Source organism: Miniopterus natalensis, chromosome 19 (assembly GCF_054644295.1).
Source record: "Miniopterus natalensis isolate mMinNat1 chromosome 19, mMinNat1.hap1, whole genome shotgun sequence".
Lineage (NCBI taxonomy): Eukaryota > Metazoa > Chordata > Mammalia > Chiroptera > Miniopteridae > Miniopterus > Miniopterus natalensis.
Window position 1 is genome coordinate 34,135,272 of NC_142099.1, and position 143,753 is coordinate 34,279,024.

General features: G+C 45.0%; 2 protein-coding genes, 1 long non-coding RNA gene, 1 other non-coding gene and 1 pseudogene across 9 annotated transcripts; 3 read left to right on the top strand and 2 right to left on the bottom strand.

Moving 5' to 3' along the window:
- Nucleotides 1–15,597: 15,597 nt before the first annotated feature.
- ACKR1 (atypical chemokine receptor 1 (Duffy blood group)) lies at nt 15,598–19,758 on the bottom strand. Its single transcript, XM_016218694.2, has 3 exons — nt 19,188–19,758; nt 17,095–17,168; nt 15,598–16,635 (listed from the first exon to the last, which is right to left on the bottom strand). Exons 1-3 carry the CDS (start codon nt 19,333–19,335, stop codon nt 15,682–15,684), a joined length of 1,176 nt encoding a protein of 391 aa, XP_016074180.2. The 5' UTR covers nt 19,336–19,758; the 3' UTR covers nt 15,598–15,681.
- An 84-nt stretch (nt 19,759–19,842) lies between these two features.
- CADM3 (cell adhesion molecule 3) lies at nt 19,843–49,454 on the bottom strand. Of its 4 annotated transcripts, XM_087827972.1 has the most exons (11): nt 33,154–33,413; nt 32,693–32,741; nt 32,341–32,442; nt 30,200–30,340; nt 29,553–29,705; nt 28,729–28,866; nt 28,275–28,445; nt 25,912–26,002; nt 25,381–25,550; nt 22,315–22,440; nt 19,843–21,034 (listed from the first exon to the last, which is right to left on the bottom strand). In XM_087827972.1, the coding sequence occupies exons 3-11, from the start codon at nt 32,354–32,356 to the stop codon at nt 20,916–20,918; spliced, it is 1,125 nt and encodes a 374-aa protein (XP_087684098.1). In that variant the 5' UTR covers nt 32,357–32,442; nt 32,693–32,741; nt 33,154–33,413; the 3' UTR covers nt 19,843–20,915. The 4 variants fall into 4 exon arrangements, with proteins under 4 accessions (XP_087684098.1, XP_087684099.1, XP_016074184.1 ...); XM_087827973.1 differs by lacking the exons at nt 32,693–32,741; nt 33,154–33,413 and adding an exon at nt 49,373–49,454; XM_016218698.2 differs by lacking the exon at nt 32,693–32,741.
- On the top strand, nt 33,612–106,933 carry LOC148090950 (uncharacterized). Of its 3 annotated transcripts, none has more exons than XR_015716122.1 (4): nt 74,885–74,964; nt 93,745–93,850; nt 96,770–97,569; nt 106,047–106,933. It is a non-coding gene; the product is annotated as an uncharacterized LOC148090950 (long non-coding RNA). The 3 variants fall into 3 exon arrangements; XR_015716123.1 differs by having other exon boundaries at nt 106,089–106,933; XR_015716121.1 differs by lacking the exons at nt 74,885–74,964; nt 106,047–106,933 and adding an exon at nt 33,612–34,026 and having other exon boundaries at nt 96,770–97,115.
- Nucleotides 75,011–75,084, top strand: TRNAR-UCU (transfer RNA arginine (anticodon UCU)). Its single transcript has one exon. It is a non-coding gene; the product is annotated as a tRNA-Arg (tRNA).
- Nucleotides 106,934–108,201: 1,268 nt separating the features above from the next.
- LOC148090951 (uncharacterized) lies at nt 108,202–114,050 on the top strand (annotated as a pseudogene).
- Nucleotides 114,051–143,753: the final 29,703 nt, after the last annotated feature.

Below are 143,753 nucleotides of genomic sequence, written 5' to 3' on the forward strand. Positions count from 1 at the left end.
GCCAGGCGCTGTTCTCAGCACTTTGCACACACTAACTCACTGATTCTCAGAAGGACATTATGAAGCAAGTATAAAATGTATCTTGTTTTTACAGATGAAGAACCTAAGAGACAGGCTGGTTCAGTACTGACCCAGGGTTAAAAAAAACAAGAAGTAGCAGATTCGGTATTTGAATTCAAGCAAGCCGGCTCCAGAGTGGACACCCTTAACCTGGATGCTCTGCTTCTATCTACTTTAACTCGGGTTAAAGAGCAGAGTGCATAGATCTTTGCACAGTAATAACTTCACATGGCTTTTAAAGTGAATATTCCGTGTAGCAAGAAGGAGGTAATAACGGGCTTCACAGAGGTAATAAGCTGGGAACAGATGTCAAAGGAAAGGCAGTCCTTTTAAACTCTTACTCTGTTGCCATTTTCTCCAAGGAGAAGATTGTTTAGTTAAAAAGAGGAGATTAAACTTTGCTGCAATATTGAAGCCAAAATGAAAGGAAAAAGCTCCTGGTTGTTCCAAAATAATATCCGTGCTAGGACCCTGGAGGTACTAGCTGGCCAGGGAGGAAACAAGGCACGTCTGTGCCTGAGGAGGGTAAAGGGGCGGGAGTCACGGGGCCCCAAGCCCTAAAGAGCGTCCAGCCCAGCTTTGGCCCATTTCACCCCACAGAGCCGACCAGATTACCCTCAGCTCTGGGTGTGGCACCATGGGCAGCGTTCCCCGGCCACTCCAGGCAAAGGCCCACGATGAAGCGCGGGCATCCCGACCGAAGGGGGCTCTCCTGTGGCCGAGCGTGTGGCATTTGCCCGGCACTTCACGGTTACAAGCACTGTCACATGTATTACAGTCCTTGATCCCCACAGTATTCGTCAGCCGTAGATGCTCCTGAGCCTACTTAACAGAAGTTCAGAGGAGGAGCCCGGCTGGCGTGGCTCAGCGGTTGAGCACAGACCTAGGATCCAGGAGACCACGGTCGGATTCCCGGTCGGGGCACATGCCCAGGCTTTGGGCTCCATCCCCAGCAGGCAGTGTGCAGGGGGCAGCCGATCAAGGACTCTCTCATCATTGATGTTTCTCTCTCTCTCTCTCCCTCTCCCTTCCTCTCTCTGAAACCAATTAAAAAAAAAAAAAAAGTTTAGAGGAGGAAACCCACGTGGAATTGGAACTAAGTATAAAATAAAGGCTCTGCTGACCACACCAGTCTCCCCCGGGGCTGCTGTCTCCCACCGTCTAAAGGGCAGACATGTAGAACGGGGGTTAGGTTTGTTCCGTTAGCTCTATCGGGGCTCTAAAAAGGAAGGAATTTCCCAGCAGGACGGCACCCCCACCCTGAAAGTGTTCCAGTGGAACGGAGAGGTTGGCATGTGAGGCTGCTCTACTGACTGGAGGTTGGTCTGATAAAACAGTGGTCCTCAGACTTAATTGCATGAACTAAGCAACAATAATAAATGGAGGGCTGGCATAGGATTAACACTCTTACAGTTTGTCTTTTATCAGCCCATTAAACAAGGGAAACTGCAAACCAAAGAAAGAATAATCTCCTACTACCTTATATTTTTCTTTCAACATTTTGCTACAAAGTGGTAAAAAAAAAAATTTTGTCACAAACTGGCAATAATCCACAGAGCATTATTTGGGAAACATTGGATTAGAGGGTTTTTTAAGTTCTAATTCTAAAAACTGAACAAGTTTAAATCACATATTTTGGTACCTAATTATGCCTTTCATATATTTTAGCTAACATCTTGAAGTCTTACTCAGCAATGTGTTAAGTTTTTTACATGTGAGCCAATTCAATCTTCCAAATAACCCTATGTAATAGCTACTTTCAGTGGAAACTGAGACTCAGGGGAGTTCTGTGACTTGTCCCTGGTCTCACAGCTGTGAATTCAACTTTGGTCTTTGACTTCAGTGCCTTTGCTCTCAACAATTGTATTATATTCCTTCTATTATTAAATACTAATAAAATATTCCAAATATGTTTACAGACTCTGAGTTCCTAGGTAGCAGTGTTACCAGACAGGGGACCTGGCCTTGAGCGGGTCTCCCCAGGGCCAGCCTATAGTGTGTGGGTTCTTGACTTTGTGCAGGAAAGATCTCACAGGATGGTTCCAGGTGATTGAGAGTACGTTTATTAAAAGCTGGGGACAGTGAAACAAGGATGGGCCTAGGATAGAAGCAACCAGAGAGACCTAGGCGGGGCTGCTTTAGCTCATTGGGAAGTCAGAGAAAAGGGGGCCTTTGAGACAGGTTCAGGAGGTTAGCCCAGGGCCAGTAGCTGCTCCCCATTGATCCCCTGGTTGAAAGTCCCCAGGGCTCTCGGAGTTTAGGAGATGCGCACCTGTGTAGGAAGAAGAGGGGGAAGGAAAGGTGCTGGCATGCTCCAGGTGGGAAAGAGCACACCAAGGCCTTCGTTTTGAAGGTTTTTATTTTTCTTACAGGCAGGAATCTTAGGGGAGGCCTCAGGAGAGGGCTTTAGCAGAATATTCATCAGTTTTCCAGGTGTGCCCTTTTAGGTCGTGGTCTCCACTGACTGGTCAGTGCCATGGCAGGGATTCATTGGGCTCATTAGTCATTGCAGCTGGTCCTGGCATTACCCACTTGGTTTTGCTGCTTTTCTGGGCCTGAAGCTGAAATATAAATGAGGTCTAGATGTTATCTCTAGAGAGGTGACCTTCTGTATCTGCTGTAAATTGCTCTGCCTGTTTGTTCAGCTCTCTGTCTCAGTTTCCCTATTCCACTTGCGTCCTGCATGTGCCCCGACCCAGCAACCCAGGCTGGGGATTGAGCCTGCAACCAAGATACATGCCCTTGGCCGGAGTAGAACCTGGGACTCTTCAGATAGTGGGGCGATGCTCTAACCACTGAACAAATTGGCTAGGGCCATTTTTAATTTCTGAATCCCATGATTGCAGTTAGTACAGAACCTCCACTGCATTCAGCACAATCAGCAAGCATTTATTGAATGCCCACTGTGGCTCGGCTAGTAAGCTCAGGGCTTACTGAGGCACACAGGAGATATTTGCTGGTTCACTAGTTGATCAGCAAATTTGTACAAGAAAATGTGAATTGATAAAATTGGTAAAATAGTACTCTCGCTTAACTTATTTACTGTGAGTATTCAAACTTACATGAATCACCAGCAAGGAGGGTCTTTTCTCTGACTTAACAACCCAAAGAAGAAAAATGCTGATGTTCTGTTACTTCAGACTCCTGTTTCCACGCCAGGGAGAACATCAAGGACCCCGTCCTTCGTTTCCCGTGTTCTCCACCTCCGGCCTGTGCCTGCAGACCGTCTTACAGCCTGAAAGGCCAAAAGACTCCCCTCTGGATCTTTCTGAGCCTCTGTGCCATTAAAAAGGTGTTGAAAAGAACCTACTGTGAGCCACATAGTAGGGAAAAGTGGATCTATGAGAAAAGATGAGAGAATTCGGGGTACTGTGGTCCAGAGGAAAAAGCTGTGGAAGGGCTGAGAGCTGGCGCTTGACCTCACAGTTCCCACTCGTACACTGCCCCTCTGTGCCCCGCGCCCCGCGCAGGGAGGGTCTGCACAGCACCCCCTGACCCGGGAAAAGGCTGGCTTTGCGTGTTCTGCCCAATCAGTGCAGTTGTTATCTTGGTACAAGCGCAGTGTTTGGAGCCCAGGGGCTGAGGCCTGGCTGCTGGAGCTGCCCCCCCTCTGCCAGGCCGCCTCCCCTGGAGCCGCGTGCCCTGTGCCCCTTCCGCTCTGCTAGTCCTGCCCACGGGTGCACAGCCATCTGGGGCCTGGGCCCCAGGACTGCGGGTGGGCGACAAGGAAAGCGAGAAGAGCAAAGCCTGTCCATGACAACCTGAAGGTGACAACGCTCACCTTTACTTGAAAATTGCCTGCGAGCCCGGCCGGGCGTGGCTCAGCCGTTGAGCGTTGACCTAGGATCCAGGCGAGATCGGGGTTCGATTCCCGGTCAGGGCACATGCCTGGGTTGCGGGCTCGATCAATGACTCTCTCATCATTGATGTTTCTCTCTCTCCCTCTCCTTTCCTCTCTCTGAAATCAATAAAGATATATTTAAAAAAAGAAAAGAAAAAAAAAAAGAAAATTGCCTGCGAATGAACTACAGGTTCTTGTGTGGATATGCAAACATATGCAAATGTATGCAAATATGCGGCCCTCTTAACTATTTTCACCATCTGGATGTGGCCCCGTGTGGCGAGGCCAGAAGAAAGTTGGCTCTAAGGAGTGGACTCTGTCTAGCTCTCCCCTTGGGCTGACAGGGTGGTGGCTAGAGAAGCACCCTTCATGCGCCAGGCCCCCCTTTCCTACAGGGGCCCTGAGGAAGGGGCTAGGGTGCCTCGGCATGCTCAGGCTCAGGCCATGTGTGTTGCTTTAATCCGGCTTGTTCTGTTCTGGATAAGGCGGGCTTTCTGTTTCCTGTCCCCTTCCCCATCCTCAGCCCCTTCTACCTCCCCCCTGCGCAGACAGCATTATATCATGTTGTTCTGGGAATCCCAGCAAACAAGGGAACTTTCACGCCCCTGGGCCTCAGCCATCGGCTCTGAAACAAAGATAAACCCACGCATTTTAAGGCACCTCCCAGAAGGTCACATGGGAATGTCTGGAATCTGCGATGGAAGACGCAGCAGCAGGGCTGTGCTGTGTGACTCACCGCGGCTGGAAGAGGGAGCGAACAGAGCCAGGGCTCAGAGTCGCTCTGGACACAGGACTGGGTTCAGATGTTAGGTTCTCCTGGTTTTTAACCATTTATACTTGGACATGTTACATCATTTCTATTGGAAGGCTTCATTTTTTTCCCTTTCTGTACTTAACCTCTGCCCTCACGTGTGCATTGGTACATATAACAGACATTCAAAATTCAAACTTTGTATCCAGCCCGGGGCTAAGCTCTAGGAATTGAAAGATAAGCCATAGACTCTGTTCGTAAGACACCTAGCCTAGGGGGAGGGGCACAAGAGGACAGAGGGCCAACAGCACAGGGCGATGGCTAGTATACCAGAGGTGATTTGGGAGCACAGAGCAGGTGCGCCTGACTCACGGTGCAGCCTGCGGGGACATGGAGGGTGGCTGTAGGTCAGGGGGCTCCCGAGCAGGCCTGAAAAGCAAGTTTAGGCATTGGCTAGATGAAGAGGAACCAAGGAGAGCTTTCCAGTTCACGGAGCAGCCCTGTGCAAAGGCAAAGAGGCCCAGGAGAAGAAGCTTGACTTAGCGTAACTGGCAAGGCTGGAGAGGCAGTAGAGCCACGCCAAGGCCTGGCTTTACGCTAGGACAGAGGGGCCAGTGACACTTGGAGGAGCGATGCGGGCGGATAGGGCAAGTTTTCAGAACATCTCTGGCTGCAGGTGGACTTATTTTGGGACGACCAGGCTGGAGCCGGAAAGGCCCATCCAAAGGCTAGAGAAGCGCGTCCCCCCACTCGGCCCAGGGAAGCTGGATCTGAGCCACTCCAGCCAGCGTCCTGCTCCGTGAGCCCGAGCTGCTCACTGGCGGGTCAAGTTTACCCCGAGGCTCCTCCATCTCTGCTTCGCCTTCGTTTCGCTCGCTGCTCCTCAGCTGCCTGATTTTCTCCTGTTGCCCTTGACCCTCCTTTGGGCAACATTTCTGATAAATTAACCTGTACTTAGTGTCCTTTATTTAACTCATGGCCACTCTTAGAGGGATTCTGGTACCCGAGAAACACAGGCAAGCGCAGTGTGTGCCAACGAGAACGACACTGTAACGGCCTTGCCTAGAGGACTGGCCACGGAGGAGCAGGCTCAGTGGAGAGGGCCGACCTATGAGGCCTGCCCACCTTCACCCTGCCCCACTCAGGTCACATGGGGGAGGCTGACTCCAGCTAACCAGAGAAAGTTTCTGGGGTTAAGTCTGTCCCGGGAACGGGGCAGCCTGGCCTCTGCCTTAGAAACACGGTGCTCGGACATAGGGCCCAGAGTGGAGGCCGTGTGTGGCGGTGCACAAGCCTGCCCCAGCGCCTGTGGGCGCACCGGTGAGTCTGGGTGTGGTCCCTCCACTGCCTCGAAGGCGTGATATTTGCCATCCTGTGACATGTGGCCAGCCCTCCCCCAACGACACTCAGTCACTTCTGATCCTGCTCTCACCTCGCATCTGATTTACTGAGAGTTCCCGCCGTCACCCTTCCTAGAGGCCGCCCAAAGCAAGAGAGAAGGGAAAGGTAGAAAGGTTGTGCTCCCATTGCCCACGGCCCTCAGACCTCTGCCATTGGGGGGAATATTTGAGGAAAGTCTACACTTTTGGGTCAGAGGGAGCCTGGGAACAAACAGATGTGTTTTTGTTTTCTCACTTTGTCTAAAGCATGGGAACCAAGTGTGTGCAGGGCCTGCTCCCAGGACATGGTAATTCCTGAATTTGGAAGTAGAATCTGGAAGGCAGAGAGACTGGAGAATGGAAAGTTCAGGGAGCCAGGGCCTTTCATCTGCTGGGGGCTGGGTAAGGGGAGGGAGGCCCTGGGTAAAGACAGAGCTGGGTTTGAATATGCAGAAAAGTGTTCATTCACTGCTCTTCAGACTTCAGTGTGCTGACATGTGCCCTGTGGTCCTGTTAAAGTGCAGATTCTGATTCCATAGCAGATCCCGTAGCAGGTCTTCCATGGGGGCCTGAGAGTCTGTATTTTCTATAAGCTCCCAGGTCTTACCAATATTGTGACCCACAGCCCACACTTTGAGTGGCAAGGGTGTAGAATATATGGCATCGATCTACAGGGTGTCCCAAAAACACGTATACACGCTTTAACAGCTGATAGCTCAGTTGATGTTTCTTTCTTTTCAGCCAGACTAAGCTTTGAACAAAGGAAATTCATCATAAAATGCTACTGGAAGTTTGAAAGCACAATTGAAATACAAACACTGCCTTTATAATTATTATATATAAAAATGCACACACACTTTAAGAGCTGATAACTCATTTAAGTTGCACTCCTTTTCAGGTCTAACTGATTTGAAATAATAAGTGAAGCCAGACTAAGCTTTGAACAAGGAAAATTTATCCACTAGACTTTTTTATGGGGGTACATAAAAGATAAAGTTTATGGTGCAAAACCGGCAACAGTTGACGAATTGAGAGCACACAAATACCGAAGGAAATGATTCTTGATATTTGCGATTCTCTTGCTTCCCATGATCGGCAGTGCCTGGACCAGAACAGTCATCAGTTTGAAAACAGACATTGAAAAAAAAATTGTTCATTTCTGTAGATTCTTTTAAATTTTGAAAATGAACTGTATGTTAATAAACACTAACTTTATAATCATTCAAAGTGTGTATACATTATTTGGGTCACCCTATATTTCCAAAGAGTTGGGGGAAGCTCAGGGGTTGCTGAGCAGACAGGTTCTCCCCACTATTCCACCTTCCTACAAAGAGCATCCAGAAGATGGTATGTCCCTAGGGACAGAAATCACAGGAGACAATGTGTGAGAAGAGTTGGAGTGTGGTCTTTGTCGGGTCCTCGGAACAAGGTTCGGTATAATAAATGGCAGTGCTGAGGCATCACTGCTTTTTGGCGGTCGAAGAACATTTTATGCCTTGCCCTAAATAACACTGTAATGTAGCAAAGCCAGCCCAAATGCCAGCAAAATGCCTGCCAACAGCCCCCATTATCACCATTACCATCACCCCCGCTGATCGGCCTCTCGTTTAAAGGGAGGCCTATCTTTCTGGGAGCTTCCTATCAAGCTCTCTGAGGAAGATTCTGTTAGCCCTTTGGTCACTAAGCTAAGTGGAGACACCAGGACAGAGGTGGAAGGGTAGCTCCCAGCAGTCCAGTGCCTTCTGGTATATCATTGCCTTTGTAGGAACTTACATTTAGGTGGAATGGCCCAGAAGGCAATGGATATTTTCCAACTGCCTGCAGGGTAAACTCTTCTTTAAGATTAATTGCAGTGCATTTCCTCCCAGCTGTAACTCATTTTACAGCTTCCACATCTGTTGGTTCATTTAATCTTTATGTCAGATCTGTGAGCCAGGCAAAACAGGTATTATTACCTGCTTTTCTCAAGAAGGAAAACTAAAATTCAGAAAGTTAGTAGGTGATGCAGCTCAAAAGGCCAGGACTCACGTCCCCAACTCAACCTGGTGCTCTCTTCAGACACACAGGGAACAGAAATGACCTTCAGAATCTCTGACCAGTGGCTGGGTATCCTGGGAGTTGTCTACTCTGGTTTGTTAAAAAGTTATTTAAATTAAGATCATCCAAGACCTGGCAACAAGGAGCAGGGGGGAATTGGTAAGCAATTTCTTAGTTCTACAACCTCTATTTATTAACATTAACTCTGGTTAATAACTTTCTAAAATATGTATTTAGGCTTCTCTGCTTTCTTTTCATAGGACACCTTCGTCTTTGTGGAGCCAGTATCATCAAATAATTCTCTAGCCAAACCCAGGTCTGGAGAGAAGTGGAGCTGAAGTGACAGCTTCTGGCCACTAGAGGGACCCCAGGCACCAGCTACAATTTTTCTGCAGCAATTGGTGCTGGGAATGGTACCCGTCTCTAGGAAAAATTTAGGTCAGATGCAAATCTGGCAAAGAATCCTTTCATTGTTTAACAAACCAGGTCCATAAAAGACCAAAGTATCTCAGTTCTAAACCAGAGGACTTTAATTTGAGGATCCAAGCAAAGATACTAAAATTAGCACAAGTGGGACCCGGACACCAGAATCAGAGAATATGCGTTTTAGTTTAGCTCTTTCATTTAACATGTTTTCATAGAGTTTTCAGAGTCTTCTAATCCCAAACAATCTGATTCAGAATATCTTTTTTTGTTTTTAGTCTTCACCTGAGGATACATTTTTACATGTTGATTTTGGAGAGAGAGAGAAAGAGAGAATCATCGATCAGCTGCCTCCCGACCAGGGATCGAGCCCACAACCTGGGTATGTGCCCTGACTGGGAATCACACCCACGACCTTTTAGTGTATGAGAGGACACTCCAATCAACTGAGCCACGCCAGCCAGGGCCCGATTCAGAAGATCTTAAATTGAGTTCAAAAACTACTGAAAATTTCTCCTTAGGCGATTCTGACGCACTGCCAATTTGGGGGAAGCAGTTGGACTGGTCCTGGCTGTATCCCAATGCTAGGGTGGCCCTCTACTCTGCTTCCATTACCTGTTACTGTCCAGCCTCAGCTCCAGACCTTCTGTAACCGTGAACTCACAACTCAGATCAGTTCTATCCCCTGGTTGTCTTCTCCGTCCAGCTCTTCTCTCTTATAGCAGCATTTGTGAGTTATCTGTTTGCTTAGTGCCTAATGTCTGACTCTCCGATTTGTCTCTAAACTTCACAAGAGAAAGGCCCTCACCTGATACATTCACCACCACAGGACAAGGACACTGGACAGTGCAGAGCGTGTGGGGGCTGTTTGGGTGTATGTGTCCACGTTAACAAGAATGCCACAGCCCATCCCTGTAATCTGTGATCCAGTGGTGAAAAGCCTTTCTTAACATTTAGTCAAAATCAGTCTGTGACTTCTTCCCAGCAATGTGCCTGGTTCTAAAGCTACAACTACACACTCGTCTAATGCTCATTCCACGGGACAACTATTCAGCTATGAAGACAGCTATATGTTTTCTACATTTTTCCAGCATCAGTGTCCCATCCCCACTCACCCCTGCTCTCAGCCCCTCCTTAGGGAAGTAGCACGGCCTCTAGATTGTCTTCATTTTCCCCGTTCTCCTTTTAAAAGTGCTAATTTGTTAGTGTCACTTTCAACTTGTGGTAACCAGAGCTAAGCTCTCTGTTCCAAAACTGGCCTGTCCAGGGCCGGAGTGATTGATGCAGTGCCCCCGCCCCCACCCCACTTCCCCGCCCTGTACACTGTGTCTCTTAGTGCAGTTTGAGTCTGATTTGTTTTTTGGCCGCTACACATACTATTGAATCATCTTTAGCCCGTGGCCAAGTGAAAGCTTTAAGTCTTCTTTTTTTTATAAGAACTTCTGTTGAGTCAGGTGTCTTCCATCCTGTTTTTGCCATTAATATTTTTAAAACCTAGGTTTTGCATTAAACTCTATTAAATTGTATTTAATTTCTGCAATGTTTGCTATCTCGGTGAACTTCCTTCCAATTTGCTCCTCTCACACCCCAGAGCTTTCCAGCAATGTGAGGTGAACGCCCTGCCCTGGGTCATGAAGGAGCGGGTGTGAAGGAAGGACATGCTCATATTTCTGGAAGCCTCCAGGCCAATAACAGAGATGGTCCACTGCTTCCTCACCTCTTTCTCGGGTCACAGACAGAAAAGGGCCCCCTAACTTGTAAAGAGTTTTCTTTCCCAGTGCTCCGCACCTCTTATTTTCCTCGGGGTGGTCAGCCTCATTGCACTGGCTTCCAGAACCCACCGGGCGCCTCCTAACACTGGGTAAGAACATCCCGGAGGTGGCCAGGCTGCAGGACCACCCACTGACCAGGGCCTTTGTGACTTGCTGAGGGTCTTCAGCTGTGCAGTAGAGGCCTGGCCTGGGACGACTGGGTGACTGAGGACTGGCGGGTTGTCTGTGTGTCCTGGGATCCAAATGTGTTCGGGGTTATGGAGGAGAGGGTGGGAAATCCTGAGGACCAGGGAAGGAAGCTGACAGGCGTGCCTCGCAGTGTCTTGAACTTAGTAGGCATCCAAAACAACCCTTAGATGAAATAAGCTGTCCACCCCTAAGTGCTTAAAGGGCCACCCAGACCACAGAAAGGTGACTTGCCAGGAAGGGGAGGCGGCGAAGGGAGCAGGGGTGCCACCCGAAACTGAGGAGGGGAAGGGGGAAGTGATGAGGAGACAGAAACATCAGTCCTGGAGACGAAAGCGACCTTGGGGTCCTAGGAGGATGTGTGATAAAATCGGAGAAGGTGGCCAGGCACCACAGTGGATTCTGAGCCAATGGGTGCGTGTCCCCTTGAACTCCAGGCTCCTGGGGCCCACTGTCCCCGAGCGGAGATGGCAGGCGCAGCCCTCCGCAGCCCCCCTGCTGCCCGGAGCGCTCAGCGCCCCGAGGCGCCCCCCAGGTGCTCAGAGACGCGCGGAGTCCCCCGGCTCCCACCCGCCAAAGGGGGCGCAGAAAACAACCCCTGGTCTCTTCTGTCCCCACGCGGTTGACGGGCAAGGGAGGCAGCCCGGGGCTCCGGGAGGGGACCCTCGCTCCACACGATGCTTTGCCCGTTGGTTCCTCCTGCCCTCGAGACTCAAGCCCCAGGGTGGGCACCGTGCCCCGCGCCCGCAGCCAGGCCGCGCACCCGCCCTGCCCACGAGCTCTCAGGGCTGCGCTCCGGGCGCAAAGCTTCTCGCCCGCTGGCAGGGCGGGGCGGCGGGGCGGCGGGGCGGCGGGGCGGCGGGGCGGCGGGGCGGCGGGGCGGCGGGGCGGCGGGGCGGCGGGGCGGCGGGGCGGCGGGGCGGCGGGGCGGCGGGGCGGCGCGGAGACCGGGCTTCCGCGGGGGGCGCGCCGGGGAGGGGGCGAGCGCGGGGCGCGCGCGGGGGTCGGGGCGACGCCCCTCGGACGTCGGGCGGCCCCTGCTGGGGGCGGTGCGCGCTGAGGCCGCAGGAGCGGCAGCCGCGGGACTGACGGGGGGGGGAGGGTCCGTCCGGGTGGAGGAGGCGGGGGCGCGGGGCCCGGGAGGGAGGCGGGGTCGGGCACCGGGGGCAGCCTGGGGGGGAAGCGGGGTGGCCCACCCGGGGGGGTAGCCTGGGGGGGAAGCGGGGTCGCCCACCCGGAGGGGCAGCCTGGGGGGGAAGCGGGGTCGTCCCCCCTGGGGCAGCCTGGGGGGGAAGCGGGGTCGTCCACCCGGGGGGCAGCCTGGGGGGGAAGCGGGGTGGCCCACCCGGGGGGCAGCCTGGGGGGAAAGCGGGGTGGCCCACCCAGAGGGGCAGCCTGGGAGGGAGACGGGGTCCCCCCCCCCCCCCCCGGGGCAGCCGAGCTCTCGGAGCGGGGCCCACGCAGCGGGGCGGGGCCGAGCCTGCTCCGCCTGGAGGCCCCTGAGTTCAACTCCAAGCACAGCGAGGGGGCCAAGCGCCCGACTTGGGGTGCCATCCTACGTCTTCCTAAAGGGAGGCTTCGTAACTGTCATCGTATTTTCCAAGACTTATAACCCCTCCTCGCCCAAAGGTAACAGCACCTGATTCAGGGGGAGAACAGAAGGCCCCGGGCCTTCAGGAGGCTGCGGTTTTGGGGCCACACACAGCGGATCCCCCCAGAATTCGGAGACCCACTTAGGAAAAACGCACAAACCATCCTTGAGAAGGGCAAGTGGAACTTGGGACATTCTCTGCGAAATCTTAGTGAGTAGACAGGTTAAAGTGCCCCCCAAATGTGGCAGAAACTTACACAGAAAGGCAGGAGAAGTGGGCAGTGGGGGCGAAGGTGGGCTTCTCATGCCAGACACCAGGCCCGCAAACAACTGGGCCACGCATTCAGGGTATTTGAAAATTACAAGGACTTGCTCCTCTCACTTATACAAATATGTCGAAAAGGTTCCTAAACCTAAGTGTGACATAAAGATGTCTAAAATCCCCCTAAAAAGCTATGCTTCCAAACTCCCCAAACCCACCCTCAAGTGCTTTTCTCTCTTGGAGATTCCCTCTTCCTCTCCCCCAAGTAGTTCCAGGAAAGATAAAAGCTAAAGCATTTTTGCTGAACTGATTTTTAAATTCCCTCACACCCTTCCTGCCCAAACCACCTAGAAGATGTGTAGAGATGATTTAGGACTTGAACTTGTTAATTAACCTAAACAGTCACATTCATCTGCAAGATGCATTGTCGTTAATTAAAACTGCGATTCTCCTTGTGCCCAGACAGAGGGCGGCTGATGTCAGAATAATTAAAATAGTATATGATGGTTTTCTTGAAAATCCCTGGCAATTAGAGTTGGTGATGAACTGGGTTTAAAATCCCAGTGAAGTTTTCAATTAGGCTTCCTCTCAGGGTGGCGTCTGAAGGAAGGTGATGGTGAGGCTCCGGGATAAAAGGGGTAGATAAAAGGGTGTGCGGACCAGCTACCAGCTTCCTAAATCCTCTGGGAGGGACCTGAGCTTGGAATAAATGAACCATGGGCATCAATGTGATCTTCAACCTACCCTTAAAAAATAAGGCTCTCTCCTTAAAGAAGCAAATGCGGACACACACATGCACACACGCACACACACACGTACACCCAGAGCATCCTGTGCTCCCAGGAGCTGCTCCCGGGGTTTCATCTCTCCAAGAGGAATTTTTCTTTAGTCAGGAGGCCCAGCAACTTGTACACAGCCGAAATCCCTGCCAACCCTGAGATTAAATTCTTAAGGATTCTAAGGAAACGGGGCCTGTACTCCTGAAGGGTGCATAAAAGGCGCCAGATTCAGAGGAAGGTTGAAGTGCTTGCCGGCGCGCAGTGGGTTAAACGACCTGGGGTAAAGGACTCCTAGGGAAGCCTTAGAGGAAAGACAGAGGTCAGGGCTAGACATCCCAAAGAACTATCTAAATGCAGCCTAGATGATGACAGGGAGGAGCAGGCCCCTGCAGGGACTGGGGCAGAGCTGGGGGCAGGGTATCACGGGCAGGAGGTAACTTTAGGGAGGTGTTTCCAACCAACCTGCCCTCTTACAGGCCGCAGGCTTCTGCTCCTGCTTTCCCTTTGGGAGAGATGTGATAGCTGCTGAACTATCCAGGGTTCTCTCTAACAGGACTGAACAGGAGGGGTTTTTACTTGGAAACGTGAACTGGGGGGAGATAAGACAACCCGGTGGTCTTCAATTAAGTTTCCCTTGCATGGGGTCGACACGGAAAGATTCAGCAAGTCAGACACCCGTAACTAGGTCATTCGCCTCTGAGAATCCAGTACCTTGTAAGGGAGCTGGGCCATGCCTGGTAGGGCTGAGAGAGTGGGCCCGGGCTGGAGGGGGACCATGAGAGAAGGCTGAAAAGGAAATAAGAGAAAAATAAACCACTGGACACATTCAGGAGCTGTGTTGACATAATTTAGGTTTGTGAATGATTTTCCTCCTTCATTTTCTTTCCTTCCCTTTCAGAATGTCTCCCGCATCTCAGTCAGCCCCTAAATCCCACCTTTCAACTTAGGATGTGCCAATCAGCAGCTAAGCTAGTAGTTACTGAGAGACAGGAGGTGGGGGCTTTGCAGGGTTTGTCACTGCCCCCAACCAGGACAATTCCCAGGACCCTTGGCACCGCCTGCCCAGGATGCTCTCGCTCATCCCTGCACCTCTCCTGCACTCTGCTAGGCATCGCCAAGCACAGAGCCAAGCAGAGCTGGTGCAGGGCAGGAGCCAGGCATAGCTCGCCTCTGAAAATGGAAAGACCACATTTGGATTTCAAAGTACGGAAACTTCTTAAGTTTCCCCACCTTTTCATTGGGTTAGAGAGAGGAACTCTGTGTGTGTGTGTGTGTGAGAGAGAGAGAGAGAGAGAGAGAGATATCTTGGGTAGGGGGTGAATTTATGGGTCGCAGTAGCAGCTGTTCCCCTTATGGACAGAGGCTTATTCATTGCTCTTCCAATCACCACCTAAATGTGGCTGTGTAGAGGCCGAGAAAAGCCTCCAGGATCAAGATTAGCAGCAAAAAATCAGGGGGGTACTTAAGGGAGAGGTGCCCAGGGCATAGGGATACAGTGTGAAAGATAGAAGAAAAGATTGTGTGTGTGTTGGGGGGAGGCTTATTCTAAGAGCTGGGGTTGGAAAGAGAAATCTGGGGGACTTTAAGCAAAAATGAATCACGTCAGGCCTCTTCCTCTTTAAGTTTCTCACACTGCACAACTTCTTGATTTTTAGTTCCCTGCACACAACCTATAACAGAAAAGATTGGGCACAGAAACAGGGGTAAAGAAAACTTACGTGTAGGGAGTGTGTCATAATTCCTGATTCCATGTCCTAAGAACAAGGAAGGAAAGAAGAATGGAGTGGGGGGGGGGGTGAGAGAGGTGAGAGCACACACAGGTGTGTGCAATTCACACACTGATGGCGAGGCAAGCAGATATGTCACCATGTGTTATTATACGCATGCATCTAACATGGGCGTGAGTTTTAACAGATCGAGGCAGATGGACATGCTCACACACAGGGATTAAGGTCATGCTGAGGAATCAGCCTCAGAGAAATGACTCCTAGCTAGTGGCTCCTAGAATTCCCTTGATCCGTCCCCTGTACTGTGTGAGGTCCCAGGATGCTTCTCTCCACCTTTCCCGCCACCACTCTGATCCCTAAACAAAGCCAGCAGGTGGCAGGGGGACAAAAGGCGTAGAGGAAGGTAGAGCAGGCCAGACAGGGAGGGGGAGTCACACTCCAGGCTCATCTTTTCTCTCCTCTGCTTTGCTTTCTCCTGTTTCTATTTTTCATTCATTTGCTCTCTGTAGCAGCTTCTCTTCTTTCCTTACCTTCTAAGCCATCTCTCCTAGTTTTTTAGGGTTAGCTGCTCCCCTCATATCCTGGTCCCCTTTCTCTGCCCCCTTGGAAGAGATGGCAGTGACCTCACACGTGGAGAAAACACCTGTGTGCCCTGAGGATGTTTTCTATGTCATTCACTTTCTCCTCAAACCAGCTAGAGAAACAGAAGCTAGCAGGGCAATCTGGAGTGAAATGTCAATGTCTGTCTGTCTGTCTCTGTCTCTCTCTCTCTCCATTTTCCTTCCTCTCTTCTACATTTCCAGACAAAATAAGAAACCACCAGCTTCATAAAATCAGCATAGACTTTAATTCAGGTTGGCAGTGGGGAGAGAGCTACAACTTCCCTGCAGGGGTGTCCGGTGGAGAGGCCCATCCTGCGGGGAAAGGGCGAATAGCCCGGCGGCAGGACAGGGCCAGGAGCAGGGGTGCGGCCACGCAGTGCAGTATCGCCAGGGCTTCTGCCAGCTGCAGCAGCAGGTCCAGGGCCTTCTGGGTCGGGCATGACGACAACACCAAGAGCCTGGACCTCACTAGGGAGTCCAGTCCCCAGAGCACTCCATGAAGCCACCAGAAGGCAAACCAGAGCCACAAGACATCGACCCAGGGATACGGCCCCCGGCCCAATGCTTTCGTCAGCCCTTTGGCTCCTAACAAACACAGTGGCAGCAGGACAAAGACGGCGAAGCAGGCGGCGGTGTGCAGAAAGCGCACAGTGCCCTGGCTGAGTCTCAGGGTGCAGAGTCCATTGGAAGTGTCAGTGGCCAGAGCGAGTGGCAGCCCCAGTAGGAAAGCCACTCCCCAAAGTCCCACGGTCAGCTTCAGGGTGAAGCCCGGGACCTGGCCTGCGCCCAGTCTGGGACCCAGGCAGGCACGGCAGCCTATCAGCAAAGCCTGGGCAAAGGCCGAGCCATACCAGACTAGGTGGGCCAGGTGGCACAGGTAGGTGTTGTGGGCACCGCTTAGCCCTGGTGCGAGGATGGGCACCACGACGCTGAAGAGGGCACTGCCCGCAGCTAACTGAATGAGGACCTGACGGCCGGGACAGAGCTGCCGGTCAAAGATAGGTCTGAGAAGAGCGAAGAGCACAGCAGCACTCAGCAGGATGCCCAGGACCCCGGCCAGGACGTAGAACGGCAGCGAGGACTCATCCAGCAGGTTACAGGAGTGGCAGGGGGCAGCTGCGTCCAGCCCGCTGTAGTCATTGTCACCGTAGGAGTAGTTCCACTCAATCAAAAAGTTACCTTCAAAGGGAGAGGCGCTGGAATTCTCAACAGTGGAGAAGTCCACCTGGAGGACATCCCCAGAGGGGACAATCATAGCGTCTAGTTACCCCGCTGAAGAGTCGCTGGGGGACTAAGAGGCAAGGGAAGGGGAGGAGACAGGGGAGCCCGGGCTGGAGAAAGGGGGCTGGAGGAGTTGGGTGCAGTGGGGATGGTGCAAAAGGACATTACCGCTGAGAGCCCGGAGCCGGTAGAGAAACAGAGTCACGGAACTGCAAGGGGAGGTCTGAGGGCAGGACTGGAGAGCAGGGGAGGGTCAGAGGGATGGCAACCAGGGGCCTGGGTGGTACTTAACCGAAAGACAGGTGAGGGGGGAAGTGACAGGACCTAGGGGTCTGTGGTAAGAAGGGAGGGAAAGAGGGAAGGATAAGAGATGAGACGGGAAGGAGTTAGAAAGACAGACAGAGGCCAGACAGAGGGGTATTAGGGGCACAGTTGTGGGTTGTGGGCTCCTCCCCACACTCACCGGGTACAGACAGTTTCCCATGACACCGCTGGGCTCAAGGCAGGCAGAGAAAGGCTGGGCAGTTCTGTCACCTGCTGTGGTTCTGAGATAAGTGCCAGGGACTAATGAAAGCCATCAGTTCTGGGCAGGGCCATTGGGTGGCAGGGGGTGGAGGCACATTCGGGAAGCCTTTGCCCCATGCCCGCCGCCTAAGCTCCAGGCCACGTAGGGCATTGGCCGGGGCTTCCTGTTTTGAGGTTGGAATCTGCTGGTGGGGACGTGCACTCGGGAAAGGAAGAAGGTGGGGACCAGAAGGTGGGTATTTTCCCGAAGGTGGAGAGGGAGGCTGAAAAGCCAAGGGGCTTTCCAGCAAGGATTCCTTCAGCTCGAGGAAGGAAGAGGGGCCAGGGGTGAAGTGTGAGACAGAGATAAGAGACCTGCTGGGAAGCTGGAGGGAAGGCAGCTGACGACTCTCACTGCTCCTCCACCCCTTGAACTTGAGCCAGTGAGAGACTTCAAAAGCCCTGCGTTTGTGAGAGGGTGTTCGTGGTGCTGGGGCTGGACCCATGGGATGCTGACAAGCTGAAGGGGGTGTGGGCGGGGCCCTGTGCATAGCCTGGGTGTGCCAAGGTGCCTATTTACCTGTGCGTGGCCCTGTGCCGTGCATGTTGCGCACGTATCTGAGGCAGCTGTCCGGGCCTGGGCCTGGGTGTTTCGGTGTGAGGCGGGGAGGCCTGCCTAATGAAGCTACTTCAGGGAGGGACTGGGCATTTGCCTTGTCACCATGGGTGCAGCCAAGCATCTTTCATAGCAAGCAGGACACGGGCTGACGACTTGGAGCAGGCTCTGGGGGACAATGGGACAGCATGTTTTCAAGTGGGCCTATTGCCTCTGGGGTAATCTCTGTTCACATTTCTGTTGGGGACACAGGCTGGGCAAGCGCTGCACTGGCCTGGTGTCTCCACACTGTGTGAAGGCTCTCGTGCGGGGAGAGCTTGTTCCTCCCCAGATGGCTGACAGAAAGGGATCCGCCTGGGGGAGGATCCCCCCAAGCTGAGCTCTTTGGTAGCCCGTTTTCCCCAGTTGCTTTCTCATGGTCTCTGCTGATTCATCCCCCCTTCACCCCCACATTTTATTTCTTCAGTTAGGGAGACTTTCTGGACATCGGGAGAGGCGAGTCATGGGGTGTCCGAGTCGGATTGGTGAGAGAGAGAGGGCTGCTTAGGCGGCATGTTTCATTTGTCCAAGAAAGCACGTGAAGTTTTAACTCCTACTCTGCCAAGTAGCTCCCTCCCATTCACATAGGGCGCCTGGAGGTGGAGTAGGGGAGCCAAGTTGCAAAAGAATGGAGCCCTCACAAAGACCGTTCCCTAGCTCCAGTTTCAGGTTCAGCATGAGGGGAGGTTGGAAAATGAGTTTAGGGGACCTGTTGAAACTGTCCTAGAATGACGTTGGTGGCCTCTTCACCTTCATCTCCACCTTCTCCAATCCTGCCTGATGGAAGACAGTGGGAGCAGCCAGGTGCTCGGCCCCAAGCACCCTGGAAAGCAAGGACCCAGCCAATGGGAGTGAACACACTTCTCTCCCTCGGAGAGTTATATTGTTTCCATACAGAGATGCCCTTGGGAGAGTGGCCTGGCGAGGCACACGCCGCCCCTGAAAGTACCAGGTGAGGGGATACCAGCAGAGCAGCCCTTATACACGTATCCCCACAGGAACAAGAGCAGCAAGAAGGAGGCAGCCGAGCGACAGTGATCCAGATATATTGAGGGTGCCCCTCTGAGATTAGCATAGGAGAGTTAGAAAGATTATAAAGATACACGGTCCCCTCCCTGCTCCCTTCCCCACCCCCACCCACAGACAGACACACAAAACACAATGGTCCCTCTTCCCCCTCCCCCGGTACAAATATGGCTTCTGTGTAATATGGACAGAGTGATTCAGCTCAAAGAGGAAAAGTCATTTTCCCGAAAGCGGGTGCTAGGAGACAGGGAGCCCAACAGGCCTGGGGCACTGGGCTGCCTTGTTGTGTGAGGAGAGAGCCTTGGCTTAGAGGGGCTGCCTGTGGTGCCCAGGGCCCTGCCCAGCTGCTGGAAGATCCACAGCGGTACTACCTGAATCGAAGGGGCGGGCAGGCCTGCTGGATGCAGCTGCCCCCGTTTTACACACCCCTGGGTTGTCATAGCAGGGAGGACATGCCGGACGAGGGTGACAGCGGGCATCCTGGGTCTGAGGCAGAGTGGCTGGCTGGACTGGGAGCATGAGCTACTTATCTCCATGGCAACCAGCTCAGGCCACAAAGGAAGACAGAAAATCAAAAGGGGGGGGGGTAGAGCTGGGAAGAAGACGGCAAGTTTCTCTCCAGCCCTCAACTCACTGGATACAGAAGTGACAGCGGTGGTTCTAGGGTCAGGGCCAGGGAGTGGCCTGAGGGGTGCATAGCAAAGGCTGTGGCACTGACTCCATAGCTCCAAGAGGGGAGACTGAGGCAGAGGCTCGATGCTCTATGTTTTAGGGTGAGACTAGATGGGCAACTGAGCACAAACACATCCTGGGGCTGTTTTCCCCATGACAGATGGGCACTGGGGGTGGCATGGAAAATGCCAGGATGAAACAACCTCCCAGGGGAGGTACCAAGCTGGATAGGAATCCTCCACTCCCAAGGCCCCCCTTTACTTGTTCCACAGCCCGCCCACCTGCCCAGGACCCGCCTTGCTGCCTCTCTCACACACAGATGTGCACACAAACACACACACATCCACACACTCACAAAGTTCACATTATTTTCTTTGTTTGGGCAGGAAACAGTGTAGTGAAGCTCCTTTTAGTATTTTTGTGGCTATATCTGCCTGGCTGCTGGGGAAGGGAGGAAGGACTAAGGGAGAGCTTAGGACCTGGAAGGGGCAAGGGGCACAGGGTGGGAGGAGCTGGTAAACAACGCCAACAGAGTGGGTGCCGAGCAACAGCCCGGGTCGGGTGAGAGTGAGGGGCCCCTGGGCAGCGAAGCAGACAGTTGGCCTGGAGCAGGGCCTTTCCCATAGCTGCTGGAGCAAGCAGGGCAGCCTTGCCCTGCGATTCCCCCAAGGGCAACTCCTGTGTAAAGGGCCCGGTTTCATACATCACGGGGGACAAGGGATAGGTGGGGCCATCTCTGGCATCCTTTCTCTCCAAATCTACCCCTCTTGGCAGGGAGCCACGTCCTTCCTACATGGAAGCCCTGGGGCTCTGGGGCTGCATGCCACCGGCAGGTCACACCTCCTCAGGGACCCCCATTTATTCCTTCTCCATCGGAGTGGAGCAGGGGCGTCAGAGCGGGACCTGTGTCTCTGTCCACAGCTCCAGGTATGTGACTATCAGCAGAGGACAGGCCCCTCCAGCTCCTGCTCACAACTCCCCATTCCCAGAGGCGGCCAGGAGCGGCTCTGCTGTAGAGGAGCAGGGCTGCAAGCCCCAACTAAACCAGCCCTGCTCCTCTCCTGTCCTTACCTCTTCACCCTCATCTCCTCCCAAAGCTCCAGGTTTTTGCTCTTCTCACCCCAGGGCCCTTGCCCCTCCAGCCTGGAGACAGATTTGATTTGGGATTGTTACAAAAATAATAATAACCCAAATGCAGAGAAGCCATGGAAAGGGCTGAGGGCAGCCCTCCCTCCCCCCACCCTCCTCCCTCCCCATTCCAAACCGAGTACAAAACCGCACCCAAAGCAGACATTCTGTACAGGGGTGGGGGCTGGGGAGCAAGCAGGAGGGGTGGCCCTGGGGTTGCTCTGTACAAGTCCGAGTTGGTTATGGCCCCAGAAGTCCCCACGGGGCCCCTGGAGGGGCACAGGAAGTGGGTGGGCACCCTAGATGAAATATTCCTTCTTGTCGTCCCCGCCTGACTGCCCGCCTTCCGCGTTGATGATGGCCGTGTCCGCATCGGGCGCGTCGTCGGAGCCTTTAGCTTCATGTGTCAGGTAGGTTCCTAGGGAGGACAGAGGCTCCTCTTTCCAGGAGCAGCTTCCAAACCTCTGAAGCCCCCCTCGCCCGCTTCCCCCCACCACCATTCCTGCCATTTCCCCCCCACCCTTTAGAGCTTTATTCCTCCTCACTGACCTAACCTGCATGTTGCTGCCAACATTCCTCCCATGACCACACCCCTATGAATTAATGAATCCTGCCTTTAGTCAGAGAATCTCATCAATAATACTGGCAGAAAAATAAGTGCGTGTGTATATGTGTGTCTGTATTTGTGTATGTGTCTGTGTGTACATATGCATATGTATGTGTGTTCATGTCTGTCTCTGTGTGCATGTGTCTGTGCACGTACATATGCATGTGTGTCTCTGTGTGCACGTCTCCGCATATACACATACATGTGCATGTGTTCGTGCATGTGTACACGTGCACGTATGTATGTACATGTGTTCATGAGTATGTGTCTATGTGTCTGTATGTACATGTGTGTCTGTGTGTGATGTGTGCATGCATGTCTATGTGTGTATATGCATGTGTGCATGTCTAGGTGTGCATGTGCATGTGAGTGGCTGTGTGTGTGCATGTGTGTGTATGTCTATGTGTATATATGCATGTATGTGTGTGCATGTGTGCATGCATGCATGTGTGAGCTTGTGTATGTGTGCATGTGTATGTGGGTGCATGTGTGTATGTCTACGTGTATATATGCGTGTGTGTGCATGTGTATATGTGTATGTGTGCATGGCTGTGTGTATGTGTGTGTGTAAGGTGGTGGTAGGGAAACTGTCATGTAGGCTCCCTGTGCAATGCAGCTGAGAGCTAGCACTTGATCAGTCATAGTCGTCTGGCTGCAGCTAGAAGTATAACGGGAGCATCCGAGAGGAAGGCATGTGAGGAGAGGGTAGCGAGGTGGCATTCATACAGGAAAGGAGAAAAGAGATGTTGTGGGGCAAGGAGATCAAAGGTCAAGGAAAATGAGGCCAAACAGAAAGGAGGAAATGTATGGAGAAATGGGAAGAAGATGCAGTTTCATCGTTCTCTGCCTACAGCAGAGAACTCTGGTGTCAGCAGCCGCTGGCTGAGTGAGGAGGTTTGACTTTATTGGATGATCAAAAAGTGGGGGGGCTTTCCTGAGGCTCCCTTCCTAGTTGGCTGCTTCCTCTTTCTCAACCGCTCACAGGGGCTACCTGGGTCTCCAGGGGCCCCTCCCGCAGCGCACTCCGCCCTGCCGGGGCCCCCGCCCGTCTCCCTCCCGCCCCAGCTCTCCTGAGCTTCCCCGGCTCTGACCTTTGTGCCGAATCAGGTAGTGGCCCAGGAAGATGAACAGGATGAGCAGCAGAAAGACGATGAAAGCCACGATCCCGCCAATGATGGCGTGGTAGGTGCTGGAGGACGAGGGCACTGGACTGGGGTCTAGAGGGAAGGGGCAACGCACACAGTCAGGCCTGGGGCAAAACAATATCCCAGCGTTTCTGAGCTGGCTCGGGGCCATCTTACACAGCAGAGAACCGAGACTGACGTCAGGAGAACGGAGCGGCATCATTCAGCAAAGGGGATGTGCCTTATGTTGTACCCAAGTTTCTTACACAGTGTGCCGAGCATAGTAACGTTTACAAAAATTAATGTGTTCATGAATAAATAGAGACGTCTCCTCCACTTAACCCTTTGAGTTGAATTCATGGCACTGAAGCTTGACCTTAGCCAAATCAAAGATCATCGCTTTAAGGTTTAAATCATCTCTTGAGCTCTCTCTCTCCCTGTCTGCCTGTTTCTGTGTTTCTTTTTTCTAATTTCTGGGTTATCAGAGTCTTCCTCCCCTGTCCTCCACACCCTCATACTCTTCTGTCTGCTTGACAGTCTGAGATGGATTCTCTGCAGGGGCTTTTCCACCTAAACCCATTGCCCTGAGATCAGCTGGAGGAGCAGGAAAACACTGGTGGATCCAAGAATTAGGCACTTTGACAGCACCTTACAGAAGATGATAGACTGTGGCCCCTGTATAAAGAACATGCTCCTTCTCTGCAGAGCACTTTAAAGTTCCAGCAAAACCCCAACCCTCTAGCAAGTCTCATCAGGAGGGGCTGCAACTGCATCTTCACTTCCCATCATCTGGAAGTTTGTGGGAAGTTGAAGATTTCCTTCACAGAAGTCCCACTGTGATGCCTCCAATGATGGCCAGTGTCTCTGCCATCGGACAGAGAACCTGTCCTCCACAGCAGCATCTACCGAGGATCGATTCCCACAGCAGAGGTGGGCTTGGCGTGCCAAGGACACCACCAGCCATAGCAGAGTCCCAAATGCCTGAGAAGACAGAGCACAGGCCCAGGATACAGTGCTGACGTGGCCAAAATTACACTCACGCAGATATGACTCGCCCACCCATGGGAGAACCACTGTTTTTCCACAGACTCAGCTTGAGTCTTGATGCCTCATTGACTCCTTGTTATATATTTTGTCTCTCCTACTTTGTCTCCTCAGGCTTGATTAGGCCAGCTTTTAAGCTTCTTGCCTGTTTATGCCTTATTTAAAAAGAAAACATTTATGCTCTGGTTTTTAATGTTTTAATTGGGAGGGAAGGAGAGGATGGGCCCAGGGGCTCCACGATATGATGGTGTGTGTGTGTGTGTGTGTGTGTGTGTGTGTGTGTGTGTGTGTGTGTGTGTGTGTGTGTGTGTGATGGTGTAAATTAGAGGAAGCAGAATGAAGGTACCCACTATCTTTCTCCTAGGGAGTATGAGACTCAGTCCACATGAAAAACAAATCCTGGATAATTATTCTAGAGACTAGGGAAATGGAAATTCCCTAGAAAAAACATAGGTTTCCATAGCCAACGTCACCTCTGGGGTCATCCACAACAGGCCCCTGTCTCTAGGTGGAACACCATTTAATTTCATTCCAGGCAGGTGGGAGTCAGTACTGCTGAGGATATTCCTGCAAGATGCAGTAACTCGTTCTACCATCAGGCGTCAGCACTGGAAGCAGTTCCAATAAGACTAGCTTTCCAGCCCAGGGCAGGAAGGATCAGCAAAAGGCCAGCCACAGGGCAGGAGAACTTGCTCCCACTGCCAATCATCTTCACAGCTTGTCCGGAGAGATATGGGGGCAGGGGCTAAGCCTCAGTGCATTGCCCTTGCTCCCGACATCTAGCTTTGTTTGTTGTGCTGAGACAGTGCCCACATGCTGAGGTCTGCCCTGGAGTCCGAATCACCCCATCCAGACACTCTCAGGTCTCTTGTCCCTGGGAGGCCCGTCCATGGGAGAACTACTGTTTTTCCACCGACTCAGCTTGGCTCGACGCCTCATTGACTCCTTATTATATATTTTGTCTCTCCTACTCTGTCTCCTCAGGCTTGATTAGGCCAGCTTTAATGGGCATTTCACTCAAGGAGCCTCCGATGTTCCCCTGACAACGCATTTCCCTTTTCTGAGGAAAGGCTTATGTGACTTTCTGACATGACCCCACTCCCCACTGCCATTGGACTCTCCAAAGAATCTCCTGCTCACTCTCCCTAAAGGGAATTCTGTGCTAGCCCATCTCTCCTGGAGCTGGGTTTTATGGTTGCACCTTTGTAAGAACTTCAGAGAAGCATCACCTAGTTCCTATAGAAGATATGGCATCTGAGAGAAGATTCTATTTCTCGGCATAGTACAAACTTATCTCCATTTCCTGCCTTGAGCCAGGTCTGCAGGGAGAGAGAACAGTAGCAGATGCACCCTGTTCTAGCCAGAGGAGCAGCAGCTCGGAGAGCCTGCTGCAAAGGGAAATGCATCTGCACACATGCTTGAGGCTCTGGGGCCTCTGATCACAGGCTTCTTCCTCTTCTTCTGTTTTTTTAATACTCACCTGAGGATATTTTTCCATTGCTTTTCAGAGACAGTGGAAGGAAGGGGGAGAGGGAGAGGGAGAGGGAGAGGGAGAGGGAGAGGGAGAGAGAGAGAGAGAGAGAGGGAAACATCGATTGGCTGTCCCCCACATGCACCCTGACAGAGGCTGGGGATAGAACCTGCAACCGATTCTGTGCCCTTGGCTGGAATCAAACCCAGGACCCTTCAGTCTGTGGGCCGACTCTTTAACCACTGAGCAAAACCAGCCAGGGCCATAGAATTGTTATTCTTGCTGCCAGGTGAGTGCAGGGGTTGGAGGATGGTGTCACTTGAGTCATCACTGCTGAACATCCCACTGATCTTTCCTTACTGCACATTTCAGGGTGGATCTGCAGCTGAGTCTTCAGGAGGCTGTTGTCCCTTTAGTCCACTCCATCGGAGTGCTCTCAGGTGACAGAAAGGTGAAAGTGTAAGATGGACAGAGAAGGGGAGGAGAGGGATGCTGGAGGGAAACCGAGGCAGGCTCACCGTTCACATTGAGAGTATAGTAAGCCTTGTGGCTGCCCATGTTGCTGGTGGCTGTGCAGCCGTAGGTGCCGCTGTCACTCTTGTTGAGGAAGGGGAAGATCAGGGCGCTCTCCTGGGTTATCTTCAGGGGTGGCACACTGCCCTCCTTCTCCCACAGGTACTGCTGGGGACTGTGGAGTGTTCAGAAGAGAATAGGTCAGGGAGCTAAGGGAAACAAAAATAACTGGGAGCAGGGAAGTCAGGGACTGTTTGATGAAAGCTCAAGAAATTATAGGGGCCTGAGACACTGAGCTAGCTGCTCAGAGGCAGGGAGAGGGTGACCTCTTGGGGTTCCTTATGGGAACCACAGGGAACCAGGGAGTAGCCTCTCCCCACTTCTGCTGCTTTGCAGTAGAGGCAGAGGATGGGTGCTGTTAGTGTCAGGAAAAATGAGAGGCTCAGACAGTGCAGAGGAGATAGGAAGGCATTATGTGAAGATCACAATCTGAGAGCATGGAGTTGTATTCGAGGCCAGGAAATGAATCTTCTTACACAGGATTGCCACGACCCTCACAGTGTAGCAACAGCTTCTGGCCCTCGCGGGGATGTGGAGGGTCTGGCCTAATCTTCACTGTTGGTGTGTCTGTGGAGAAGGAAATTATGTCAGTGCACAACTCCCACACTGTTCAGGAGATCGCCTTGATTTCCAAATTGTTCTGTTACACATGACAACATCTACCCCCAATGCCTCAGGGTGCAAGTGGCTGGGAACAAAGACCTTGCTCCCCCTACTTCCTGCGAGCAAGGACCGCTATTGCCATTGAATGCATGCGGGAGTGGTACTGCCGCCTTGTGGAAGTAGGGTTCTAGATGGTCTGTCCTTGGTGAGAACCCAAGAGCTGTCTAACAGAGAGCTGAGAAGGGGTCTCACGGGTTCATCTGTGCCTAGCACACTGCCCAGTCCATAAATGGGACTTAATACATAATTGTGACAGAACAAATGCACTTGAACTTGACTGTTGAGCTCACAACCTCTCAATCCTCTCTATTCTGTACAGGGGCTTAAACCGGCAGCAATGCTTGAAGAAAAAACATCATTTTTAGTGGTCAGTACAAAAATGAAGTCAGAGCTTTGAAAGAGCAAGAGACAGGGGTCATATTTTGGCTACAAAAAGGCACTGACACAACAGAGATGGGCTCTGCAAAGGAATGATGGCATCTGCCACCAACACCAAAGGGCTTTTGAGGAGGCTAGGTCCAGATGGCCACATAGAACAATAGAACCAGATGCTGGTTTAGAAGGACAGGTAAAGAGACAGAGCTTCCCCTATGATAGAACCACCCTTAACAACCGTTAATGAGTGTATTGCAGTCCAATCAAACAGGACAAAGAGAATCTGGCCAGGTGTGTTCAGGGACTCACAGCCACAGAAACCTCTAGTACAGCTCCTAGAGCATAGCATTTGTTGACTGACTACTGATCATGATTGGGCCAAAAAGCTCCCTGGAGAGTAACTTCCAGACGGTCTGGTGCCTAACAGACATCTTTGGGACAGGGGAGGGCCTTCCTTACCCTTGGTCAGGGCCCAGACTCAGGGGAAGAAGCCCAATGCCAGGGGCCTCACCCTCAGAACTAACAATCAGAGAAAAAATTATAGCAACATAGAGCTCTGAAATTTACAACATACTTTCATAGATATTGTTTCATTGATCCTCAAGAAAATTCAGTGAAGTAAGCAAGAGCTACTAAGAGACTACATGCTTTGGTGAGAGCAACGCAGCAAGTAGAGGCGCTCCAGCCAGAATCCAGGGGGTCTGCTTCCAAATTGAGAGTCTGCTAAATGGAAAGTGATGCTACTCCAAACCTACTCATGTTCAAGTTTCAGCAATGAGTTTAGCAATTGATTTAAATAGCCCTCAAGTCAGGCTTGTATCTTCCATAAGGAAGAGATTAAGGGTTTCATCATTTTAGAAAAACACCCAGCCTCCAGATGAATTAGAATAAAAAGTACATCATTTTACAACTCTTTATCTTCCACTTTTGTACTTTATTTTCTTTCCCGCTAGGTTCCTCCACTCAGAAAAGTTCTGTTTGAAAATTTCCAAATTTCCTCAGGTGAGGAGGGAAGTTCACTGTCCATAGCCAAGGCAGATTCCATAGAGAGATGAGGATCCTTGGAAGGGTTGGGGGTAGTGATCATGATTGTGGCCATTTGGGGTCAGAATCCCAGGAAAAATCAAACAGCTGTGGTAGACAGGAGAGTACCGTAGGAAAAGATCTGGGAAGGATGATGCCAGAGCGATTATGTTTCCTACCACCTGCATTTTCTTGAAACCATCATAAGCTAGATCAAGAAGAAGCTTTAGCGGTTCCCATGTTCATCTTCTCATTTAGCAAGTAAAGAATCAAGCTCAGAGGGGTAATTTTCTTACCATCACATGGCTAGTAAGTGGTGGAGGGCAGACTAGAACCTGCATTCTGACTCCTGATTTACTATAGTTACCATGACAACTTACAAGCTGGTTGCATCGCACCAGCCTACTCCAGGGGTTGGTAAACTTACCCATTGGGTCAAATCCTTCCAGCTACATGGTTTTGTAAATAAAATTTTATTGGAACACAGCTGTGTTTGTTTGTTTACATATTGTCTATAGCCACTTTCCCGCAAAAACAGTGGAGGTAAATAGCTGAGAAAGAGGCCATATGACCCCCAAAGCCTAAAATGTTTGCTATTGGGGCCTTTACAGGAAAAGTTTGCTAACCCTTGGCCTAGTCCTGCCACACCTTGTCTCATTTTGTTTTCACCTGTCCAGTTATCTGTGCCTCTTCCTTCATGTGCAGTCGCCACGGCTTTCCTTTTCCCCACCCCCCATCTCATACCTGGCTTGTCTTCACCCACAAGCCCATGACATACATAAAACTTCAATGCGCTGAGAGGTGGATCTGTCAGCTCCGTTTAGTGATTCGTGGTTCACAGAGCACACGATGTCGGCCCCATCATCCTCCCGGGTAACCTGGAACGTCACCGAGCTGCTCACGGTGAAGGTTTTACCATTGGGATCTTCCTGTATTCGGGTTGGTTCTCCTGGAGAGCAGAAACCACACACACACACAGGAACAGAGTGAGCCCCAGCATACAGATACTGTGTGGGCCACTGCAGACACACAGATGGTGAGTTTCAAGTTTGACAAACTTAGCAAGTTGTGAAATGGATATGAGTGTGCACAGAGTATCTGTCATTCCCACTTTCCCTTCTACGTCAGGCCTTGTGTGCACGTACACATGTAGACACGTACCCCTCCCTCTCTCATTCTCTGGTCCTCTCAGTGCCACCTCCTCCTGTAACCCCAAGGCCGGAGGAACTTACCATGAAGCTCTTGCTCGCCCTTCCGCCAGGTGAGATGAGCTGCAGGTTTGCTCCCAGAAGACTGACAGTTTAGGGTGGTTGTCTCCTTTTCCCGTAATGATGACTTGTAGCCAGTGATTATGGGCTTCTGTGGGATTCCTACCATGCATAGGGGGTGTCGGGATACGAAGGAGAGGGCATGAGGTTACATTCAGCTCTCCCTGCTGAGATGGCATCTCTGGGGGACAGGATACCTCCGTCCTACTCTGGTTTATGACTCGTAGAAAACTAGTTATCTTTCTCTTTGATCTCCTCCCTGAGGACCAGGAAGAAATGTCTGGGGAGAAGAGGCGTGGCAGTGTGGAGAGAAGCCACACCTGAGACGTGATATGTGACCTGACAACCCAGAGCACCACTGGGTGGCTACAGAAACAGTGCGGAGCTCAGGGAAGCAGAGAAGGAAATTGAAATATAGGATAAAACAGAGGATGAGAGCACTGTGGTACTCAAGCTGGGTACTGTAATCATACATTGCATGCACCCCTCACGTTTCCCTCACATAATCTTGGGAGGGAGGGAGGACAGACATTATCATCGTTCTGTTACAGGTTAGGAAATTCAGGCTCAGTGACACTAAGGGCGTTGTTCCAGAGCAAACAGTAAGCAGAGGAGAAATTATTAGAAGTCAGAGCTCTTTCCGTTTTGTTCCATTGCAAGGGAAACATGGACTGAACTTTTTCAAAAGGCTTGGAGCCTTGCCTGACTCTAGGCTCCTTAAGGGACCCACCTAGAGAGATCTGTTTGCACAGAAGCATGCTGCAGTGACATGGGTTTGGGAGCCTCACCCAGCACAGTGATGAGGGACTTGGCAGTTCTCACAGGCATGGTGAAGATGGAGCAGGTGTATTCTCCCTCGTCCGCCAGGGCCACGTTGCTGATGCTGATGCTGAGCTCATGGGGTGTGGATTTAACCAGCTGAATCCGATTATCTCGAAGGGCTAGGGGGGGATTGGGAGAAAGGGAAGCAAGGCTTTCACTAGCACCTTTCACGTTTATCTTCAATCCCAGGTCAGATTTTTGAGCGGAAGGGGTATAGTGTGACTTTGAGCAGGGGGGAAAACCTGTTCCTGAGTTTGAACAGTCTTTAGGCCATTAATCACCTTCCTGGTCCATTGGGCACAGAGCCTCAGATACACTCAGAAAAGTAGGTTGGATCTCAAGGGCTTCCTTGTAAGACACACAGCTCAACACATCAGCTATCTCTTACTGCTCCTCTGGGGTAAAGTCAACCCAGGCCCTATAAGACCATGAATGGCCTAGGTAAGAGTTGTAGTAATGAAGTGTCTCTGAATCCAGTTGGGGAGCCCACGGCTTGTTCCCTCAAATCGCCATACCTTCGCGTGTCTCAGCCCCTGGCCTACAGGAAAATTTCCTCTCAGGGCTGCAATCCCCTTTCCCAGCCCATGGTTCCCACAGACAGAGATAACTCTACCTCTCTTCTCCCCAAAGTAAAGAGTCTGCTGAGCAGGGTTAGACCACTGCAGGGATGAGTCCTCATGGTCTTTCACTTGGCATTTGAGCACCACGGTGCCGCCAGCCACCACGGTCTCATCAGATGTCCAGGGCTGACTGTCTGCAGGAGTAGAATAGGGTTAGTTTCCTAGAATAGGACTAGGGACTAGCAAGCCCTAGTCCCTCCACCCGTTTCTGGGCCAAAGTCCACCTCATCTAATTCAGACTATCCAAGGTCCAGGTCTCTGTGTCTCTTAAGGCATCACAGAGGAAGGAATAGGGGAAAGGAACAGACGTAGTGGTGGTGGGACCTCATTTCTTCTTGTTCTGAATGCACGGGAAAAGTTACCTGTTGAATGTTTGCTTAAGAAACGAACATGGCCACAAACACGTAGAGGAATAAAGGCCCTCCAGATCTACACAGACCACTCCACATGCATCTTTTCTGATAGAATTCTACCATTCACCTTTGAAAACGCACATAGGTGTCTGTTAGTCTATGTTTTGCCTTTCTGCCACCACCTGCCTACATGAGCAAGCACAGGAGAAGCAGTTGTGACCAATAATTCCAAAACTAAAAGTGAACGAAAGGCCAGGCCAGCCCTTGGACTGCACATTATTTATATAAGAGGTAGCTGATAAAACTTCAAACCAAACAAACAAAACAGATTTAAAAAACAAAACAAAACCGAAACATTTTGACACGGACTTTTCAACTCCTCCAACAATAGTTTAGCTTCATTCATCAGCTCCCTTAACATATTTCTTCAGTTTTAATACCACCCAGTCCCCAACACAGACCCCATCACCACCCTGGTGTTAAAGAGCCAAGGATTACAGTTGTCTCTTGGATGTGATGGAGATACGTTTACTAATTCCTCTATCCTTAGTCATGTTAAACAAAAAAAAAAGGTGTCACATGGATGAGCCACTTGAATACCAATTGTGTCTCCTGGTTGGGCGTAACTGTGAGTCCCTTGGACTGTGTGCCACTTGCTTCCTCCTCTCAGGATTATTGCCCCCTTTTCCCCACAGCATTGGGACTGATTCCCATCATCGATCCCCTGTCTTCAGGGCTGACTTTCTGAGACCCAACAGCACCAACCTTCACAGAACTAAAATAAACAGCTTCAGCTCTGATTCTGAAAACGCCTGCAGTATTTCTTCTATGGCACTAATTCACTTAACCAGCATTCTTCCTCTCTGAATGGGAAGCCGAGGGACATAGTGTCCACGTTTCCTAATTGAGTAACTTAGACAGTCCCAAGGCTCCCTGTGGCACTGACCTGGCCCCTGCCCTGTCTGCTCATCCCTTCCTTTCTTGGTCACCACAGCTCCATCTCCAACACACGAGTGCTCCTGGCAGAGAAGGTGCATGTGCTGAGGCTGAGGTCAGTGCTTCAGGATAGCTGTCTCCAAACTGTAGCACAACAGGCTGGCCACTAGTTTTAGTGTTTAGAATCATAAAAATTAGGGCCGAAAGGGATCTTAGGGATCACGGAATCCAATTGTCTAATTTTATAGATGTAGACAACGAGACAATGGAGGTGATGTGATTGCCTAAGGTCATTCTACTTATCGGTGATTCTTGTTAGGACTAGAACTTGGTTCTTCTGACTCTCAATGCAGAGCTTATGTCATTGGAACGCCTCTCAAGTAATCATCTAATAAGAATTAAAACTATGATTTTGAGATTAATGATCTGTGGATTGAGCTGGCTGAGTTGATTTTGGAGTGGCACGTTCCTTAAATACTCCATGGAAGGTTTGGGAAGCCTTTCATTTACTGCTAGCCACATACCAAGTTTTCACTAGTGATTCCACTGTCCCTGGTTCCTTAGGAAGATTTCTACCTTGACTATGTCTTCCAGAACCTCTTCATTCTGAGCAATACACTCCTCTTGAAATCATTCTATCTTTAGAAAAAACGCGTAGGGGACCCAGAGGTCTCTGTACTAAGGAAGGAGCGGGTGCTAGAGATGTTGGTGTAGAGCTAGGAACTACAATGTCAGATGGAAAGTAGAGGAGCAGAACACGGGGTGAAGGCCACATGAGTGGGAGATGGTATGAGGATGGCGGAGGGCACTGAGAGACACTGGGATGAGGGGGCCTGGATTCTCACCTTGACTGACCAGCATGTCAGGAGTGCTCCAGACTGTGGAGCTGATGGCCTCGTCGAGTGGAGCCAGAGTTCCCAGCTCCAAATCCTGCTCCTGCCAGTAGCCTGGGGAGAGAATCTCCATCAAGGATGAGCCCTACATATATGCTGCTGTAGGATGGGATCTGTACTCTCATTTTTGGAGGTGGGGGAGAGGTAGGCCCCTGTGAAAAGCAGGTTCACCAGAATACCCAAGAGAAGGTGGGTTTCTCACAAAAAGGAGCCGTTAACTAAAGTACTGACCAAGGAAGCCAACTCTTCCTCCCAAGGGCTGGATTGAAGGAGGGTGCTAACTTTCATCAGCCACTCACATCACCTTAGAGCCAAAAGATCCTAGAGGTCATCTGGTCCAGGCCTCCTACTGCCTGTGTGAAAGGTTAAAGGTGACACGGAGGAGGTCACTACGGAGAACGTGACAGCTAACCAAAGACTTGTCTTTCCTTAACCAGGATTCTCTCTGCTACACTCTATTATCTACTAAAATAAGGGCAGGTTTAATAAACAGGAAATGCTTTCACATTTACAAAGACCTGTAAAATCAGTACCCTGGTGTCACCATTACTTTGCAGGGTGGACACAGAATGAAGTGACTTGTCCGAGGTCACAGAAATAGAAGAAAAAGACTAGAAACTAAATGCCCGACCCAAACCCAAAGCCCTGTTCGTTTCAGGTAGGCCCCTACCACTGAAGACAGCGCCCAGGGCAGAAGCGAGCCCAGCCCCCTCCCGGGTCACCTCCTCCGCGGCGCTCAGGTCCTCCGGCCCAGCCGCCACTTACATCACTGACTCTGCTCGATCCTCGGGCTCAGCAAGCCTCCCTCTTCCTAGCAGGGAGCCCCGAAACCCTTTGGGGACTACACAGTGTCGAGGGCCTGTTTCCTGCGATTCACCCGAAGGGCCAGAGGGACAAAGAAACCAGGCGATCTTTTCAGGGTCTCCCGCCACAAGCCCAGCGGTAGCCAATCACGTGCGCAAAACTCAGTGAGGTCATCGGCTGCCGGGCAGAGTTCTCAGCCGCTTCTAGTCCCGGCCGAGTCCCGGCAGAACTTCAGGAGCGGCGGCGGCTGGGGGCGCGGAGGAGGGGGCGCGGGCGGAGGGGAGGGGCGGGGAGGGGCAGGGAGGCAGGGGTGCGAGACTAAAGGGAAGTGCACGGGGCTTAGGGTCCGAGGAGAGGGAAGGGGGAGGGAGAGAATAGCTGGAGCAGAAGGAGAAGAGGGGAGGGGGAAGGGGGAAGGGAGATAGGAGAGAGGGGGAACGGAAGGGGGAGCTAGAGAGAGATTCTGCGTCTGGATGGAGCTCTAAGAGAGAGTTTCAGGGGCTCACAGGCCTTCCTGGAGACGCCCCCCTCTCCGGAGTTTCTCATGGACATGCTCTTGGAGATTTAGAAATTACTCTGTTCTCAAACAGAAGTGCTGATGCCCAAATGAGAGGGGGAGTCAAGCAGAGGAAACAGAACGTCTGTGGCAGATACAGAGAAGTCGGCAGAAAGGGGCCAGGGAGAGGGCTGGTTAAGAAAGGCAGCAAAATGAGGACAAGAAAGCAAGGTGGCCGGAGAGGGCGAGGACTCCCACCCAGCGGAGACCCTCCCTGGGTGCCAGGGTCTCATCCGCCGCCTTCTGTGGACCTCAAGGATGGAGGCAACCTGACGCGGGTGAGTGTTTCATACTATTTTTTGGGTTGCGTGTCTGTGGGTGAAGCGAAATGGTTGTGCTGGAGTTTGGGGTGGTGGAGGAAAAGGATAGCCAGAGAGGGTCGGTGCTCAGCCCACAATATTGGAACCCAGTGCCCAAAGGAAGCGCTAAACAGGCCTTTGCTCAAACAGAGGAAATAGCCATCTCATACCTTGGCTTAGGACTTTCGGTTTGCAGAGTGGATTTTCAACCATGAATTCACTGAATGTCAAAACAACCTTGAAAAATAAGCAACCAGCTATAATGGCTTTTTAGAGATGTGGTTTAGAGAGGTTCAGGGACTTACCTAAAGGCACACAAATAGCACAGCTCTCAAGGATCCTCTCTCTCCGGTGGTGCTCTCAGAGCTGTTCAACAGCTCCTTTTTCTTACAGCATTTCAGGCCATTGTACTGCAATTTACTTGTTTAGTTCTCAGTCTTCTCATGTAAACGTTGGGTTGCATGAGAGCAGGGGTCTTACTTTACTCATCTCTGTATCTCTGGCATTTAGCTCATGGTGGGCTCTCAGGATATTTAATTGGCCTGGTAACTCGTTGCGTCTCAACTGGCACTGCGCTATGTCTGTTGCTAGTCAGGCAGTCTGTCCATCAGCCTGGATTTAGTCTTCACTCTCCTGCTCCTTTCATCTGTGCTTTGTTTTTGGCCCTCAGTTCTGTTCTCCTTGCTTACATTCCTTTCATCTCTTCCCTCCTCCTGCATTTTCTTGGGCCTTTTTTTTTTGCATAGGATGAATAAATAAAATGGTGATTAGGTCATTCAAGCTTAACTAAATTGTTCAGATGAGGGAACTGATATCTCCAATAAGTGGCATATTTATAATGTGCTTGATATATTGTCTCTGTAGGCTTAAGAGAACTCTGGTTTGTAGTGTTTTAAGTAACTGCTTAAGAGGTAGATGTTTCATTTCTCCCTCTGGGGTGACTCTTCTTTCTCTAATTTTGCGAAATACTTAAGTTTTCTTTCTGTTTTTATAAAATTGTACACCTGTAATGATAAATTCTGAATGCCAACTCCATGGGAGCAGATGAGTAATTATAATTCTACCAACAGGAACATGAGTAAGTAGAAAAAATTATTACCTGGTCTGTGAAAGGCTAGTGCCTTTTTTGAATTTAGGTCTCGTGCCAATTATTTATGACATCAACACAATTCCATCAATAGACTCAGACTGGAAAGGAAAACTTAAGAGTACTCTGAAAGGGCCACTTGGACTTTGAAGTGGAAATAGGGAAAATCCTTCTCAGGCAAGGTCTTTGGAAGGAAATGAGGACATTGAAACCACAGGACCATTAGAGAGGGGAGGACCCTCACATAGAAAAAGAGATGAAGAGAGCTCTGGTCATATTGGTCATATTGTTTCCCTGCTCAGGAACCTTCCCTGACTTCCCAGTGTCTACAGATCATGTCCAGGTTTGTTAGCCTGGCCTCTACGATCCTGTACTGATGCCAGCGTGCCTCTCAGCGTTGTCTTTTCTTTACTTCACTCACCCGCATCCCAGGCATAGGACTCTATTTGGAATTCTTTCTGTAAGCTCTTTGCTTTCTGGCAAACATTCCCTTTCCTACAGTAACTCTGTTGGTAATTCCATTCACCCATCCTCGCACATCTAAGCCCTGTTCATTCTTGAAGCCTATTTTCTGTGGCATCTCCTTCAAAAAGTCTCCCCTGATTGTCCCGGGTGAAAATAATTTCTCATTTCTCTGAGTTACAGCACTTTATCTGCCTTCCTTAAATGATGTGTCACTCTACTTTGTACTGCATGTTTGGGTTCCCTCCAAAATTGCACAGATCATGCAGGTAGGGTTGGGATCTGATGCATTTTTTTTTTAATCTAGTACTGGACCTAATACAGCATGTTACACATAGAAGGTGCTTAAAAATATTTATTTAATAAATGAAACAAAGGGGCCGAGTGAGCACCTTCCAGTGTGAGGACTAGGCTCGATGTCTGCCAGTGAAGATGCAACAGTAAACAAAAGAGGGCAAGAACAAACAGGCCTCGGAGGAGGCTCGCCCGTCCAAAGGCTGAAGTTCCAGAAGTCTGCAAGATGATGGGAATCGATATTTGTCGGTCACCCTCTGTGTTTCAAGATCCAAGTTAGTTGTTCTATACTTGTTACTCCAGAACAACACATTTAAGGTATTATACTCATGTTAAGGATGAGTTAACTAGGACCCAGACACTAGCTAAGGCTAAGAGAAGCTAAATAACTCATCCTTATGATGGATTCAGTACGTGCTGAGATGGGACAGGCTTTAAACTTAGATCTCTCTGACCGCAAAGCCCAGCCCTTCTGCACATCTCCGCCACACTGCCGCCTTTTGCAGAGCATGCATTTTGTATCTGTGGTTGTGGGGCAGGGGTTACAGGGGGAAATTCCTTTCTGCATTGTTGGCCAAGGGTGACTCACCTAAACAGTATTTACACCCCCACCTGCAACGTGATTAAAAAAACAACAGTGTAACAAGTTGGAAATGAGTGTTTGTGGTGGTGGTGGTGGTGCAATTTGTACCCACTGGGTTGCATTTTTTATTGGATTTCTTACTAGATCTTCCTCTCTACCTTTGGAGGCTATTTCATGTACCCTTAAGAGCCTTACAGGGTGGGGCTCTTCAGTTAACAAAGCTACAGATGTGTGCGGTTAAAACTAATGGAATGGCCTCATTTTTCACAGCACTCTAACACCTAGGCTGAAAACTAACATGATCTTCCTGTTTGCCCTCAGTTGCCTTGGAGGTTCTTAATTCTTTATTTTCCCACTGGTTCAAGTATCTTTAGGATTCCCAGCATTTTAAAGGACAACATAGCCCTTCCATTCCCTAATTTCCTTCCGATTGACGTTCATACTAAGGGGAGCAGAGGAGGGAATTGGTAACTTACTAATGAGCCCCCATAAAGCATATACTGGCACTGCGATTGAGGTTTTCACTCAGACCCCAGGACCTTGCACTCAGCAAGTGCTCAATAAATATTTCTCAAAAAAATAAATGAGCGACTCGAATGAATAAAAATGTCTTCTCTCTCCAACTTCAGGGGTGCTGGTAGGGAAGTCTAGGTGACAGTCCAGTCCCCGATTGCTTAGTTTTTATATCGTCCTCGCCCTGTCTGTTTTGGGAATCTAAGGTGCATTGGCCTGAGGGTCGGGGTGCACAGGTGCACATTTAGGATGGTGGGACAAGGGGACAGAACTCTCCCACATAACGGCGGCTGCCCTTGCCAGAGCTTGGGCCCAGAGCCCCACTTCACAGACTAGAGAAAATAAGCTCCCTGAGTAAGAGTTGATGGTGATGGTGACGGTGACGGTGACGGTGATGATGACTCAGCATTTCTCTAACTGCGGCATTAAAAATACTCTTCATCTCAGCCTACTTATTTCTCATGACTACTGTGACAGGTGGGTGGAGGAGTGTTATCTCCAAGGGAAAAATACACTGAGATCTGTGGCCCAGAAAACCGAAGGGACACACCCTTAGAATGGTTTACCCACTCCCATGCTGGGCCCGGGGCCAGGTGATGTCACTCCAGTCTTCCCTGCCCTCAGACACGTGGGAAAACCTTGTGCCACACACTGAAGACACTGCCATGGCAAAGTCAGAATTAGGTCTTAGCCCCTCAAGCTTTTCTTTATGCCCAGAGCCAGTCCCGTCTGAGTCCTGATTTAGGCAAAACCTCCAACATTTTGGAATTCACTTTGACCTGACAGACTTCAGAGCACAATACCCTGATCAAAAAAGGGCTCTATTTAACTTTCTTCAGAGGCTCTTGGGCTGCCAGAAATTACGCTACTCCTATGAAGCACATTTCTTAGTGTGATTTCTCAGTGTAAGACTTTGAGGGGCTGAGCGCCAAAATATTCCTTATTTTCTGCCCTCCATTCCTTTCTAACTTTGCTTGCCTTCCCTTAAGTTCATAATTCTCTGATATCCCCGGTATTACAGCGCAAATAAAAGCTGGGGCCATGGGGGTGGGAGTTACTGTCATCTGAGATTGTCTGTCATTTCAGGCGCCCTCTGGGCACTTCCTTCTCTTTCTGTTGTTCCTCGGGGACAGGGCTGTGTCCCCTCACAGGCAGCAGGATCTCCTAAAGCCTCTCCCTGCTTAGCTCAGATACGCTCCAGGTCACATTTACTTCGGAGCTTCAGAGCTCAGTCACGCTTCGGCTGCCGGCTGCCTCCCCAGCGAGGCCTTCTCTCCAGCTCGCTGCACCCTCCGCCCTCTCTGGCTGGGCTGCTGAGTTTTGCTCCCTGTTTCCTCCCTCCCTCCCTTGTTCTTTCTGTCGCTGTCTGGTTTTTTTCTCCCTCAGTTTTGTTTCCCGATTTTCCTTTTGGCTCCCAGCAGCCGCTTGGGCCTAAAGTCACTACTCTCAGCTTTACTTTATTCTCTCAGGAGGCTCACAGGATATAAGTGAAAACAGGTGGGAACTAGAGGTGGGAACAGAAGCTTCACTCTAAGAAGCTCCTACCCTGCTGATTAGCCCTGTAGCTTGGAAAAGCGTGGCCAGAAAACCCAGGGTTTATATAACCTACACTGTTAGATGACCCAAGGTGGACGGGGCAGTGAGGACTCAAACGGGTTCATTGTGCATCGGCTGGCACCTTCCGCTTCCATCCTAAGCAGGTTGGTGCAAATGAAAGGCTTTGTTTCCTGGGCTGGGAAACAAATGGTGTGTGGCTAAGCTTTTCCAGGCTGAAGGAAAGAAGGGAACCTTTCGGTAGTTGGCTGGTTTGCCTGTGGTGGGCATAAGGGTGGGGTTAAAACAAAAGGCTTATCTTGGTGTTAACCCTCTTTTCACTGAAAAGCAAAAACCAAAACCCAGTTATTCCAACTCTACTAGGTCATGAATAAATATATTCTGTGTATTTCCTAAAACTCTGCAATCAATTTGCATGTCTGGTCATTTTCTACTAACCCCTGATGGCCAGATGTGGCTATTTTAAAGATCTTTTTCATTCTACCAGACAGGATGGAACTGGTATCCTTTTAAACCCTGTTAGCAAAGTACAGCCCTTTGCCCGGCCGGGCGTTGGCTCAGCGGTTAAGCATCGACCTAGGATCCAGGAGATCAAGGTTTGATTCCCAGTCAGGGCACATGCCCGGTTCCCACCAGGGGGTGTGCGGGAGGCAGCCGATCAATGACGGCTCTCACCATTGATGTTTCTCTCTCTCCCTCTCCCTTCCTCTCTCTGAAATCAATAAAGACTTAAAAAAAAAAAAAAGTTCAGTGATTCCCCTCCTCTTTCTATCACACCTCCTTCTTCCCAAAATATTTCCCCTCTGTGGTTTTTAGAAGCATAAACTTTGAGAGTTGACAAGAATCCTAAGTAGCATCTAGTGCAACCCATTTATTTATTTATTTATTTTGTAATTGATTCTAGAGAGAAGAAGGAATGGGGGGAGAGGGAGAGAGACGGGGGGGGAGGGAGGCGAGAGAAACACTGATCTTTGCCTCCTGTACTCGGGCTCAAACCCACAACCGAGAATCGAGCCTACAACCTTTTGGTGTATGGGCTGATGCTCCAACCAGTTGAGCCACACCAGCCAGGCAACCTCTTATTTTAAAGATGAAGAACTAAGGTTCAGAGGGGTCTGCAAACTTAAGCACAGCGGACAGGCAGCCGGTGGGAGCTGTGGTTATGTCCTCATCTGCTGTATTCATTGCCATTTGACAGCAGGTCTCTGTACTAGCTAATGCAAAGGTTGTTTCCATCTCCTTTCTGATCCCCATCTCCCTATGCATTGTTGTGAGAAACCCCGGACCCCTAGACGGCAAGGAAAGTAACTATACTAAATGCCCGGCAAGTGAGAGAAGTTGCAGTGAGATGAGAATGCAGACCCTGGAGACGCAAAGAATGGCATCTTCACAAACTTCAGGACCTTACAGGCAGATTCAGTTCTCACAAAAGATGAGGCCAAGGGACAGAAGCCACTTCCGTGCCCTTAGGAGTTAAAAAGGGTGATCATGAGGACAGGCCGTGTGTGTGTGTGGGGGGGGGCATCTGCATGGGAGAGAGCTGGAGGAATGCTAACCTGATTGTGAAATGGGAGACAGAGACTAGAAGAGATAAAAATGCAAAAGAGCATGGCCTATTCTCGAGCTAGAGAGAGAAAATCTGGAGGAAGAGTGGGCTTGCAGTAGGCTGACGGGGGCCCTGAGAAACTTGGTTAAAATTCCTAGGAGCAGAGACTGGGAAGTGGGTGGCAGAGATGGAGGCGGGGACAGCTGTTGCTTTGATTTGATACTGAGTCAGTGTTCTCCGTGCATTAGTGCTGGGAGGGAGCCCTGGGCTTGCCCCCAACTAAAACAAGCCCCTCTGTAGCCAATACTGCGTTGTAGCAAAAACTGCAACTGGGAAAAAACAGAAAGGAAGAGGAATCTATTCCCAGAGAGCCTCTTCCCAGCCTTAGCTCCTTGCTCCTAGGACTGTGCATCTAGCATTCTGTGCTAAGGCTAGTAAGGGACACAAGATAGAGAAGGGATGGCTCTGTAAGCACTGCTGCTGGGGAAACAGGTCCTGGGCAGGGATCTGATTCTAATCAGCTGTTTCTCAGGTAAGCCCCTAGGCTGGCCGCACAATCCTCAGGTGGATGCCAGTCCTGAGACATTTTAGGAGTGTCCATTTGCCCCATTTCCTCCCCACCATGCTCACACACTCAGAAATCAGGACCAGAACGACCTAGGATCTGTATTCTATGTAATAGAGAGTCAGGAGGCTAGACTTTATCTGAGCTTTTAAATGTCCCTTGACCCAAGTGCAGGCACTTACACCTTCTGCTAAATTTATCTTGCTGCTTTCATACGTATGTACTAGAACTGGGGACCCCCCCCCATCTTAGGAAGTACTTGGAAAGGAAACATCACAGTGTCAGTGTGGAGTAAATGAAAGCAGAATCCAGCTTAGCTCATTGGCAAATAGGTTTAACTGTGGGAAATCAGGGGCTGCAAAAGGGCAAGAAAGCCCAGAGATAGGGAGAAGTAAAGGGTAGATTGATTCCCCAAGGATGAGACATCTCAGTCCAGGTTCTGAAGCCCTGCGCCCACCCTCCAGAACATCAGTGCTTGTTTGAGTGCATGGATGAATTCCCTCTCTCTACAGGCTCTGCCTTCTCAGGCTGATGACCTGGTGTGCTAGGGTTACTATGCTGTTAAAAAGTTTAATTTGTTAGAAGTCAGGCAAGAAAGCATTTTTCTTTGTTGGTTCTGATTTTATGGACTTGTTTTTACTGTTTCCTTTCGCTGGGTGATCAGTCCAGGTGCAGATGACAGGGTCAGGGCAGTGGTTGGGACATTACATGAAGTATAATGTGGTCCACTCTCCACGCCCACACTATTCCAGGCTCCCCCTTCTCCCAATCCTACCTGAGATTCAGTCTATTCCTCTCTCTTTTTCACTTAAAAATGTGTATTTTTCAGAGGGGGCACATTGTTCAATTAGCCTTACTTTGTGCCTTCCTGGGAGTTTAACTCTTCTGTGAAACAGAAACATTCTTCTAAGTCTACAGACTTCACAGTCCCCAGAGTTGCAAATAACACTGTTCTGACCCAAAGACCTCCTCTTCTTTTCTCTTCTTAAACCTTCATCGAGTGTCTCTTCTTTAATGTGGGGGTATATTCATTTTTGTGCCCCAGGTGCACATATATTCCAATCTGGTCATGCTCTGCTTTTCCTTCAACATGTGTCCCTCAACATACATGGCATGCTACAATTTCTACTAGTCACATATCTGTTTTATTTTGGGGGGGGGGGCAGAAACACACAGCTTTTCTTATGACCCAGATACAGAGCAATTTTCACAAGCCCATTATTAATCAGAACCTCTTATTTCCAGAAAGCCATATGGCTTAAATGCAGACATTCTCCCCAAAGCAGAATCCAGGCTCTCTTTTCTGCTCATACTCCCCAGGAGAGGGCCAGAATCCTCTCCTCCCCAGGGCTGAGGCTCTGTCCATCTGTTACTGACATTGGACTCCAGGGCTTGGAAACCAGAAAAGGGTTGGCATTATGCAGCAGTTGAGGATAAATGAGAACATGTAAGGCCCAGGGGCTTAGTGATGGTTTTTATATTTATCTGATATTACAGGATAGAGATTAGGGGAGGAAACATATATGTGTTTGGAAAAATTTCATCTTTAAGAACTAGAGTAAGAACCAGTAGGAATGAGTACTTGTCCTACTGTCAGTTTTGCATTTTCTGAGGAAGAAATGATTAGGAGCAGATGGTATAACTGGCCCCTGATTCTATCATAATAAAAGAACTTGGCCCTAGGCCCTTCAAAGGCTGACCTAGGCTATACTAAGTCTCAAGTTACTTGTCATCAGTGTATTTATTAGAGTCTTGCTGGGTTTCCAAGAAGTACCAGGTATTTAAGTCAGAGACTCAACAAACCAGTTTACCTCTGGAGCTTTTTACCCTGTCTGAGGCTTTGGATGGAATTTTCTAGAATCAGAATAGAAGCAAAGAGCCAGGGCACAGAAGAAGAAATGTATGAAGCATGGATCTGCATATTCCCAGTGAAATACGGTATTGAAAGTACTAGTTTTCCATTCTACTTTGCCAATATCTGGGACTATATGAAGGAAGTGGAGAGCTAAGTAATGGTTAGCTTAGAGATGAATGGCTGAGACATCAGCCTTCACTTCTTTTTCCTTTCCCTGCCCTAGGGCAAGGTGATGAATCTGGCTGTTCTGACCCTGAACTGGAAGTAAATGAGCAAAAGGTGTTTATGGTTCTCAATCAATACACAATTAGTGTAGGTCTAGCTGGGGCAAGAAAAAACAAATCCTTAGAGAAGACCTCTAGGGGAAAGATGGAGAGAGATGAGAGGGTGAAATAATCCCAGAGGTAAGAGTTCACATAGAAGAGTGACACACATGTTGAAAAAAATGTTGGAACCTCTGCACTAGAATCCTTTCTGAAACATGTCTGCTATTCATGAGAACAGGGGGCTCGGGGAGATGAGCAGATGGAAGATACTCCAGCTGTTACTGTAACTTTAATTCTGTCTTCTTAAAGGCTCGCTCATAGAGATAAATCACTCTATTACCTGTCCTTGAAGAATGAAGTTTCTCCTTGTTTCAAATGAGGAAATGGAATGAAATTCATTCTGGAAGCCTGCTTCCCAAACCAGACTCTGCTGTAGGTCATTCATTGGTGTTAACTATTATATGAACTATTATGCAGGAATTGGCACAGGGAAATCAGCATTTAGAAGAAGAGAAGCTTGTGTCATTCTTATGCGATGGGAGGAACAAGCTGTCTAGTCTCAGACTGGCAGGGGCTGAGCATTCTCGGCTCCTTGCCACACTTGATGTCATCCACTTATTGGCAGATACCCCAAAAGAGTAGCAGAATCCAGTTTAAAGATGCATCTCCTGAGATTTAGCCAAGCATTTGGACTCTGGGATGGATGGGATGGTTATGTATTTAAGGCCATTTAGTTCTTTATAAGATGGTTGTAACAATGGAGAACATGAGTCAGGGTTTTGATATTTGTTTTCTATGCCTCTCATGTATTGAATCCCTCCATTATCTATTCTGATAACCCATCACTATGTGTTGTCTACGCATTTCTAAGACTGAGGGAAAGGGGGAAAGAAGCTCCATAGCATTGGTCATCAAGCTCAGAGTGATTTTAAGAGGTTCATGCTTATAAACTGAGTAAGACTCATTTTGCATTCCGCATTTATAGTGTATGCATGGTTATTGTACATGAGCAATACTGCCTTAATAGAAAACATGACTATTTGTAGTTCTGTTTTTAATATGAGTCCACACATGGCAAAAAATCCAGCTCTTTTGAGGCCCTTTGAGGTCACTCTAGGCTCTAGTCTCCTGGACATTTCAAACAACAGTTCTTGTCAACCTCAGGATTGCTTGTTTTTTCTGTCCCCTTCCTACAGTTGGTTAGATGGTTGTGAGGACTCTCCAGATCTATATCTCAAGGTTTTGTTTCCCCTTTCCTGGTGGAGCACGTCAGGGGTCAGAACCAAGATCATGTGTGTGTTTGTGGTGGGGGAGGGAGATTCCAACACTCTTCTGAGGGCTGTGTTGTGGAGAGTAGAGATGATGAAGCAGGGAGAGAGAGCAGCACCATGGAGAGCGACCAGAAGAGTCTGGAGCGTCACCATGGGCGCAGCACCATGGAGAGCTCAGAGCAAAGGTGGTTTGTTCCACGAAGAGCAGGGGAAGCAAGTGGGACCCTGGGTGAAGGCAGCCAGCTCTCTAGCAATCAACAAACATCGGGGCTTCTGTTAAGATCATGTTACATACCCATCCCTTGCTCTAAAAGGCCTCCTGAAGTACTTTGTTTGAACCTGTCATGTATACACCCAAGAGTATATAAAAATGAGGACTACCATCAGACTTAATTTGTCAACATGAGCCTCAGTAATTACGACAAATTACCTAAGTATTAGTGGTGGTGGAAAGGGTTTTAATTTGCTACAACCAATTAGGAATAAAATTACAGTTATCATCTAATGAGGTAAGCAGTGCCACAAAGCCTGTCCTCTCAGAGACACTAGGGCATGAGGAAGTCAGAATATATTACCACAAGATAGAGTATGATCTGAATTAGTCAGAGTGCTCTAAGGTACCCCAAATCACTGCATATTCCAGTCCTGATCACACATGAAGAGGAGAAGTGGATCATGCCTCTTCAGAAGGGTACTGTTCTCAGGACATTGAGGCCGCTGTGTTCATTGGGACGTTTGGTCACTTTCCTTCAGCTTAGGGAGATTTTGGTAAAGAGAGAAACAGCTTTGTTTTTAGTACTTGTTGCTTCAGAGAGAATATGTAGCTTTATCGAGCCTCTATTCTGTAAAAATCTCAACAGCTTCATGTGTTTCAGACTCTTGAGAGCTTGGTTTCTCAGTGCTCGAAGGGATAGATCTCCTTGTCATAACAGAAGATTGAACTGGATTTTTATTTGGGTTATAGGAACCCTTGGCATCAATGGGTTCTGCTCTTGTAAGGAATCATCACTACTACTGATTTTGGAGATTATGGATGGACCTCAAGGACATGACCTCATCCAGGAAACAAAATATTCCAATATAGGGGCCTATAGGCAATGGTTAAGTGGAAATTATTAAATTTTAACATGCAAAACAAAGGAGGAAATATAATTACTAAAACTTTCTAATACCCTAGATTTTTCATTCAGTAGTCAGTAAGGGGCTGGTCCAGCCCACAGCTTGTTTTCATGGAGAATCTAGAGCCTAGATTACCATCCTCAGATGAAATTCCATTACTAGGAAGTAGATGACTAAAGGGACAGTTGGTCCAGTATACAGCTCTACTGGAACAGGAAACAACAGAGTGTGACTAGTCACAGCCCCAGGGGTTTTATTTCTCTGGTAATAACTATGAAGATATTTTTCCTAGCATGTGACTTAAGAAAAAGCAGCTTTTGATCAAATTCTGCATATTGTTTGGGCTGCAATAAAGTAGTAACAGCAAGGAGCACCAAAATAAAATCTAAAGTTTTGCAGAGCAATGGCTCAACTACCCAATCTGCTATTTCAAAATGACCAGAACACCAAGAAAGAAAAAAAAGAAAAAAGAAAAAGAAAAAAAAAGCCATCTGTAGAATTTCATGGCTGCAGAACTATGAGTCACTCTCCAAGTGAATAGTGAATGTCTTCAACAATGTAGTCTTGGAATTAGATTTGGACTTTCTTCCTCAGTTGGAAGAGGAAGGAGAGGGAAAGAGGGAGAGGCAGGAAGAAAGAGAGAACCTAAGAGTAGTGAGCTGACTCATTTTACTGCCAGTCTAGGGCCCAGGATTTCAAATGTTATGTAGCAGAGCACCAGGTTGTACCTTAAGGATTATGGGGAGCGTGGGGAAGCCAAGAAGAAGAGTAAAGGGACTACAGGTCTTAATTCTCTGTTTCAACGAGAATAATTTTCCTTTTATCTGTTATGTTTATTTGAGAAAGAAGTTTATATCCTTTTTTAAAAAAAAGACAGAAAACCACTTCCCTAGAGGAAACTACTAAAACCAAGAGTGCTTAGTCCTGGAGAGAACTCGAGGAGAATCTTTGACATAACTGCTGGATAGGACATTCCACAGCTTGGGCTCCACAGCAGGCAGGCTGGTTCTGCATGGAATTAACTAAACTACTAGACCAGTGTCTCTTAGTGGTCTCAGCGCCTCTGTACCAGAAAATGCACCTGTCTGAAGGGAGACCATATCCTTCCCAAGGGTTCCAGCTGCAACTAGGAAAAGAGGAACAGAAACCAAACAGAATAGTTACAGCTGCAACTAGGAACAGAAAGTAGATAGTTACAACCACAGCTAGGAATGGAAAGTGGATGGAGTAGGTCTGCCAAGCAGGTATGCAGGCTGCTCTAGAGTGAATGCCTTCTGGACTTCTCTGGCACACTGGGCATGATCTCTACCCTGGGCACCTGGCCAGGGGGCTGCAGAATGGATGGCAGTGAACAGAAGGTCATTGGGAAGGGAGAAGATATTCATGTGTGGGGCAGTGCAGTACAAGGTTAAATTGCTATAACCTGGTCTAAAGCAAAGTGAGGCTGTCCACTTACATATCTCTACCTTAGATCAATTCACAGAGTGCTAGAAGTAACTTGAGAAGGAAGAGTCCAAGGAAGGCTGGTCACAATGTTGAATGTCAAACTGCTCACCAGAGAGAGAACCGCAGGACACATGAAGTTCGTAGAGCTTGTATTCACCACACCTGGAATTGCTAACTTCTGCCAATACTAGTGGAGAAATGTGAGAAGGAAAGGGCAGGTGGAAAACTCTGAATGTCTAAACCGTTCCTGAGTTTCTAGCCACAGCAGTAATGGCCAGGTTCAGATATCACTGCTTGCCCTTCTCCAGCCTCTCAATCCCTCTTCAGCCTTGAGCCTAAAAAATGTATGCTGTCCTCCAGGGAGCAATACACCTCGGCAGCACATGAAACCTGTTTTTTCTTATTCTGAGTGGACACAGCCGCTCTACCACATACCCTTGACCACTCAAGCATCAGTGTATTAAGGTATCTTGTTCTCAAACCTTCAAACCACATCTCTCCATGTTTTGGTCAAACATTACCAGGTAAGTTATGAACTGCCTAACTTCCTGCCCAGGGGCCCCAGACCAGCTAAGTGGCACTAGACATCCCTTCTGCATGAGCCTGGCCAGAATGGCTTCATCAGTGCCCCCGCCTCCCACTCTCAGAGCTGGCGCTGTTAGATCCAGAAACTAAGAGGTAGCATTAATTTAGATAAAGATCATGTGGTTGTAGCTCTCCTGCATCAGTGCATCCTAAAACACGGTACACCAGACATAAGCCCACTCTCTGGACAGATAATTCTCTATAAGGAAAACGATGCTAGATTGGACTCTTCCTAGTTAACAGGCCTCCTTCCCCAACTTTGTCTTCCCAACATCTTTAGAAATTCTCCATTCAAATGTAGTGCCTTCCACTGTTTCCCTCAAGCCACTGGCCTAAGACATATTTATGAATATGAGGATAGAACATTTCTCTTCTTCTCAACCTTAGGCCTGCGTGGGGCTGGGCCTCCAAGTTGAGGACAAAAAAGAATAGTGCAGTTGGTGAAGACTTAGCTAGCATAAAGATGTACTCTGTTCTCCAGTGTTTACATTCTAGACTTGAAGAACTCACAGCTTTCTGGGATGGCTTCTTTCTGCTTAGGGACCAGCCTGGCACCGTTAGTTCCCATTGCCGAACAGTTGCAGTTTGGGTCACACTCGTCTCTTTAGTGCAGCTCGCAGGCTGGGAAGGCCAGGGCTGCGGTTGAAAGGCAGCCTCGTAGAGGGCCATTACTGTGCTGCAAACACCCAGTGCCTCTCCCTGCCTTGCACTTCATGTGCCCTCCGTGGGGACTCTCCGCACCCTGGGGAGGTGGGTGAGCAGTGCAGGCCTCTGGGGAAGGGGGATCCCCACGGGGAGGGGAGAGGCTGCTGTCTCTGTGGCGACTCGGGCAGCAACTCCCTTTGGGGAGCGTTGATGGGTACAGGGGGGAAGGATTCAGCCAGCCAGCTGTGGGAAGGGGATCCCCAGTGTCCCCATACCGGGGGACGCTTTTATCACTGATGAAGGCGGGCTGGGGGAGGAGGTGGGGCAAGATGGAGTGACTGTCTCTCCAGCGCTCTGGCTCTTGGCCTGTTCTCTTGAAATGAAATTCTCTACATCATCCCCCCAGTTCCATTCCCGCCCCTTCCACCCGACCCCGCCCTGTGCCCATCCCTCCTGGCCACCGGGTCCATCGCCCAGGAGCCGCCTCCCCTGCGGTTCTTTCTGTTTCTGCCGCCATCTGGCCGGGCACAGCCGCCGCTCGCCCCTCACCGCCCCAGACGCCCCGGGAGGGCGCATTCCTCTAGTGCCCCCGCCCGGGACCCGAGGCGCCGAGCTCCGGCTGCCGCCCGCCCCTCGCCAACTGCCCCCACCGGGCCCTTCGGACGCGGGGTGCGCTCGGCGCTGACCTACATAGCCGGCCGGGCTGGGGGGGCTCTTCCCGGGTCCCGCACCCCGCGCCCGCCTCCTCTCCCCACACTCTTCCTTCAGCGGCCTGTCGTTACAGACCCAGCCACGCTGAGCTCCAGGCGGGGGTAAGGGGGTGGGCATGCTACCCCACCCCAAATTTGGGGAAAACCCGTGTTTAGCCCGGGAAAGCTTTGGGTTTTCCATGCTCCCCCTTCCCGGATACCTCGATGGTTCCTTTTGCCCAACCAGCCCCCCCGCGGCCCCGGCGGGTTCTCTCCTCCCACCTCAGCCGCCGCCCTCCACGTTGCCACCCCGGGGCCCCCTCCGCCCGGTGTTGTTGTTTTGCTCCAAGGAGAACCCCCCTTCCCTGCCCACGCCCCCTCCACAGCCTCGCTCAGGCCCTGCCCTGGCCACTCGGCGCTCCGCCGCGGGAGGGGGAGCAGGAGCGTCTGCATGGAGCAGTTTGGGGGATTGCACTGGCCACCAGCCCTCCAGACAGACAGACACAAACAACCAACACGCCCTGGCTGTCTCACTCCGCCCCCGACACACACCGACACAGACGCACACGGAGACCAGCCCAGGATCGCGGAGCCAGGGCCGCCGGAGACGCGCACCCCCAGACACACGGACACCCCCACATCCCGACCCCGGGCTGCGCGGACGGACACAACCCGGGGCGCACGCAACGCGCGGGTCGGTGCACAAGGAGGGTGCCGCCCGGCACACCCACGACCCACAGACAGATGCGCAGACAGACACGGGGTCCCGGCGGCGGTGACGACCCGCGCCCCAGGTTGCAAACAAAGCGGACGCGCCCCGGCCGCGGCCGCCCGGCCCCACTCACCGTCCTGGGAGAGGTTGGCCCGGCCCGGCGCCCCGCGGCAGGCGAGCAGCAGGAGCAGGGCCAGGGCGGAGGGCGCCCCCATCGCGGTCCCGCGGGCTCCCTGCTGGGCGCTGGGCTGGGCGGGGAGACGCCGACGCCGACGCCGCCGGGAAGGGCGCCCCGGAGCCGCTGAACCCCGGGGCCGAGGCGGGACCGGGAGGGAGCCGGCGCTGCTGCAGTCGCCGGGATTAAATAGGACGCTCGGAGCAAACCATTCGGCTGGAGGTGGAGGGGGGTGGCGGGGGGCTGGGCCGGTGGCGGGGGGCCGACTGCGGCGCTCCCCGCTCCCGCCGCCCCCTCGCCCCCTCCGCGCCGCCGTGGCGTCTCCCACCCGCTCCCGCGGGAGCTCGGCCCGCCCGGCCGGGGTGCGGGGCCGAGCGCGGGAGCCGGCTCGGCGGCGGGACCCGCGCACCCCTCCTAGGTCGGGGTGGAGGGAGGGAGCTGGCATGGCCCTGGGCCAGCTGGCGGGAGCGGCCACTGCAGCCTGGACAAGGGTGTGCCCACTAGCCCGAGGCCTCCAGCCCCGCCCTCCTCCCTTTGGCCACTGAGATCCCCAGGAGCCCTGGGGGTGCCCTGTCAACAGTGTGCCCAGGGGCATCTCCCCACTGGGTAACCAGTTACCTTGACCATTCTAAATACTAACACCTCTAGTTCCTATAACCCAAGGGCCCTTAGTTACCTCTCCAGCAACAATTCGTGGCCCCAGGCGATCTCCCTTGAAGGGCATCTTTCAGCAAACCCACAGGTCACGAGACTCAACATTTCCCTCGGTCCTTTGTCTCAGACGTTACCTCCCTCCCCCAAAGCAGTGGTTTCCCTCCAGACTCTTGCCCAACCAAGTGGCTTACTAAGCAACTCAGTATTTTCCCCCTTAATCTTTCCTGTGCTCCCCTTTACTCCCAGGCTTCCCTCCAATATATTTTTTTCTTTTTTCTTAATCTTTCAGAGGATTTTGTTTTTTCTTCTCAAGTTTTAGTGAGTAGGACTCCTGAGTGAATGGTCTGATCTACGGACCCTCAGAAAGCCGCCCCCCCTAAGGACCGATGGGTCTGTGACTAACGCAGTTCTTGTCCCCGAGGCCCATGTGGTTTGGATGAGAGGCAGGGCGTCTATACTCCCTCTTGGCTCTAGGGTTCCAGTCCCTGGGGCTGCTGTTCTTTGTGTTTGAGTATCTTTGGAAGAGCCTTGCGCATCTCAGAAAGGGATCCTCCTGAGTCAGTTGGCTCAAACTTAGCTTTTGGGAATCAACTTCTCAATTTTTTAAATCTCTGAATCAAATAATTTTACATTTATATGCATTTTTAAAAAATATTTGGTCCAACCCCTTATAATTCAGGTGCAACTTAGGTCCAAAGGGTATGAACTGACCTACCCAAGATGATACTGACAGTTAATTGTAGAAAACACAGGTACTTATTAGGACATGGAACCATATGATCCTCAAAGTGCCTTCCTTTTCTGTGTGGCCATATTTTGTCCCTAGATGAGGGATTTGGGTCCATGTCTTTCAGTTCCTGGACCAGTCCCCTCCTGTGCTGATACTAGGCCTCCGCCTGCTAATCCTTAATATTTGGGTTATCTTTTTTCCTCTCAGACAGGCTTTCTCAGTCCTCTGTGATGGATGCAAGGACCACGGTGTGGGAAGTACTTTGTAATCAGTAAAGCTCTGTATAAATGTTAGTCGCTGATGGAGAGGCCAAGAGAGAATATTCTCCAGGGACATCCTTCAGGATGGTCAGATGCTTCCTCCACTGTTTCCCCCTCACTGTTTCTAGAGCTTGCCGGTGGTTTCTGGGAGAAGAGCTCTGCTGCTTTTTGAACATCTCCTGAGTGTCTGAGTAGCTGTTAAGAATTATTGGCAGGACAGTGTTTGACCACCGTGGGCTGCCTGCCTTGCCTGCCTTGACACTGTTTAGAGATTGCAGACCATCCCTCCTCCCTGGGTTCTCCGGCATCTTGAAATCTCTGAGAGGCAGAGATGGAGGGAGTAGTGTTGTTGAGGGATGTAGAGACCCGGGTTTAAGAGAGAGGAGAGGATGGGCTATGGGGTGGAGGAGGGAGAGATAATGGGAAGACTGGACTATCTGGCAGAGGTGGGACCAAGTTGGCATGAGTTTAGTCATGCAGAGAAAAGCATGAGCTGGTGTGTTTTCAAAAAGAGAATGGGACTTCAGCGGGGAAGGATCAGGCTACCCTAGTTAAAGGATCTTGATGGGTAAAGATTATTTATTATATTTGGAGCTAGAAGAAACCTTAGAGATCATGTAAGTGGGCTTAACAGAGGGCAGGTTGGTGTGGGGGTGGGGGGTGGGAGCGAGAATGGGGCTGGGGGGAGGGGATCGGCAGGATGTGGGATTAGGTTCAAGCACCTCTAGCTAATGGTCTTTTGCGTCCGCTGCTCTGCTGTGGAGCCCTTCTGCCTGCTCTCCCTTAATTCTCTGATGACGGCTGGGCCCAGCCCTGCCCTGCACTGGCGCTGCCTGGGAGGAAAACCACGTGTGGGAGGGGGGGAGTTGTTGTGGAGAGAGTATTGAGAACAAGCAAAGGAGACTCTGGAATGCTCTTTTCCTCCTGGCTCCCTTTCCCTTTTTTGCATCATCGGCATCAGCTTGGCAGTACTTTAGGCCCTGCAAATTGCAAGCAGTCGTTGGCTTTTAGAATCAGAGAATAAAAGCACATTAGAGTTGTAAGGGACCTTCGAGATTACCTGTTCAAAACCATTGTTGAACCGACCATGAAAATGAAGCTCAGAGAAATTAAGTGACTTTCTGCATTCACATAACCGTACAGGAAAGGGTTCCCAGTATGGGATGGGGGAGACACAGGCCACCCCGCGAGGCAGGAGGAACAAGCGGAAACAATCCTGGGGCTCCCCAGCCAATCCCGGGGCTCCCCAGCCGGGTCCAATTGGAGGAGCTCCTCACTCCAGCACAGCTCAGAGGGAAAAGGTAGTTTTTCTCCTACAGATGTGGATGTCTTCACAGGAATAACTCCTTATCTGTAATCATTCTGGGGCACCCAGTATTTTACAGGCACCCTGTTCACTGGGAATATAGTTTTACAAAGAAGACTGGCCCACAAGGATTATCCTCATCATAAAAATAGGTGAAACAAAAGTATCCGTGTTGGAATGTGATCTCGTGGTTACTTACCACTCTAAAATGCTATGGTGTGCAATATGTGTTTCCCACGTGTTGTACAAAGAGGTTTGCACAAAGTCTGGAGTAGGTTGTCTGTGGGATTAAAGGACTGGCAGCCACAGTGAAAACTGGGGGTGGGGTAGAGCAGGGCAGTGGAGGGAAGGCAGGTTTTGGCTCCTGGATGCCCCTGTCCGCTCAGCAATAGCCTGGGTCACTGGGGGTGTGGAATGTGAAGCTGGCACCAGTGCCGGCTCCACTGGCTGTGTGGGCCCTGGCATTCCTTCCCCACGCCGCTTCTGTGGAGGGAGGGGGCCTCAGCCTGAGTGGGGAGAACACTGCATATTCATCTGCGAGGGGGCGACGGCACCTGTAGGAAAAAACCACACCTCAGAAGACTTGGCTCAGTTCTGCTTTGCACTCTAACCCTCCTTCTCTGTATGACTTTTTCTCTTTCTGTAAATTCTACATCGATTTTTCAGTTTTCCTCTTTCATTTTCCACCCAACTAAACCAGAACCCCTTAGTTGGCTTCTTACGTATGCTATCCAGTTTTAATTAACCCCATCCTTAATAATAAGCTCTGTGTGCATTTTAATTCTAACCTTAATTGAATTCTAATTTCAATCCTAACCTTAATCTAACACAGACTCTAACTACTAATCCTAATACCAAACCCAAATTAATTGTTGATTTTAACCAATATCTTAATTCTAACCTGTTATAAGCCCGCAACCAGGACAGCAACTTGCACATAATGAAAGTTATTACAACTAGCATTTGTCGAGACCCCATAGTGCGCCCACTTTGCACTGGGTACTTTCCATATGTGCTATCTCAGTTAGGCACCTGAAAGTACCCGAATGGGGTTGGCATTATTAGCCGCCTTACAAATATGAGGAAACAAAGGTTTAACTAGATTATGCAGTTTGTAAATACTAGATCCAAATCCACTATTTAACTTCTGCTTGACTGGAAAGCCTGTGCTCATTCCTTTTCCACCAACCAATTCTTTTTGATGAACTGCTGTCTAAAATCCTAACTAATTGTAACTGGAATGATTTCTAACATACTGAGTTTTTTGAAAGTGTATCATTAGATTTTATAAGATAAAAAGTAATACAAAATAGAAAACAAACAAACAAATACCAAAACCCAAATTTTCCTGCCCAGAAACTCCATTGACACTTAAAAGTAATGTAATTATAAAATTAAAACCATCAAACTATAAAGAAACAAACTGGAAGTGAAAGCATCCTCTCCTTCCCAGGCTGGCCGTCCTGCACACCCCCGGGGTGTCAGCACAGAGCCCTGCCTCCATGGCCTCACAGGGTAGATAAAGTCAAGGCAAATGCCAGTGCAACCACCTGTGTATGTGCATGACTTAGACACGAAGACCACTGGACAATTTGAATTTACGATAACTATTAAAGGCCAAGGTTCTATATACTAAGCTCTTTACATGGATTATGCCCTTTAATATTCACGAGCTCTCTGCGCGGCGTACATCCCTCTTATTTTACAGATGAGGACAGCAAGGCCTGGAGAAGCCAAGTTACTGGCACAAGAGCACAAACACGGTGAATGAGAGGCCCAGGTTTCAAATACAGATTTGTCTCACTCCAACGCCTAAATTTTTAACCAGTAGACTTAGCCAAGAGGGCTTGTGAGAGGACAGGTTATTTCATCTTGCTCCTGAAGGAGAGATAGAAAGAAGAATTGCCTATGAGACTGGACTCAGATCAATGTGGGAGGAAACATTACAAGGGGAAAAACAGCAAGAGAACTAGAGCGCAGAGAGAAATGAGCAATCGGGGAATAGAACAGGTATGCGCGGGGACCAGGGACAGTTTTGTGATAAATTCAGAAAAAAATAAAACCATGTTGTAAATACGAGTGTCACTGTTGCTTCAGTTTCTGGCTGATTGATGTATTTTGGAAAGACAGTAGACACACATAATTATCTACAAACAAAAATACACATCTTCGGTTACATGTATCTGTAGCCTCTCCAGCGAATCCCCTCTTCATTTCTCCACTTGCACCCTGTGCTCCAGCAATATCCAAAGACTTGTAATTGCCGAAGCACACTGTTTGGTTTCGGGCCTCAGTGTTTTTGCACATACTATTTCGTATAGCTGTGTTGCCCATCTTATTAAGCCTGATGAAACTTGTGCTTGTGTTTATCCACCCGAACATTGACGAGGTGTCACCACCTCTGTGAAGCCTTGTACCCCGAGATAATCACTCCCTGCTAGGTGCCACCGTTACATTGACTGTATGCTTCCACTGTTGCACTGCTTCCACGGTTGCAGTGACTCGTCTGCGTGTTTGTCTTCTCTAGCTTTGAGCTCTTTGAGGGCAGGAATGGTATATTTCGTGAATCTTGTTATTCCTGCTTAGTGTAGAAATGGAAAAGTAATAGATTCTCAGTTAATTCTAGTAAATTAAGCTGAAATAATATATTTATAAGCACATAGGCTACATAAACCATTTTTTTCAGAAGCACATAGGTAATACTAATTACCTCAAAGTTTACGCACAGTTATGGGTCATGATTGAAGTACATCAATCTGGAGTTGATTGGCATATTATCTTGTTAGCATCAGAGCCTTTAGGCCACAGAAAGTCTAACTAAAAAGAAAAAGCATGCTATCATAAATCTTTTCTGAGAAAGGTCAGGTAATGGTACAAATATCACCACATTTCATTGGTATAACCCTGTAAGTATGTATATGTTCTTATAGATATACTGTGTCCAAAATAAGGTGAGTCATTCTAATATCCATGTATACATATTTTCATCTACTTAGTCAAGGGGCACTTTGTAATTCTTGGACTTGACTTGAGAGCTGCCACATCCTTTTGCAGATCATCAGTTGTGAAAAGTTCTCATCCTTGCAGGTTGGCTTTTAATTTTGAAAATAGCCAAATGTCTTTGGGATCCAAGTCTTATGAATAAGTTTTGTATCACTCAACATGAGGTTCATGCTGGGTAATACAAATACAAAATTTGGTTGTAAAGTAATATGAAATGGCTTATAGGTTGACTAATATGTTGGTTCTTAAGACAGTTCCCAAAAAGTATTTCTAAAAATTTCTGAACAGTGTCATTCTGGTCTATTTGTTAATACAAACAAAATAAAACTTGAGTTTTACCATTTTATTGTCACACCTGGTAAACATATAAGAACACAAAAAGTCATGTGTCTGGAACAGAACTCCTGATCATTCATTTCTAGTTTATTTAATTTGTATGTGAAATGTACAATGCTAGTTGAAATTGGGTGTTTTGTCCCAGCTGTTTTGTCACAATGTATAAAAAAATTATAAACTCTCAGGCTTTACTTTTTTTATTACAAAATAAAATGATTCGCAATGCTCTTATCCCATCCCCACTCCTCCCCATTTTTGAGCCTCATTTCATCTGTGAGGAGTCACTCAAGGGTCAAGAACAGGATAATATTCAGGGATGCAAAATACTTGGTGACTAAAACCACTCTGAGAGCAATGGTTTGCCTTTTAGAATCGTAAAATAAGAGTGACTATGAAAAAGAAATGCTGGGGTCTTGAGCATACAAAGATGAGTCAGTAAGCATGAAACTTGCCTTCAAGGAGCTCCTAGTCCAGTCGGGACAGTGGGCAAACACATAGTTACCGCACCGTGTGCTGAATGCTACGGTACAATTATGTGTAAGTCACTGCAGAACCAAAGAAGAGGCAGAGATTAAATCTGTAGAAGACCTTAAGGAATGGCTAAGAGTTGGCCAGATGTAAAAGGGTGCAAGGCGTTACAGAAAAGGGAACAACAGCACTGACCTAGGATCCAGGAGGTGGAGGTTCCCTTCCCGGTCAGGGCTCCTCCCAGCAGGGGGCGTGCAGGAGGCAGCCCATCAATGACTCTCTCATCACTGATGTTTCTCTCTCTCCCTCTCCCTCCCTCTCTCTGAAATCAATAAAGATATATTTAACCAAAAAAAGGGGGGGGACAACATATGCAAAATCAGGAAAGCAGAAAACAGTATGTAGTCAGTGTGGCTAGCCTGTGGAGGGAGTTTTGCTCGAGATTGCTCTATATTCTGCACACAAGGAGTCGTCGAAGGGTTCTGAGCTGGGACATGTCAGTGCCAGATTTGCATTTCAGAGCCAAAGCTCTGGCAGTGGTAGATGGATGGACTGAAGGACACACCCCATTTGTTTAAGAAGCCTGCCCCTTCCGAGGACCACAAATCCAGTAACATGACATTGCATAGGCCCCACTGAGTGTGATCTTGTCCGAACCTAGGGCTGAGGTGGATATAACACCCAGAGCACTGCTGTAGAACCCAGACATCAGTCCACAGTGTGGCCAGTGGCGTGGAGAGCGCAGACGCAGACAGTGGTGTGCACAGCGTCATGAAGTTTGCGTTCGGTAACCAGCTTTCCTGGCTTGCCAGGGACTGAGGCACTTTCCAGGACTTTCAGTGCAAACATTGGGCAAGTCCCTGACTAACTGGGACGGACGGTTACCTTAGGCAGTGCCTGGGATGAGCAGTCTGCACTCAGCGGCAACGGTTACTCAGGCCTTCTCCCTGGCAACCAGCTGGGGGCCGTCTCCAGGGCCCACTGGGGGGGGGGGGAGTGAGTTACTTTGTGCCTTAGAGGAAGGTAGAAGCGGAAGGGGTAGGGGGCAGTGATGAGTCGGAAAGGCCAGGCCATTTGAATGGGAGGACAGAGAAGAAAGGCTAAGCCGGAGCCAGACGACGCGGTTGGTGTTTGTTCCTGCATCCTGGGCTCTCTGCTGGTGTTAAGGAACATTGCAGACTCGAAACAGCAAGCGCTGCCAAGAGCGACTATACATATTTAGTTTTTTATTCATGCATAGCTTTCATATGTCCATCATACCTTCATCCAACATTAATGGAGGACCTACTATGTGTCTGGCACTCCACATATGCTCTATCATGTAGTCTTCAGGCACAGCCCTATGCCTTGTAGATCGGATTATTCCCTTTTCACAGGTGATAAAAATGCTCAGGAAATGGAGTAACTTCCTACAAGTGACACATTAAGTGGTGGAGCCCAAATCTTAATTTAGGTGTGTCTTCAAAGTCCCTGGTTATTTTCTAAAACCATTATATCCCTCGGTGCCTGATCATGAGAGTGTCATGGGGCACCTGTTAAAAGCAGTGCAGGTACCGAGGAGATTCTGGTTCCAAAGGTTGATGACAAAGATCCCCAGACTTTCTGTTAACAAGTGTTCCCAGGTGATCCCTAGGCCCTGACAATCCTGAAAAACAGCATCCCACAGCCTGGATCTCCTCACGAGGAGCTCACTGACTCCTGAAAGAACCATAGTAACAGTCCATTAGAACACAGTTATATTAAGTTTAAAACCAAAATGTGTCACTGAGCCTTTCAACAAATAATTTCCTTGACTATTCCTATCCAGTGATTGCTAACCTTGTTTATAAGTGTAACCTCACGGCCACACTCCTCCTCCTTTTGTATCTCTAACACACAAGCTCATGCCCACACTAAAGCTTTGCACAGGCTGGTCATCCTGAACTGGAACCTTCCCTCTCTACTCTGTGCAGAGCTTCTTTTGCTTGTACATCTAGTTTAAATGTCACCTCCTCGAAAATAAACCAATGGGACTGCATCAAAATAAAAAGCTTCTGCACAGCAAAAGGAACCATCAACAAAATAAAAAAGGGAGCCCACTGTATGGGAGAACATATTTGCCAGTGACACATCTGATAAAGGGTTAATATCCAAAATATATAAGGAACTCATACAGCTTAACAAAAGGAAGACAAACAATCCAATTAAAAAATGGGCAAAGGACCTAAATAGACACTTCTCCAAAGAGGACATAGAGATGGCCCATAGACATATGAAAAGATGCTTAAAGTCACTAATCATCAGAGAGATGCAAATTAAAACCACAATGAGGTATCACCTCACACCTGCCAGAATGGCTCCATCAACAAATCAACGAACAACACATGCTAGCGAGGGTGTGAAGAAAAGGGGACCCTGGTGCACTGCTGGTGGGAATGCAGACTGGGGCAGCCACTATGGAAAACAGTATGGAGGTTCCTCAAAAAATTAAAAATGGAAGAGCCATTTGACCCAGTGACCTCACTTCTGGGGATATATCCTAAGAAACCTGAAACACTAATCAGAAAGAATGTATGCACCCCTGTGTTCATAGCAGCGCAATTTACAATAGCTAAGGTCTGGAAACAGCTCAAGTGCCCATCAGCAGATGAGTGGATAAAAAAGCTGAGGGACATTTACACCATGGAGTACCATGTAGCTGTAAAGAAGGAGGATTTCTTACCCTTTGAGACAGCATGGAGGGACCTGGAGAGTATTATGCTGAGTGAAATGAACCAGAGAAAGACAAGTATCACGTGATCTCACTCATATGTGGAATCTAATGAACAAAATAAGCTGATGAGAAGATAGATCCAGAGACATAGAAGCATGGAGCAGACTGAGGGATCCCAGAAGTAAGGCGTGGGTGAGGGAGTGGGTGGGGAGAGATTAATCAAAGGACTTCAATGCTTATATCTGTATAAGTCAGGGACACAGATGGCAGCATGGGGAAGGCCTGGGGAAGGGCAGATTCGGGGTGGAGGGGATCAATGGCAGGAGAAAAGGGGGCATCTGTAGTACTTTCAACACTAAAGATAAATAAAATGTCACCTCCTCGGAGAGGCCTTCTCATTCCCTTGTAATACCTTATTATTTTTTACTATTTTCTTTATAATTTATCTTTTGTTTGTTTATTTGCTGCCTGTACCCCTTTCCCAGTAAACACAGGCTCAGTGAGAAAAGTATCCTCAATTTTGTTCAAAGTTGTATTGCCAGAAACCAAAAGGATATTGCACATAAGGCCTGGCACGTAATAGGTGCTTAGTAAGTGTTTGAATGAGAACATGAAATGGGACACATTTGGAGAAGACTGTCCACATCCTTTGGCTTTACAATCAAGAACTTTTTTCTTAGGCCCGAAATAACCCCCACTGCCATTTAGGGCTTTCCCCTCTGGTTTCTGGAAGAAGATACCTTTTTCTCTTCTCTGGCCTCTAAATGATGTGTCTCTAGAGGCTTTGATACTGTTATTAAATTGCCCCTCAACCTCCTGTATAAGAGATGAAGTGTCCTAATTGTTAACCTTCTGCCAGTTCTTTTATCATTTCCAAACCTCTTCTCTGATCCTTTTTCCATAGATAGTTGGGTTCAGAACAGGTCCTGGTAGGTGAGTGAGGTTGATGGCTATGAGTTGGACATGAGGTGCTATGTCAGGCCCTCTTGTATGTTTTTCTGTTATTCTTGATTTTTAAATCTGATTTCTTTGGCTAACTCGTGGTTACCTGTGGTCCATTTTGGCCCTAAGATCTTCCTAAGCCCAGAGCTTGCTAGCACTAGAGTAGTGTTCCCGGCAAGCCCAGAGCTTGCTAGCACTAGCGTTCCCTAGCCGGGCGACACCTGATGAGATCTGCACCAGAGCTTCCAATCCCACGGCTCGTTTGTGGACGCGCCTGGCAGGCGCACATGCCCCTCAGGCCGGCCATTGCTTTTGCCATTTCTGTGGTTAAGCCTGAAATGGCAGCAGATACATTTAGGACTCTCGCTGCTTTCATGGGAAGTTGCTGTCGGGGGGCTGTGAAGTCCCAGGGATGCCTGTGTCCTGCTCTGAGGAAAGTAAACAGGGTCTGCGCCCAGCTGCCAGGGGCACTCCTCACTCAGCTCGTGGAAGAGGCGAACGCGGGGATTTTGAAGTTAGACTCACTGCACTGGAATACCGACTGTGCTACTTCCTTTACTTGAGGTCAGTTTTTCTGTTTGCTAAACATTGACATTATTCTTGTCTATTTTGCAGGCACCCTGCGAAGATTAAATGAGGACATTTATCCTAAGCTCCTAGTTTAAAAATCGGTGCACATTCGTGCCCCCTTCACCTTGGGGCACCTGTGTGAGAGGTGCTGGCCTGCTCCCCGTGGGGGTACCACAGAGTCTTGCTCTGTGCCCACCGTCTGAATGTGAAGTACTGCCTGGATCTAGGTTTTAAGTTCCAATAAATTGTCCATTCGCGCCGGGCGCCGGTTGAGCCTGCTCTCTGCTGCCCTCCGCTGGCCGCTCTGACGCTCGCCATCCCTGATCCTCTGCTCCCTCGGTGTGGCCGCTTCGCCGCAACGCAGCCTCTTCCCAGCTGCTTGGCCCGCCCAGCTCCCCACTCCTCTGAGCTAAGACCAAGTCCATAAAACCTTTTTTTTGTTTATGTTACATCTAATTAATTTTTAACACATGGCTCTGTTTTTAATTTTTAAATTAAATTGATTGGGGTAGCATTGGTTAATAACATTATGTAAATTTCAGGCGTACGACTTTTTTATAATCTGTATATTCCATTGTGTGCTCACCATCCGAAGTTTAATCTCCTGCAGACGCCATATATTTGATGCCCTTCGCCCGCGCCGCCCTCCCTCCACCCGTGTCCCCTCTGGAAACCACCTTTCTGTGGCCTGTATCTATGAGTTTGTCCGTTTGTTGCCTTTTGTTTTATCTCCGCAGGTGGGTGAGGCCATAGGGTTCTTGCCCTTCTTCACCCGATTTATTTCACTGAGCATGTTGTTCTCAAGATGCAAATGTGCTGTGGCCAATGGCAGTATTTTACCTTTTCTGACCGCTGAGAGACATTCCAGTGTACGTATGTATCACATCCTCTTTGTCCAATCATCCGTCCAAGGACGCTTAGGCCGTTCCCATGCCATGGCCACTGCGACAATGCTGCATAATGAATGTAGGACTACACACACTCTACGAGCAAGTGTTTTCAATTTGTTTTCATGTAGATTCCCAGAAGAGTGATTGCCGGGCCACACGGTAGTTCTGGCCTTAATTTTTGGAGGGGCCGCCACCCTGTTTTCCACAGCGGCCGCACTAATTTACACCCCGCCAGGGGTGAGTGAGGCCCCCTTTCTCCGCAGCCTCTCCAACACTTGTTATTACTTGTCTTAGTGGTAATGGCCACTCTAGCAGGTGTGAGGTGGCACCTCTTTGTAATGTCAGCCTCCTCTTCTCAGGTAGTATTACCTCAGTTCTAAGAATTTCTTTCTAATATTTATCTCATCTGCCAGAGATTCTGGAGGAAACATATAATGCATTTTTACAATTTGGATGCCCGTAAGGTCCCTAAGTTTCAAATCCCATTATCTGTTAAATTATTCAGCATCAAGTTCTCTGTCCTATGGATGCTGAAAAAGCAATATGCTGCCATTGGTTATTTAATCATAGAAATGCCCTCCTTCTGCTCTCAAAGTCAGATCCCTTTGCGTTCATAAGGAAAAATACACCTATTTTTGTCTTGCCAAAAGTGGACCATCGATAGTCCGAAATGCCAGTGCTTTAGAGTGAAGATGAGTGGACAAAAGGCTCGATCGGCTTTGCCCCTCTCCTAATTGTGTAGCATGTCTGGCAAGGGGAATGGAGGACTTTTTAGGATACAGTAAGGACACCAATTTGTTTGATAATAAAGTTGGTGAGGTGGCTTTAAACCAAATTTGAGAGGGCAAGACTTGAAAACCAGACACTGAAGAACTTTATTTTTATCCTAATGTCAGAGGGGAAGTTTTCATAGCAGTATGTTATGTGATTGAATTGGTATTAAAACATTAATCTTCAGATTCAGTACGGTAAATATGTTAATTCTCTCTTCCTCTTAATCTGTAAATTCAATGCAATCCTATGCTAAATCCCAATAGTTTATTTTATGAAACTTGACCAGTCCATTCTAACATTCCCTTGGAAAATAAATATGGAAATGCCAGCAGTGCTTTTTCCACAAACCTGTTCCATAGATCTATTCGCATATGAATGCCATGATTTACATATATAGAGGTAACTGACATCATTGTTTCTGGAAGTGAGAAATGGAAAACAACCTGTGATAGGCAGGCAGATGTGAGCAGATGGGCCAGGTACAGAAGGTCATCAGGGTGGCAAGCCCCAGGTGCCTAGCAACGGACAATTGTAGGGTGGGACCTTGCCCCCGGGGTGGCCTTTTCTTCCCTAGCATATCAGTGGTCACGTGGTTTGGACCCTCTGACCTTTCCTCCCTAGAGATAACTTCTGGGCCTCAGTTGTATTTCAGCTCCAGGCCCAGAAAAGCAACAAAACCAGACCAGCAACCCCAAGGCTGACCTCAGGATCAGCCGCACTGGATAATGACCCCCTGCCCTGGCACCAACCAATCAATCAGTGGAGACCTAGATACTGAAAGGACACGCCTGGAAAGCTGCTGAATATTCTATTCAGATCTTCCCCTGGGATCTCTCCTAAGCTCTCCACCCTTAAAACCAGTGAGACAGAGGACTCAGTGCTCTCCCTCCCTGGAGAAAGCTCTGCCCTTCCCTCGCCCTCCCCCGGTAGTCCCTCCCCCCCAGGAGCATTACCATTACCTCCCTCACTTCCAAGCTCCAAGGACCTTTCCTTTGCCTCCGTAACTTATTTCCTAAGCCCAATACTTCTAGGAATTGCTTCTACCTCTGTAATTTTATAAATAAATGTTCTCTTGTAGTTTGAATTCTTTCTTAACCAGAACCCAAGTACCAAGGTTGCTGAACCCAGGTCCAGTGTGACCCCACCGGTCTAACACCTGGTGCCCTCCCCGCCACCCACAACAAACCTAAATATCCATCAGTAGTGAATTGGTTAAGTAAATTAAACTATTTTCATACTTTGTAATAGCACCTAACCATTAAAAATGATGAGGTAAATCTATATGTGCCAACAAGATATATTGGTGATGGAAAATACAAAGAAAATAAACACACAGACTATTATCCCTTTTGCCTAAAATAGGGGGGAAAGGCCGTGTTTATAACATACATCTGCATATGCTACATTCTGTATACATGTGAATGCGTGTTTAGTGACTGAATAGGTGCTTCCTGGCGGTAGGACCTTGGGCAAGACGCTTCACCTCTCAGTGTTTTACTCTTCTTGGATGGAAGTGAAGATCATAACAGTACATTGTACGATGAGGCTTAAATAAATTAATCTATTTAAAGTGATTCGAATAGTGCCTCGCACATAGTAGGCACTTGATACTATCTGATTGATACCATTGTAATTAACCTAGTTATTAATAACAGGAAAGGAGCAAAGGGAAGGCCAAATATTGTAGGCATGTCATTTGGGCAGCTTTGCCAGGAAGTTACAACTGGACACTCCCTAGGGGTCCAACTGACAGGAGCTAGAAGCTTGCCCAGTAAAGTTGGGGTGACATAGGGAAGGTACTTGCCTCTCAGTCACCCCTGGGAACAGGCCATTGACAAGAATAGGTGTGGCCAGTGCAAGGGCACAAAATTTGGGATATTTAATCTCCTAAACAAAGGAGTTAGCTCTCTTGTGCTCTCTTGGGACTCTTGTTTTAGGGGGTACACTCTCTTGGCTCCCCTGCCATTGTGTGGGGTCCACAGCCCATACGATGAACTAATGGACTGTAACTAGCCTGAAGCTGAACTGGACCCAGCTACAACATGGAATGGAAACCCTGGACACTGGCTTTGCTTCTAGCTCTACTGAAACGCCAGTACACTTCTTCCGGGACTGGATTAAGGGAAATGGGACTTTGGAAACCCAGGGATTTAATTCTATGCAAATAAAAATCAGTCATCCTCCTGTGCAAGTCTCAGAAAATTCTTTTTCTCGAGATATGGTAAGGAGTCCACCCCCAGCACTCAGTGGGGAAAGGGGACACCCCAGTGTTCCCAATAACACTATTATTCAGATACATGTTAAACTTGGGGGGGAAATTATTATTCCTGAGGCGGGAATAAGAGTTAAGGCATAAGAGGAGGCTATAATTGTTTATATTATATGCTTAATTTTTTAAAGTGATCATATGCTTATGTCATGACTAAAATATATTTTTTCAAAGTTTATCTAAGGACGTCTGTCAAAGAATGATTATAGAAATCCAGGAACAAAGTCAAACAGTCCTGCGCTAAGGCAGGAGCACTGGGAAAGAAAGGAGGTGCAACATCAAATGTTGGTTATGGGAAGCCAGGGGGAGGGAGAAGGCAAAGGGGCTCTCAGCTTGGGGGCTTGAGTGACTGCCTTGGAAAATGCTGAAACATGGAAAGGAACAGTGAAGCCAGGAGAATCATTTTGGGGGGTGTAGTATTTTAGGATGGAGGAAGGTTAGTGTTGTTGGAACTATGTTGAGTTTAAGCTTATGGGAACCCATCTAACAGGACATATTCAGTAGACTGGAGGAAGATGAATGTTTCAACTACCACTTTGAGGCAGAGCAGCAGCAGAAGTCTCAAATCCTTGGGTGTCATTTTAACAGTTTCCATCTAATATTTCCATTATAAAAATAAATAATTGTGGTATTATGGAACCATCTCTGGGCTTGGGAGACAGAGATCTGTTCTAGTCTCTCAGATTGGCAAGGGTAGAAGGAACTGAAGTTGCTCACCGACTGGGAGGAGACAGACATGCACAAAATTGACTGCAACACAGTGTTCTCAGTGCTCCCATAGCCACAGGCACAGGGTGTGTAACGGTGTGAAGATGGGTGTGATCCAATCTGCTTAGGTTATGGTGGATGTCAGGGAAGATATAGAAAATGAGGTGACTGAGCTGAACCCTCAAAGAGGAGTAGCTGTCTTCCAGACATGTGAGGGCGGGAAGAGAAGGGCATTCCAGAAAGAGGAACTGTCTCCTACGAAGGCAGGGCACCATGGAACCAGAACAATTTTTGTGGGGAACTGTAACTACTTTGGCATTGCATAACTTAAGACCAGGGGTGGGAGTGGGAGATAATAATAAATGAAATTGAAAAGAGGGACAAGGATCCCTAGCCCCTATTGCTCAGTGGTTAGAGCCTCTGCCCGAGGACTGAAGGGTCTCAGGTTGGATTCTGCTCAAGGGCACACACCTTGATTGCAGGCTCGATCCCTGGCCATGGTCAGGGCACGTGCGGGAGGCAACCAATCGATGTGTCTCTCTTACATTGATGTTTCTCTCTCCCTTCCACTCTCTGAAAAGCAATGGAAAAAATATCCTCGGGTGAGGATTGAAAAAAAGAAGAGAGAGGCAAGCATCCGACCCTAGATGGCCTCCAGGCTCTTCTCTGGGCAATGGATGGACAAACATTGAGTGGAGTTGCCTTTAAGAAGAATCACAATTGTTCTGTTTGTGGTATGGCAGATTGGTAAGAAGACAACAGGAATGTTTGCAGGTAGACAAGTGAGGGGTATTTAAAATATTTAAATTGCTCTGTTTACAAAGGATGAACTATCTGAACTATGCCAAAGCAATAGAAATGGAAAGTGATGGGCAGAATTGATAGGACTCTGTAGTTGATTAATTTTGGAGAATAAAGGTGAGGGAAGGAGTTTGACAGGCCTCATGTTTCCAGCTTAAGTGACTGGATGACCAATTCTTTCTCTCTAATACTGTTTATGTCAAATCAATCATCTTCCAATTGACTGTTGTAGAGCCGATTCTATTACTGGAGTCCAGATCTCCATTATAGCTTACCTTGACCACTGGAAAGCCTCCTCAAGAGCCCTCTTGAAATTATTCAGCATGCTGCAACCAGAGCAATCTGTCTAAAATGCAAATAAAGTCATAGTTCTCCCTTCCTTAAAATCCTTCACTGTCTCTTCATCTCCTGCAGGATTAAAGTCGAAGGCCTTTTACGTGATATATGAAGGTCTCGTGGGCTGGTCTTTCTAGGCACATTGTTGCTCCTGCCTGGGACTTCGGGCTTCAGCAGCTCCTCATTTCTTGTAGTTTCTTACAAACCAGATGGCTTCTGCTACATCTTTGCTCTTGCCGCTCCCTCTTCTTAGAGTGTCTTTCTTCCTCAGTTTCCCCAACACACACACGCACACGTGCACACATGCGCACATGTGCACACACATGCACACCCTCCTTACCTCAGCCTCTTGTTTTCTGCCCTCAGGTTAACAACTGTTCTTACTTGAAACCTTGGTTAAGCCTGTAGCTCTAGAAAACTTTCCTAGAGTCCTCAGACTGGGTTAGTTTGCTCATGTTCTTTGTCATTATAGTATGTTTGATGTGTCTCTACAGTTGGGCAACTTTGCTTTATGATTCTATTTATTTTATGTTTCTGACTGATGTTATTGAGGGCAGATATGATGTCTTTATTATTTTTGTGTCTCAAATGCCTAGCACATTTCTTGATATATATACCACATGTTTATGGGTTTGTGGAATAAATGAATTAATAAATGAGTTGCTGGGTGGTGCTACCATTAACTAAATTAGTGGGATTATGGAAATAAAAAAGTAGAATTATGGAAATAAAAAGGGAAATTTATGATTCTATCATAAATAAATTTTATGAAAATATAAGTTCAGATTTGTACATCTTATAATTGAAATGCCTGTGAATCATAGAGGGATGGCTACGTCAAGTCAGCTAAATAAAGCAATCTGGCTTTTAGGTGAGATGCCTGGTTTTCAGGTACAGATATGAGAGTTTCCACTCATAGTTGGTAATGTGTGGTGTGCTGATATTTAAGATCATTCAGGGAGAAAATAGAAGGGAGCCAATGCACACTTTACGGCAGTGTTTTGACCTACAGAAGAAGTCAATTGAGAGCACACCTATCCACACAAATACATGTGTGTGTACCTGAGACAAACATTTATGGAACAGGGCATGCTTCTGTTGTTTTCTTTATTTATTCTGTCCTGTCCTACTCTATCCTGTCCTATCCCGTCCTATCCTATCATGGCCTGTCCTATCATTTCTTTTCTAGTTAATAACATAAAAATGCTGTTAACGTTCTGGCTGGCAGTCTGGTAAATACAGCTCTTTGCAGCACTTATATTTAAGAAGAAAGAGAAATGCCGGTGAAGGAGACTGATAATATGGGGCAGAGAAATAGGAGACAAGATAGAAGAGGGCAGTGTTTGTCAGAGAAACCAGAGGGATGAACATTTCGGGAAGGAAGGTGTGGTTGCCAGTGAGAATTACTGCAGAAAGGAGAAGTGAGGCTATGGAATTTGATGATTAGGAAGCTATTGGTGACTTTAGTGAGAACATTTTAGCATTAGCTAAGTTGAAGTCCTTTGAGGAGTGGGTGAGGGGTAAAGGAAAAGAGCCTGAGCATAACCTGCTCTCTGTAAAAACAGAGACTGCCAGGCACTAGTTAACCAAGAATCTTTTCACCCTTAAGCTCATTTATTACTTATAGAGACCTGACAAGGTAGGCATTATTCCTGGTGTGAATTTTTAAAATCAAATGAGCATCTGAGCCTCAGAGTTTGTTTGGGAGCCTTTGGTGCATTATCACACAGTAAGTTGTAGAGCCGGAATTCAAACCTTGGTCTGTCTTGAATGTAAAGTCTGTAGCTTGCCAATTGGACCATAACAGTTAGTCTATTTTTGTAATACTGGATAAGTAATTTAATTTCTATGAGTATGAGTTTACTAATCTATGCAATTATAGATGGAGAAGCTTGACAAAAATTATAGACTGCAGAAATATGGAAAGTAAAGTGCAAACATTCACCCACTTAGCATTATCAATTTAATTTTCAAACTAGTTTTTTTTTTTTATTTGTACAAGTAATTAGAGTATATGATAAAAATTCAACTGATGACATTAGGTTAAAATTGAGACTTAATTATTTTAAAATCTTTTTTCCATTTTGAGCATTCAGTGATTCCAGGAAAAGGTTATTTGATCTATTTCAATTTTCTCATTTATCAGCCAAGACTGAATACTAAGCATTTTGCTCTCCCGCACCCTCTTCTTCCCTGCACTGTGCATAGAGACTATAGTGGGTGTTCAGGAGTGATTTGGTGGGAGTATGGTGGGATAAATGAGCACTGAGGTAAGAGTCAGGAAACCTGGAACCGAGTACCAGCTTTGCGAGTGACTAGCCGACTGACCTTGAACAAGTCGTTTTATTTATCTGGACATCAGTTCTCTATGTTTTGCAAAGGCAGGGAAGAGACTTGTAAGGAAAAGTCTCAAAATCTCACTTCTTGAGACAAATCATAATGAGGTAGCCAGTATCTCTTAGTGAGTGCCTTCTGTGGGACACTTGCTCGGACTGGCGACAGTGGTCAGAACTCTGTGCTGGTGGCTCTCCTCAGCCCACCACTTCCAAACCGGGTGACTTTGTGAAACCACTTGAATGTCTTTGATCAAGGTTTCCCTTTTGTGAAAGCATAATCATAGTCACTCTTTTTACAAACTAGGGTAGTTCTGATGATAAAATGAGAGAAAGAATTTAAAATACTTCTATCATCGTTATGACTACTGCTAATACTATTTCTTAGAATTGTAGACAGTGTGAGGAAGGACCTTGCAATTTATCTATAACCTTTTAAACAAGGAGAATCTGAGCCTGAAGGAGATTAAGTGGTTTACTCAAGGTCAAATGCTTCCGCCTAATCCTGACCCTGCTTTCAGTGTGGGGACTGAATGTTCTTTAGGACAGGATTTAGAAGGCCCAGTCCTGTGTAGACAGTGACCGGCTGCTGTGTAGGATAAATTGTCATCTTGCCTTGACTTGTCTGTCAGAGGTTCCTATGTAAGGACAAGTATAATATCTGGATTGAACACTTCACGGTCATACTTTTTGTTTAAACTATTGCCTGTAAAAGATGAACACGTCTTCTTTGGCCGTTACAGGGTCTGCTTTATTATGTTCTCTTCAAGTCTCCTTCCAGGTAGAATGGGAAGTGGAGCTGAGGTAGGCAAGAGAGAAAGAAAGCCCCATTTTCTCCCAATATCAGGCAAAAACAATGTTCTTGAATCCCTTGACCCTTGATCATAGAATCATTGACTCCTTAAGGATTCATCTTTTAATTCTTTGGCCTTGGGCCTAGAGTTTCTGCCCCTTTAAATACCAGAGGCTCGTCCAACCGGCATGACTCAGTTGGTTGAGCAGCGACCACTGATCCAGGAGATCCTGGTTCGATTCCCGGTCAGGACACATGCCCCGGTTGCAGGCTCGATCCCCAGCAGGGGGTGTGCGGGAGGCAGCCCATCAATGACTCTCTCATCACTGATGTTTCTCTCCCTCTCCCTTCCTTTCTCTGAAATCAATAAAGATATATTACAAAAGATAAAGAAAGAAAAGCAAGAGGCTCTGTGGTGACTGTGAAGATTAAGGAGCCTGGTTTCCAGCCCATTTCCATGGCAACTAGATTCCATAGGGGTTAGGAGGGCCCTGTTCAGGCCCTTCCAGTTTTAAAGCCAGTAATGCATAGAGTCCCAGGTTAAAAAGGTAAGATAGATACATGTGTGTTATAGAGTCAGAAAGATCCCAAGATGCATGGAGGTAAACATCACATAGCTGGGAATCTGGTACCATATGGACTGGGTGGAAGAAGATTTAGAAAAACAAGTAGTAGAGGCTGAATATTTAAGGAGGAGAGATCTGAACCAAAAGAATTGGGGCAAAGTAAAGGGGTATGGAAAATGAAATTTGGCAGACAGAAAAAGAAGGTTTGAGGGTGAAGAAATGATAATATCAAGATTCTGAAGCCAGCTGACAGAGTAGCATTATTGAGTGTAAAGGCAGAGGGGCTTGGACACCTGGGAAACTCGGAGAGCCCTGAAGATTTCCTCTCAGGGGAGCAGAGACCAAGAGGAGCTGTAGCTGCAGGAGGAGTGTTTGGAAGGGATGGATCTCAGATGAAAACAGATGGGGAAATGGCCAAGACGCTGAGCATTACAGAGGCTAGGGACTGGATGGGGAAGGGTTAGGGAATGTCAGCGGCAGAATGTGGGAGAAGTGAAATGGGCGAGAATGAGGAGAGGCGTGGGCAGGAGGGGGGAGCATCTGAAATGAGGAAATGACTAAGGGCCACGCACCCTGAGGGAGGGGAAGCTGATGGAGAAGCAAGAAGAGACAGCGAGATGCGGGACCCGGAGCTAGTGCTGAACACCCGAGGGGGCGGGGCCCGGAGTTAGGGGCGGGGCGAGGGCAGCCTGGACTGGAAAGAGGAGAGTGTTGGATTTGAGAGGCAGCAAGAACGGTAGTGCCATCTGTGGGGGAGTGAGGGTGAGGCAGGGGCACCTTTCCCACCCGATTCCCAGAAAGATTTGGTGGGACACGATCACCCACTGCCTCTCCTTTAGTGAAACGCTCATAGCTTCCTCGCCCTTCTTGAGCAAAGAGAGAATTCATATCCTTGGAGACCCACTCTAGAATTCTCTCGAGAGTTTTCTAGAAAAGGCTGAGAGAGACAAACAGATAAGGAAGCCGCTGTCTCCAGATTCTTCACCATTCCTCGGGTTTTCTTAGGGGGCCGACCTCTGTGTGGACTCTGTTGTGGCCTTTCCTGGTCACTGGAGGCCTAGCCCCCTTTGAGGCAGGCTGGTTCTAGTTTACTCTAGGGGAGGTCTGGCAGGCCTGGGTGACCAGCTGGGCTGGGCTAGGCCTATAGTGATTTCTGAAAGCAGGATGTGAGGATTAAAGCAAAATGGGCCCTGTGTTTGTTCTCCTTTGGCTTAATTCTAAGACCCATCTGGATTACCTCACTTCTTCCCATTTCTAGAGGATTTCAGTAAGGTTTGGGACCCCACACCCATCGTTACAAAATAGTTATGAGGATGGGACAAGGGGGCATAGCGCAGGGAGTACAGTCGATGGTGTTGTGGTGACGGTGTGGTGCCAGGTAGGTGCTGCACTCGTCGTGGGGAATCACTTCTTAAATTGTGTAGGTGCTGGCACTGTATTGTACACCTGAAACTAATATAAAATAATGTTGAATATCAACTGTAACTGGAAAATAAAATTGATACAAAATCTAAAAGAAAAAAAGAATTGACATCTTAAAAAATAAGGTTTGGGACACTGTAGGGACTGAGAGATAAAGTATAGTATGTAAGAACTATGTTATCCAAATGACTACTTTACTCTCTTACTCCATTTAGTGTTTAAAACACGGACTAGTTTAATATAGTCAGTAATATTGTAATCGCTATGTATGGTATCAGGTGGGTACTAGACTTATTGGGTGATAACTTTGTAAGTTATATAAGTGTCTAATTACTATGTCGTATACCTGAAACTAATATCATATCTCAGCTGTAATTGGAAAAAAAATTTATTTATTTTTTTTTCAAAAAACCCCCTCAGAGCATGGACTAGTTTGTACCTTTAGGGAAGCTGTGAGTAGGACCATAGCAGGATGTGGGATTTAATAGTTTTTGTTTCTGGGCCAACAGGAGACTTTTTTGGCATTTGTCATACGTATCCCGGCAATGCTTTATGAGTGAAATAATGAAGGAGCATCACCAGAGTGTCTGCGGGGTCAAAGGCTGGTATTCAGCTAGTAGCACGAGTAATGTTTGAGTTACAGATCTTTGGAGAATTAAATCAGTACAAAAAGTTTTTGGAGGGGGATTGTACTTACCTTGTTAAAGGTTTACATGAACACAAATGACATACCTAGTTTAAAAGGAAAAGATGCGCTGTCTTCCATCATTTTGAATGGCTCGACTTCCACTTTCCTGCCCCTTTAAAACTTCCGCTTTCTTTGATTGTTTCCCCCCTTATTTTTAAATTGAAAACCTAGTTTAGAGGCATTACTCTCACTTATCAAGAAGCTTTATCTGATTTATGGATGATAAAGTGAAACAAGGGATGCCAGAGAGACATCTCTTATTTGAAAAAAAGCCCTTGGACAATGTCCAGAGTACTTTCGTTGATACAGATTAGTAATATAAGGGGTCCTGGAAAAACTTGTTGAAGAAGGGTGTTTTTTGCTACAATAGAGAGGTTTCTGTTGTGGGAAAAGGTGGTGGGTGTGGAAGGATGAGGGAAAGATAAAGGAAGGCTGTTTAAGAAGAAAGGGGCAACCCAGGCGATAGTCAAGAATTGTAACTGATGGAACAGAGGAAGGAAGGGGACAGCACCTAGTGCCTCGAAGTCTCAGCTAATCTTTATGAATAGCATTTATTATTGCCCCCAGTTTGTGACGTGGAGAGGGAAGATTGAGAAGTTGTTTTCTCAGGGTTTTGAAGCAAGCAAGCTGCACAGCTTGCTGTGGAAGCTGGGCCTTTCTGCTTCCAGAGTTAGGTCTTGGTGTTATCTTGGAAAATTGACACCTTATTTGGTGGACAGCAAGATTAACGCTGTCATTTCTTCCATATGTCATTCAGAGTAGTTGCTACATTTGAATTTACATGCAGGATCCTTGAGGGTGGGACTGTGTCACTTTTTACCTTTTATTATTGCATCCCCAATGCCAAGTGAGAGCGTTGCAAACAATGAATGAAGCTGCTGGAGGGACTGAAGCTGCCTCTTCATTCAGCTTGTAGAGAACAGATGATCTCTTAAGAGACAATGAAGCTTTGGGCAAAACTTGGTCTAATAGATTTCTTAGATATAGGACAATACCTTTATGAAAAGCAGAGGGCATGTGTCTGCGTCAGAGAGAACATCGAGCACGCCCGGTGGGAAGTGTCCTGAGAACTTGAATTGCATTCGAGTGGTTCATGGGTGGCCTGTAGAGCTGAGCTTCCCTTTACAGCCACAGGGACCTCCTGACAATTTATTTAACCAACACCTTGTTAGTAGGCACTCAAAGCAATACAATCTCTGGCTAGCACTGTGTTCTCTGTGCCAGCTTCTTGGAGTTGCCTAGGGTAAATGTGCTAAGAAAGGTCTATTCTGTGTTTCCTTGTTGTAGGTTTATTATATACACCATCGGTTTTACTTTTCTGAGCTCCTGTCTAGGTCCTAGATGGGAGGCGTGTTTGGTGGAGAATCTGCTTTTCCCCAGATGTCCGAGTCTCCTCCTTGCATTCCAACCTGACTGAATCACTTTGGTCCTGTTCTCTCAGAGCTCATTCTTGGGGCTATATGAATGGGTAGGGAAGTGTGAGATATTGTGAATATAGTCTTAGAGTTAGAAGGGTCTTTAAAGATCTTTCAAATGAAGCTCTTCATATTGTCCAATTGCTCTTCACTTGGCCGTCACCTGGTCTCACAGGTTACAAAGAACTATTTCGAGTTACTATTGAAGTCGGTTGGCGGTGTCCAGAGCTGTGGGCCATAGAAGCACACACTGTGAAAGAAGAGGGAGTCCAAGCCAGCTTTCTGCTTTTATTGTAACCTTTTGAGTGGGATTGCTGTGGTGAATGCTGACTCGAAGTCTTTAAATTAATGCATTGTCATTGGAACATAGAGGACAACTGTCTCTTGATGTATCTGGGAATCAAATAGGAAAAATAAATGAGCTGAAGGTGAGGTAAGAAGGACTTAGATTAGGCATTCATAAGAACTGGCATAGTGGAACCTATAGCCAACAGTGATTGTGGATTTGTCTTCTCTAGGAAGCTTTTAAAAATAGGAACTATTTTTTTGGATCTGGGCTGCTGCTATGAAGGCCTTTATACAGGGGTGGGCAAAAGTAAGTTTACAGTTGTGAGTATAGGAAACACAGAGTTTATTCTTGTATTATTATTTATGAATTACTGCATTATTTATTTGTATTACAATTGGAAACCTACACTTGCCCACCCCTGTGTATGGTTATGAAAGGATGGTCACTTTGATTTTCCTAGGAAGCCTCTAGCAAGCCCAGGCAGCTGAGAAATCCTCATTCTTTAAGGGAGGCAGCCTTGGGAAGGAAAGTGACAGGCTTGGAGCTAGGGAAGGCAGGGGGAGGGGAAACAGGTATTCTTAGAGGGCTGAGTGAGGGCCATCTGCATTTCATTAGGGAGCTGCCACTCTCACCCCTCCTCCCGGTATGCAAGCTCACGCGCTCTCTCTCTTTCTCTCTCTCTCTCTCTCTCTCACACACACACACACACACACACACACACACACACACACACGCACACTCTGTACACACACTCGCCACAGCTCTGTCTCCTCCCGCACCCTTCATCCACGTGAAGATGCTGAAGGAGCATCTCGGGCTCCCAGCACCTCTTCCCAGGCTTGGCGAGCACAGCTCTCCGAGCCGAGAACAGGGCGAGCCCCGAGCCGGCCCCCCGCAGCCTGGGCCGGCTTCCCGCTGTCTCCTGACCGAGCGGCTCCTTCGCCTCGCGGGCCCAGGGTTTCCCGAATCCCCAGCCCCTCCGAGAGCCGACCGGGCGGCTGCGGCGGTGGGAGGGGCGGCGCTCGCCGGGCTCCGCGGGCCGGCGCGGGGATGCTGAGCCCGTGCCCCGTCCCGCCCTCAGGGGCGCGGCGGGGCGCAGCAGAGGCTCCAGCTGTCCCGCGCGGCCAGGGACTCGGGCTGGGAGAGGGCCCCCCGTCCCCCAGTGCCCCGAGGACCCGAGGACCCCGCGGCAGGGAGGAGAGCCCGCCGGCGCCGGCCGCGAGGCCTCCGCGCCAGGTTTTCCAGCCGCCCGGGTCCCCGCCCGCGGAGCGGGCAGGATGCTGAGATGGCTCTGTGATGCAGAAGGTATGTGCTTTTTCAGTTCTGGTGCTGATGCTGTGGAAGTGGTGAGGTCTCTGTGGCGCAATGGACGAGCGCGCTGGACTTCTAATCCAGAGGTTCCGGGTTCGAGTCCCGGCAGAGATGGTCACCTGGCGAGTTCCCCTTTTAATTTTTATGCTGTCACGCTGGGCTCGTAATTATATTTATCCCTCCCTGGAGGCTCTGGGGCCGAGGAAGGAAGCCCCTTTGCTTGGGAATCCTGGGCCTCCCCTCTCTCCCATGATTTCCTCCATTCATTCCCTGCCCCTCCCTCCCCGAGTCTCACTGTGGGCGAGGCCCAGACGTCGGCCGCGTCTCTGCTCAGCCTGAACGACACAGCCACTGCATCTTCTGCTTCGGCGGGAATCGCTGGTCCACAGTGGCCGGGATGCCGGGCCACCGGTTCTGGGACCAGAATGGTTTGCCTCTGAAAGCACAGAAAGGCAGATTGCACCATGTGCCGGTGAGGAAATGCCCAGCTGTCCTCTAAGGTAGCCGCCACCTTGACTGGACAGGTCAGGAGAGGGACGGGGTCACGCGGGGGTGATTTCTGGTGCTGTCCTTGTCACCTGTGCATTCGCGTCACTGGGGCTTCCGCCTCCTCACCTGCAGGCTGAGCTGTAGCCGCTGCTCTTTGTCTCAGTGGGACGCTACACAGCAGCGCACTGAGCGCCAGGGGCAGGTGACTCGTCCCGGGAAACCCAAAGGTCTTATGCTTAAATGCTCGCTGCTGTGAAAAGTTTGCAGCTTTTCCTGTTTGCAGGGCAAGTTCTGAGGGCTGTATCCAAATGTCATTTTTGCAATCCCTGGTTTCCAACAGGCCATCTTCTCACCACCTCTCTCATGCCCCGTTCACTTCTGCTCTCTTTTCCTGCCTCACCTTGGGCAAGATCAGGAGGGAGCCTGGGTCTCTAGTTTGGGCTGGCCTGGCTCTCTGCCCCTTGCGTATTGCAGCCTGCTGCCTGCCGGTTAGCTAGAGGGTGTCACCCAAGCCAGGGACTGACCTTCACCTCCCGTGAACCCAGGAAATCCGGGGAGGCATGTCTTCCCTTCCACTGCTGAGGAGTCAACATATTTCCCACTTGGGGCTCTTGACAGGTGACCAGAGGACACAGCCAGCCATGCGTTCGGCTCTGAGGAAGCTGGGGTGGGGTGAAGGGGGAGCGTCCACGCACAATTTAACCGCACCAACACCATACCAAGAGGTAGGAGTTGGCAGAGCAGACAGGAGGGCTCTGGAGGGAGACAAATACTTTCACCTTTTGGGCTTGTGCACGTTTGTAGCAAATTGAAATTCCTGAAATCCTTTTGAAGTAGTGCCGGCTCTTTAAAGACTTACAATTCTTGTAGTAAGAGCCCACATAGCTTTCCCTCTCTGAGTTACCTCGGTGGAGCCCAATTCAGATATTAACTATCCCTGTCAGTCCCACGGACATGCCCTTTGGAGGATGTTTCTGTGGGCCAGAAATTCCTGTGCAGACCCTCTGGAGCCTGTCTTTTATTGCTAGCTCAGCCTATCCTAGAAATTTTTGCTTAAGCTTTGGCCTGAAAGGAAAAATTAGTGTGTGGGGAGGGGACCAGGAATGGGGGTGGGGATAGGGAGTTTAGAGAAGGGGCTTTTACATTTTTCAACCATATGTGGAATATTCCGTCTTTCAAGTGTCTCTTGCATCATTTGATAGCAATGGGACTACTCGACAGTAAGGAGAAATAATGAGGTGTCCCCTCTGTCACCCTTCAAGGTTAGGGCAAAGGTCTAGGTTGATCACGGCCCACATTAAAGTTTGTTCAATTCTAGAAGCTTCTAGGAATAGAGACTTCATGGAATTGTGGAGGTTAGGAGTGGGGGTTGGGAACTGAGAGGAGGTGTGTACCCAAGTAGACATCAAACTGACACGAGTTCAGATATTTGACCAGAGTGCAACGTAGCCAACTCCTTGGGTGAAATTCTACACTGGTGAGAATTAAGACCCGCAGACAATCCCTCAAACCTGATTTTAGTCAATCGTTTCGTTTTCTAACTGGAAACCAGAAGACATTGGTTCAAGCTGCAGTTTTGTCAAGCTGCTAAACCTCTCCAAACTTTAATTTGCTTATTTATATTATGTATCCTCCCAATGTGAAAATGAATGAGAGAGTGCCCTGTGCAACTCTGTACAGATGTACAGGCTATGTTAATGTTCTAGTGGCTTTTGTCTCCCTCCTCGACAGGTAAGAAAGTACATGGCCGCAAAGAGGGAAATAAATGGGCCTGGACAATCAGTCCTGCCGGAGCATCCGGGGTGACTGTCTGCCTTCCACTGGGGCTGATGTGGACTGTGCTCCCCTAAGAAAGAGGCTAGATTGGACTTTCCCAGCTGGTGGAGTCCGTCAGAGGACAGATGGTCCCTCTGTGCCTTAGGTGGGGACTTCATCTGGGCAGATAGGTCTGGGTACCTGCTGGCTATACTACTTATGGGAACTAGAAGCTTACACCTGCTCAAACATCACCCAGGCTTCAGCCCCCGCGGTGTCTGAGGGGTGCTGTTTCGGGGACTTGGAGAAGAGCATCGCGGGACTGGGGGCAAGATTTTCCATATTGGTCGAAATTCCTCTGTATGTGATAGCAGTTTTATTATTCTTTAATACTGAGAGCGAGCTCCTAATTTGTGAATATTGTAATTACTGTGTTTTAAAGATAGAATATAAAATAGAGATGAGTGGGCTTTTGTAAAGTTACTTCACTGTGGAACTCAAATGCTTCACAGGTTTGGAGCTGATCGTTGATTACAAAGAATGACAGCAGAATGTGTCTTATTTATTACTGTATTCTCAGTGCCTGAAATATGGTAGGCATTTGATTGATATATTTGAAAGAATTGATGCTGACTTAGATTGGCTATAAATTATGAATATAAGAAAGAGAAAGAGACATAGCTCCCAGGGATCACAAACACAGGCAGTATCTTCGTGCATTAATTCACTCCCTTTCCAAATATCCATCAAGCGCCCACTTTGTGCCACTTTCCGTGTTTCAGGCGCTGAGATCCAAAACAGCAGCGGTCCACCTGTCGCGGAGTGCGCACTCTCACGGTGGAGAAAAGAACAGATAGTGAAATGACACTATAATAGAATTGTAGCAGAGATGCCGTGGGCTCCTTTTATCCAGGCTTTTGCTTTCCTCAGTTTCAGGTTCCCGTGGTCAACCATGGTCCGAAGATACTAAATGGCAAATTCTGGAAATAAACAGCTCATATAAGTTTTAAACTGCAGGCCATTCTGAGTAGTGTGACGAACTCTCAAACCTCCCCACTCCATCCTGCCCACGAAGAGTCCTCGCTCGTCCAGCACACCCATGCTTTAAACGCTCCCCCCCAGGAAGTGCTTAGCAGCCGCCTTAGTTATCAGGGTGGCTGTCAAGCTATTACGGTGTTTGTGCTGATCTTGCTTAATAAGGGCCCCAAATCCATTCACATAACTTTTATTACAGCGTATTGTTACAATCGTTTTATTTGATTATTAGTTATTGCTGTTCATTTCTTACTGTGCCTAATTTTAAATTAAACTTCATTATAAATATGCATGTCTATACAGGAATAAACAGTATGTATAGGGTTTGGCGTTGTCCATGGCTTCGGGCATCCGCCTAGGGCTAAGGGGAGCTACTGTACGTGCTGGAGGGACTTACCTGATGACACGGGGTAGAGCAATGTGAAGCGTGGTTGTCACAGAAGACCTCTCAGAGGAGGTAACATCTGAGTGAAGAGGCTCGAAGCGAGCGAGCGAGGTCAAGGAGATTGAAGGGTGGGCGTTTCAGACGGAGGAGCAGGAACAGGGACCCCGAGGTGGGCTGGAGCTTCATGGCTCGGAGAGAAGCACAGGCGACCATGTGGCTGGAACGGAGCGAGCGACAGGCGAGTTAGTCTCAGAGACTGATGTGGGCTGTCATATAGGACAGCGCCCTCCGCCCTATCACATCCAAATGTGCCTTGCAGAAGTCCAGTACTTTTTCACTTCTCCTTTACCCTCCTGCAGTGAAACTCATGGGTAATTAATATACGCTTCCTACACATATAATTAAAAGAAATCAAATAATATTTTACTTGTAAAATGAGAGAAATAAAAAAATTTGTAATGAATAATATATATTTTAATATGTAAATGCCACACTAACAGACTTGTACCAATTTGAAGACTTACTTTCAATGCAACAGGTTTTATATTTATGTTATTTTTATATTTATATTTATACTAATGCTAGCATGTTGCATTGCTGACAGCTATCATGAGGCATGTCATTCATCATCAATGTTGCAATTTTCCAAACTGCTGAAAATTTCTTGATAAATTTATGATCAAAACAAATGAACTCTTCTGGCAAAATACACAGTATTTTACATTTCTGGGTATTTAAAGAAGTTTTAAACCAGAAACTCTTTATATTTATATATGAAAATGAGTTAGAGTCTAGGCTCAGATGCCAACAGCTAAGTTTTTATTAGGTCATTCAAAATAAATACACAACACGAGGTAAGTCTTCTTTGTGTAAGATGCACTTGCACATTGCAGGATCCCAGCTGCCCTTCCTCGCTTCAGCTAATTCTGGTCCCCATCATCATGAAAACAAAAGCTACTCCACCAAATTTTCAAACCATTTTCTAAGGGCAATTCCAGACCCACTGGCAAGCAATGACGTAAGTCTTCTTTGTAGGTCAGGTTTCCTTCATGTTAATGAAAACCATTGGTGAGTTTGAGCAGAGGAGTGAAAGAATGTGATATATGTGTTAAAAGGCACATTTTTAGCTGTTGGTGGAAAATAAACTTGGTTGGGGGTGGGAGAAGGTTTGCACATTTGCTGGACCCAGAGCCTGTTAGAAGCAGCAAAGAGAGGTGGAGGCAAATCTGGTACCACTGGAAGTGGAGGGTTTTGTAGTGACGCGCCTACAAGTGATTTACCGTCTTTGGGGGCTGACCCAGCGTGGGTCACGCATGTCTGCCTGGGAAGTAGTGATTCTTATTTATTGTCATCACAATGGCTGCTCCTTACTAGTAGAAATGTTTATTTTGTTTGTATTTAAAGGCCATAGCAAATGGAACTTACTCTCCCAACACTATTTCAGTGTCCAAGTGCTTAGTTCCTCTAAATTATAACGGGACAGAACGTCTTAACATCTCTGTGTCTTCCTTGGAACTTGGATCTTTCGCTTTTGCAATAGTGATGTTCTGTGATGGTTCTGTTGAGAGAACAAATGGTGAGACATGGACAGAAGCTGGAAACATGAGCTTAGTGGAAAAAGCAACTTTGTGGGAATGACACGGACCTTGGTCTGCATCTGAGGCCTTGCTGTTTACTTGTACAACTGGGCACACAGTAGGTCTCTTGAGCCTTGATTTCCTCATCTAGAAAATGAGCCGATATAATAATACCTAGGATTAAATAAGGTACAAGGTAAAAGTGTCTGTGTAGTTACATACATGGTAAGTGCAAAAACAATGCTAGCTTGCTTTGCTTATGAACAGTTCTTTCCAACAGGCTCTTCAGACTGCAGGCATCATGCTGGTTTCTTTTAGATTGTGGGTTTGGGGACTTAGCCATGGGCCTCATTTTTCTGTCCCTTGAAAATGCTAGGATAAAGTGCAGTGCTAAGGGGAGTAAGAAATTCATAATATGTCTCTGACGATAGTTACCCTCCAAGAGAACTTTCTCTGCCCTGTAGTAATGGTGGGAGCCCTGGATTTCTTTCTGGGGCTATGAGCATAGAAACTTTGCAGCAGGCCCTGGTCCAGCCCTGGGAACAAGGTTTCACAGGCGCTGTGGAGACGGTCACACGATGCCTTTTCTGCAGGGAGCAACGCAGGGCTTTAAAACCAAGGATGAGGGACGAGTATATCTATCTAGAGAAGGTACACAGGTGACTCAGGAGTGAAATCAGACTAAAAACAAATTCCTGAGGAGCTGGGAGGAGAGAGGAGACCAGATCTCAGCTGCTGTGTTTCTGGTCGGGGCCCTCTCTGGGCGCCTTCCCTGCCATGGACCCAGCTCAGTCCTGAGCCTCGGAGGGGCATCTTCTGGGAGTCACCAACAACCCTTAATAATCTTCTCTTCCTTTTGCTACATCTACTGGCCACTTTTGAGGCCGGAGATGGTACCATTGAAAATAGCGGGCAATTTAGAACCAATTATGTTTATTTTGAATATGAAACTATTTCTTTTCTAATTATGTTCAAACTTCTAACAGTGCTTTCTAAATGTTTGTACTTAAGTATGCCGTTAAAAGGAGGAACGTGCATGATTGCTTACCCCAAGGTGTCAGAAGCAGAGCCCAACGTGGTCTTTGCCAAGTAGTACACTTTTTTGAAGTCTTACACTTTATGCTACATTGTAGTAAACAGTTTGGGTTCTATTTCATTGTACCTGAATTTTTTAAGTATGAAAAATTTAAGGCCCCAAATCTTAGAGTAAAAGCGATCCCTCGCATGCCCCACATAGGGGTGTTGTCAGGCATACCCTAGTCATAAAAGCACAGAAATAGATTAGCATTAAAAATGAGTTTGTGCTCCCTGAGTATCCACCCAGAGATGAAGGGGAGATAGTTCAGAGACAGGTTAAGTTGACAGAAACCTGAACAGGAAATAAACATTAATTTATTTATTCAACAAATATTTATTTAGTACCTACTATGTGCAAAATGTTGAACTAGGTACTGGAATACAGTGATGAGCAAAAAGAGACAGAAATTATCACACAAATATATGTAAAACTTCAGCTGTGAATGAAGGAGAGATCTATGGAGCAAAGAAAGTTTATGGTGGGGAGCTGACCTCTTCAGAGAGGCTGGGAAAAGCTTCTGCCAGGAAGTGTCTCTTGGCTTGAGTCTGAAAGATCATAGAAAATAATGAGGCAAAGAATGAAAGAAGGAGCTTTCCAGACAGGAACAGGGACACAAAGGTCTTGTGCTGGGAAGGAGATCATACGACTGAAAAGCAAGTTGGTTTTGCTACAGAGAATGAGGCAGAAACTGGGGAGAAATGAAGTTGGAGAGACAGGCAGGAGGCTGACCCCACAGGGCCTGGTGGTAAGTGTAGGGGGTTTTGCCCTTACCAGACAAAGGAAAACCACTGGAGAATTTTAAGCCAGAGAATACCATGATTAGATTTGCATTTTAGAAAGCTTACTCCAGCTGCTGCTCGGAGAGCAGAGAGGAAGGGTGCCAGGACAGGGCTGGAACGGAATCAGCAGTTACTGCCAGTTGTTGTGAGAAGTTATGCTAGCCTGGGTTAGGGGGATGATGGTGGTGGTAGTGGTGGTAATGGTGGAGAGGGAAGATGGGTTTTAGAGATATTTGTGAGCTAAAATGTGCAGGATTTGGTGATGGATTAGAAATTGTAGAAAGACGAAGTCGTTAAGGATGGTGCCAAGATTTCTGGCTTGCATTACATTGACCAAGATAAGAAACACTGGAAGAAGACCAGGTTTGGGGGAGGAAATGGTGAGTTTACTTTTGAGCTTCAAATATGAGGTGCTTTTGAGATATCCAAGAGAAGGCATCAAGCACGTATGAAGCTGAGAGCTGGGTCAGGATCTGAATTATCCTTTGATTTGGGGAGTCATCTGCACGTTGGTGGAATTTGAAGCCATAGAACAAATAAGATCACCTAGGAGAGAGAAAGTGTAGAGTGAGAAGAGAGGCTTAGACATGCACTAAGAGCAACTCCAACATCTGCTAGAGAAGGAATTAGAAGAGCCGTGGCCCAGAGGTCACAGGGAAGCTGGAGCCTTACCACGGCCACAGGAAGGACGTGCGCAGGAAGGAACCTGCTTGGGCACAGTGTGCACTGAGAAGCCAAGAAGGATGGTAACTGAAAATCATACATTAGATTAAGTGACGTGGAAATTAGCGGTGGCGGTTGTTTCAGGGTCTATGGAGTAACAGGTCAAGGAGCCAGACCGAGTGGCCTGCAGAGGGTGTGGGAAGCCAGGACACTGAAAACACGCCAGTAGGCAACCGTTTTGGTAGAAGTTCAGCGGAGAAGGCCCGCAGAGAAGGCGGCGATCCAGAAGGCACGAGCAGGCAAACCATTTTTTTTTCTTAAGAACTTTTAATTATGGAAAATTCTAAACATAAATAAAATTAGACAGCGTAGTGTTATGAACCCACACTGCTCAGTTTCAACAGTGATTAACTCGTGATCAAATTTGTAACCTCTAACCATTTTTTTAAATTTGCTTTTTAGTGGGAGAGACTTGAGCTAATTTGAAGGCTATTAGGAAGGAAATCATTGAGAAAGAGAGCTATGAATATTCAAGAAAGAGACCAAAAAATTAGGCATAAATGATAGCCAAGGTTTCTGGGGGAGGGGGGGACAGCGCAGGGGGAACCCGGGAACCGCAGAGCCAGCTCCCCTGTGGCTGGAGGAGGGGGAGCGGGAGGCGGGCCGGTGTGTGCAGGTGCAGAGGTGCACATGTAGCCGCTGGAAGGAAAGGAAAGGTCACCCTCTGCTGGGGTAGCTCTTCTTTTCCTGCCCATCGTTTTCTCTTTCTTTTCCTTTTTCTCTTTTTTCCCTTTGTTTTGTTAATCCTGACCTGAGGATATTTTCCCACTGATTTTTAGAGCGTGGAGGGGGCGGGGAAAGAGAGAGACATGGATGTGAGAGAGACACATCAGCTGGTAGCCTTCTGCACGGGGTCGGGCCGGAGGTCGAGCCTGCAACCCAGGTAGTGCCCCCGACCGCCCTCGACAGGGAATCAAACTTGAGGCCCTTTGGTCTGGGGGCCGATGCTCTAACCATTGAGCAAAACTGACCAGGGCTCTATTTTTCCTTCTTTTAAATTAATAGTCACATCAGCTTCAGAGAATGGCTGAGAAAAAGGCTGTTGGGTTTTTGAAGGGAACATAGAACATTGGGTTAGTTTTGTGGAGAGACAATAATATCGCAGAAAAATGTGGAATATTTACTAGGCAGTGTCAAAGACCCATTTGGAGAACCTGGATTGGCCCTGAGAAACAGATTCAATTTGTATATGTATGTGTATGTATATGTGTATTTGTATGTGTATGTGTATATATGTATATGTGTGTGTATATATTTAGAGAGAGAAATGTGCCCATGCACATGTTTATGTGTGTTTTTACAGAGGGCATGGATTCCACAATCTCCTGAGTGTGATCAGAACATATATATATCAAAAGGGAGGTGATTTTAATGCTTAAAGGGTAGGTAAGTGGACGTGTACATTGCCACTTGTGTTTCACATTAATTGGTTCAGGGCGCCACCCGCTGGGAAGCATGCTCGGCATCGCCGGCCGGATTTTTCCAATGCAGAATCGAAACCTTTACTCTCTGAAAAGGCAGTGTTCTTACCTACAGCATGTCCCCCATGATTTGTGAGTTTCATTTTTAGATACTTTTTTATTTCGTTTGTGTAGTACATCAGGAACATTATAATGTGTGTGTTTTTCCCTGGCTTGATTTTGGTCAAAGATCCTATCTATCCTGTTTCAATGCATTTAGGATCAGAATGACTGGAAATGGCACAAATGGTAAGTAGGTTATTCAAGATGTAGGAATTATAGATGATGCAGAGACCAACATTTTCCAGATTAAGAGATGTATTATTTACAATCCCTTACATTCGGATCTTGTTGCTCACCCGCTTCTTGTCTCAAAAGTCTTCTCTTTTGAGTTCTTTAACTAAAATATGTGTTTCTTTATCATTTCTAACCTGACATTTCAGGCAACTAGTCTGCTATAAGTGATCTTTTTTATAGTCTATCTTAACTTGAGTATAGTGTCCATTAAAACTTTTTTTTCAAGGTTTCTAGGTCACACCACTAAACTGCTCCTAGTTTCTAGGTTTTCATTAAATCATTCCTTTCCTTCAAATGAACTTATTTTATAGAAGAGTTTAGGGATAATAAAATTACTCTGATGGCTTCTCTTTCTTTAATTCAAGCAATAACTCTTATTAATTATGGTCACTTTACATATACAAATTCAGTCATGATTCATAAGGAATTTGGAGAAATGCCAGAATAAAGTACTAAGTCATTCACAAGGAACGGAGCGTTGGCTCATTTACTCAGTCCGTCTTTATTACGTGCATCCTGTGCCAGGAGCTTTGAGGGTATGGAGTCATTTAAGGAACAAGCCAGGCATGGTCTCACAGAGTTGGCTACTCAGTGTGGAAAATGGACATTGATTAAGTCAGCCCAGCAAGTTCTGCTGAGCTCTCTGCTGGGGGAACTACAGAGAATGCTCTGGAATATCTAGAAGCTAGAAAGTCCTGGAGGTCCTCTAGGAAGAAGTGTTATTAAACCACGAAAAAAGGGGAAGCCAAAAAGACACCAGGCAGGCGATGGGGCGGAAGCGTGATGTTGAGAGTCAGATAGTGGAGAGGCTGTTAAGCCTTTTGGAAGAGCCTGGATTTTATTCTAAGAGCAATTACCGAATTAACAGCCAATGAAAGATTTTAAATGCATGTGTCTGTGTGGCAGGGGCATGCGGAGAGGTGGTGGCGACCACGCTTGGATTTATATTCTGGAAGCATTATTCTAGATAAAATTTTGAGAAGGGCTGAAGGGAAGCCAGATTGAACATTCATGTAAAGGTATGTGTGACGTGGCATTGGCTTCTTTTCCACTGAGAAGGAGAGAAGTGAATTAATCTGAGAGATGCTTAAGATGTTGAATGGAAAAAACTTGGTAGAAATTAGTCATTAGAAGTAAATAAAAGAGTCCAAGATGGACTCAGCTTTTTACCTTGAGCAAATAGGTGAAAGGAAATACCATTTAATGAGACGGGGGTACTGGAAAAGTAGATTCTCAAAATGGCCAGGGAAGGTGGACATTTTCCCTTCAGACGTGTTGAATTTGAGTTTAAAGTGTGTAGGTGTGTAAGTCTAGTGAGCAATTAGACACATGAACCGGGAACTCTGAGGAGAAATCTGGGCCAGGGATACAAATTAGGAATGATTAGTCTGTTGAGAGTAAATTGATGTTTTGCGGGTGATTAATATCTCATCGAGTGCAGAGCGAGAAAGAAGAATGACTGAGAAGGAGCCCCGAGGAGCCAATCATTTAGAGATTTGTTAGAGAAGGTAGAAGGCAACAAATCAGATCCGTCAGGAAAGCTGGAAGGAAACCAGGGGGGCTGCAGCCAGAGCCCATGAAAGGAAGCTTTTCCCACGGGAAGAGCATGTGCAAGTGTCAAATGTGGCCGATAGGCCTGGTGTTTTCTTTAGGAATTAGCAGTATGTGGTCTGGTCGAGTGCAGATCCAGCAGAGTGACTGTCGACTTTAGTGAGTAGGGGTGAGGAAGTGGAGGCGGCAAAGGCATTAAGTTAAAATACTGGTTATGAAATGGACTTTTTGGATGGGGTTGGAGCTAGGGGGAGAGGCCTGACCAAGGGAGTGATATTGTTTTGTTTTGGTTTTTTTGGAAAAGGAATGGTTGAGAATGTTTAAATGTTCAAGAAAATTACCCCATAAAGAAAAAGAAGACTGATGGATTAAGAGAGAGAGTGCTCAATAGATAGTTTAGTCCCTGAAGAGGCAGCCAGAGATGATGATGATGATGATAATTTATTGTGCTCTTGGTTGTTTAGGAACTATTCTAAAAGCATTACCTAATTTAACTCTTACACAGTATCTCTGAGAGAGGTACTACTATCATCATCCCATTTTTAAGATGAAAACACTGAGGCACAGACAGGTACTGTGAGTAACTAAGCCCACGTGATAAATGGTGGAGCTGAGGTTCGTGCCCGGGCACCTCCCTTGAGACTGGCATCCGTAATCACGAGGCCTTACTGTGGGAGCCCCAGCCTAGCTGGAGGCCATGGCAACGGCAGAGAAGGGAAACGGCAGGCATGGGTGGAGGTAAGTGTCGGCTGGGCTAGCGTTTCTCGTTTCCGAGGGCTGCCATAACAAATCACCTCAAACTGGGTGGCTTACCAACAACAGAAATTTATTCTCTCACAGTTTTGCAAGCCAAGAGTCCAAAATTAAGGCACCGTCAACATCTCACCCCCTCGGAAGGGGCTGTGTACCTCCAGCCTCTGCCCGTCTCCACGTGGCTGGCTTCTCTGCATCTCAGATCTCTCTCCACCTTTCTCTTTGAAGGGCGCCTGCCGTTGGATTTAGGGCTCACCCTAAATCCAGGATGATCTCATCTTGAGACCCTTAGCTTAGTTGATTACACCTGCAAAGAATCTTTTTCCGAATAGGGTCACATTCACAGGTTTCAAGCGTCAGGATCTAGACGTATCTTTTGGAGGCCATCGTCAACCCATTATAGTCAGAGAGCTGAGGGCCCCCTGCCCAGTGGATCCCCGTCTTCTGTGGAGTAGGTGAGGGGGACCTCAGGTGAAGAGGGATGAATATCTGAGGAGCTGAGGAAATATTGACGCAGATATTATTGAAATCTGGAGTTAGCCGAGTAGGAAAAAGTACGTTTGTGGAGCGGTGTGGAGAAAACAGATAAAGCGTGTCATTAGTTTATCGTTATGTGACTTTTCTCTAGCAGCAATTAGCAGCCTTGTACAAACGTGGAGAAAGCTGACAGTTGGAGTGACCCAAGTGACAGCCTGGGGGGGGCACGGATGTGAAGGAAGGATAGAGACAGAAGAGGCCTCAGGACACTGTGAGTGGTGGCTTTCTGCGGGCGTGGAAGCGCAGCTAGGCCTGCAGGGAGGCGAGGTGGAAGGGCGGCTGGTGGCCGGGTCATAAAGCAGGCACAACACCAGCTGTAATGGCATGAAGTTAACCTCAGAGTGCGGAATATTGGTTGTGCTATTTCACAGGAAGGCGCGAATCTGGTTGCAGTAGACACAAACAGAAGGTTGAAGGAAACGGAAAAGTCAGAGAAAGAGAAGATCATGTGCTTGGGACTAAGGTTGCTAAGCCATAGGCTCTGTCCCTAGTCACCTGCACTAAGGCATGCCTTATTGCTTCCCAACGCAATTCTACAAATATCAGGTTGTATTTTTGTTCCTGATAATACCAGAGACTTTGCACACCTGGAACAGAGGTTTTACCTGGTTACCTTAAGAGAGAGAGACAGTGCTGGGCATGGGCGGAGACTTCAGGCCGGTGAAATTTTGGTAACATGTTTTCCTCTTTGTTTCATTTATTCCTTCCCTAAGCCCTGCTCTCAGACAGGAATATCTCTTATCCTGTGAATGTGTTTAGGAGGCTGCCAGGAGGCTGAGGTGAGAAAGCTGGAGATCAAGGTTAGAGGCCGACGAGGTTAGAGGAAGGGGACACTCACCGGCACAGTTTTGAGGGTCTGCGACGTTGGAAGGCAGGGGGTTGACTTGCAAATGTTGCATTCAGAGTCCTGGTCCCAGAGCTAAAACGTTTTATTTTTGCCGCTAGGAATTCCCATAGTGACATTATGAGAACTGCCAGTTTTCTAGTACTTTCTCCCTAGAGGACATGGAAATGCAGCTATAACTCTGCCTAAAATTCCAGTGTCCCGTGTCCCCTGCTTTCTGAAGTAAGAGTGCCTGGTACCTACACACCATCCCCTTTCCCTAGAGGGTCAACCATGAGCCAATCACATTAGAAAAAGAACCTCTAATCCTCACAGGATCCTTGAAAATTAGGTATTGTTCCAACTTGAGAGAAGAGAACACTGAGGCTCAGAGAGGTGAGTAACTTGTCCTTAATTAGATGGCTTCTAGGTGACAGGTTTGAATCAAAGTCACATCTATTTCATTCCATCTGTGCTCTTTCTCTCAGTGTCTCTCCCTGTTTTTCTATTTTTTTGTCTTGCCCTTTATAACTAGGTGCCCTGAACAAGTATCTTATTACCCTGTCTGAGCTTTAGAATTAAAAAACAACAGTTCACATAAGATTAATAAATCTTTATTAAAAATTGCTATATTCTTAAATTCTAGTAAGAGTCCTAGCCAGTTTGGCTCAGTGAGTGTTGGCCCCTGGAATGAAGGGTCCTGGGTTTGATTCCAGCCAAGGGCATGTACCTTGGTTGCAGGTTTGGTCCCTGGCCCGGGTCAGGGCAAGTGCAGGAGGCAGTCAATTGATGTATCTCTCTCACATTGATGTTTCTCTCCCCCCCCCCCCTTCCACTTTCTCTGTAAAGCAATGAGAAAAATACCCTCAGGGTTTAAAAAAAAAATTCTAATAAGGGCAATGCTCTGGGTTGGCAAAGGGTCTCTCTCTCCCTTGACATTATTATTTTTGTTGTTGTTACTCTTTTCGTATTTGTGTCCTAAATCTGCTCTCACAGCCCCTGGCTAAGCATGTGAGTTTAACTCATTTTAGAGCTAGTATGTGCCTATAATTAAGTAGGTCTTGGCTATAAAGCTTGCTTTGGTGTATTGTTGGTTGTCTGCTAGTTTGCTGTCATTCTGTTTTACTGGCAGAGGGCATATTTTCCCTCATAATAATCAGGGGTTTTAGAGGAGGCTTTCCCACAATCTGCTGTTACAAATTTAGACACACCCTGGCTTTGATACTTGGCTCAGAGAAGTAGTCAGGCTGGGCCATACGATCAGCACGTCCAGATCCTGATCCCCGGGGTCCCTGCTACCGCAGCCTTCCAGGCTCTTTCCTCCGCCAGCCACACGTCAGCCTACTAACAGGAGAATTGGAAGCAGAGCATGGGGGTATCATTCAAATATGGGAAAAATATTAAAATCAGCTTCAATCTCGGTGCGGCTTGGGGAGATCCAGTTGCTACCACGAAGGATGCACTGGAAGGTCAAGTTATTCAGGCCTTTCTCCTGCACAGCCTTCCTGCTGCCTTACATGCGGGCGCCACCTTACCTGTTTTCCTCTTACTTTCCTGGGTTGGCGAGAAGGGGGTGTTGCTTCTCCAGGGGACCCCTGCTACATTGGGAATGTAATGAGCATGATCTGGAGAGTTGTTCTTTCTGACCCAAAACTCCAGCCTCAAAGCAACACATTGAAATAAAAAAAATTCTGAACTTTTCTAATAATGGTCATGCCACATAAAGGAAACTATTAGAGGTTTTAGGTTGCAGTTTTTTGTTTTTGTTTGTTTGTTTGCTTTTTCAGCTGGTTGCCCTGTATACTCTACTTTAAGACTGGGGGGAGAATCTCAAAGAATAATAGGATTACTGACGATGGCTGCAGACAAGAGCCCAGACATTTTTCATAGTCTAGAACAGAGACTAACAAACTTTTTCTGTAGAGGACCAGATAATAAATATGTTAGGTTTTGTGGCCCTTCTCTTTCTGTGAAATATTAATCTTTGCTTGGATTTACAATCTTTTAAAAATATAAAAACCATTCTTAGCTCGGGATCCCTACAAAAATGAACCACAGGCCCAGTTTGGCCTGCAGTTTGCCAACTCCTGTTCTATAAGCTCAATCTCAATTTTAGAGCAACAAAATATCATGGAAAAAACTTCGAGAGACATGGTAAATTTTGAGAGGAAGCAATGAATGGGAATATCAGGATCAAGCACGAATAATTAGGGAAGAATTTCTGAAAAAGACAATTGAGCGAAAGAAAGGAAAGGGGCCCTGGCTGGGTAGCTTAGTTGGTTGGAGTGTCATCCCGATGCACCAGGGTTGCAGGTTTGGTCACCGGTCAGAGAACATATAAAAGCCAACCAATGAATTCATAAATGAGTGGAACGACAGGTTGGTGTTTCTCTCTCTCTCTCCCCCCCTCACTTACTCTCTCTCTCCAATCTAAAGAAAGGAAGGGAAGGACAGAGATTGTGAGAAAATTATTTAAAGTGACTTGGGATGTGGGAAAGAGGCAGGGACATGGGATAAAGACTGATCAGAGCACCTTGAACAAAGCAGAGACTCTGGACATAGTAGAGACTATGTCCTAGTATAGTTCATGGCAAATACCCAGGAGCGTTGCCGTGTAACAAAGTAGATGGGCATGGGAATTGGAGAAGGACTTTCCTTCCACCTTGGGGCTGACAGCTGCAGTTCTTTTTAAACCGCAGGCCTTTGCACGCGTCCCTGCCCTGTCCCAACGCTGCGATTCAGCGCTTGTTCAATTCGCTTTCATGATTTGAAAAAAATGGGGGACAAGTCCGTGAGTCACTGCTCTGGGGCGTGGGTTGGCAAGGTGAGTGGGAGGAACAGCAATGACTGTGGAGCGCTTTCTGCGAATTGAAACGTAAATGAGGTATTATCAGCCTGCAACTTTCATCAAAATGTAAGATTTCTCCTCCCGGATAATTGAGCGTCAGAAAATATTCAAGATGGAAACAAAGTAAAATCGGAACGTGAGCTGTGAGGTAGGACATGTCAAAGAGAAAGAAAATTAATCTCAAAGGTAAAACCAGGCTGGAAAACAGATAAACAGGCTACTTTTTGCTAAAAGATAATTTGAAAGACAGGAACTTCTAAATACTTTAGAAATATTAGACATCATAAGGAAGACCCATTTCCCCAGAATTTTGACAGAGCACTGAATTAGGAGGCCAAATATCTTGGCTTTCGTTTGCTCCCTACTAGCCTTGTGACTTCTGGAAATTCTTAGCTTGTCTGAGTCTCAGTTTCCTCATCAACAAAATAGAGACTGTGTTTTTCCTATTTCATACTGTTGTTTTGTAAATAGATATTAAAGGGCTCTGTAAAGTATTAAGAACTATGGCAATGACAGAGATTGTATGATTGATAGTATTTTATTATTTCTTATTAGTATTTTAGTAGTGTGTGGACTTCACTCGTCCATAGCAGGCTGTGTACTATGATTGAGAGATTTCCAAATGACCAGCTGCCTGTCAAATTCCTTCTCAGTTGGACTGTGGTTACATGATTAAGTCATTTTCATGGGGTTCAAAGTTTCTATAGTCCTCAGATTATGAAAATAAGGAACATTAAAATGCAAATGTATCAGACAGGACTTGATTCAGCCTTGGACATCTGAGCTCTTGATTAGCTGGTCACCTAGCAATGTCTGGGGAGAATGGGGCAAAACTGCCATTAAATAGAAGGGGCCAAAGAGCTTGGGGTCACCATGAATGCATTAAATCCCATCAGAGCACCAGAGGGGAGCAAGGCATTAAGGAAGAGAGGAAAGGTCTCTGCAAATAACTTCACGACTGTGACTTAGTCTAGTTCTGCTTAGATTTAGGGTTTTTATGAATTGGTAGCCTATGATCTTTTTTCCCAGTGCCCCATTTTTTCCTAAATAATTGTTTTCAGAACAGGATTCTGACAAACCCTCCTGGAGCTATTATGGCAAAGACAGCTAACTTTCCATCCAAAATTCATGCTCCCCTTCCAGGGGCCACCTGGATTTAGACGGGACTGTGGGCCAATGGCACGTGTGTGGATGTGATGTGCGCCTCTTACAGGCTGAGGTGCCTTAAAAGCCAACGGACTTTCTCCGCTCTCTATTTTTTGGCCTGCTCACTGGATATTGCTATCAGTGGTGATGCTGGAAAGCAAATCTTGAAGATGGAACACAAATAAAAGGAAACTGGGCATCTGAGTCACTGCTTGGAGAAGAGCTCTCGACCAGGAACACATACATTGAACTAGAACATGAGCAAAAGATCCACTGGGATCTTTGGGTTTTCTTGTGTCTCGTATCACCTGGATTATTAGCTATGGGCATTCTCCAACCTCTTCAGACTATTCTGTTTTCCACAGGTTGCAGTTGGCTAGCCTTTTCTCTTGAGCAGCGGCCCTGCCCTCTCCCATTTTTCTCCAGATGCTTTCTATCCTTCATGTAATCATGCCCTCAGGTAAATAATGGCATCGACACAGAGCAAAGAGACAGGAGAATAATGGATATTTCATGCATGAATGCATGCATTCATTCATTTTTTCCTGCCTGACTTGACTTCACAGGAGTAGCCCAGCTGCTGGATGGGAGCCAAGGACAGATGTCTAAACTCTTGTGCTCAATTTTTAAAAAGTATAAACAGTAAAGGCCATATGTTTCAATTACATGATTTTAAATTGAGAACCAAGAGGAAGAGTGCTTTCTCAACACTTTACATCATGGAATTTGCCTTTTTCATTTCTTACTTTTTATTTGGCAGGGTGCCCTGGAACTGTAAGATTCATCAGTGGAGCACCCTGTGGTCATTACTTACTAATAAAATTGGCATAAGGGCCTGGCTGGTGTGGCTCAGTTGATTGAGCATCGTTCCATGCACCAAGAGGTCATGGGTTCAATTCCCAGTCAGGGCACATGCCTGGGCTGTGGGTTTGAATCCCCATTGGGGGAGTGCAGGAGGCAGCCAGTCAGATCAATGTTTCTCTCTCATTGATGTTTCTATCTCTCTTTCCCTCTCCCTTCCTCTTTCTCTAAAAATCAACAAAAACATTTTAAAAATTGGCATAGGAAGATCAGAGAGTTGTTTCTACCAAAAACCAAGCTATATGCCTAGAGCACAGGTTTAAATACTTGGATGAGAGAGAAACTGAGAGCCCACATATGGAAGGAGGGTAAAGTCACACATACACAATAAGTAAACAAAACCTAAAAAACAAAACCAACTAAACATAGGAGTTTACATTAGCACAGCAAACTGGCCTCTGAGCTCTCATAACTTTCCCACTTATACAGATTGTGCTCACAGGTCCACTCACAATATGATTAAGTAGAGTTTTAAACCGGCTGTCACAGCCTGCTATTTGAGTAGTAGAGTTGGGTAAAATGTGGCTTCTAAACAAGAAAATTACTCCATAGTCACTTTGGGGTTAAGTGGCGGAATTGAAAACATGCTTTGAGGGTGTCCTCAAAATAGTTATATCACCAGCTGATAGACAGTGGACACTCTCATTTGTCTTGAATAATCCTTTAACTTTCCACAGCTGAGTACACGGCTCTTGGGGGAAGAGCTTATGATGTGCTGGGTTCTGGACGAGACTCCCCAGGTTGGAATCTTGACGCTACCACTTACTATCTCCATGACTTTCGGTAAGTTACAAAAACCTCCTTTTGCCTCCATTTCCAGATCAATACAATGGAGATAATCACAGGGCCTACCTCACAGAGCTACCAGAGGGACTGAATGAGCTAGTAGAAAGGAATCATTACAAAAGTAACTGCTAAAATTGGTTGTTGCTATTTTTTTTTGTGTTTTGTTTTGGGGTAAATGCATTTCCTCTTGTTTGAGCTTATTTTGAACCAGAACACAGCTGATCATGCACAGACACGTTAAGGTCCTGACCAGGTTCCTTCTGCCTTCTCTGGAGCGTGTTCCCTGCACCTGATGTCCATAACTAGCCTGTCCCCCCAGCAGTCACAGATAGTCACGGCCCTTTCTCTCGAGCTGTAGCCTTCTCTTCATCTTCCCTCCACTGATTCCATGTCCCCTGCAATCATCTCCTCATCCCATTGGCAATTTTACACATGCTAGTTTAATCTTCTAGGTCTCGTTCAAGAGTTATAACGATGATTTTCTCTTAAACTGGAGTGGACAGTTTAGTTTAGGAACAGAAGGCAGAGCAGTAACTGTGACAGCGACACAGTCTGTCCGAAAGAGGGGCGCAGGTGACAAAGCAAGCTGCCCTGGGATCCTTGTGCAGGACAAACTGAACATGTTTTGTCTTCCCAACTAAAAACTGTAACAAATTAACTTAATTGCACGTCTAATAGATAGTAACGTATGTAAAATGAATTATTTCAAGTGTCTTTTGCACATAGGACTCTGATGGTTCATCTTTTGGTGGCATGTTTTCTAAGGACAAAAAGAACTCAAGGGAATCTTAAATTTCACGGAGTTTTTTGTGGGGTTTTTTTGCAGGTTTTTAAAAAAATTTTATTTTTGTTTAAAATATTACAGATGTTCCTTTTTCTCCCCAATTACCCACTCCACCCCGTCCCATTTCCCTCCCCAGGCCCTCTCCGCACCATTGTCCGTGCCCTTGGGCTGTACATATATGCATATAAATTCTTTGGTTACTCATGGAGTAGTTTTATTGTTGATGTTGTAATTTTGAAATTATAGCATGTCTAGTGTAGAATAAAGCAGTTAAGGAAAACAGTAGTTTTAATTTAAGAATACTTGGTATACAATATTATATGAGTTTCAAGCGTACAATATAGTGATTTGACATTTATATACCTTACGATGTCGTTACCACACTAAGTCTAGTAACCATCTGTCACCATGCAGACTTACAATATTATTGACTATATTTCCATTCACCTTTTACTCTATCCCCAATTTCCTCTGCTTGGCAACCATTAGTTTGATCTCTGTTTCTATCAGTCTTTTTATTTTGTTTGTTCATTTGTGAGTTTAGATTCCACATATAAGTGAAACCATACGGTATTTGTCTTTCTCTGTCTGACTTATCTCAGTATAATACCCTCTAGGTCCGTCCATGTTGTCATAAATGGCAAGATTTCATTCATTTTTACTGCTGAGTAATAGTACATTTTTTATACCACGTCCTCTTTACCCACTCACCTATTGATGAACACCTAGGTTGTTCCTATATCTTGGCTATTGTAAATAATGCTGAAATGAACATAGGGGTGCATATATCTTTTCAAATTCGTGTCTTTGTTTTCTTTGACTAAATACCCCAAAGGGGATTTGCTGGGTTGTATGAAAGCTCTCCTTTTAGTTTTTTGAGCAATCTTCATATTGTTTTCCATAGTGGTTGTGCCAATTAACATTCCCACCAATAGTGCAACACATGCTCTTTGTTGACTTTATGATAATACAGTAGTCATTCTAACTGGTGTGAAGTGGTATCTCATTGTGGTGTTGCTTTGCATTTCTGTTGATCATTTTAGGGTCTGAGGTTTTCAGTGTATGAAAAAAGAGAAAACAAATAGAAACAAGGAGGTTAATGTGATGAGAGGACAGGAAATAACAGTATGAGCTCAAGCGTATATGATATAAGCTACACATAATCTATGTAAAATATACCATGTACTATATACAATATACATAGTTATATGTATTTATATCAACATAATATATGTCTATATGATATATGGATACATATATAAACACATATACATATATGTGTGTGTACAGAGGACAGAGAGAGAAAAAATGTAAGAATATGCTCTGTCCAGTGAAAGAGCTTAGAAACCATTTTGCTTCAGTAACAGTGAGTCCACTTGACGTTCAGATACTGTTTTCTAAACTATCATTCTCACCAAAAAGAACCAAGAATCCTTAAAGAAAAAGCCAGTTCTATGTTTGAGGCAGAGAAAATTTAAGGTGAGCTTAAGATCTATTATTGTATCAGATTGCTAGAAAATAGTAAAGACTAACTGGGGTCTTGTTAAAGGATGCAGGTGAATGGGCTCTCATTGGCCACGGTCAGGAAAATATGAGCATCAAATCATTGATATGATTGATTGTATCAATAAAAATGTCTGAGCCCATAATGATAATAAAAGAAACAAAATAAAAAACCAAAAAGGAGAAAGAGGAAATAAAAGCTTATTTACTATAATGAAGATTCTTAGTACACAACTCTTTATTCTGAAAATTAGTAACTAAAAGGAAATATTTAAGCTTTACTTTGCATTAGTCAGGACAGGTCCATTTTTCTGCAAACATCAAAATCTCAGTGGCTTAAAACAAAGGCGTTTATGTTTCACTTTTACTACATTTCTGTCTTGAGTGAGCAGGTGTTCTGCTTCACATCACCCTCTCTCAAGGAGGCAAAGTGACAGGGACTTAATAATTTAGAACGCTGCTGGTCTCTGTGGCAGCAGGAAGGAAGGTGCTGGAAAACACACCATATTTCATTGGCTCAAGCAAACTCTATGGCCATGTCCAAGTTTAGGAGGGTGGAAAAGTTCAATCCCGCAATGGAAGATTGTATAATTTTTCAGGAAATAATTTCCTTCTTTTCTCTTATGCAGGAACAGAGTAAAATTCCTCCTGTACTGATCTGGGACTTGCTTCGGCTGATGGAGTGTGGGTGGAAGTGACAGCGCGTTGGCCCGAAGCAGAGACTCTAAGAGGCATCTCAGGATTTTACTCTCTTTTGTACTCACACCATCCAGCAAAAGAAGAGCAACCCCTAGGTGCCATCACTTCTCCCCACCCCACCCCCCAATTTTATTTATTTCTTTTACTTCAAATAATTTTTTATTTTTCAATTATAGTAGACATGCAATATTATATTAGTTTTAGGTGTACAACCCAGTTATTAGACATTCTATAACTTACTAAGTGATCACCCCAATAAACCTAGTACCCACCTGATGCATACAGAGTTATTACAACATTATTGACTGTATTCCCTATGCTGCGCTTTACATTTCTGAGACTATTCTGTAATTACCAATTTGTTCTTCTTAATTCCTTCAGACTCCCTGCTTGAGAGACACGAAACACTGATCTAGACCCTAAAACAAAGCCCAGAGGAGGTACAGCTGAGACACAGGCAAATCACAGAACTGTGAGCAAGAAATGTTTGTTGATATCAGCCACTAAGGTTTTGGGGTTGTCTGTAACTGAAGAAAAAGATCTGTGGTACACCCATCATAGACTTAGAAGGAAGGAAAAACTTGAATGTTGGTGAATCGCCTAAACGATGACCACATTGCCTCTTAAAGGAAAAATTGTTGTGAATATTGCAGAAGATTGCCAGCTAACACACGTAGGAGAGATGATACCACAAGAATCACCGTTTGCCATCTTGAAATATTTGATTCAGGTAATTATTATCAATGAATTTTAGAACCATAGGCAAACGTTTGTGAGGAAATAGAATATTTGGATGAGGCTAAGTGTCACCCTAGAGATCACTTGCACTTTTCAAAAGGTTAAATGTACCTTTAAAATAGAGGGAACCGTTATCATTATTGTCTGCCTCGCTGACAGCAGACAGGTTGACCTTGGGGCCCCCTGGTGTGATGCAATGTGAGGCAAGAGCACTGCCCTTGAAATACCCTTGCCTAAAATGTTTCATCTGTATTTAATTAAGATTTTAGTTCAGAGTTCCAATATGTAAGGATCACAGGAAACAGAGAAACATGTTATATAATGCTACAGAGAAAACACATCAGGAATATGGTAAATTTATGAAGTGATTATGTTACTGTAGATGGTCCGTCTGTGTGCCAGGGAGTCTCCCCCATTGGGGAAGATGGCACAGGAAGGGGGTTCTTGCACTAAGTGTGCCAAAAGCTAGAAAGGTGAATGGACAGGGCCCCAGCCCACCGAAACCTACAAAGATAATGTAAGTGACATCATATGGTATTTGTCTTTCTCTGACTGGCTTATTTGGCTTAGCATAATAATCTCTAGGTCCTTCCATGCTGTTCCAAAGGGTATGAGATCCTTCTTGTTTATAGCTGCATAGTATTCCATTGTGCAAATATCCCACAGCTTTTTATCCACTCATCTACTGATGGGAACTTGGGCTATTTCCAGATCTTGGCTATTGTAAATATCACTTTCAGAATTCTTAGGATATATTCCCAGAAGTGGGATCATTGGTCAAAAGGCAGTTCCATTTTTAATTTTTTTGCTGAAACTCCATACTGTTTTCCACAGTGACTGCACCAGTCTGCATTCCCACCAACAGTGCACTAGGGTTCCCTTTTCTCCACACCCTCACCAGCACTTGTTGTTTGTTGACTTATTGATGGTTGCCACTCTGACAGGTTTGAAGTGATACTTCACTGTACTTTTAATTTGCATCTCTCTGATGATTAGTGACATTGAGCATTCTTTCATGTCTTTTGTCCATCTGTATATCTTCTTTGGACCAGTGTCCATTTTTAAATTGAATTATTTTATGTCTTAATTCTGTTGAGTTGTATGAGTTCTTTATATATTTTTGAAATTAACCCCTTAGCAGATGTATCATTGGCAAATATCTTCTCCCATACAGTGTGTTCCCCTTTTCGTTTTGTTGATGGTTTCTTTTGCTGTGCAAAAGCTTTTTTGTTTGATGCAGTCCCATTGTTTACTTTTTCCTTACCCCTAGGAGATATATTGGCAAAAATGTTTCTAAGAGAGATGGCTAAGATTTTACTGCCTATTTTTTCTTCTAGAATTTTTACGGTTTCATGACTTACATTTAAATATTTTATTCATTTTTGAGTTCATTCTTGTATATGGTGTAAATTGGTGGTCTAGTTTCATTTTTTGCATGGATCTAATTTTTCCTACACCATTTATTGAAGAGACTGTCTTTTCTCCATTGTGTGCTCTTGCCTCCTTTTTCAAATATTAATTGACCATAAAAAGGTGGGTTTATTTCTGGGCTCTCTGTTCTGTGCCATTGATCCATATGCCTGTTCTTGTGCCAGTACCAGGCTGTTTTGATTACAATGGTCTTGAAGTATAGTTTGATATCTGGTATTGTGATCACTCCAACTTTGTTCTTCTTTCTCAAGATTGCTAAGGATATTTTGGGCCTTTTTTGGTCCCATATAAATTTCTGGAATATTTGTTCTAGATCTGTGAAATATGTCATTGGTATTTTAATAGGAATTATGTTGAATCTATACATTGCTTTGGGTAGTATATACATTTTAATGATGTTAATTCTTACAATCCAGGAACATGGCATATACTTCCATTTGGTTCTATCTCCCTCAGTTTTTTTGTCAATGTCCTATAGTTTTCTTTTTTTTTTTTAAATACACCTTTACTGATTTCAGAGAGAGGAAAGGAGAGGGAGAGAGAGAGACAGAAACATCAATGATGAGAGAGTCATTGATTGAGCCCACAACCCGGGCATGTGCCCCAACTGGGAATCGAACCCTGACCGCCTGGATCCTAGGTTGACGCTCAACCGCTGAGCCACGCCCGGCCGGGCTGTTCTATAGTTTTCTGAATACAAGTCTTTTACCTCCTTGGTTAAATTTATTCCTAAGGCCCCGCCCAGTGTGGCTCAGTGGTTGAGCGTCAACCTATGAACCAGGAGGCCGAGGTTCAGTTCCCGGTCAGGGCACATGCTGGGGTTGCTGGCTCCATCCCCAGTCGAGGTGTGCAGGAGGCAGCTGATTGATGACATTTCTCTCTCATCAGTGTTTCTATCTTTATATCCCTTTCCCTTCCTCTCTCTCTAAAAATCAATTAAAAACATATTTTAAAAAATTATTCCTAAGTATCTTCTTTTGTTGTCGTTGTAATAGTAAATGGGATTGTTTTCTTTGTTTCTCTTTCTGATCGTTCATTATTGGTGTATAGAAGTGCCATCAATTTCTGGATATTGATATTATATCCTGCTACTTTGCCAAAATCATTTATTAAATGTAGAAGTCTGTTGGTGGAGTCTTTAGGGTTTTCTGTGAACAATATCATGTCATCTGAGAATAATACAGTTTTACTTCCTCCTTTCCAATTGGGATGCCTTTTATTTTTTCTTCTTTTCTGATCACTGTGGCTAGAACTTCCAGTACCATATTGAACAAGAGCGGTGAAAGCAGACAGCCCTATCTTGTTCCTGATTTTAAGGGAAATGCTTTTAGTTTTTGCACATTGAGTGTGATGTTGGCTGTAAATTTATCATATTTTGCCTTTATTATGTTGAGGTATGATCGCTCTATTCTCACTTTACTGAGAGTTTTTATCATAAATGGATGCTGAATTCTATTGAATGCTTTTTCTGTATGTATTGATATGATCATGTATTTTTATCTTTCATTTTGTTTATGTGATATATTGCATTTATTGATTTTCAAATATTGCATGTCCAGAATAAATCCCATTTGATCATGATGTATGATCTTTTTAATGTATTGCTGGATCCTTTTTGCTAATATTTTGTTGAGGATTTTTCTATCTAAGCTCATCGGGGATGCTGGTCTATAATTGTCTTTCTTTGTAGTGTCTTTATCTGGTTTTCAAATTAGGATACTGCTGGCCTTATAAAAAGAGCTTGGGTCTTCCCTCCTCTTGAGAACTTTTTGGAATAGTTAAAGAGGATAGGTGTTTGTTAGTTCTTCAAATATTTGGTAAAATTTGCCTTTGAACCATCCCATCCAGGACTTTTGTTTACTGGGAGTTTTTTTAATTACTGCTTCAATTTCATTAGTTGTTATTGGTCTATTTAAGTTTTATGATTTTTCCATGATTCAGTTTTGGAAGACTGCATGTTTCTAGCGTTTTGTCCATTTCGCCCATGTTATCCAATTTGTTGGCATAGAGTTGTTCATAGTATTTTCTTATAATCCTTTGTATTTCTGTGATATCAGTTGTTACTTTACCTCTTTCACTTCTGATCTTATTTATTCGGGTCCTCCCTATTTATTTGTTGATAAGTCTAGTTAAAGGTTCATTAATCTTGTTTATCTTTTCAAAGAACCAGATCTAGGTTTTATTGATCTTTCATATTGATTTTTTTCAGTCTCTGTATTATTTATTTCCACTCTGATCTTTATTATTTTCTTCATTCTACTTACTCTGGGCTTTTCTTGTACTTTTCTAATTATTTAGGTGTAAAGTTAGATTGTTTACTTGAGATTTTTCTTGTTTGTTGAGATAGGCCTGTAATGCTATGAACTTCCCTCTCAGGACTGCTTTTGCTGTGTCCCATAGATTTTAGGTGGTTGTGTGTTCATTTTCATTTGTTTCCAGGTAGTCTTTTTAAAATTCCTTTCTTGATCTCATTAGTAACCCACTCATTGTTTAATAGAATGCTATTTAGCCTCCATGTGTTTGAATGTTTTTGAATTTTTTTATTGTAGTTGATTTTTAGTTTCATGCCATTGTGATCCTAGAATGTGCTTGATATGATTTCAATCTTCTTGAAATTGTAGGGACATAATTTGTGTCCTAACCTGCAACAGACAAACTCAACTGTCAATAGCCAACACCTCCAGCAGCTGGGGAATGAATGCTTCTTTGTGGGCTCAGGGGCTCTGAGTGGTGCTCTACAGCCTCTAATCCAGTGATCTTGTGATTTTGGGCCTAAGGAAAGGGTCCTTGAGTGACCATTTTTGTCTGGGCTGGTACATAACTTAAAGAGCTAAAGCAGAGTGACCCTGTATTTTGTTTTGCATTCAGCTATCCTGAGAATAAAAAAATTGAAAGTAGGAAAAGAACTTCTTAAGGAAGAGCCACATAGTGAGACTTCTCTGAGTAAGAAAGCCTAAATATAGTGGAACTGGACAAACAACTCAAAATTGCAGCCTCTTTAAGCAAAACACCTGCTCTGTATCTACCTTTTGTGCTTCTGTTTGCTGATCCACCTTGGTTTTTACCATTAATTAAAGTTGTACTTCTTCATATTGCCAGTAGGGACAGTAGTGTGTAATCTTCAAGGGCATGTGATATGACTTTATGCGGCTGAAGTTCAACTCAACTTCTACCACTTATTAGTTGTGTGATCTTGGGCCATTCACATAACACCTCTAGGCCTTTATTTCCTCATTTATAAAATGTGGATAATAATAGTTCTTACTTTGCATGGTTGTTAGAAACATTAATTAAATTAATACTTCTAAGCACCTAGGTTAGTGGCTCAGAGACAGCTGGTCACCCAGGCCAGAAGCTAGTATGTAAATCTTGTCCATCTCATATGTACAAAAATCCTTAGCCAGGTGTGTTGTTCATGTGTGTGTGTGTGGGGGGGGTATTTTTAAAAGAAGGATGTTGTGTTATCTTTGAATAAAGGTAAAAGGAGGGAAGATAGATGTAGTGGATTGTTGAAGGACTAAAAGTCAATACATAGAAAAAAAGCTGAAACTGATATTTGGAAACCACAGTTTCACTGAAGCTGGAGCTTGGTGGAGGAACATCATTTGCCTCCTGGGAGGTATCTGTTGGGACTTAATAGGGAAAACCAGGCTGGAGCTGTAGGTCATGCCCTTGACATTTTAAGCCAACAAACAGCAGGCCCAAGTGATTCATGAAGCCCCTGGTATCTAGGGCACCTTCATCCCATGGTTCTAAGGCATGTTCTGTTATTGAAAATATATCCTGGCCATATGGTCAGGAAGATGTGGGATCCAGGTGTTGTCAACACAACTTTTATGTGTCACACACACATGCTACTCCATTTGCCAAAGCCAATTCAATCATCCTAGGCCTGTCCTATCTCTCCTTCCTATCTTCGGTCCCACCTGTTATCCCAGTTGTTACTCACCCAGCGTATCACTGGTTGCATTAACTCTTTCCATCATTTTATAACTTTCCCCTCATCTACTTTGGTAAATAAGATATAAGAAAGGAGCGAGAATAAACTGGTAGCCCCAACTGGTGTGGCTCAGTTGATTGAGTACCATCCCATGCACCAACATGTCTTAGGTTCAGTTCCCAGTCAGGGCACATGCCCAGGTTGCAGATCGATCCCAGGTCAGAGTGCATGTGGAAGGCAGCCAATTGACGCTTCTTTCTCTCTCTCCCTCTCCCTTTCTCTCTCTCTCTGAAATCAATAAAAACATACTTCTAAAAAAGAGTGAATTGGAAAGTTTCTGATTATGCAGAAAACCTTAGGTATCAAAGGACCATTTGGCATAACCAACTCTGCTACTTGTCACTATTAAATTCAAAATTAGACTCTCCAGAATAAATGAAAAGCCTGAGGTTACTTTTTATAACACACAGATGGTATGATAGATTATTATCATTACAAATTCATTAATAAATGATTAATATAAATTTGGGGATATAAATACCAAAATAAGCATTCTGAACCCCATGTTATTTCAAGAACAGTTCAGCACAAGGGAAGTTCCTTCAGCCAGGCTTCCCATTGGTATTTAAAGGTTAACTTAATGTCAGGGTCGGTGATCAGTTTTATCATAACCTCACCTGATGGCCATCATCCCTACCATCACCCCTGACTCAGCCTTGTCACTAGTATTGTCGATATGAACAGCATTGGCTAGATGTAGAAATCAAGGAATAAGAAAGAATTAGAGATGACTATGAGGTTTGGAGCCAGTTCACTGGGACAACTGTGTTTCCACTAATAGTAAAAGAGGAGTCAGGATGAGAAGGTACTTAGAGGCCTAGGTAATTACTGATTAAGGATATGTTGAATGTGAGTGTTTCATTATACATCTAGATAGAAATGTTTAGCATGAAATTTTGAGCGCACACCTTGAAATCTAGGGTGGCAGAGTGGTGGGGAGTCACGGGCATTTAGGTTTGGAATTATTTTTGTAGTGCATAAGGATTGCATATTTAACAAACCTTCATTGAAGTTTTACTATATTCCAGTCCCTGTAGTGATTTTCTTTTTTAAACAAGATAGATTTAGTTTCTGCCCCTACTAAGTTTATATTTTGGCGAATAAAGCAAATACGACATTAGGCCTCATGAAACAATCTGATGAAGATGCTAATCCTGATGATATTCATAATAATGGACAGTGTTTGCTAAGAGCTTTCTATCTTTCAGTTACTTTGCTTAGTGATTCAAGTGCATAATTTCTTTTAATATTTACACCACCTGCATGGATCAGGTACTGACAGCCTTCAGTAGGTTAAGAGACCTGCCCGGCGTCACACAAGTGTGTAGAGCGGGGGCTTTAACTTTGTGCAGTGTCGTGCCAGAGCCCGTGCAGGTCTTTGCACACCATTGCTGCTTGGGAAGTCCTGGGTGCAATAGTGTTCGGATAAATTACTGTTTGGAGTTTTATATTACCACAGCTATGTAAATAAACCTCACGGTTAAGCCAAGCAGTATGTTATATTTACATTTCCTTCCTTATGTATCTTTATTTTCTTGTTGCAAAGTCAATGGCACTTCTTTAATAATTTGTTCAGTTTTACCTTATCACAAATTCTTTCTCAACTGCCAAAGTTGTAAAAATTTCCCTTCAAAATACATTGAGATAATTAATCAGTAATCACTCCGCCTGTCTTCCTTGAGTCCTTTCCCTCCCGCACCAGCCTGGGCCGCCTGCTTTCCGGCCAGGGCGTGTCAAGGCTCAGGGACCTCCCTTCACCGTCACACTGGGGACTCCCTGAAAATTTCTGCTTACTACTTGCATTTATGTGCAATTAATTATCACCCGAGTATAGGATACCAGGCTGAAATTTGTTTTCCTTCGAATGTTAAAGAAATTGCTCTACTGTCTTCGAGCTTCTGGCGCTGCTGTCAAGGTGGCCAACGCCATTCCTATTCCTAGTCCTTGGGTGTGATCTAGTTTGTCTCTGGAAGCACTTAAGATCTCATTTCCCCTTGGTATTTTGTCATTTTAAAATAATGTGCTTTTGTATATGTTGTCCGCCCATTCATCAAACTAGATATTATTTCTTTGATGACTTCCTTTCCTCCACTTTCTCTGTTTGCTCTGGCTTGAGCACCTATCAGCTGGTAATTATTCACCCTGTCATAAATCTCTAAACTTCTTACCTTTGCCTTTCTTATTTTTCCATCTCATTGTCTTCTAGGTAGACTTTTAAAGGAAACTCCTCAACCCCATCCTCTGCCACTCTATTAACTTTAATTTTTTTCTGCTATCCCATTTAGAAAACACATCTCTAAACACTCTTCAGATATTTGCTTTTCATACTTATTAGCACTATGCTTTTGTTCCATTGTTGCAGTGCCTTCTCTTATCTCTCTGATGACTCTCTCCATATATATATATACAGAGGTGAGCAAAACTAGGTCTATAGTTGTAATACAAATAAATAATACAATAATGAATAAGTAATGATACAAGAATAAACTGTTTTGTGTACTCACAACTGTAGACCTACTTTTGCCCATATATATATATATATATATAAAATGTTTATATATATATATATATAAAATGTTTCAAGTATACAATTCTGTAGTACAGCTTTCTTGGCAAATTTCCCCTGCTTTGTCTCTATATCTTTTAAGTTCCTTTTTCATTGTTTGTTTGTTTTTTCCTGTCTTTTATAAAGTTAAAAGTTTATCTGAATGTGATTTGTGTCTATTTACACATATTTAAGAGTAAAAAGAACACACACATACACACAGAGTGATTGTAATTCTTTGTGTTTGAGCCAAGTGTTTATTTAAAGGTTGGTTTCATTATAGAATTAACAGAAAAGGGCCTAGAGCAATACAAAGGTGTTGTCAATAACTAGAATGATTTGTCTCTTCTTGGGTCAGCTAGTATTGTGGGGTGCTCCAGTCTTCTGCTTCTTGCACAAGCCTGGCTGTCAGCACTCTAAGAGTCAAGGAGGAAAGTGCTTGGAGATTCCACTTTTGTCTGTGTAGAATTTTCCTTAAAACTTTCTTTTTTAGCATGTTGCCTTCACAACGGCCTCTGTACCCCGTGTTCTGCAGTCTGGTGTGTCTCTCTTGGGATGAAGCTGGAGGATGAATACTTACCTGGCTGTCCAGGGCACAGAAGTATGCCTCTTCCACACAGAGACCTTCCTAACTTCATCCCTCAACCCACCATTCACAGAACCCGAAGACCTGCCCCACTCAGCCTCTCTGGGGTGAACATAATTGGTTCTTGTTGGGGTCTCCCTTCCACTTACTAAGTCATTTATCCCACATCCTTCCACTTTCCACCTGCCACACATTTGTTTCAGTTCTTTTTTGTCTTGTTTTGGTTTTAAATTAAATTCATTGGGGTAACACTGGTTAAAAATCATATAGGTTTCAAGTTATCAATTCTGTAATACATCATCTGTATATTTCATTTTATGTCCATCACCCAAAGTCAAATTTTCTTCCATTACCGTATATTTGACCCCTTTACACTTTACTACCCCCCAAAAAAAGAAAAGTAATCTAAGGGAGGGGTGGAGAACATGCTGATAAGAGAGGGTCTCACTAATAAAGTGATAGCTGAGCCAACATCTGGGGGGTGTGGAAGGTGAGGAGGTTCTGTAGCTCTTGGATGATTACCTGAGATTGGTTAGTGCTCCTGCTGTAGATGCTCTCATAGCACTTTGAGTGTGCTGAAATTATAACACTTATTACCATGCAGGGTTGTAATTACTCAATTTCATGTCTATTTTCTTGACTTGGCAGAGCTACTCAATATCTGGGATCTTGTCTTATTAATGTTTGTACTCTTGAGTCTAATATATCATATTAGGTATTCAGTAAATGTTTGTTTTTTCTTGGCTGTACTGAGGTATAATTGACAAATAAAATTGTAATATATTTAAATCATACCACGTGATGATTCAAAATACATATACATTATGAAATGATTAACGACAATAAAGTTAACTAAAATTTTTAGCTTTAGTTATATAGTTTATAGGCTTGGTAACTAATATATTCAGAAAGCTATTGTTCCAGGAACTGAAGTATATGACTGGACCTACCCTGACTCCAGGGGACCCACACGCAATTGGATCTTTGTGCCCCAGGAGGACTGAAGTGATCAAGGTGATATCTGAGCCACTGTGCTCCAGGGAGAGCCCAGGGCGCAGATAAAGAATCACCAGCCAGCTGATGAAAGGATGCTCAGAAAATCGCCTGACTGCAGCTTTTATCTGATTAACCTTTTCCCTGCATCCCAAACCCCACACCTATGTTTTCCTGAATTCCAAATCCTTTCCTTTACCTCCACTTTTCTTCTCCTTATAAAAAAGGTCAGCTTGAAATGAGATGTAAGACGGTCTTTAGGGTCCATAACCCACCATCTTCTCAGATTCCCAGCCATCTGAATAAAGTGCCATAAAGATTAAATCCTTGTTTCTACTTATTGGTTCTGGTAGTGTCAGGCTGCACGAATGCTGACTTTTTGGGTTTCATATTCTGGTGACTGTGGTGGGACAGCTCCAGGACTCTCCCATAAGTCTGGGTATTTGTCGGGGAGTCCTACTGGCTGCTTGGACGGGGGGCCAGGGTGCGGATTTGGAGACTCCTTAGCAGCTGCCAAGCGATTCCACTTGGAGACTCTCCTCCAACTTTCGGTGCTCCTCATCACCTTCACTTTTGATTGAATCGCTGTGCTTTCTGGTTCAGGATTACAGTCCCAGTTACGATCGATCGTAATGAATTAAGGTACATTCTGGTTTGGTTTGTGTGATATGACAGAACTCTGGTAGAATTGGAGAGAGAGCCTCAGTTCTGTGAAACAGCCCTTTGGGGTGAGTTTTGGCTGATTGGCTGACCTATGCTTATACACCTATGACAAAAAAGGAAACAATTTTTTATTGTAATACTGCTTGGTTATGTATAATCTGGACTCAAGAGAGTTCTGGCCCCTGAAGGGGTCTACGCTATACTGCAATTGGAGTTGTTCTGTCAAAGATCAGGGAAATGGGACGAAATACTTTATGTACAAGTTTTTATGACTTTGCGTAATAAAGATGCAGGATCAAAAGGAAATAGATTAATGATCCAGAGAAAAGGGAATTTGCCTGTGGCAGACAGCAGAAGCTCAGAAGAGAGGGGCCAGGAAGATCTGGATGTTATGGTTACTACGAAGATGGTCAGGTTCTCACGGCCCCTCCAGCCCTGGGGGATCTTCCTCCTTACTCGGCTGTGGGAGCCGGAGTTGGTGAGCCTGAACTGGTCTCTCCATTCTGAACCCACCAGGGAACCAAATTTGGTGGAGGACAAGTCCTTACCCGGGGCAGGGCAACACGTTTTGCGAAGATTTCCAGTGTGAGTAGGGCTAGAGGGCCAACCCACTGAATAATATTGGACACATACTCCATTTTCTACATCAGATCTGTTAAAGTGGAAAACCTCAAGACCTTCATATAGGGATGAGCCTACTAAAATGACTGACTTAGTTATGTCCATTTTTGCCACCCACCATCCCAGTTGGGCAGGTTTAGCATGTGGCTCCTTTGCTTCTGGGGGATGAATGAAGGTTGGTATTGAATAAGGCAAATGAAGCAGCTTGGAGACTGCACCAAGAAAATCCAGATGGGGCTCTCGACCCTACTAAGGCAATACCTTTAATCAAGCCCCACTGGGACCCTAATGAGAATGGCCTTTTGCTCTTACAGCATTAGAAGAGGTGCATCCTTGATGAACTGAAGAAAAGAGTCTCTAAGCAGAAAAGTCTCAGCATGGTCCAGGTGATAGAGCAAAAGCCCACAGAGGAGCCCTCTAAGTTTCTTTAAAGAAATATGCCAGGCTTATAGAAAATACACTGATTTGGATCCACAAGCCCCTGAAAATATTAGAATGGTGAACATGACCTTTATCTCTTAAAGGGCCCCTTACATCACAAAGAAACTCAGAAGTAGAGGGAGAAATAGGCAGGCATGAATCCTTCCCAATTAGTAAACATTGCCTTCAGTTTATAACAGAGAACAGAAAAATGGCCACTATTTTCTTGGAACAGGTCTCAGGGCAATTCCACTGGCAGACAATAGGAGCCCAGCTCCCATCTAAAACGCCTGCCACTGATCAGTGCACATATTGGCAAGGAAAGGGCAAAAACTGAATGCCCCAAGTGAGGAAAAGGGGAGTCAGAGTCTGAGCACTTGAGAGTTATGGTAGAAAAAGGAAATAGCTCTGACTATGAGTGACAGGGCCCAGAGGTTCAATTATTACAACAACCTATTAAAGTTACCCCCCAGGAACCTCTGGTAAAACTAACAGTAAGGGGACAAATTATAAACTTTCTGATTGATGCCAGAGTGACATATTCCATGGTCAATAGACCTCTAACTGAGTCCTTGTGACAGGCTATACCTGTACCTGAAATTTCTGGAAGCCCTGAAAGCCAATTTTTCTTGAAGGCGTTAGAAAGTGCTGTGGGAGATACAGTTTTAACTCATGAATCTATATATTCCTAAGTGTCTAATTTCTCTTCTGGGAAGGGACTTGCTGTCAAAACTCCATGTTCAGATCGTTTTTTCTCCAAAAGAACAATAGCTCCACCTACAGGTCCCTCCAGAGCATGCTTGGCAGTTCCTTATGAAAGTGTCCGAGGGAGAAAAACGACCCTGGCCAGAAGAAATAGAGAATCAGGTAAACCCCATCGTGTGGGCTGCTGTAAAGCCATGGGGGCTAAGTGAGCCTCCTTTATTAAAGCTGACCGCAGGCCAGGGGCAGAGATGCCCCGTGAGAGGCAGTATCCCTTGTGGAAAGATACCCTAGAAGGAATATGGCCAATAATTCAGAAGTTTCAGGAATATGAACATTTTTGGCCTTGCTGCTCCTCAAACAATACACCCATATTGCCCACTGAGAAACCCCACTCAAATGAATATCGATTTGTACAAGATTTAAAGGCCATAAATGACATTGTACAGAACATTCACCTCCACTGTCCCAAATCCTAATATTTTGGTGAACAGTGTACCCTGGGACAGCCTCTGGCATTCAGAATAGGACTTAAAAGACGCCTTCTTTTGCATTCCAGTTGATCAGGACTCCACCGTTGTTTGCTTTTGAATGACAGGGCCTAGAATCTCCGGCCAAGACTCAGTACTGCTGGACAGTCTTACCACTAGGGTTCAAGAACTCCCCCATAATTTTTTGGGAGACCCTGAGCCGAGATTTAAAGGGCCTAAAACTAGAAGGAGGAGCTCTGTTACAATATATAGATGACCTCTTAATTACTGGGACATCATTTCAGCAATGTTTAATTAATACTATATAGCTACCTTGAACCATCTGGCATCTTGTGGATATAAAGTCTCAACAATGATGGCCCAGATTTGCCAACAAGCAGTAAGGTTTCTTGAGTTCCTGCTTGACCCTAGCAAAAGGAGTTTTATTGGAAGCAGAAAAGAAACCATAATTCAAATGCAAGTTCCTAATACCAAGGAAGAGTTAAGAGGATTACTAGGAATGGTGGGTTACTGCTGCAGTTGGATTCCAAACTTTGGGCTCATTGCTAAACCATTGTATGAAATTCTGAAAGGACCAGAACATAGCCCTTTGGAATGGACAAAGGAGTGCACTTTGGCTTCTGAGTCCCTGAAGGTGCACCTGGCTTCTGCACCAGCTTGGGGCTTCCAAACTTGCTAAAGCACTTTCAGTTTTATGTTCAAGGCCTTGCCTTGGAGTCCTCAACCCATCGCATACTTGTCAAAGAAATTAGATCACAATGTCCAAGGATGGCCAGCCTGCTTGAGAGCGGTGGCAGCCACCTGCAAGCTTTTACAGGAAGCTGAAAAGTTTTCCTTGGGATAACCTATCACCATTTATGTACCCCACCAAGTGTTGAGCCTGCTAGAGCAAAAAGGAAATGTGTCTCACTGCTAGAAGAATGGGCAGGTACCAAGCAATTCTTCTTGACAATCACAACATCTCTCTTAAAACTATAAGTTAAAAGTCCTTTCTACCTTCTCCTAGAGCCTGACTCAGCTGCACTAATGCATAATTGTGCTGAAATAATTGATGAAGTTTATTCTAGCAGAATCGATTTACAGGACCATCCTCTAGAAGAGGCAGACTGAGCTCTATATGCAAATGGAAGAAGTTATATGGACGAAGGAAACAGGAAAGCTGGCTATGCAGATGTGACTCTTGAAGGAACAGTAGAGGCCAAGGCCTTCCTGTCAGGAACCTCTGCTCAGTTGAACTGATTGCGTTGACAAGGGCATGAGAATTGTCTCACAAAGAGAGAGTGAATGTGTACACCCACTCGAGGTACCCTTTCCTAATTTTAAACACACGGCTCAGTCTGGAAGGAATGAGGACTTTTAACCATGCAGCAGAAAATTTTAAATTATTAGAAGCTGTCCCGGTACCTTTACAGGTGGCAGTTAAACACTGCCCTGGCCATCAGAAAGAGGCCACTGAAATGGCTAAAGGAAACAATCTGGCCGATTGAGCAGCAAAAGAGGTTGTTAAAGGAACAGTTATAATGCTTTTGGTATCTGTTCTAGACTTGTCACAATTCAACCCTGAATATTCAACTTAGAGAAAGCTAAGAGCTGGGGTTTTTTTTTTTGTTTTTTTGTGTGTTTTTTTAAAAATATATCTTTATTGATTTCAGAGAGAGGAAAGGAGAGGAACAGAGAGAGACAGAAACACCAATGATGAGAGAGTCATTGATCGAGCCCACAACCCGGGCATGTGCCCTGACCGGGAATCGAACCCCGATCGCCTGGATCCTAGGTCGACGCTCAACCGCTGAGCCACGCCGGGCCGGGCGAGCTGGGTTTTTCATGAGGGAGATCCTGTTAGCAGATGCAGAAAGAATAAGAAAGGAGTCCCACTGCTTCCTGAACATTTAGCAGAGCCGGACATGAAGCATTTGCACGAGGCCACTCACTGTGAAAGGGATTCATTAACCACCTCTGTTGAACCACGGCTCACAGGTCCTGGGATTTCTAAAGCAATGTGAAAATAGCTACACGTGTTTGTACCAGAACAACCCCAGGACAGACCCCTATCTGTAACACTTTCAACAATAAAAAATAAAAAAAATAAAGGGTAGCAATACCGAGGACAACATCCGCTTTAGGACTGGCAAATGGATTTTGCCCGGATGCCAAGGGCCTAAGGGTGGATATGTCAGTTAGTCTTTGCTGATACCTCTTCAGGATGGGTAACTGCCTGTCCTGCTAGAACTGAGAAGGCCCCGGAGGTAGCGAGAGCCTCGCTTTGGCCTACCCAGCAGCATCCAGAGCTATAATGGACCTGCCTGTTTCAGAAATTTAGTAAATTTTTAGGAATCAAGTGGAGATTCCACATGGCATGGAAACCTCAGGCTTCTGGGAAGGTAGAGAAGATGAATCACACCTTGAAAAAATATAACCAAACTGGGTCAAGAAACTCATCTCCATTGGGATCAAATTTTACTTATTGCCCTTCCCAGGATTAGGGTGACTCTTTGAAGTGGAATTGAATTGAGTCCTTATAAAATTGCATATGGGCAAGCATTTCAAGCTGTGATTGGAGTGGGAGATACGTATGCAGATCAAGAGGTAACGGTAAAGAACTATGTACAACATTTAAATTAGTACTTAGCTGTAATTGATGACCTGGCTTGTAGGAGAGACTTCTCCCCCACAGGTTCACTACATTCCCTTGAGCCTGGAGATAAAGTGCTACTCAAGACTTGGAAGACAGGATCCTCAGAAAGCCAATGAAAAGAAAAGGAGACTGGACCTTGGGACACGCTTCTCATCACCCCAACTGCTGTGATGTTGATGGGAATAAAGCCCTGGATTTATCAGAGTAAAGAAATCTCCAGAACAAGGGACCAGAGAACCGCAAGAAGACCTCAAAGTCATCTTTCAAAAACAATGACATATCCTTTTTATTACTTTTTGTTTGACCCCATGTTATGGAGAACTTATTCCTTTTAAACAAGATAAAAATATTTGGGTGGATTTAGCAAAATAATGTTCTAAAAATCTCTTACTTTTGTCTTGCAGGAGGAACCTGTGTTGAACAAACTTTCACTTCACGTCTTGTAGGTGTTTGTACTCCCCTAGAAAGCCTTAGAAATTCTTTGTTTCAGCGTATCAATAAGATCATCCTACTTTGATATGTATACTTGTGGACCTGTGGTAATTCTAAAGAACAGGAAAATATTTTTCTTAAAAGTTACTAATGTAGCCCCACTTTTGCCAACTGTACCAAAAATTGTTTTATGCTTTCAGCAGGCATAGAGATGTATTGCAACACTACCACTAATGTATCTTATGCTTTTGGTCACATCAGTTGCCTGTAGGATGGCTTCTAATATGTGGAAGGACTGCTTATTCCTATGTTCCAGCGAACAGTTCCAGAGGACCGTGCTATCTCGGAGGATTGATGGTGTTTATGCCTCAGAAGCCCCAGTCCACCGGGGCTCGATGGGAGCTCTCACTTGCACCTGATTGTGACAGTGATTTGTACCTTTTTGGCTCCATGGGATATATACCTTTTACTATATTTGTAATCCCAGTCATGGTAACCTCTTTGAATATAGAAGTAAGTATATTAACCTGTGCTATGGTAAAGGCTTTGAATGTCACCTCTCAAGCCATTAGTGTCATCAGTCAAGAAATAGGACAAGTTAGAGAAGCCGCATTAGAAAGTCACACAGCTATAGACTACATCCATTTAAGACATAATCATGAATGTGAAGAATTTAAAGGACTCTGCTGTTTCAACCTGACTGGTAATTCACAGCTTATAGAACATAAAGTAAAGCAAGTAAAAGAAATAGTGTCCAAGATAAAATGAAGAGAGGTATTCTTTGGTATTGATTTGTCTAAACTAACCTCCTGGCTGACTAGTATTACTGGTCTTCGAGAGGCATTTGTCATCTTCATTGTTTTCATCTCTTTTAGTATCGTAGCTTATTATTGCATACAGTGTGCCCCCTTATGAGGATCTGCAATTAAATGTATTTCTAACTCCCCCAAGAGACTTTCTAATGCTAAGATACATGCTCAATAGCAAAATGATTACTTCCATCTGAAACTAATCTCATAGAAATAAGATAAAGACTAACAGTGGGGAATGATGGGAAACCCAGGAAGTTAAGCATTTTTAGCTTTAGTTATAGGTCTAGGTAATAGGCTTGGTAATTAACGCATGGAGAAAGCTATTGTTCCAGGAACTAGAATGTATGACCAAACCTACCCTGACTGCAAAGACCCACAAGCAATTAGATCTTTCTGTCCCAGGAGAACTGAAATGATCAAGATGGTATCTGAGCCTTTGTGCTCCAGGGAGAAAACGTCCGCCACCCAGGACGCAGATAGAATCACCAGCAGCTGAGGAAGGGATGCTCAGAAAATCACCCGACTGCAGCTTTTATCTGATTAACCCTTTCTCTGAATTCCAAACCCCTCGCCTACTTCTTTCCTGAATTCCAAACATTTTACCTACACTTTTCTTCCCCTTATAAAAATGGTCGGCTTGCGATAAGATGTAAGATGGTCTTTCGGGTCCATAACTCGCCGTCTTCTCAGATCACCAGCCATCTGAATAAACTGCCATAAAGATTCAATCCTTGTCTCTACTTGTTGGTTCTGGTAGTGACAGGCAAAATGAACACCAACTTTTCCCATTTTAAAAACACTTACTCTATACTCTTTTAGCAAATGTCAAGTGTACAATACGGTATTATTAACTATTGTCTGTCACCATGATGTAAATTAGATCCTCAGAACTTATTTATATTATACCTGAAAGTTTGTACCTGTTGACCAACATCGCCCCATTTCCTTCACCCTCTTGCCCCTGGCAACCACCATTCTACTCCATATTTTTATGATTTTGACATTTTAAAAAATTAGATTGTACATATAAGGGACAACATAGAGTATTTGTCTTTCTCTGGCTTATTTCACCTAGCATCCATGTTTCTTCAAGCGGCTGGATTTGTTTTTTCATGGCTGAATAATATTTTATTGTATATATATGTAATTTTTTATTCATTTATTCATTGACAGGCATTTAGGTTGTTTCCATGTCTAAGCTATTGTGAATAACGCTCCAATGAACATGGGAGTACAGATATCTCTTTGAGATGGTGATTTCATTTCCTTTGGATGTTTACCCAGAAGTGGGATTACTGGATCACATGGCAATTCTATTTTTAAATTTTTTAGGAACCTCTATATTGTTTTCCATGATAGTTGTACCAATTTACACCCCCACCAACAGTGTACCAGGGTTCCACTTTCTCCAAAGCCTCACCAGTCTTTGTTATTGCTTTCTAGAAATATAACAGGCATTCTAACAGGTGTAAAGTGAGTGATACCTCATGTGGGTTTTTAAAAAATCATTTTTGAGCATTTATTCCATTGTTGCCGGCAAAATGGCAGAACAGGGGGATTCGTCCACATAAAACCTGTTCTGCCCTTTCCCTTATTACTTGGCTGGTTATATAGGGCTGCATGCAAAAGGAAAGGGGGTGGGGGATGGCTGCAGGGACTGTGGCCTGTGGGTCTCCTTCCATGATCTTGAAGTCATGGGGTTTTAATTTGCATTTCCCTGAGATTAGTGATGTTGAGTGTCTTTTCATATTCCTATTGGCCATTTGAGTTTTTACTGCTTCTAGTCTTTGGTCTGAGACTCTCATTTGGACCTTGGGGTAAAAGGAGGTGTGTATTATAATTTTATGCGAGGGTTTTAAGATGTTCCAGAGTCTACATAGCTTTTAAAGTCACCCAGATTATTCAGATACACTTCCCTGAGCATCTCTGCTAGTGCAGGCTCTCTGAAGAGAGAAGCCTGCACCAGGGTGTGCTTGGGTTAGAGAGGAGAGACCGACTGGCTCTGCGCAGGAAGAAAAGGCTGAGGGAAAACCCAGCCATGCTCTTCACCCCCATAGGTCTTGAACCTGAAAAAACAGGCATCAGCTCTGAAAGAATGGACTCACTTCTGTTCTACTGTCACTTTAAGCTACAAACCCTTGTGTCTCTGAGCCTGTGTTTTCCCTTTTACGCTTCAGACTCCCTGGTGGTTTCAATACCAGTCTACCCTTAAGACTGACCATTATGCCACAGTTCCCTGGCTGGGTCTCCAGATTACCTTTCTGGGTAGGGAGCCACTTCTTGACTTAAGCCCCTACGTAACACTTGGAAACCTCCCAATAAAGAATGCTTCTCCTTACACAGTACAGGGCCTCATCTTCCTGACCCCAGACCCGTCTCTGAAGCCTCTGGTTTGCCCTAGTGGGCTGCTGTGGTGTGATATCAAGCTCATGCTATTTATCATTTATTACCCCAGAACTCTCATTTTAGCTGGAAAGCTTCTCCATTCCAGCCTTGTCCTTCTACCTTCCCCATACTTCTTCTCATAATGTCTCTATCCTTTAGAAAAGATATCCACCTATGTTCTCTTTTCAACCTCAAATCCAGGTTGCGATCTTCAATCCCAGGTAAAACTGTTATTTATCACGTCTGTTACTACTATATATGTACTTCTATCACTTTTTATACGATAGCTGACTTTGATTGAGTGATTGCCTGTTGCAAGGCTCTGTAGCACGTTCTTGACTTACTTTCATGGAATAATCTTATTCTTACAGTAATTCTTCAGTGTAGAGGGTAAAATTTTCCCCATCTTACAGTTGAGGAGGGTTGCGGTTTTCCAGATGTCACACAGCTAGTCAATGGCAGACAATGTTGGAGTCTCTGACTGCCTTGCCACACAGCTGGCAGCCTTAGGCAGCAAGTTAACATTGTTGGAAATCCTAGAAGGGGGGAGAGACCCAGAAACCCTGGGCTGAAGGAGATGGGTACCATTTCTTCATAGAAGATGCCACGCATGACTTCGTTTGTTTCACAAGGTGTGTCTCTAAGAGGAATCATTGTAAGGTGTCATTTCCTAAGTCAATTTTCCCTTTTTCCTTCTGCATCATCAATTTTTCCCCTATTAGCTCATTTTTTATCAGCATGAAAAGTATATAATTTCTTCCCTGTTAGAAAAGTAAGCCAACAAACAAAAACCTCTCTCAACCCCCATGTCCCTCCAGCTTCCTCGACATTTATCTGGCTCCTGTACAGAAAAGGGCTGGCTTTACTTACACTCTTCCTTTTCTCCACTACTCCCTCAAATCTGCTCTTGTCAACATCAGCAGTGATGCCACACTGTGGCACATCCTGCGTCATGTCTGCGGTCCTCATTTTACCTAGCATATTGGAAGCATGTGACCCAGTTGATCCCTTTACCGGCTTAAGAATTATCTTCTCTTAACACTCTGCCTGGTTTTTGTCTTCCCTTGTCAGCTACACCCTCACAGTCTCGTAGCTGGTCAGCCCTCACCCCTGATACTCTAAACACTGTGGTGGCCCAGGACTTAGCGTGGGCTTCTTTCTGTCTACACTCCCTCCTTTGATGAAGTCTTTCATCCTCTGGTTTTATCTACTCCTACCTGTGTGCTAATGACTCTCAAATTTATATATCTCCTGAACTCTGCCTGCATACCTGAAATATGTTCCTAAAGCTCTAATAGGTATCTCAGACTTAACATGTCCAAACCCAAATTCTTGAACTTTGCTCTAACATACTCCAAATCTGCTCCTCTGACACACACACACACACACACACACATATAACACATATATATATAAAACTTCGAATCCAACCATGTATCCCCACCGCTACTCTCCTAGACCAGGACACCTTCATCTCTCGCCTGCATCAGAACAACAGCCGCCTAACTGGTCTTACTGCTCCCATCCTTGCTGCTCTTCTATATATTCTTATTCAGGAAGCCAGAGCGATGTACTAAATATGTAAGTCACATATATGCTGCACATTTCTGCTCAAAACCCTCTAATTTCACCCAGAGAACAAACTGCTTACCAGACCCGACATGATCTGCCTAAATCTTTGTCTCTTGACTTGGTATTTACCTACCCTCCCTTGTTTTCTTTTCCAGCAACACTGATTTAACATTCCTTGAATGTTCCAGAAACACTTTTGTCTCAGGCCCCTGAACTTTCTGTTCTCTCTTCCTAGAGTTCTACTTGCTCTGGTAGCTGCTGTGTTGCTTTCTCACCTCCTCATTTCTCTGCTTACATTTTACTTTTTCACTTTCTGGCCTCCACCTGTTCTGACCACTCAATCTAGGTTAGCAACTCCATCCCCTACTCCTGCACTCTCTGCTTTCCCCGGCTTTATTTTCCTCCACAGAATGTATCACCACCTGAGGTATTTTTAATATGCTTGTTTATTTGTTGATTTTCAGTTTATCCTACTAGCAAAGAAGCTCTGTGAGAACAAAAATATTTTTGTCTCTTTGGTTTATTTGTTCATATTTACAGTTCCCAGAACATATAGATACATTTAAGGTATTTGTTAAATATTCGTTGATTTAAAAAATAGATAATAAATCTCTCTTCCAAGCCTGCATAAGCAAGAGAATGGCCGCCCGTATGTGCGTGTGTGTGCACGTGCGTGTTTGTGTAACAAAAGCCAGACCTAAAGGTTGAAGAGACTATTACCCAGCTGAACCCTCAAAGCCAAAGATTGATGCTAACCCGCAAACTCGAGTCCTTCGATTGCTAAGTCAGTTGTGGCCATGGCATGGGACAACCATGGGTTAGCTCACTGCTTAGAGGAATTTGGAATTTGTCAATTGGTCTTGCTGTCATAGATGCGGCGACACACATCAACCGCACTGACACTTCCTTCTCCCTTTGTAGCCTCCGCTCCAGCTGAATGGACTTGGTTGTACACTGAGTGAGCGCCGACCTCTGTCCCATGCCATACATTTCACCCCCTGAGAGTGACATTCTCTAGACCATAACTTGCTTGGCGTAGCCTTAGACTCTGACCCCCTTCACCAGCAGCCTGCATTCGCCTACGCCTGCTGCTAAGACCCTTTCAGGAGAGGTCAGATGGCTTGAAGAATGGGCCAGATTTCCACCGGACTCTGAGTTCTATGTCCTGCCTAGCCTCTTGGTTTAAAATACCGTCACTTTCTGCCACAATGAATTTTCTCAGTTACTGATATATTCTGAGCCAAACTGCTTCTGTCATGTCGTTTTGGACATAGCGCCCTGGAATGCTGACTGCCTCTAGAAGAATGGGTCCTTCTCTGTGTCAGTACCCCCAGTTTCATCTCAGCTGATCTCACCTTGTTCACCCCCAACCTCAGTCTACATTCTTCGAAATCTTTAGCTTATATAATTTAGGACAGCCAGGATGCTATGAGGCTAAGACAGAACTAATGGCAGTGACCTAGGGAAACAGGAAAATAGGGAACAAAGAAAACGGGACAGGTGATCGAAATGAAGAGTATATCACATGGGAATGGGCATAATGAGAGCTGGGCCATGAATCAATTGGATACTTGAATATCTTCACCCTCAAATCCTAAAAGCATTTCAAACACAATATATTATTACTTCTCCCATGAATACCTCTTAGTTTATTTATTAGTAAATTTATTAATAAATTTATTCCTCCTTATTTTCATTTACCACCTAGTTTTCCAAACTAGAAACCTAATATAATAATTGTTTTCCTCTCTCTTTCATCTTCAATTGTTAATTAATGCCTGTGGATCAATGTCCCTGAACTCAAACCCATTCTCTTCCACACTATCATTTATTTTTGCAATTCCTTAAGGCTGAGTATATATCCTTCAAACTCAAAATTTCGATTCATCATGGGGAATGTGGTTCTTTGGCAAGAAGGGAACTTTGAGAGGGCACAAAATCCACACATCTGCATCTGGGTTGGACCACATACAAACCTTGAACCATTTTTTTCTTAAGGCAGCATGGCATGATAGAAAGACATGGCTTTTGTAACCAAACAGATGTATGTTAATCAGGCTCTACCACTTAACTCTCTGTGTGTTATTGGACAAGTTATGTAGTTACTCCAATTTTCAATTTCCTATTTGTGAAATGGAGGTAGTAATTTCTATATCAAGGCTAAATTAGTTAATTAATTTATACTAAGGTAGTCGCTGAGCCTATGCTCTGTGCCAGTCTCTCTTCTAAGTGCTGGAATACAGCAGGAAGCAATAGACAAAGCTCCTTACCCTTGCGGAGCTTACAGTCTAGTGGGTGGAGACAAATAAAGAAAACGAATAAAATATGTAAACAAAACCCGGTCTGCTGAATTTTTAGACAAGACATTTCTAGAGAGTTGATTTAACAAATATTTATTCAACAAATATTTATTTAATATTTAATTGTGTGCCAGATACTATTCTAAGAGTTAGGAGTGCAGCCATGAACAGAAGAAATATCTGCCCATATGGCAGGTCTATTCCAGTAGAGATTGATGACTAAACATTAAACAAATAGCAATAGAGTATATACTATAACACAAAGCAGGTAAGTACTATGAAGAAATGTTGTAAGATAATAAAGAGTAATAGAGTCATATGCAATTTTACTAAATGTGCTCAGGAAAGGTTGAGTTTAGGAAGGGACAAATTGAACAGAAATCTAAATAGTGTGAGGAAACAAGCTGTGCAGATATTCTGGGTACAGAGATTTACATGTTGTAGGCAAAGAAAATACATGCTAATATTGGAATTATAAAAGGACTAGATATTTGGGGAACAGGTGCCTTTCTAATCACAGCCAATAACAACAGCCGCCACCTCCTCCTTTTTTTAAAACAAGAAATCATTACACGCTCTGTACAATAAGGCAGCTGGCAACAGAAAGAGCAGAGGACCTGGATGAAGAAAACTTGAGCTCAGGCCTGTTTACTTCTTTTTACCGTCTGTGTGGAGTCAGATAAGTCATATATATGTGTATATATGATAATGGTAGATGAGAATTCAGTGTTATTTCCCATATAGATGGTCATTTGTCCCAACACCTTTTGTAGATGCCTGTCCTTCCTTTCTGATTTATAACGCTCCTCAGGTTGTACACCATGCTTTCATGTGTGTGTGGTTGTGTTTTCACACTCCCTATTAGTTGATTTTTCTCTGCGCCACTATCACATTGCTTTAATTATTATATATTTGCAATGAGTATTGATATTTAGTAAGGATAATACTTCCTAATAAGCATCTTCAACTTATTTGGGGTATTTGTCTCTACTTTTTCATGTAGGTTTTAGGATTATTCTGGTAAGTTCTACAGAAAGATTTTGTGTGAAGTTTATAGGTTTATTTGGTAAGAATAGCAATTTTCATTTAATTGAACCTTCCCATTCAAAGTATCATATATATTATCATTTATTTAGGTCTTCTTATAAATCTTTGAATAAAGTTTTACAATTTTTTCTTTAACAGCCCTTCATACATTTTGTTAGATGCTCTTAAGTACTTTGTAGTTATTAGAAATTATACTTTTTTATTTAATATTATTTTCAATTGGAGTGTTGCTCAAACAAAAGATGGCAATTTTTGTAGATTGATCCTATATGTGGGACACTGCTGAATTATTTGTAATTTTTGTGTATTATTTTGGATATTACACATACACAGTAAAATTACCGCAATGTGGTATTGGCGACAAGAGAGAGAAATCTATGGAACAAAAGAACAAAGAATCCAGAAATCGACCCATATATATACACACACACACACACACACATATATACATATATATACAGATATACATATATCTATATGGACAGTTGATTTTCAACAAGAGTGCAAGAACAATTCAGTAAAAAAAGGATTGTATTTTTAACAGACGATTCTGAGAAAATTTATATCCATGTGAAAAAGAATGAGCTTTGAATCATACCTCACACCATATACAAAATAACTCAAAATAGATAAAAGACTTAAGTGTAAAAACCGCAAACTGTAAAATTTCTAGAGGAAAAACACAGAGAAAATCTTCTGATGGTGAGTTAGGCAGAGTTCACAGATGTCATACCAGACGCACAATCCACGAGAGATGAAATTGTTAAGTTGGGCTTAATTTATTACTTAAGAAGTTTTTACTTATATTTCAACTAAATCTCTTTTGTTGTACTGTACATTTTATGTTTATTTTCCCCTTAAAAAGATACTAACAACAGTGTGATCAAGGTTGATGGAAACCCAGTCACTGTGGCAGGGAGGGCTCAGCAAAGGAACGATGGCCTCTGCCAGCACTTTTGTCTGGGACAAAGCTGCCCCCTCAGCTCTTGCCCTGATGCCAGACAATTTAGTTCCTCCCCGTATATCCCTGGATCCTTTCAAGCTGCTGCAGGCGCTGGGGCTCAGAGGGAGCGCGTCTGAATGGGTCGGTGCACAGGCCCTTCGTGAGGAGCGGCCTGGGCCTCCCGCAGCCTCATGTCCCTCAGCCACAGCCCCCGCTGGTTTTCACAGCCTGAAGTCACGGGACTTCTCAGCACTGGAACCCTGGGCTGAGGGGGTGTGGTGAGGGGCCGGGACCCCTTGCTCCTCACGTAGACCTCAGCAGCCAAGATACCCCTTCAGATTAAAAAACGCCGCACGCGGGTGTGGGACCAGCCCATTCCGCGCCTCTGCCCCTCCTGCCGGTCTCCGTGTGGCTCTGCTCTGCTCCCTCGCTGGAGGGCCTCCGGGCAGCCAGGTGTCAGGCGGCTCTGAACGAGGGGGATTCTGTGGCTCACTTGTAATCTTGTGTGGTGTGGGGGGATGCGAGGGCCACGTTTACTAACTACACTGCTGTCTTGACCAGAACTCTTCAATTGTTTTTTCAGGTTGATTGTTCTATAATTTAGTTGTAATTCCAGCTCTGCCTGCGGGGAGGAGGGTGCAACTTCCACCTACTATTCTCTGAATAGTCTAGGCCTTTCCTTTCATGACGTCAGTGGTATCAGGTCCCTGTGCTTGTCATTGGAGTGCTTTGCAAACTTTGGGCAGTGCCCCTTTGACATCTTTTACTAAGAATCTCTAGGAAATGTTTGTTACAAATTTCAAAAATGATTCCTGTATTTGTCTGTCATCTTTTGTCTCATTTACCATTTTATAATCTTTTTACTTGGCCTGTCATTGTCTCTGTTGGGAAGAAAAATTTCTTCCTACTCCTTCAGGTTCTTTTGGCCAGATTAAGAATTAAATTGACATAAGACAGAGAAATTAGAGAAAAATTAAATTTAATATCACACATACAGGCCTTCTATAAGAATATGAGGCCCAGAGACAATCAGGCAACTGAAAATCATACCTCATCCAGAACTAAGAACAAGGGGGAAGGGATCTGAGACTTCCAACGGCAGGAGGAAAACAACACACAGGAAGATGGAAAAACAAATCTTTAATAAACGAGTGTTTGGCACAACATAGGGAAACAAAGGGACACAGAGAGTGACTGGAACAAGCAGGCCTCACTAAGTCCCCCCAGTGCACCACACCCAACTCCTATGCTTAACTATCTCTGGTGAGAGCTCCCTTCCTGGAACAGACCCTCCTACCTAAATTTTTTAAAGCAGTTAAAGGGGAGGTTAAAAGCCTTTCCTGAGTCTTTTGTTTCTTCAAAGTAATCAGCTTAGCCCTGGCTGGTTTAGCTCAGTGGTTAGAGCATAGGCCCTCCCACTGAAGGGTCCCAGGTTCGATTCTGGCCCAGGGCAGGCACCTCTGTTGCAGGCTCGATCCCTGACCCTATTGAGATGCATGCTGGAGGCAACCATGTGTGTTTCTCTCACATCAGTGTTTCTCTCTCTCCCTTCCACTCTCTCTGAAAAGCAATGGGAAAAATGTCCTCAGGTGGGGATTAGAAAAACAAAAACCAAATAATCAGCTTAAAATGATCCTCATGCCAAAGAGACTCATTTGGGATGGCAGTTTGTTCCCCTACACCTCCAATCTACTTTGCAGAAGACATGGACACAGGACTTAAATGTTAGGTTGTTTAGGTACTATTTACACAAGCATGCAATGTTCTCAAATGTCACTGAAGGCTTGAGGATAACAAAGAAATGAACTGGGATGTTAGACACATTTTCCCTCCACAGGGTCTGCGCATTCCTCTTCTTGTCCCCTGCCTGCTTTGGTTTCACCTGTTCCTCTTTCCTTCACTGGGAACCTTCCAGTCACAGATCCTCTCTCTCTTTTTTTTTTTTTATTGTTGACAGTATTGAAGATGGCCCCCTATTTCTCCCCTTTTGCTCCCCTCCACATAGCCCCGACACCAGCCCAGGCCTTCACTGCACTATTGTCTGTCCATGGGCTATGCATATATGCACATAAGTTCATTGGTTAATCTCTTCCTGCCCACCTTCCCACTGAAATACTTCATTCTGGTTCATGCTTCAATATCTCTGGATCTTTTTTGTTTGTCAGTTTATTTTGTTCATTAGATTCCTCATATAAGTGAGATCATGCAAGATTTATCTTTGACTAGCGTCTTTTCCTTGACATAATAGTGCCCAGGTTCCTCCATGCTGTCTCAAAGGGTAAGAGATCCCTCTTTTTCACAGCTGCATAGTATTCCGTGGTGTGAATGTCCCACAGCTTTTTATCCACTCATCTACTGATGGGCACTTGTGCTGTTTCCAGATCTTAGCTGTTGTAAATAACGCTGCTGTGAACATAGGGGTGCATATATTCTTTCTGATGAGTGTTTCAGGCTTCTTAGGATGTATTTCTAGAAGTGGGATCACTGGGTTAAATGGTGGATCCATTTTTAATTTTTTGAGGAAACTCCACACTGTTTTCCACAGTGGCTGCATCAGTCTGCGTTCCCACCACCACGTACCAGGGCCCCCCTTTTTCCACACCCATTTCACCCAGGTTGTCCAACTTGTTGACAGAGTTGTTCATAGCATGTTCTTACTATTCATTGTATTTCTGTGGTGTCAGTTGCTACTTTGCCTCTTTCGTTTCTGATTTTCTTTGTTTGGATCCTCTCTGTTTCTTCATGAGTCTGACAAAAGGTTCATCAGTCTTGTTCAACTTTTCAAAAAACCAGCTTTTGGTTTCACTGAGGTTTTGTTTTGTTTTTTAGTCTCTGTGTAATTTATTTCCACTCTGACCTTTATTATTTCCTTTCTTCCACTTATTTGGGGCTTATCTTGTTGTTCTCTAGAGATCTCATTCTTTTATTTGTAGATTTAGACAGTTTGTTTGAGATTTTTCTTGTTCTTAGGGTAGGCCTGTGATGCTATGAACTTCCCTCTCAGGACTACTTTTGCTGTGCCCCATAGATTTTCGCTTGGTGTGTGTTCATTTTCATTTGTTTCCAGGTAAATTTTGATTTCTTTCTTGACTGCATTGGTTGCCCATTCATTGTTTATTAACATGGTATTAATCCTCCATGTGTTTGAATGTTTTCGACTATTTTTGTTGTAGTTGATTTCTAGTTTCATGCCATTATGTTCTGAGATGGCCCTTGATATTATTGTATTTTTCTTGAACTTGCAGGGCCTTATTTTGTGTCTTATCTATGGTCTATCTTTGAGAATGTCCCATGTGTGCTTGAGAAGATTGTATATTCTGCAGCTGTGAAATGACATGTTTTGTAAATATCCTTTAAGTGAATCTGATCTAATGTGTCATTAAGGCTGCTGTTTCCTTATTGATTTTTTTGTCTGGAAGATATATCCAGTGGTGTCAGTGTGATGTTAATGTCCCCCTCTATGGCTGAACTGCTGTTTCTCCCTTAAAGTTCTACCAAAATTATTTTTATATATTTAAGTGCTCCTGTATTAGGTGCATATATGTTTATCAGGGTTATATACTCTTGGATCAATCCTTTTAGTATTATGTATGTGCCTTCTTTGTCTCTTGTTAGGGCCTTTGTTTTGAAGTCTATTTTTCCAGCTATAAGTATTGCTACCCCCACTTCTTTTTTGTTTCAATTTGCATGGAAATTTTTTTTCCATCCCTTCATTTTCATCCTGTGTGAGTGTTTTGTTCTGAGGTGGGTCTCTTCTAGAAAGCATATATATGGATCGTGTTTTCTTATCCATTTAGCTACCCTCTAATTTTTTTACTGGAATATTTAACCCATTTACATTTAAAGTTACTATTTATTGCCTTTCTTATACTTATGCTTATGTTCCTGACTCTCTCTATATATATCTATTTATATATAAATCTCTATATATTTTTCCTTCTCCTGCTCCTTCCAGCAGTCCCATTAACATTTCTTGCAATGCTGGTTTGGTAGTCATAGATGCCTTTAATTTACTTTTGTTTCTTTGTTTGTTTTGTATGGGAAGGTCTTTATTTCGCCTTCAATTTGAATGATATGGTGTGTGCTCCAAGTCGGCACGTGGAGAAGCCCCAGGGCTGGAGCTGCAGGGCAGTGGTGGCTCCTCGGCAAGAGAGCCCAAAAAACCTGCGCCCAAGTCCCACACAGACAGATACACACTCTCACACACACACACATGCACACTTGTCCTCTCACACACTCACTCACACACGCTCACACGCCACCCCTGCCAGGTTCCAGGTCGAATGACCACAGATCTTTTCTTTGTAATTCAGGGATTCTCTCTTCTATCTTCTACCGCTGGTGACACTATACATTTCCCACATCAAAGACTTTATAAAAGATTACTTATTGCATTGTTGAACTTCTCCATTTAAAGTATCAGGATTTGGTTTACATCCCTGATTTTGTTCCCTAGTAATTGATACATCCTGGCTTTATACCTAAGTGACTAAAAAGATCCAACAAAGGAGGACCTCCAAATGCAACAATTTTAGGATTCTACGTACAACTCTAACAGCAAAAATTACAACAGCTTTTACTTGTGTGTGTGTGTGTGTGTGTACACAACATGGCTAACATGGTCTCTCATGCGTGATTTTTATGATACATAAATGATAACATGTAAGTAATGATATAAGCACATAGTGCTATACAGGTATCAAGTATTATGTTGTTTAAGGAACTTGACAGAAGGGCCTACTTATATCATGCATTTTATTTTCTGCTGCTAGCTGAAGTCAGAAAGTGTAGCTCTTAGAGATGCCGCATGGTGGCAGTAACTACATACAGCTTCTTCAAGTAATTAACAGCTTGGTGCTATCTGTTCTTGGACAAGAGGCATGAAATGTAAAACTGTTGACAAATACAGGCCGAAGATGTTTAGGAATGTCTTTTTTCCCCCTAAATCAAGAATTTGTTCTTCTTTCTGTCCAAGATAGCACCAAATTTCCATTACTGCCATCTTTCCTTCCATTTTGATCCTAAAATTTTATTATGCTCACCTGGTAAAAATAATCCCATTCAGGGTCAGGTAGAAAACTTAAGAATGATTGGTAGTTCTGTACCCTATACAAGAAGTTGATTAAGTTCTTATTTTATAGCTTAAAATCCCATCCTCGATTACTTTGGATGTAACAAACTTTATATTCTGCTAGGAAACCGTCTTTTGTTTTGTTCTCTCTAGGTTTCACCTGTCACTCTGTTGCATGTTCTCTCTGCATGGCCATTCTATACCTGCACACAAAGGGCTACGTGGTGTCCTACTTCCATTTCCACCTAATGGCTCATAGAGGATGTCTGGAGAAATACCGAGTGAAGACAGAGTAAATAATAAGCAGATGATATAGGTTTTTATGTGAACAAAGAGAAAAAATATGAGGGCACTTAACACTTGGAAAACAGAAGCGAGAGAGAATGGGGTCAATATCAATAAGAGTCCTATAAGATTTAAATAGAAGGTTGAAAATGATGAATGAAATAATAAACAAAAATCTACACCTTATTTTTAAGGAGGAGGGATACTTGGTCAGCAGATACACTCTTCCATAAATATTTCCATAATACCACAATGTGTGAGATAAAAAATTGTGATATGATATGGCAGAATAATAAAGTGATTCCATTCGTATAGCTCGAGTCTGTTTTTTCTGTTCTATTGTCAGCATAGATGGGAGATTTTTGCCTGCATTCCTCTCAGAAACAGCTGCTTCATGGAACTAACTTACCATTGGAAACTAAGTTTTACTTTTTCCTACAGCAGAGATCCCTCTAATATCGCTACAGATTCAACCACTTTCTGCTCTTTGAAAAGTAGTGACAGACAACCCACTGCCTCATAAGACAGCACATTCTACTCGTACACAGCTCTAATTATTAAATCATTCTTATTCCTAGTAAATTCAAAGGGATTGGATTGCCTTGTTGCTTCAGCCAGGAACTGCTCAAGTTCTAGCAGAAAAAACATCTGACAATTTTTTTTACCCCTCTTCTTCCTGAGAGGGTCTTAATCTTGCTACATGGTCTTTTAAAAGTCAAGACTGTAAGTTGGCTTTTCATAATAAAATATAACTTGACCACTGACATGGGTACCCAGAGCTAGATTACATAGTTACATTATGGTGGAGGCACCAGCATGTTATCTACTCTTTCATTTATTTATCTCTTCAGTAATTAATAATTGAACATCTAACAGGTAGCAAGATCTATTTTAGGTTCTGATGATAAAACAGGGAGTTAAAAACAAATGCAAATTTTATAGAGCTTATACTCTAATAAGGGACATAGATATTTTTTGATAATAAATTAATGAATGAATAAAACGGGATTAGTGCTCTTACTGAAAAGGAGATAGTCCTTTAAAAGCAAATTATTTTACCAGGCCTGCTGTACAAAAGTAACACTGTCTAGGTGGGTTCTACAACAGAAACTTGTGGTCATTTTTCTGGAAGCCTTAAGTCTGAGGTTGTGAGTGTAGAGTTGGCTCTTCCTGAGGGCTGTGAGGAATGCTCTATTCTATGTCTCTCCCCTGCTCCTGGTGGTTTGCAGACAATCTTTGAATTGCAGGTTCACCATTCCAACCTCTGCCTTCATCTTCACATAATCTTCTCCCTGCATATGTCTTTCTGTGTCCAATTATTTTTATAAGGCACCAGTCATAATGGATTAGCCAATAATGATCTTAATATCCTCATCTTAAATTATCTAATTACATCTGCCATGATTCTGTTTTAAAATAACACATTCTTTTATACGGGGAGTCAGGAATTCCACATTTGAATTTTGAAAGACTACAATTCAGCCTCTCTGTGATTCCATACAGTCATGTTTTTCTCACATGCAAAATACATTAATTCCATTTCAACATCAACACAAATCTCAACCTATTCCAGGATTAAATTTCAGTTCAAAATCTCACCTAAATATTATCAACATAAGTGTAGGTGAAACTCAGGGTATGGTTCATTCTGGGGACAAATTTCTCTCCAATGGTGAACCTGGGAAACCAGAAAACATTTAATTTGCTTCTAAAACAAAATAACATGGCATAGAATAGACATTTTTATTTCAAAAGAGAAAAAAGAAGGAAGAAATAGTTCACTGGTCTGAAGAAAATCTGAAACCTAGCAGGGCAAATTCTATTTGACTTTAAGGCTTGAGAATAATCCTTTTTGGATCACTGCTCTGTATTCTAAAGTCCAAGCTGGCAGTGTTTTAGCTGAGATGGTGGATTGGATCTACAAGTCAACATGGCTAATTTTTTTAGCAAGTGGCTGTCCAATCACACTTTTGCTATTTTCTTCAGAACAACTTCAGTTTTTTTGCAATAAAAATAGGCTAAGAATTTGCCAAGTATTTAAGTTTGGGTTCTTTTTTCTTAACATTTACTTTTCAGTTTATCTCTCTCACATTTTATTATAAGCAGCAAAAAGAATATAGGCTGTGCTTTAAAACTGTGCTCACATATCTCTTCAGCTAAATAATAAAGTTCATCACTTACAAGCTGTATTTTTATCCAACAGAACACATTTCAGCCAAGTTCTTTGCTTCTTTATAACAAAGGAATACCTTTCCTCAAGTTTTCAATAATTTGTTTCTGATTTCCTTCTGAGACTTCACCATAAGGTAACATTTATTTCTAACATTTTATTCATGAAGAGATACTTATTGTCTTAGATGTTAGCATGTTTTTTGATATAAGCTTTCTTTATGGCTTTTTTTCCCTGACTGTAACCAAACCCAGGTTCAGCTGCCTGCTACAAAAGCTGAACTCCTGAGATAGGTGCTGGTGAAAAGAAAAGAGGTTTATTCAAGTACTGGCCACCTGAGAAGATGGAGGACTCCTGTCCCAAAACCCAGCTTAACATCTAAGTGCAGGCAGAAGGGTTTTTTTGGGGGGAAGGGGGAAGCAGAACAATGAGGTCAAAAGTGTGTGTGTGTGTGGGGGGGGGCTGTGAACATGCAGGCAGAGTCCTTGCTGGTCCCAATATGGATTTTCATGGTCAGCATCCTTAAATGGGCCATCTGGTTGAATTCCCACGTCTAGGGACCTTGAGATCAGGCTGCTGCATAGGTTTACACAGGAACTGAAACTGCTGATGTTAATAAAGTACACTTAGAAAAGAAACTTTTAACATGTAAGCTTTAAAGATAAAAAAATTATGTTAGAGTAATAAGTTGGGTTTTACATTTACTAAGACTAATATGGGTAGTTTTATATAACTATAGCATATCAATTCCCTGTTATAATTCCTCACTGTCAATTATTTTTCCATATCTATGGAGCTTTTGAATTTTCTGGAGCAATGAATAACTTGAGCCTATTGTAAAGCAAAATATTGTGAGTTAAAAGCAGATACATTTCTTAGGGGCAACTGTTGGGCAGATGCAATTTTTCCTGCACAAGGAAAACAAGCCATAAGGATTTTTAAAACAATAAAGGCAAGCATTATAAAGAAAAAAATGGTTAAACCTAAATTAAAAATTTTTTCTAATAAATCCCAAGTCCTTGTGGTATCTACTGACTCACAAACTAATCTCCATTTTCCTCAGAGAGAGGAGTATGATGGTCCAATATTTGCTGAAGCCAGGGAGCATGTTTCCTGATTTGGTGATACTTGTTTCTACCTGAGCTGAACTGTTAATATAAGTACAACAGGAGCATTTGATGATCATGTAACACCTCCTTGTTCTGCTAATATGTAGTTTAAGGCTATTTGATTATCTAGTACAACCTTAGTCAGAGAAGCTAGAAATCTTGAGAGATTAAAGAGTGAAGTGGCAGTTTCACTGGCTATTGTGATTAAAGTCTTAGATTCTGAAGTACATACTGATGTGTAGCTACAACCTACCAGGGTAATAGAGTACATCTTTGTTGTTTCTCTGTTTCCCCATTTTGGCTGCATCTTTGTGTTTATTTTTATGTATGAGATAGATCTGCTATGACTCCCAGTCCCATGGGACCCAGTGTGCTGTCTCTTGGTCACCTGAGCTGGGTGCTCTAGGAATGTCCCTTGTTAACATTATGTGGGCTCTCCTATTGTAATTGAGTCTTGATTTCTATAAGCCCATTCATGTATGGGATTGAACTTCAGACTGGTTGACTCTCAGGCTCAACCCCCAACACAGCATGCAAGCTGCTGTGTAGGTGCTGATCACATGAAACAGAATTCACCTCAGCAGGGTTTGGTGCCTGCCATGGTCTTTCTTTGGGTATACTGCTAGTGAAGATTAATGAATCCTTTTCTGTTGTTGCCTGAATCTGGGCACTGGGGTTCTGGACCTCTTTGAAGGGTCTCTGGTACAGGCCAATGTCTGATGCTGCCTGTGACTGGCCCTAGGCAACCTCTTTGGGCTTATCAGTGATCCACAGCTGTGGCTCCCTCTGCTGGGCCTGTGTACGTGCAGAGACAACCAAGCTGTGCACCAAGGCTGGCTTTTACCAGCACCTGGCCTTGGGACAATTCAGCAAGTGTCTCAAAGCATCTAGAGATCTGCTTCTTCCTGTCAGCTCCCTGTTAAGCTTAGTTACTGAAAGTGCCTCCAGCTGTAATCCTCAGCAGGGCATAATCTCCACAGGGTTGTGGGAGATGGATTCCAGTGAGTGGGACTATTACTTCCTTCTAGGCTGAGGGAGAGCTCTGCCTGAGAAAGGTGGCTTCTTCAGTGTGTGGATATCACTCAGCACAGGGATCCTGGTTGCTGACCCTTCAGGTATCTCCCCAGAGCCACCAACCCCAGATTCTCCTCATGTAGCTCTAGTTGACTCTGCCCTTCCTTCCACAGAGTCCAGGGTGAGTGGCTGCAAATAAAATTTTGTGATTGGCCCTTTAAATGGTGCCTGCATCTCTAACTGTGTTTCCCTGGGAGACAGAAGCTCCTCTGCTTTTCAGACCTGGATGTTATATGGGCATTTTCCCAGTTCTGTTGCTCTAGACTGTGGAACCTGGCTTGGGGTTTAGACCCCAGATTTCTCAGGGGGAATCTCCTGAATCTTAGATATCCCTCTGGGACTTCCACTGCCAGCCATGGGAGCCCAGCCTGCCCTCTCATACCTCTGCACTTCCTACCAATATTGAGGTGGATCCTTCTGTACTTCCTTGGTTATAAGGCTTCTGTCTTAGCTAGTCTTCAGTTAGTTATTCAGGATAATTTTAAAAAAGAATTTAATTATAATTCCAGGTTGGTCCTGGGAGGGCATTAGTGTAGCTTCTACCTGATCCACTACCCTCTTGGATTGTCTCTTTAATTGTATTTTTAAATTACAGTTTACATTTAATATTATTCTAACTCCTTTGAAATCAGATATTCTACTGGAATTGTGTGGAATGTCATTCTGAATTCTCTTGGAACTGGGCTATTTCACTGAAACTATGCTCTTCAGCCTTCAGTCTGACTTTTTTAATTAGACTGAACCTAGTGATATTGTGCTGGTATTTGGTCTGTAGGCTGCTTAGGCTTTTGCTTCAGAGAAAAAGCCTTTGGAATATGAGATCCCAGTTATCTAAATACTTGAGGGCACCCTCCCTCCAGGACCTAGGCTGATTTATGTTTAAAAACCATTCTCCCTCTTCCTGTGCATTCCAAACTAAATGGACCAATTTAACCAAAAGTAATTTAGAATACTAGTAGCCATTATGAGGAACTTTTGAATTCCTCAGACTTACTTTTCTTAAAACCAAATTGGACAACCACAGCTCTAAAATTGTCAAAACTGAATAGATTGCCTATTCTGAGGCTCCCAAGCAACACTAGCAGACTGTAACTGCCTCTGTGCAAAATAAAAATTTAAGATTAACAGGCAAGATAAATAATTTAAAAAGGACAAAATGACTTCCCAAACCTCAAGCTCCTCTTCCCCTGCTTCTTTGTCTCAGGCTCCACCTCCAGAACCATAATACTCCTCTTCCTGACACCATTCTCTCAGGCTCTGTGTCTGCAGCTATATTTCCCTTTCTCTCTACCCATCAGAACCTATTTATTTATTTATTTATTTATAAATATTTTTTATTGATTTCAGAAAGAGAAAGGGATAGGGAGAGAGAGTCATTGATCGGCTGCCTCCTGCATGCCCCCTACTGGGGATTGGATGGGAAACCCAGGAATGTACCCTAACCAGAGATCGAACCCTGACCTCCTGATTCATGGGTCAATACTCAACCACTGAGCCATGCCAGCTGGGCTGAAACCATTTATTTAAAATTATATGAGAGAAGTATCACATGATCTTACTCATATGTGAAATCCAATAAACAAAATAAACCCATGAACAAAATAGATCCAGAGACATAGAAGCATGGGACAGACTGAACATTCTCAGAGGGAAGGCATGAATGGGTAGGTGGGTGGATGGGGAAAGATTAACTTAAGAACTTCTATGCATAACTCATGGACATAGACAATATTGTGGTGAAGGCCTGTGGGAAGGGATGCAGGGGGGAGGGGTTCAATGGGGGGGGAAACGGGGACATCTGTAATACTTTCAACAATAAAGATAAATTTTAAAAAATAAATAAAATTATTCTTTTTGAGGAAGATTGAAAACCTAAAGTGCTAATTTCTTACATTCTCTGGACTAAATCTGAACTTCAAGTAATAGTTAAAGATTTATAATAGTAACTTGGGATCCCCATATACTTGCTAATAAATTTAATATAGTCATTTTAACTTATCCATCTGGTATTTCTAAATCTGTTAGTTCATATATTTGATATTAAAGGCCAGGCTTGGCATTTTATGAAAACTGATGACTGGGATAACCCATAAAGGTCTCTAGGATTACAACCAGAAGACTATCTCACTGACTTGTTATATGATCAGCTTCAGGCAATCACTAAATGACTTCATTGGGCAGTTCTCAAGGCTTCTTTCTGTTGATTTGAACAAAATTCAGTCTTGGTCACAAAAATCTAATGAACTTGTTGATTACTATTATAATCAACTGCAGATTTTTTAAAATGAAAACTTTGGTCTTTCTTCAGATGTGATTTCCACTCAGGTATGTTTATTAATAAGCTGAATTAAGACATTTCTTTTAGTTAAAAGGACCAGGATAGAATAGGAGACTATATGTTCACTTAGATTTAGCCAATTTGAAAAATTAGCTTGCTTGCAACCTAGATGACTGACCTTGAAAAATGACAACTGTAATTCTTAATATTCAACAACTGAAAATGAAGGTCCCTGTATAAAACAAACAGAAAACCTAGTTTCTACTACTATTGTACAATGTCATGACATTCAAAGAGGGATTGTCACAAACTTAAGTACTTCATGCATCTGCAGTCTTCTAACTAATCCTTCCCATGTTTTACTAATTCCCAATGAAAGGGCTTGGAGGACCAACAAGTGCTCATCCTAACACTCTCTCTTGATAGGCTCAGTAAAACTATTCTACAGATTCTAGATGAATCTCTCTTACTCCAGTTTAGCACTGAAGCTGTTCTCTGGGTGCCCAACCTCCCGCCTCAGAGTACAAAACAGTTCAAATAGTGGGGATCCTAATACATTTCAACAGGTTCCTGTTCCTGAATCTATCCCAAAGCAGTTCTGATGATCTGCCTGTTGGCATACAGTATAAGTAGAATCCATCAGGAAATTGAATATCATCCAGATCAGTTTTCAGGATTTGTGAGAAATAAGAAAGGCTTTCTGTAAAACCTTGAGACATTACTATCGAAGTAATTTTTTTCCCTTTCCAGGTGAAGGCAAAAGTTAGTGACTAGCTTCATCACTGGGATGTTAAAAACAACCATGCATAAATCAATTACAGTAATATATGACACCTTTTCTAAAGAGGAAATGAAAGTTTGAGAAATATTCTGAAAGAGTAAATGAGAGTGGCAATACCTTCCTGTGCTTGACCTCAGAAGGCAGGCACAGACCCCTTTTTGGGGGGTGCCTCTTGGGGTATATATTTATCTTCCTTTCATATTCCCTATTTTTCCCTTCACACTCTTCATATTCAGAACGTTTTTTTCTTTAAATCAGAAGTGAGGCTACTACTCTTGATTCTTGATATTGTTAACCTGGGTATCAGAATGAAAAACACATCATTCATCATAGTTTATAAATTACAATTTAAAGAAACCATGTAATTCATGAAGTACAATTTCCATGTTCTATATATTAAAAATATAGGTCAGGGAAGGTGTATGACCCACTTTAAGTCAGAATTAATTAGGGGCAGAACATAGATGAACACTCAGGCATCCTGATTCCCAGTCTACACTTCCACATGCTTCCTGTGAATGTAGAAAATAGATGCTCTTCTGTGTGGTTCAGGAAAAGCTGGGGGCCTGTGTCTCCTCATTAGGCCTGTGGAAAGGACTCCCAGAAGGACTACACTCTGGAGCTGCTTCCTTCCTGGTCTGTATTCACATGTTCTTAATTAGTATTAACTAAGGAAGGCAACAGGAGAAAACTGGGGCCTCCTCAAAGCTTCCTGCTCCACACTCAGGTAGCGGTTGGTCTCTGCGGAGAAAACGTTGATAATTACTGAAGTTGAGGCCATGCTTCATTAACCGAGCACAGGCCTCTCCTGGGAACAGTTCCCTTGCCTCAACCTCTGGTTTCCCAGCTCAATTTAAGCAGTTTGTTTGCCTTCTCATTCGCAAATTATTAGTGCTTTGCTTTGTTCCCCTGAGTCACACAGAAGAAAAGTTTTGTGGATTTCCTTAGCTGGATGGGTCTGGCTCCCCTGCTTCCCTGTGGAATGTCTAGATGCCCAGGCCCTTCAAACACACTATGTGTGGCAGTAATAATTCAGCAATGGGTCCAAGGCTCCTCTGCTTGATCAAAGAGAAGTTGAAGCAAAAACCTGGATTGGCTAAGCATATAGAACTTAAATCATATACAATTGCCTGAGATCTAACTGTGAAAGAGGGATATGAATATTTAAGTCTTGTTTGAACACACTGCTGGAATAGTGTCATGATCATCTTGTGCTGTCGGCCCTCAGCAGAGGTACTCATGCCACCTGGACTCCTTCCCCATGTGCAGAATTCCTACAGGTCCTATACATTGGTACAGCTCTTTATAACTCACGAAGCAAGCTCACATTTCAATAGTGCCTACCAATGAGACAAGGCAGGACAGGATACATACAATTATTCTCTATTTTTCAAATAGAGGATTGAAGTTTACCCAGAGCAGAGACTACACTGGAAGGGGGTTTCTAGCCTTTATTTATTAATTTCAGGTGAAATGACATTTAAAGTTGACTGATCTTAGGACATGGACAATGGTGTGGAGAGGGACAGGGGAAGGGGTGAGTCGGGGTGGAATGGGTCATTGAGGAGAAAAAGGGACATCTGTAATATTTTGGACAAAAATTTTTTAAAAAATTAAAATTAAAAATAATAATACAATAAAAAATAAAATAAAACAAAATTGACCAATCTTTAGTCCATTCAGATCAAACATTAGTAATTTAATTTGATAGCTATATATTTACCACCAATAAATTAATTTTAAGAGCAATAATACTATTTGAGCATCCACTAAAATGGGTGCGTAAACTTAGACATTTGTGAGAAAACTGAGGCTCAGGTTAGTCTAGGATCACAGCAAAAATGATGGATGCAGTGTTCATGCCTAGGTGAGAGAAGAGGTGGAGGACGTTTTAGATGAAGAACTAACTAACACAGGATAGGTAGAGATGAATTCGTTAATTAGTAACAGTCCAGACTGGATGGAGAGGAAGACATGCAAGGGGGAGTAAATGGGAGACACAATTAAAGATGATAGATTCAGAAAATGCTAGAGCTCATCATAATCTTGATTTTACCTTCCCTGGTTTGTGGCACCTGGATCTACTAAGGCACTCATTCTCAAATAAAGTACCCAGTTTCTCTGTTAGCAAAAACAAGATTCATCAGTTTATGAGGGGTCTCAGGCAGACTCTGTTCTGATTTCCCCATTGTCTCTGCCACTTACTACCAGTAGGAGTTTGTTGTTGTTAGGCCATTATACAGCCTTTGGTGTCTGGATCTCAGTCCATATGTCTGAAGCCCTAGTCTTATTGACTTTTTCATGAGGGCATTGACTCATTACCTGTAGAGAATGCACCCTTGTCTATGTCTGCCACAGGTAGGCAGGTGACCTGGAACTAGGAATGCTCTTTCCTTCTTTATGTTAGTTCAGCAGTTGCCACATAACGCTGGCAAGAAGCAGACCAAAGTTTCTTGAAGTATCCAAGACCACACTCAGCAAACACCCAGGCCCATATTGCCAAACCAACAGCATTAGAACCGCAACGCTTAGAGAAGATAAATACAAAGTAGAAAACTGACTGGTATAGAAAGTAGAAATGGAGACCCAAAGCTCTGGCCACTCCCTATGCCCCTTTTCTCCCCTGGCTCTTGAACTACTTACTCTGCTGAGATGACTTAGTTTCTGACTGTTCAGACGAGTGAATTGAATACCAAGGGGGTGAGAAGACCTGCCAAGTATGCACAGCTCATTAGTCACTGGGACAGGACTAGAATATGGCAGACACGCTGTTTGAGTCATGAGAGCTCTTCATAAAATTCTTATAAATTGTGTTTTTGTAAAAATAAAAATAGAAAGATTACTGGATTTATAGCATGCAGACATAGATTCGACCCCAGATCCAATGCAATGGGTTGGTGACCTTGACAAGACTTCCCCAGCCTCATATTCCCTGTCTGCCCAATGAGAGGCTCAGGTGGATGACAGCTCGCAAGTCCTCCTGGCTTAGAGAGGATTGATTCCATAATAGCAAAACGTCTGAAAGTAAGCAAGACCTGAACTAGAGAAACCTAAAGGGGTGAAATTTGAATATCCAGAACAGAGAGGAAAAGGGGTTGGTCCAAGTCCCAGCAGTGGCCACTTTGTGTGTGTGTGTGTGGGAAATGTAGGTTGATTTTATTGCTCCTTGACTATATACAAAGAGAGCAGGGTTGATTTTGCATAATTTATTCCTTTGATTACATATTGAAAATCAAATCAATTTCAAAATCCCTTTAAACCTAAAGATATTTTGGAAGCCTGACATACTTTGCATTAAAATGAATAGAGAACTCACAGCTTTTTTTAAATGTTTCTTTATTGTTGAAAGTATTACAAATGTTGTCCTTTCCCCCTCATTGATCCTCTCCACCCTGCAAGCCTCCCCCCAGGTCTTCACCACACTATTGTCTGTGTCCAAGGGTTATGCATATAAGTTCTTAGGTTGATCTCTCCCCACCCACCCACTCCTGCCTTCCCTCTGAGATTGGTCAGTCTGTTCCAGGCTTCTGTGTCCCTGGATCTATTTTGTTAATGGGTTTATTTTGTTCATTAGATTTAACTTATGAGTAAGATCATGTGACACTTGTCTTTCTTTGACTGGCTTATTTTGCTTAGCATAATACTCCCCGGGTGCCTACATGCTGTCTCAAAAGGTAAGGGATTCTTCATTTTTACAGCTGTACCGTATTCCATGGTATAAATGTCCCAGAAGATGCTTGATATGATTTCAATCTTTTTGAACTTGCAGAGACTTGTTTCTTAACATGAGATCTATTTTTGAGAATGTCCCTTGTGCACTTGAGGAGAACACATATTCTACAGCTTTGGGGTGAAATATTCTGTAAATGTCAATTAAATCCTCTGATCTAGTGTGTCATTAAGAATCAACGTTTCCTGGTTGACTTTTTGCCTGTAAGACTTATTCAGTAAAGTCAGTCGGCTGTTAAATTCCCCTAATATGGCTGTATTGCTGTTGCTCTCTTCCTTAAAGTCCTCCAGAAGTTTTTGTTTGTTTGTTTGCTTATTTGTTTGTGTTTTTCCAGCCAGTGAGAATATTTTATTCTGAAGTGGGTCTCCTGTAGACAGCATATATTTGGGACTTGTTTTCTTATCCATTCAGCTACCCTATGTCCTTTGGAGCATTTAAGCCATTTATATTTAAGGTTATTACTGATAGGTTTTTAATCTATTGTATTCTATTTCTTTATGCCCATGTTTCTCTTTGTATATATTTCAAATTATTATTACAGCAGTCCCTTTAACATTTCCTGCAATGCTGGTTTGGTGGTGATAAACTCTTTTAGCCTTTTTTTTTTTTGGTCTGGGAAGCTCTTTATTTCACCATCTATTTTGAATGGTAGCCTTGATAGATAGAGTTGTCTTGGTTTCAGATCCTTCTTTTGCAGTACCTAAAATACTTCATGCTATTCCCTTCTGGCTTGCAGAGTTTCTGATGAGAAGTCACCTGACAGCCTTATGAGAGCCCCTCTGTAGGCAACAGATTGCTCTTCTCTTGCTGCCTTGAAGATTCTCTCTTTGTTTTGAAGTTTTGGCATTTTAATTATGATGTGTCTGGGCATGGGCCCCTTTGGGTTCTTCTTGTTTGGGACTCTCTGTGCCTCCTGAACTTGTGTGCCTTTTTCCTTCACCAGGTTAGGGAAGTTTTCTGCCATTATTCTTCAAACAGGTTCTCTAGCTCTTGCTTTCTTTCTACATCTTCTGGCATTCCTATGATGCGACTGTCATTATATTTCATGTTGGTCCACAGCTCCCATAAACTATCCTCTTGCTTTATAATTTTTTTCTTTTTGGTTCTCTGATTGATTTTTTTCTACCCTGTCTTCTAATTTGCTGATCTAATCCTCAGTTTCCCACAATCATCTGTTTATTCCTTCCAATGATTTTTTATGTTATTTTTACTATGTCATTCTTAATTTCTTTCATGGTTTCCATTTCTTTCCTCATGCTGTTGAGCATCCTTATGATTTGTATTCTGAACTCTATATCTGATAGATTGTTTATCTCCATTTAATTTAGCTCTTCTTCTGCAGAATTCTTTTGTTCTTTCACTTGGGGCTGGTTTTATTGTCTCCCCATCTTAGCTGCCTGTTTGAATGTTTTTCTATGTATTAGGTAGATCTGCTATGACTCCCAGTCTTTTGGATTGTTTCTGATGCAGGCCAGCATGAGACACTGTTTGTGACTGGCCTTGAGTATACTGTTTGAAGTTTTGTGCACTCCACAGCTTGTGCTTTGGAAGGAACCAAGTTGCACATCAAGGTCTGCTTTTCCAATCCCTGGGTCCACAAACAAATCAGGCAAAGACACAAAGTACCCAGAGGCTGTTATTCAGTGTCTTAATGGGCCTTAGGCTATCGAAACTCCACAGGGTGAGATGGCTTATTTTTATCAGTCTCTTAATGAGCCTCATGCTATAGAAACTCCACTGGGTGCGGAGAGGTTTTCAGCTGGATAGGGCAATTGTTTCCTCCCCAGACAAAAGCTGCTTGGAAGGTAAATGTCTGCTAAGAAAGATGTCTTCTGCCATATGGGGGAATGACTCAGCATAGGAATCCAGATGGCTGCCCTCTGAGGTTTATTCTCCCAGCCAGCATCCTTAGATTCTCTTCACACAGCTCTAGTCCAATCTGCCCTCCCTTACTGAATCCCAAGGTGAGTGGCTGCACACAAAACTTCATGTGTTGGCCCTTTAAGAGGGTGCCTGCATTTCCAGCCACCTCTCCCTGTCAGAAACCCTGCTGCTTTTCATCGCCAAATGTTATGTGTGCATCTTCCTCAGTTCTGGTGCTCTTGGCTGCGAAGCCCAGCTTGGGTTTTAGACCCCAGAGTTCTCAGTGGGAACCCCCACAGCTGAGATCTCCCTCTGGACTTTCAGCTGCTGTCTGTGGGAGCCCAGCCAGCCCTCTCTTCCCTCTGCACTTCCTACCAGTCTTTATGCAGTCTCCCCTTTTCCTCCTTGGTTATGGGTGTGCTCTCCAGCTAGTCTTCTGGATGTTTTTTCTATATTAGTTGTAATTCCAGTTTGGTCCTGGGAGAGTATCAGTGTAGTGTTGACTCAATCCACTGCCATCTTGGAATCCTCCAAGAACTCACAGCTTTGAGTAATTAAATGGAAACACCTCATAGAACTTTGGGGCATTTTAGTATTGACTAATGCTGCTTTTATGGGGAGTTAGATATTCACAATTGAACATCATGAATTAATTCGACACAGTAGTTCAATATTTCATTGTAAATTGACAGGTACAAGAAAGAAAATAAAAGTCACATAGTTCTGATGAAAATCAATCTAGTGGAATAAACAAATTCTTTTGATGTTTCTTTGAGTTTTGTGTCTAACATCTACACATCATTCATCTGAATATTTTCACTGGTGCATTTTTCTTTCTGTGTTCCTTTTGAAAGTGTGTCCTTCTACTTCCATCCACCATCTCAGGTTTCCAGGATGTCAAGTTGCTGTAGTGTGAAGATTTCAGGTCAGTACTTTAAAGTTTACTGAAACAAAGAAGGTGCTCCATGGAAGATGTGAGTGGTTTCAAGATGGATGTGACTGCATTTGTGGTACATGGTACTTGTGCCAACCACAGACAGGTGAAGTTTCTCACCTAGACACACACAAATTTCATAGAGTCTTTATGAACAGGATCCTCAGTCTCTTGAACCAACGTTAGGAACCACACAGATTCAGCATCAAGCACAAGTATTCCTTCACAACTATAAACAATGATGTCCATTTGAGAAAGGGTCTCAATTTTCCCAGCATGAGCTTTAATATGAACACCCTTTGGCCAGCCCATGCTAATTTCAGCTCCTGAAATAGGTCTACTTTTATGAGGGCTGTCTCCACTGAATGTTCAAAAAGAGCCCCTTCAGGCCCAGTTACACTTTTGAAATCCTGCTTTCTTACTTTTTTCTTTTCAGGGGTCACTATAAATGGGAGCTGTCTCAAAACACTTGAAACAGAGAAATGTTATTTAAAATAAAATATGCTTGTCTTTGTGTGTGTGTGTGTGTGTGTGTGTGTGTGTGTGTGTGTGTGTGTGTGTGTGAAGGAAGATCAGAAAAGCCTTTCTCATTTAATTCATTTAACAAAAAGTTATTGACTATCTATTTTGTTCAAGGAAAAATACTATGCACTGAGTAGTAGTATTAAACAAAGTTGATCTCTGTCTTCACTGAGCCTGTTTGTGAGCAGAGAGAAATAAATATATAAATATAGAATTTTTGTTATGAATAGAATGAGAAAGATGAACAGAATAAGGATTGAACAATAGGGTGTTTGTATGGTGTGGTCAGATAAGGCTTCTTTGAAGAAGAGATGTTAAAGTGGAGACCAGAGAATACGAATGTGCTGCCTTGGTGAAAGTAGTCCTGGGTATAGTTGTACAATACAGGATTTTATTCTAGGAGTGTTCCAAGCAGAGCAGAGTGTGATTGAAAAACTTAGAGAATTTCACTGATTTCTATTTCTATATGAAATTTTTGCAATCTTGTTGCCCTTTTCAGGAGTGAGACAATGACAAACTAAAGGCACTCTGAGGAAGAATGACCAGCATATTGAGGTATGTTGAGTTCTGCAACAGGGTTAAGGGAAGGGGGACAGGATAAGATACAAGATGTTCAGTCCACTTAGAGATACTGAGCTTGAGACCCTAAGAAGACAACAAAAAGAACGTGTTTGGGTGCAATTGAAAAATATAACTGAAATTCAAGCTACAGAAAAATTTGAGTACTTTCAAAAAAATATTGAGTTCAGAATACAATACTCATTGTTTTAGGCATTGATGGGGCTATACAGTAACTGATGAAGAACTGCACTTACTCGCAAAGATCTTCCCAATTTATGGGAAGACAGACTCATTATAAATGAAATACAGTATAGTAAGTGGGCCTGGTAACGTAAGGAGGACATAAAAACAGGAATAATAACTTTTTCCGTGGGGGTCAGGAAGGGCTTCATTTGACCTAATTTGGAAAGATGAGAAGCAGTTAACAGATGGAGGAGAGGATGGGAGCTACACTAAAAACAAACGCCTAAGAGGGACAAAAGGTGCCAGAATTGTAATCAAGTAAAGATTTCTGTTTTAACATATGTGTCTCCCATAATCAGAGAGGTGAATGTACAGCCTCTTTAGAACAAAAACAGATCGGAGAAGAGTGCCTTAAACTCTAATTGCTTGAATCAATTTAGCACTTTAAAAAAATCAAAGCCAGAATTTGTTTTTGCTGCAGGAATTGTGGTGTGAGAGCAATATTTGGATTTGGGTGAGTGGTGTGTTTTAGTAAGAGTATTGGGGAGCTCCTAATTACTAAATTAATTACTAAATTAACTTGAATAAACAATTACTTTCTACTGAATACCTTTAATGTGACAGCCATTATGCCAAGCATTAGGATTACAAAAATAAGCAAGAGACTGCATTGTATCAGTGTGGAGGCTAGAATTTGAACAATCTTCTCCAAATGCAGTGGGATCTATATACAGTATGGAGTAAATAAGACTGGCTACAATCTTTATGCATTTAAAGCCACATCTTTTATGTTTTTTATTAAGATAGTTCTTGTCTTACCTCTTTCTTTTCTTTTTGCTTCTGCTTTGCGTTGTCCTTGAGAACAAGAGAATGTCCAATACTTTTTTCCCTATGGAATATCCCTAAGCCAGATACATATTTCAAATCTGTATTTACATAATTGGTTTTCAGGAACTGCAGGGCAATGCAGGTTATAAAAAAGAAGGAACTCTTGCCCTTTGTGACAGTATGGATGGACCTGGAAAATAAGCCAGTCA

Coding starts and splice junctions, on each gene's coding strand:
- ACKR1 (XM_016218694.2), bottom strand. CDS start 19,335: ATGCTCCCAGTCCAGCCAGCCACTCTGCCTCAGACCCAGGATGCCCGC. Junction 17,169..19,187: donor TGCCCGCCCCTTCGATTCAG/GTAGTACCGCTG, acceptor TCAGAACCACAG/CAGGTGACAGAACTGCCCAG. Junction 16,636..17,094: donor TGGGAAACTGTCTGTACCCG/GTGAGTGTGGGG, acceptor GATGTCCTCCAG/GTGGACTTCTCCACTGTTGA.
- CADM3 (XM_087827973.1), bottom strand. CDS start 49,454: ATGGGGGCGCCCTCCGCCCTGGCCCTGCTCCTGCTGCTCGCCTGCCGC. Junction 30,341..32,340: donor TGACATGCTGGTCAGTCAAG/GTGAGAATCCAG, acceptor CTACTCCTGCAG/ACAGTCAGCCCTGGACATCT. Junction 25,551..25,911: donor GAGGGTCGTGGCAATCCTGT/GTAAGAAGATTC, acceptor AACACTCCACAG/TCCCCAGCAGTACCTGTGGG.